Source organism: Corvus cornix, chromosome 1A (assembly GCF_000738735.6).
Source record: "Corvus cornix cornix isolate S_Up_H32 chromosome 1A, ASM73873v5, whole genome shotgun sequence".
NCBI classification, from domain to species: domain Eukaryota; kingdom Metazoa; phylum Chordata; class Aves; order Passeriformes; family Corvidae; genus Corvus; species Corvus cornix.
In genome coordinates this window covers 60,960,783-61,064,943 of record NC_047057.1, presented here as the reverse complement: position 1 = coordinate 61,064,943, position 104,161 = coordinate 60,960,783, and the positions used below count along the sequence as shown (strand labels likewise).

Here is a 104,161-nt window from a genome sequence, read left to right as displayed (position 1 = left end):
AGTAATCCACTGCTGACATAAGTCTGCACGGGAATTTGGAGTTTAATATGGTTTAGAAAATGGAAAGTAGAGGCTGTTGAAGAAATCACGGAGTTACTCCTGGAGGGTCTCAGTCCTGTGTCAGTCTGTAGTGAAAACGGACCACATGTGGGTCGCCGATGTGCTCTGGTTATTCAAGATGTGTTGTGGAACAGAAGGACCTTATCTATCACTGCTAAGCGGAACATTCCCACTTACATTCATCTGTGGACAGACATTTAAGAAAAATAATCATATTGGGGCTTTGTTTTACTTTCTGAGGTATTCCAAGAGACCCAGCAGAGATAGAGAGCTTGCTCTTCTATTCTGCAGATCAAGGCAGCTCCTTTCAGGGCTTTATTTTTTAATAAGATGAAATTAGTAGCCATAAGGTTCTGAGGAGTGTGATTCCTGCAGGTTACTTTCCATGTGTTTCTTTTAATTTTTTTTTTTTAAACTCTAGGATTTTAAGCCTTTGCCAGAGCCAAGCTCCCACATGTTTAGCACTGTACTTCTGTCAGAGTTTGCTGTGCCCACAACAGACCAAGTTCATTAAGGTTGGAAAAAACCTCCAAGATCAAGTCCAAACTTTGACTGAACACCACCACATCAATGAAACCATGGCACTAAGTGCCACATCTAGTGGTTTCTTGACTCCACCACCTCCCTGGACAGCCCATTCCAATGCTTGACCACAATGAGGAAATTAAAACCGCCTGTAATTTGGTTCACCACATGGTGAAAATTTTATGATTTATCAATAATAATACTTCAGCTAGGTAATATGGTTCAGTACCCTTCTCACAGTCTAGCAGTATCCCAAGCAGAGAGCTGAGTCTGGGTTCAACTTTCAGTTACAGAGAAAAGAAATGACATTAGGACATCTGGCACACATCATAGATGCCATGCTAGATGGGGTTCAGCTAATAAGAATTTTTTTACAGGTCTGTGAATAATTAAAACTGATTTAATTTTTTTTTTCTCTTCATATCAAAAGCAAATCTTTCACTCACAGGGCTGAAACGGTCCTCGCACAAGCATCTTAAATACTTCTGTTCTTTTTCACAGACTTGTATGTAACCCAGTCCTAAAGACTATCAGTAATGTTAACTGGATAACCTGTCCAGGCAATGTAGAGATTTGTATGATAGCAAAGATTTTCCTAATCTTTACTAAATCTTCTTTTCTGTAATATGAGTCCATTCATTCCTGTCTTATCTGAAACAGATCTGGAGATTAGATTATTTCTTCAGCAGGCATGTGCCTATTTGAAAACAGGCCCCATCTCAGCTCAGACTTTTCCTTTTCAGGATCAGACCCGTGAGTTCAGTCTTTCTCCTGGTTCAGATCTTCCAGACTTCCCATCATCACCATTATTCTCCTCTGGGCTGCTTATAATGTAGTGCTCAGAATTAAACAGGATATTGCAAGGGAGTGAAGCAGAAGGATTACTGCTTCACATACCTCATTTATACAACTCTATAATTTACCTTTTCTTGTGCAATATTGACATAATTCAGCCAGTGGCTTGCTTTGACCTAAGGTTTGTTTCTGCAAGAGCTGGGGTATAGCCAGATGCTTCCAAACCTCTGCCTTTGCCTCTGGCTCTGTGTGTGCCCCAAGGCAGTTTCCTGCAGTCATTCCTACAGCAACCAGACCTGTCCCCACATTAAAATAATTTCATGAAAACCCCATTCCTGTAGTTTATTTATGTGAAATCTATTGATAGTTTCACTGAGCTTATGATATAGGGCATCTACTCAATCTCTTCCTAGCCACAGGCCGGGGTTTGTAGATTGAAATTATACTGGCTTGACTCATTCTCTGTAAAATTTTATTGCCTGCTATTAATGCTTTGATTTATTTTATGTGCTCATCAAAACCTTTTGATTATTTATTCCAGCTTTTTTTTTCCAGGATCAAGTGTTCGACTAATGGTTCAAATGCATCTGTATCAATATTTTAGTTCAGCTCAACAGTGCATTTCTACTGACTCTCCAGCTACCTAAGCTGTTGCTGTGTGACACTACTTGCCAGAGCAGACAGAGGGGATGGTCCCCAGGCTCTTCCTTTCTCCCTGTTTTTAACACAGGGAGCATTTTGTGCTTTCTGGTCTCAGTAGCTCTGCCTGGTTCAAAGGGTTCATCAGCCGCCTGCTCCAGTATCCAAGGATGAAACTCAGCTCTGAGCACACATTACTCACCTAAACACATTCTAACTCCTTCCTCTGTGTTTGCACTGACAGCTTGCTCCTGGTGGGACTGTGTGGGTCACAGCACTCAGGGAGATAAGAACATTTGCTATTCTAATAATAGAAAAGTGGAGAACAGAACAAAGAATATAATGTTTTCCACATCTTTGGAACATGTACCCTGCTTTAGGGAATCATGAAATGGTTTCCCAGTGTGGAGGGAGGGGTTGCAGCTGCCCCATCAGCACCAGCAGTGCAGCACTTATTCCCACATCCCATGGTGTGGACAAGGTCTTGGAACTGCACGGGTTCCCTTCCCCTCACTAATATCCCCATCTTGTAATTCCCAACTGTCCCTGAACAAGAAGAGCCAAACTGGATCATTTCAAGGAAATGCTGGTATAGAAGTAAAATTAATGGGAATAAATTCTATTTAAAAAATATGTTCCATGCCATATGACTCCATTGAGAATAGTAAAATCTGTGAGTTTCCTTTCTGGCCACCACTCAGTTGCTATAAACTATCAGATTACTGTTTCTCTGAAGAAGGAAGTCCATTCATTCCTGTCCTTGTGTAAGAAAAAATGGACAAATCCAGAGGTGTTCAGTAGGTGTGTGCTGAGGTGTTAATACTCAGAAGTTGTAACCTACTACCTGGGAGCACATCGTGGAACTTAGCTGATTAATCAGGGAAATTTTCTGCAGTGTGTAGCTGTTATTAACATGCATCAGGCATGGCAGGACAAGAAACCTCTCAGTAATGGTGGCCGGGGTCTGCTTTCACACCAACACCCTCTGAACTGCCTGGCATGAGATCAGCCCTGCCCTTCCAAATTGCCAGTCTCGAGATCTGCGCTGCCCTTTCTGACATCCACGCTTTGTATTGTGAAAAGACAGGAGAAGCATGTCACAGAGGTTCTCTGAAGCTCACCCAACGAGCCTTGTGGAGTGTGGGTCAAAGCCAAATGCTTTAAAAACCAATGGCCAAACTGCTGTTGGCCCAGCTGGATCTGGTCATGGGTGCATGGAGTCTAATTTATGCTCCATAAGCGCAGGTGGCCCCAACTGCAGGGTCCTATTTTTTCCTAGGACATACCTAATTTAATGAATACTATGGAAACAGGTAGGAAAGGCTCAATAGAAGCATGTGATGGGAAGTTCTGGGATATGCTTTCTGGGTGAACTGGGATATGCTGTTTCTAGGCCTCTCTGCAGCAACAGGAAGTTCAAAATTCCAAATCTCCTGTCCTAAACCATGGAGAGCTCCAGTGAAATCCGTGGAGCTGGCTGGAGTCACACCAGTGTAAAGGAAACAGGGAATGGGCCTGATAAAATCTATCAAATTACCCATTCCTGTTACTGGAAGCTTTGTGCAAGTCTTGGGTTAATATAGTTTGTCCATACATGAGAGTTAGGTGAATAAATGTTACCATGTTTATAAAAAAGGCCAAGGAAGTGTTCAAGGGTCTGAAATTTCTTAAAAACAGGCAGGAAGGAGTATGATTGCTCAGAGTTTACACTTGACCTAGTGTATTTCTTGGACTTTCTGCAGAAATGAATTGGTGCAAACTACTTTACTGCAGCAGATTGAAATGCACTGTGTTTAATTCAGTGCCTACTGGATGGACTGTGATCCTTTTGGCAATCTCTTAGACACAGAAGAAATCAGAATTGAAATATGAATATTTAAGAGTAATTTCAAACTGCTGAAGTTGTTGTTATTACTATTATTATTATTATTATTTTTATCATTATTATTACTATTATTACCACCAAGACTATTGCACTATTTGACAAATAGTGCAGACATTACCTGCCTGGATATAAAATAATTATTAATTTTTGCAGTAACAACACTGATTTATTTTTATTATAAAAGAGTCCAAACACCTTGGTAAATCAAGTCAATATTGCAGACATTTACACTTACGCATCTTTTTTGATACCATTACTTAGATTTGTCCTGTCTAAATCCAGGTATCCAAATGAGGCAATGAGCTGGAAGCCTGAATACCTTAGGTTCTTTGTACAGCTAAACTTTATAGTTCAAATATCCTTCAGGAAGTACCTGTAGAGAACATTTGAAAGCAACTTTAACTTTGGATTGCCCTCAGAGAGGGGACATCAACAGCTGTCCCCAGCTGGAAAATTAGTTTTAACAGGGCTAGGTATCCCGAAATACTCAGCTTTTTCAGATGCCAGGTTAGTTTGTCCTGCTTACATGGACATGGTTAAGCTTTTAGCCAGATCTGCAAGCAGAAAGTTTTTCCCCTGAGTTCAGACTTGCAAATGTCTTTGTTACCTTGATTGTTTTTGTTTTTTTAAATTTTCTTTAGCAGTGTGATTTAATCTTGATCATCCCTAAAACCTTCAAAAATTCCCTCCTACTTAAGGGACTTAGTACAGGAATGATGTTTTCTTTCCGTAGTTCATGGCTTTTCACTCTTTTTATTCCAGCTTGTGTTTATCTTCTTACAGAGTCAGGGAATTTCATGGTTCAGCATTTTCTGGGTGTTTTTTCTTTTTTCTCTCTCTCTTTTTTTTTTTTTAGATAAATCTCTATCACATGCATGAACAATTTTTTTTTTTCCTAGCCTATTGTTCTTATAGCTTTTCTCCATCAACCAGCCTTAAGGATTCTAAATGACCCCCCCCCCCAAAAAAAAAAAAAAAAGTTGTTAACAGCTGGTAAAGCAAAAAATCCTGCCTGGTCTTCCTTCTTATAGTGAAACTGTGAAGAACTGTTGAGGGAAATGGAGCTCCTTAAGTAGAAACTGAGAGAAGAACTGATATTTATTGTCACACAAGTAGAAGATTTCTGCAAGAAAATAATCTTTGTCATGTCAATGGCTTGTTTAGGACAAGTTGCAAGCATGACATATTATGGCATATTCAGGCCAGCTGTTAGAAATGCTAGGCGTGAAAACATCAAGGGACATGAAAATATTTTTAAAAAAGGAAAATTCAACATAATAAAATCTTAGAGAAAGAGAACTTTTTACCTGTTTATTAAATCTCTGTATAAGTTGATGTTTGCACTAACATTCCCTCAAACATTTCACTCACTCACAGTCCCATGTCACAGTTGCAAGCATCAACATGTGTCTCCCCAGCAAGGATCACTTGTGTGCAGCACAGATAGCAAAGGACACTGTCTGTCATGTGTTCTCTGGCACTTTTCTTGATTGACAATGATTGGGGTTTTGATGGATCTTTGCTAACCTTTAGGAGTCAGAGTTTGTTATAGGGCAGTCTGTTGTTTCGGGTTCTTGCTTACTTCAGCCTCCATAAACCTTTGGAAAAGTTACTGATTTTGCCCATTTTTGCTTGTTTGTTTGAAATTTATATCTGTTTTTCCAACAGGCCAATGGGGAACAAAAGGCTGCAGCCTTATTGCCATCCTGTTGCGAGGATGCTGGAGCATCTTCTACTGTGAAGTCATCTTGTCCTGTGGGCTTCAGTGCAGGCCTTTTGGGCTTGCCCTAAACATGACATGACTCAATTTTACTGCTGAGAACAATGTTCTGGGAACAATGTCAAGGAAGTGGTGTTCTTCATTACCAGTACAGGCTATTCTTTTACCCCTTGCTCTGCTTTCTCATCTGCTGCTTTCACGTACATGCTTTTCCATTCATCTGTGTTCATAACACTCTCAATATGTTTGTTATAAATCTCTGCCACTTTAGCAGCCAGCTCACTCATTTTATCTGTGCACTGGGTCATTAAACTGGCTGACTGCATAAACATCCTCAATCTGCTGCTGCAGTTTGCCCACAATATATGTCAAAACTATTTATGAAATGCATGTTTATTTTACACATTAACAAATTCTTTCACTTGAAGCACAGGAACGTGTATATAGTGCCTCCTTTTTGCCTGACACCAGACATCCCTGGCTGCTGCTAATGGTTTTGGTCTGCCAAGTGCAAGGCTTTGTGTGTTGCTTCTGAGTAGGAGAGAGATCCACAATTTGAAATTGTGGCCTAATCAGAACAGAGCTTTATTTGTGCCTGGTCTAAAGCCATTTATACCTCTGTCTGTCTAAAGCAGTAGGTTTAATTATAGATTCACACAGCTCTTAGTCTGCTATGCCTTCTGAAACTGCCGCTGTAGCACAGCCTGGTATAGCCCTGAGTAACTCAGAATTAGCAACCCAAAGCAGTGTTCACATGTCATTTTGGCAGCTGCTGGGACCAGTACCGTCTAGTGCCATTATTATAGCAGCATTAACACCATGTGGCACAGCAGCAAGTAATAATCAACTGAGAGAATCATCATCAGAAGTGCAATGAATTACCCTTCTTACTTTAACAGTGATGTCAAAATGTGTCCACAGAGAACTCAGCAAAATCACTATTTTTACTGTAGACAGATTTCCAGACAGTTATCTAATATTGTTGCACAAGGAATAGCTTCTGCAGATGCCATTATGCTATTACTGCTTGCAATTTCTAATTACTGTATTGACACTGAACCGTGCCGTAAATCAAGTCCCTCCTGATGGGAGAGAATTTGCTGAAAGTCCTTGCAAGGAGTTTCAAAGATAAACTGAGACTTTTCCTTGAGTTTCAATGCTTCCAGATAGTTGTTTATTAAGTCTTATCAGAGGAACAGAGCCACTAGCATGACCCAGGTACAGCATAGAGCATAGAAAAGCAGGAGTGAGCTCTAGTTATCAAGATTTACACAGCTTTTAAAGGTATTTTAACCAATAGTTACTAAAAATGTACATTATTTTCACTTTCCTACCAATTATTCAGTAACACGACTAGGAACTGCGGAATTTTCTATCCAATCATTCCAAACTACTTTTACTGCAGAACATGGAGTAGTAGAAGAAGAAGAAGGTTTAGAGAACAACAACAATCCTGCATTTTGATACTTTTTACTCTTACCTATTCACCACAAAGAGAAGCCCAAAACCTCTAAATTTTTCACCCTGTGACAATCTTACGTAGTAGTCTATCACCTAATTCACACCACTGTATTTTCTAGTTCTTGTCTGACTGTTGGTAATTTTTCCCAAGGTTTGAAGTTAAAACAGTGTTGTTCAGAGGGGTAAGAACCCTTAAAAACAGGCAGAGAAATATTCTCGGCACTCTGGGTTCCTACACTATATTTTTTGTTTCTTTAATGGCTCAGCTGAGTTGGAATTCCCGTTCTTACAGGTCTAGAGCAGTGGTCGTTTCCCTTTAAGTGAAATGAATCCCTTGTGCATGCATGTTACTCCTCTTCCTTTCAAAGTGTGTCTTCCCTCCCTGTGTCTAGGCCCCAAGCTGAATGGGAAACAAATAAGGGAAGAGTTGTTGTTTGGCCCTGTTCCTGTTTGCAGTCTCATGGCTGGCTGGTGACCCACGGAGCAGGCCCGGGATGGAATCACGTGCGCAGGCCGAGCATAAATTTGCAGGGTCGGATAAATAATCCTCTTCATAATTTCTCTATGAGCATGTGAATTACAGAAGGCTGTACAAAAGATCAGGCAGCAATCAGGGGCTCCTGATCCCACCTTTGTAATTCAGGCTGTTGGGAAACCCACTTCCCATTCCCCATGGCTTGCACAATGGCTGCTAGAGCCAGAGAGTTCCCAGAGCTCTCGTGCCCCCGTGGGCCTGGCTGTCTTCTCAGATATTTTGTGTCACATTGCCTCGGGGTCACTTGCCTCAACGCTGCTGCTGAGAGCATTGCAGAGCTCAGCTCTGCATGTACTGCCTTCCCGTGTCACTACCATGGAAAGTTACAGAAGATGGTTCTCACAGTCCAACTCACCAGTGAGCAAAGGCTCATTTTGGACTACCCAGATGTGCCCACACGCCACATTTCACTTGTAATTGCTGCTGGGAAAGCGAGTAATTGAATCTGTATTTCTAGAGGCACGCAGTCATAGGACATCTGTGATAAATTTTGATTTTTCATTAAATTAACCCTACCAAAAAGTAGTACTGTGCTGATTGTGGAGTAAGTAATTGGTTTAATATTTTAATGAAGACACAGAACATTCAAAATATCTGTACTATAAAATGATTTTATAGTTGGTTTTAGTTTTAAGTAGTTTCAGTCATGCAATTTTGATTGACTTAACTCTGATTTGTGGTGATGAGCTTCAATCGTCCAATTTTGATTGAAGTACCTCCTGAGGGGAAACAGGAAGCTGGGGTGACCATTTGGGCCAAGAGGTGACTAAAAGGACACTGGGTGACTCATACCCTGGACTTTTTCCTTGCTAAGTCTTGGAAAATAGTGGGACACAGAAAGCTCTACTTTTTAGAGACAGACATTATCTAGTTGTTTTATCATCTTCCATATTATGATACTCTTACCCTTGCCTTTGCAAGTTTTTGTCATTTTTCAAAATGAGACCAGTCCAGGAGGTTTTGGTAATGGGGGACTCAAACTTTAACCTATCCTACTATGTAACCTCAAATCATACTCTAAACCACAATCAGACATCACACCTCTGCTTTGTCTCTAAGGAAGGGACTCCTGGAAAATATTAGTAACTATTGACAGTACAGCACTTGCAAACACCTGTACTGTGAATGGTGCCAATCAGATCTCTTACCTGTTAGAGTGTTTGAAATGCATTACATCTCCTTTTGCCCTCACCACCTGTGAAAACTACCTAAAATATATGTCTTTGACATGGAAATACGTATTTTTCTTAGGCTGGCTTAGATGTACCGAGGCAGAAAGTGTAGGTAGCTTCAAGGGGATGCTGTTCTGGAGCCAGAGCTCCTCCTGACACTGACCATGGCCACACTGACCACAAACACACAACTATTCCATCAACCATTTTTGTCTCCAGGTTAAATTGCAGGCTGATTTTCCTCCTGTCTGTGTTCCCATTTTCCCTAATCAAGTACTCTGTGAGCTCAAACCAATAACTTTCTGTCTTAATTGATGTGTTTCTTAAGGCTCAGGAGGAATGACAGCCATTGGTCTGAAAACAAGAGCTTTTAGTAGGGAGGAGGAACTTGCCCCTGTATCACTCTTCCCACGGCTCCTTACGTAGATGGTAGGTGCCTGGGTATTGGTACACCTTGTTCAGGTACCAGTGTTGAATGCTTCCAACTGAGGGTGAAAAGGAGGTTGTTTCAAAATTGTGGTGTCACTTTTACTGGTGATATCTGATACCAAAGCACAGAATATTTTGATAACTGTTCCACCCTTGTAAATTTTCTTGGTGAAAGCTGAAATGCTTATTTGCAGGAGAGAAAGCTTTCTAAACAAGAGTCTTGTTTTCTGCTGATCAAAGTGTGTCCAGAAATTGTGGTGAATAAGCATTTCATCTTGTTTTATTTATCAGGATCTCATTTTATTGGGTTCCCCAGACATCATAAAATGTTTTAATACATTGAGTAACTGCATCCCTCCATATATTCCCCATCTTCTATTACTTCAATTAATATCTCTCTTTTTAGGTCTGGAAGATTCCTCAAGGGTTCAGGAATCTGCATGTCCTCCCAGCTTCAGTAGGAGCACTGTTAGCACTGCCTCTTAAGAAGACAAGTTAAAATTTTCAAAATATGGGGCCTAGGATATTGCATTTTGAAAATGCTGAAACAAATGTCATAGGAAAGAAAGATAAATTTTTCATGTGTAAGACTTTTCACAGTGTTATCATAATTTTCATCTCAACAAATACGAGGTACTATGGACCTTAAAAGTGTCCATAATAAGATTTAAAAATAAGATTTTCCAATTTCTTGCTCTGTGTTTTGCTTCTAAATGGAGGGAGGAAATACAAGAGGGAGAAATAGATAGAAATGAGAAAAAATACTGTATTTTTGTAAGCAAAAAGTAAATACATTACAGAAATACTTTGCTTTTTTTGGTTGTTTTTAAATGAGAAAGGCAGAATGGCAAAAGCTTTTCAAAATAAAATTCCAACCAATTCTGCTAGTCGTGGTTTTCCTATCAACTAGCATTGAACCAGTTTAATTAAACACCAACTACCTGGGCTGAGTGGTGATTTAACCAAATATCCAGTTCAGATGAAGCCACAAGGGGTCTGTCTGATCAATTAAGGTAAGAAGGATGTGCAGCTGTGTTTTCTCTGAAAGACAAAAATATTCCCAGAGACATCCTCTAAAGCGTCTCTCCTTTTTCTCACAGTTTCTTTCTCAGTTTTGTGGAACAACATGAATCAAAATATCATTAGCTACTTTTTTCCAACATAGTATTGCCATAGCAACAGATAAAGTGAGTTTGTTGTGGGTTTTTTTTAGTCTAAATCAAAGAGTGCACACTCACATCAGCTGCTCAGGGCACCCTACAGTGTATGAAATGAGTATTGGACATACGAACTTGTACTTCCATCTAGGATTTTCTGCAGAGAGAAAAGGGGGTTTGACCTTCTGAAGGTATCATTTAATCTTTTCAGGCACGACATGTCATATGTGTGTGATTCTTACCACTAGTGGCTGTTGCCTTATGGTTCAAATTTAAACCCAGTTACGTTCGACTGCTCTCAGAAATCCCTCAGTCCCATCTCGCAGTTAGTTGCTGCAAGTTGGCTCGCAGAATCTGTCTCGTAAATAAAACCCCATAATTTTAAACAACTGCTGGATGATGATGTACATGTCTGTACATGTACAGACCAGATTTGGATCTGGGTTGTACAGATGAGGTTCATTTTTAATTGCAGCTAGAGTGACAATGCTTAACACGTTACACACAGCAATGCACATAGACCAGCAGGGTCTTCCTGAGATAATTGGGAGGAGGGATGAATTACTTCATCAGAATAGCTGAGTGCAGCCCATTTACATACCAATTCACAAAGTGAAGATTTGGCTAGGGTGGTTCTGGTCATATTATTTTGGTGGTGTCCAGATTGCCTCAGTGTGCCAGTATTTCATATGCAAAACTGCAAAATAACCCATTGGGCCTCTTGAAATGAGATGGTGCTGCTCTTGGCTGCTACAGGGACAAGATGTAAAATAGAGAGTGAACAATGATCAAAGTCTGTTTAATTCCCTTTGACATTTCTCAGACCCTTTGCTTTATTACAGCAAATCTGATGTAAATGTCCCTGAAGTCACACTGATAAATCTTATGCTGTCTGCCAAGAGTCTGCCTGGAAGCATTGTGCACTTCAGGGAGGTGTTTTGCTACTGCTGTTCTACGGGAACTGCTGTTTTCACCACAAAGGCTGTTTAATTTTGTATAATTTCTGTACCATATGGTATTGCTGCTGTCTTGGACCTGGACCAATTGTGTTGTAACAATTTCTCCCACTTTTTCTTTACTTATATGAACCCTTTAACCCTTTAACCACACTGTCAGACTGGTATCACAGGCTTGTTATGAAGTATAAGAGAAGTACCTTAGATATACCCTACCCAGGAGCTTCAGAAAGTGTTTTGGGAGAGTCTGTGGGTGCAGCATTCCTTGAGACATAAAGTTTCTGCAGTATGCTGGTTACAGGATAATTTATGAAGTTTTAATTTGTTTTCAAATTTGTTTTCTGCTAAGACACTGCCTTCCACTGCTGGGCCATTAACACCTCCTACTGTAATGGGGTAGAGTTATTTTAAATTAATCTCGATCTTTTGATTAATTTTTTATTCCCAATTTTAATCCATGTAAAGTGAGATTTAATAAAGTTCTGTGTGCTATAAAATGGACTTTAGATTTACATTACCATTTCCTTATTTCAGCAAGTGTAGCAGATGACATCATGAAGAAGAGAACAAGAAAAGATCCCAGATCCAGGACATTAGTGTTTTGTGCTAAATACAGGGATATCAAATAACACAAAGAACAGGGTAGTGTGTATTAAGTCCTGAACTACTGCACTTAATCTGCAGCAGTTGAATTACCTGGATGACATATTATTAACTGAAATACAACATAAAATGTGATCACAATAATTTTAAATGTATTTGGGTTTTGTCCTTTTTATGGAAGTGGATTTGAACAGAAGTTCTTTTCTGTTCCCAGAAGTCTGAACAGAGATTTGTTAAGAAGCTTCCAGCTTACAGATATGCAGCTCCAGAGACTGGAGGATGAGGATTTAGATAAAAGGCAGATGTGGGACCCTTCATGGTTGAATGTTTCTCTGAAAGCAAGGCACTGCGCTACATATCTTGCCTGCAAAAAAAGATATGGATCTTCTTAAGGATTAAATACATCCTCTTATGGTAGTGGATTTTTAAAGAATGTATTCTGTATGGAACAAATAACAGAAAAAATCCCCACACCGTATTTTTTATGCAACAGATGTCAGATTTCAGGGTTACTATGGGCAAATGAATTTCATCTTTTCCTATAGAAGAGATTTCTTATAGTTTCGATGGTTTGTTTTCCCTTACGCTATGCATTTTTCCCAACATAGAATGTGGCAGGGCTCAAGTAGGAAAACTTCTGGAATTACAGAGACGAAAAGGGATGTGAGAGACATTTTGTGTGGGCTCTACCAGGTCTAGTAAAAATGGTGGGGATGAGTTCTACAAGACACTTGTCATGGTTATTACCCTTTTAAAATATTCTCTTGCTGTACAAAGTAAGGCAGATACATGCAAAAAATATATCAGGCTGAAAATTTATTTCCATACATCAAAGAAGAAGAAAAGAAAAAGATACAAGTAAAGTTTTCAAAACTTTAACCATGTAGACACTGTCATTCTCCACGGGGTGACATTGTCATATCCAGTGGGGAAGTAGTTCCCACTATCTTCTATACCGGGTTTAGGATGAGAAGAATAATCATCTGAAAATGTATTTTTCTCTCTAAATGCTCTATAGGGAGCCTAGTAACAGGCAGAGACACAAGCAATCAAGTATCTGCCATTTAATCCTGGGTGAGGTGAGTCCTGTGTTTAGTATCTAGTGCCCCTTTCAGGCATTCAGTCTGAAATTAAACACCTAAAATTTTTATTTCTGACTATTACATCTCTAAAAGCCAACATTTGTAAATGGGACTAAACAATGTAGGTGCCTTGTTGAGTTTAATGGGAGAAAATGAACCTGATCCTACATTAGTTCTGTTTTGGTTGCAGAGGGTTTAAAATCTGACTGGTGGGTTTGCTGGGTTAGAAATAATGAATATTTTCTGTGCAACGCAAAAGAATGGCTTGAACTGTCCAGTGTCAGCCTAGAGCACTCAAATTCAATATAGCACAGAGGAGGGAGTCCCCACCCCTGCAGGTGTCCACGGAACAACTGGATGTGGCACTCAGTGCTCTGGGCTGGGTGACAAGGTGGGGGACTGGTCACAGGATGGACTTCATGACCTCGAAGGTCTTTTCCAGCCTTAATGATTCTGTGATTCTTTAAAAACAAAAAGAATCCCCCTTTTCCCAGTTCCTCACACACAGACACACATGCAAAATCCACAATATCATTGTTAAGGATAATACAAGTGGGTCTATGGGTTTGGTAGAATTTAAATTATAGTACAAAAGGTTTACTTTGTGATATTTATGATGCAACTCCTCTACACTCAGAGGATGTGGAAATCTTGCATTATTCTTGACAGCCTTGAAAAGCCCTCTAATATTAAAAGAATAGCTCTCAGATTTTGTGGAAGGAAACAAAAGAGTGTAATGCAAACCACACATGTTCGGTTGCCCAGGTCGGTTTGTTTGGTTTGGTTTTTTTTAATAAAACAACCTTTCTCAAACAGAACAAATAAACCTGGAGATCTGAAAATTTGTATTGTGTGCAGGATCTAACTTTTTCAAAGATCAAGAGCTACCAAGGCAAATGGTAGCATTGCATTTGGTGCCTCTGACTCCACCATGGCGCCGTTGTCCCTCAAAGATCAGAAGGTTTGTAAATCCCTGTTCAAGGCCTGTGGCTTTCTACACCTTTTATAGAGATGAGCTCTGAGGTCTGGGATTTTGTCGTCCTTCTCCATATAGAGTTCTTTGCTGCTTAGATTGCTCTGTTGAAATCTTGCTGTATATATTTTCCACAACAATTTTCCCCATAGAAACCAGGCATGATAACTTTTAAAAAAAGCTGTGGAAAATATTTCAAATAATTCTAAGCTTCTGCTGCTTCCCCACTCCAAGCTTAATAACAATAAGTATTTTAAACAGACAGAGAAGTTATCCAAAGACCCGGCTGCATTTTCTACTACATTAAAAAAAATTAAAATTAAAAATTAAGTCTTTGCTACTGCATTACAATTTTCTTGGTAGATCCATTAATTTTTCTTCGATAAAATGAGCAATGTATAATTAAAACAAATACAGAACTTTTTTTTTTTTTTAAGTAGGGTTGCAAGTGTAAGTAAAATTAATCTTGAAAGCTGTGTCAGTCTGATCTTTTTATATGGTGGCACGAGTTCTGACACAGCACTGTGGGGATTCTGTCACTGTGACAAATTTAGAAGCAAAATAAAGACTTGATTGTCCATAACTTATATAATCTACTCTGAATATCTTTTTGTATTTCTGTTAGAATAAAACCCTGGTATGAATTATGTAAGTTGATTTAAAATCAGTCAAGGGATTTATCCGGATCGGCACAATGAGAGGTTTTCTCCAAAACAGCTACTTTAGTGTCAACCTGCACAAGTGGATGAAATGATGGTGATTTCAGCTCTTCACCTAAGAAATGGAAAAGACAAGGAGCCTGCAGGCAGCTCCCTGAGTTTGGCTAATAAATGGGAACTCGTTAGGGCCCCGTGCCTGGATTGCAAGTGTTGGAGTGCCATAAAGTACACGTAGAGGGAGACCCACGGATTGGTCCACAATATGGAAAATGGCAGAGAGAGCTGCTGGCAGCTGAATCCAGAACAGCTTGTGGTGTGAACGCTGTCCAGAGTGCAGCTGCCTTTCCTTTCCTGGTTAGTGAGTTCAATAAACCAAGACAATTCAGGTGGAGAGTGCTCAGCCAGGACCTGCGGTAGGGTATATCTAAGGTACTTCTGTTCTACTTCATCAATTAATCCATGCTGCAGCGCTTGCCAGGTCATTTTCCTCACATCGGTGAGTCCTAATTTGTGAAAATCTTTTCCCACACACGCTGTTCCTCCACCATTTTGGTTTCTTTGAGTTCAGCTGGTCGAGCTGATGGAAGCCCACCAGGGTGTGGAAATCAGTGCCAGCCGGGCTGTGGATTTTACAGAACGAAGGAACCAAAACTCAGAGGTTCTGTTAAGATCCGCTTAGAATGTTTTACATTCTGCCTCTCCCTCCCAAAGCCATCAGGAGAAGCAGCTTCTGCCTTTAAGCTGCCCATCCGCCATGGTCAGGCATTCCTCTCGCTCCGGGGCCGCGGGGCCACCAGCCCGCGGAGGGACCCCCGCCGCCGGTGAGTGCCCCGGGGAGCGGCGGGGGCGGGCGCCCGAGAGGGTGGCGCATCCTTCCTCGCATTCCTCCCTGCATCCTTCCCCGTACCCCTTTCCGCATCCCTCCCCACATCCGTCGTTGCATCCCTCCCCGCATCCTTCCCCATATCCCTCCCTGCACCCATCCTACATCCTTCCCCGCATCCCTCCCTGCATCCCTCTCCGCATTCCCCCCCCCCCGCACCCGCTGCCCGGGCGGCAGTCCCGGTGCTGGCGGTGCCGGTTCCCGGTTCGGTCCCGCGGTTCCGGTGCCCGGTTCGGTCCCGCACCACTGGCAGCTCTGCAGCCGAAGAAGCTCCGGCGTGGGGAGATATTGGTACCAGAGCTCGTCTTCTGGTGACGTGCTGGACGTGGGGGTACCTGAGGATCGGCCTGTGGTTGTTTCCAGTCATTTAAAGGTCCAAACATTCCCTGAAATATTTTGAATTCCTGTAATTACCTTTTTTTCCCCTCCTTCCCCCCTCCCTCCGCCTGGCAAATCGAAAAGCCCTGATAGAAAATGCCAGATCCGGACTGAGTGTTCTGACATTTCAGAGCCATTCATTTTTCTTAATCCTTTTAAAATGCATTTCAGTGCATTTTAGCTTGTCATGTAGAGGAATGAAAGCGCCCCATTTAGAAACAGCAAAATGAAACATGCTGGTTGATTCCATGTTCATTTTGCATTATTTTTTCCTTCCTGTTTAAACAATTTTGTAGAAAAAACAGAGCTGAATAACAATGAACTAAACATTCATGTTTTGGTAAAGAAAATCGTGACCATAAATGTCACGCACTTCTGTCAGAAATTGCATGTATTTTCAAAAACATCACATGACAATGCTATTTCAGATGATGATTAGATAGGTTAAATACTGGTTTTTTTAATCTTCTTTAACAAACATAGATATATAGCAGAGCTCAGAGACTTCCAATCCACAATCTTTTTTCTAAAGCATTTGATACATGAAAAGGGAAGAAATAAAAGAAAAAAAAAGTACACGCAAGTCAAAGATTTCACGTGCCTTGGAGGACTGCTGAGGTCTGTCTCAGTTGCTCAGCATAAAGCTGTGTTGGTGTTTCAAATCAATGGGAGCTAACAAAAGGTACTAGTTATCTCTAGCTCCGAGGTTTCTGATTTCTTATCCGTACAACAGTCAGGTTTGAAACATCAGAGAAAAAGGAGCAGTCCGGGTTTGCCAAGGTTCTGATAAATCCGGCAGTGTTTGGCCTCAGCCATCCAACTCCATCCTCAGCTCACAGTTCACTTTAACCCCATTCATGGAAACATGGTAACACCTTTGACCTCAATCCCTTGGAAACCATTTGCTCTCTAATCATCTAGACAGAATTCCTGGATTCTGCAAGGTCTAAGCAAAATTCTGTCCCAGGGGCCTCCAGCTCTAGGACCTAATGACTGAACAGGAATAGGTCTGGATGATCCTTGTGTGTCCCTTCCAGCTCAGGGTATTCTGTGATTCCAACAGTTGTACTCAAAACCACCCTGCATTGCCACATGTCCTGTGCTGCACCACAAGTCCCAGATCTTTGCAATTTATGGCCTCACGTTGTAGGGCTCAAGTGAAACTGTCACGATGGAAAAATCTGAATTTTGGTTTATCTTTGTTTGATGGTGCTGCGAGAAAATGAGCAAACAAACCAACCGACCACATGTAGGCTCTCTTGGGACTTTCTTACCTCTAAGTAAACATATACAATGGATTTTGCAACTAAAAAATATAATCCCACGTAAATAAGGGCTATTGTATTCAAAACTATATTCCTGGTATGAGCATCAAATTAGTTTGGAATTTTATTTCAAGTTTTAAAAAAGCTGTGTCAAAGGAAACAGACCTCTATGGTCAAAAGCGAGATTTGGTCTGTATTTTAAGCAAAAAAGCTGGAGGGATTTAGCTAAGTAAGCAAAGTAAAATATCTGAGTAGACTCTTCTGCTTAAGATGGTAGAAGAGATGCAAAATTATGTTGCCAAATTCAAATTATCCAAGATTAATTCCAAAGAAATCAAAAAGCTGAATCTCTGCAATCCTGCCAAAAGTTAGGCTACCTGTCTAAATCAATTCCTTCAGATTAGCCATCTGCTAATAGTCCCTGTGCTGCATTGCAGCCTCTTGGAATCTTACTGCTCCAGACAAGGAAAAACGAAAATAAAAGCAAGCAGAAGAAATCCCAGGGGACTGTAGCTTCAGGAGGCGAAAAATTGGTGCTTTTTGTTTGCCTGTCTCTTCCCAGTTTCCTGCCCCCTTCAGCGTATGAGAAAGGCAAGAAGAGTTTGTGCACTTTGGAAACTCGATAGGAGGCAGCAGCTGATCTTCCCATCACCAGCCTAAAAATAATCCACTCCAGGGCTTGGAGCGGCTTCACTAAGTGGAGGAAAATCCTGCCATCGGGATGATATTGATCACATAGCACAACCGAGTGACACGTTGGGTTGGTATTTTGGGGTTGTGTTTACAAAGGTAAGCTGCAGAGTTTGATCTAACATTCAGCAACCAAACGGGGCATGCGATGACCCTCCCCCCATTATCTCCCACTAACCACCTCCTCCTCCTCCTTCCCTTTATATCTGTGGGACAGGGCTGCTCCTCGTTCTTTCCTGGGATTACAACTCCAATCTCTTTTTCCTTTTCCATCCGCAGGCATTCTCAGCCTTTACCGTCCCCTCCTGCTGATGTTTTCTTTGCTGCTGTTCACAGGGCTCTGTTTCTTTTTTTAAACTGTCCTGTCTTGGCAATGTGAAGTCGAAGGTTTTACAGCAGGCAGCATAGCACGCTGGTGTTGGGGATCGCATTGTGTGGAGAAGCTTTCCAAAAAAGAAAGAAAAAAAAAAGCGATGTATTTAGATGTGTGAGACCACTGCAGATGTTTGTGTGAAATGCTTTGCAGTGCCAATAGCCTGTTTAGCACCACTGCCGTTGTGATTTTCCCTGTGTTTGGAGCCTGATCCAGAAGGCTCCCGAAGTCAATGAGATTCTTTGCATTGACTTCAGCACCGTTTGGATCAGGCTGTGGCACACGGCAGTTAGCGCTGCGAATGCTGACAAGCACCAGAGGTAATTCATCATCCTGAGGCCCAGGGGAGCTGGGACAGTGCTTAGCAAGGAAGAGGGGTCTGTGGAGTATAGGTGGTCACAGCTTAAATAAGGAATAAAAAGAAAATTGTATTTTGTATTGGGTCATTTTTGATAAAATAGATTTTAAAGGGGCAGTGCTTTAAGCCGTTACCTCAGTAGAACTCTTTGCAAGACTGTAGATCACATAGGTTGGGTTAGAGTGCTTTTAGGAAGGTAAGAAGAGCAAACTAGAAGGGTTAAACCTAGAAAGGAAAGAGATTCAGAGCACTAACCTAAAATCTGTGGAAAACCTCAGAGTTAGGCCTTCCATTGTGTGCATTCAAAGCTCTAAATTAATCATTTGTCCTTAGTTAAAATTTACTATGGGAAATTCCAGAAGGAAAGACAAATTCTTGCTTTTGTGATTTCTTCGGAAGATAAGAACTAAGTACTTTTGTAAAACTACTTTCTCCACCCTGCACCTATATGCATACACATATGTATATACATACATGTTTATATGTATATATGGGCATATAATGCACATTATATGTAAGACCAAAATTAAATTTGATCTGAACTGAGACACAAGTATGCTCTGTAAATGGATATATTTTAATTAGGAAGTGCAACTGTCAATTTATATCTTTTTTTTTTAATATGGACAACAGAACTACTGCAATAAATGTTTTTCAAAATATTCTTATTCCCCCAAACAAGCTCCACCTGAGGAGTGTACTTATACTCTTTATAGTCATAAGTACCTTGCAGAGCATGACGATCAGAGTGATAATCCAGGTAAGATGAAACTCTTGAATATGAAGATTTTTAAGTCCACTTTAAAAGACCCTTAAGGTAGTTAAAATGTCTTTAATTAGAATTCTTATAGTTTTGTACTTGGTGAGGATGTTCTCATAATTTTAATGGAAATTTAGATTATCTACCATTTTTCCATTGTCTTCTTCAGAATTGCTTATGGAAAATATATCTCATGAACTGGCTTAGTGCCCTGAGAATCCCCATTTATGCTTGTTAAAATGAGATTTGTGAGTGTTTAGGTTCAATGTTTTGTCATTTCCGTGTTTACGACTTTGACCTATTTTCTTTCTTCCCAAAACTTCTCTCCTCTTCCCAGTGAATATTTATTCATGAATCCCTTTTGTGGTGCTTTCTGTTTATTCTCTTTCAACTGTGTCTGTCCACCTTAGCCTAAAACCAGGAAGTCTCGACTTGCCAGTAATGGGGACCATAGCATATAAATTTAAATGGTTAAAGAACATGAAGGGTTTTTTAGCTATTTCATTGAATGGTGAACTGCTGTTCAGAAAGTTCACGTCTCATTAAAGTAAACCAACAGGGAATCAGATTCCCAAATGATGTAAAGGAGAGATGAAACTTGCATTCCACTGGTACCAACATGGGCCCATTCTCCAGATTGTTCTTCCCATTCCCCTCTGTGAAGTTTGGCTGGTAACTTTAGCTCATACTGACTATTCAGCACAGGCCATTCTCAAAGGGAGAAGGAAAAACCACCTCTGAGAATCTCTGATGAGTTGTAGAGTTCATAAAGACAGAAGTTAAAGTGAGCAATTTGACAGTAACTTTGAAGGACGAAGGCCTTCCAGCCTACAAGTGTTAAAACAAAAAATTACCTGGCACTCAGCACTCCTGCTGGGTTTGCTGAATGCAGCTGGTGTCCTCAGATGGCACATGCTTGTTATCAGATGATCTCTGTCCCATTACTACATTTCCATGTCTGAAATGATAGATTAAACCTAGCATGCTTGGCAACATTATTATAAAGTATAACATTCCTGCAATAATTAGCAGTGAAGCAAATACATTGTGGTGTACCCACCTTGGTGCAGTCACCCCAGCATAACTTGTTGGCCTACTGTATTCAACAGCAAGTGAAATTTTCTCTGGGAAAGCCATTTTTTGTAATGACTATGAATAACATTTTCTTTTTAAATGAGTTTATGAGCACCTCAATAGTTATTTTGAAAAGTTGCTACTACCTGATGAGAAGTAGTGGTTCATAACTGCAGAGGACCAACAAGTTTCCAACTAACTTGCTACCCCTTCATCTGTTTTCTCCAGAATATTCATGTTTAGGTTACACAATTTCTTTTCTCAGTGTGGCAGTTAGACTGCTCCCATTTTGTTCAGACATTGCTGTTTGCCAGTCAAAGCCATCTTCCTGTAGAGAAACTTTTAGCTCCAAAGATTCCAGCCTAAACATGAGCTTAGAGAAAAGGTCAATCCATATGAGAAGAGGCCTTTGCTTTCCAGTGCCTCTCCCTTCCTTTGGGACCCACAGATAAAGTTTTGCTAAGAGGCTGGTGGACATTTCTCCACTCATATGTCCTTGAGAAGTCCTGTGTGAGCCAACTTGGGAATTGAAGTAGGGTAACTGCAGCAGTTCAGCTCTGATGTCAAGCTTGATGTGAGCAGGGCTTCTTATCTTGTGAACAGCACCACGGAGATTAAGAGTGTTAATTGGGAGACTGAACTAATGTTTGTGTGGCTCTCTGCTGGACTGCGAGTCCACAGCAAGGCAGGCAGACTGCTGAGGGTGATAAACCCACCTGGCTTTGCTGCTTAATTCACCTGTGTACCCTTCCAGCCAGGCTGGCTCTATGCTGCTGCCAGTGCTCCCAAGGAAGGGTCCTGGCAGGTGTAGGAGGGCAGCTGCTGCTATGGAATGTGATAACCTCTCTGAGTTGGAGGATTAAAGGCTTTAATCTCTTCCATCCCTGTTACAACAGAAATCTCTTCAAATTTCTCTTAATGTGGCTCTGCAGCCCAGTTTTACCCCTTTGATCTCTCCCTGCATACTTACTGCCACCTAAAAAGTCTGTCTCCTCATCTTTGGGAAGGAGAAAATCACCTTTGGCCACAGGGTGGGAAAACATGAGTCAGCTCTATATTCTGATTTGCTTAGGTCTAATTCAAAGATCTTCAGCATTACAGGTTTTGCTGTTCTGTGTGATCAGCATTCTGTCTTTTTTTGTGGGAAAAACAGAAAAATATTCCATGTATTTAGTTATGTGGAGAGAAACCAACAGCACTTCCTCACATGGGCAAGATACCTCTATTTCCCTCTCTACAGATCTAGTTCTGACTGAAGCCCAGCATTTGCTTACTAGAAGAGTTAAAGCCAAGAGAAGAATAATTTTATTTTTATTAAGAGAACCAAATTTGTTCAGTGGTCAGTCATAGAAGTGTTCCATCTTCCCTTCCTGCTGCAGTTTTTGATGAGTTACAACAGTAAGCACAACTGCAATTCTTCGTTCTTCATGCTCATCTTCTTTTGGTTTTTTAATTTGTTGTTCTTCCTCTTCACATTTTCATTTCATTTCATTTCATTTCATTTCATTTCATGGAATCTTTTGGTTGTACAGAAAGAAGGGAATAGTGCCTTTTCACCCTTTCACTGAGTCACTGCAGTCAAGATCTTCAATCTCTCTTAGTTTCCAGGCTCAGTTTTTTGAGTGAAAGCTTTCACTAGGACTCATTAAAAGTCAGTGTAGCTGAGGCCTTTTAAAACTCTTTAAAATTCTTAGAATTATTAAAGATCTCTTTAGCATTAACTCCCACTACTGAAATACTGTTTGAAAATGCAACTTAGACACTCTTAATTAGTCCAAAGCTTTTGAACATGCCGTTTACACTGTTTGCAGACCTAAGAATGTGTCTTTCTGTAGGTACACTGAACTTTCCAAGCGTAGGATCTGAGTATGCACACAAGGAATTTGGCCATTGTATTATCAAATTTTTATTTGAAAAAGATTGAAGGCTGAACTGTTTTCTTGGATGAGCTATTGCATCTGAAAACTTGTCATGGTCCAGCTCCTGTTATTTTTAGCAGAGCTGCAAAAACAATGTTGAAAAATGCCCTGTACTGTCTAGAGAAATCAAGGATTTGTTCTTCTGCCTTAGGGGCTTTTCTTTCTGTCCTTCTTTGGAGATGAACACAGCTTGTTAAACTTTGAGGCTAATGAAAATGAGCTTCTAGGGGCATGCCCTGATGCAGCAGAAAGTAATGGCTAATTTCAGCTTCGAACCAAAGGGCATTGACTGTAAATGCAAAGCATCCTCCCTTTGATATCAGCAAAACTTCATCCAGTATATTCCCCTTATCTAGGAAACTTGAGCCAAGAGGTAGGAACTACATTACATGCTTTATTCCAGGGGGTGATGGGTCTGTGCATCTCTCCACCTGCAGAGTTTCCTCTGTATCTAAGTTTTCCAAAAAACACAGCAAGATCCAGTGGTTTGTGTCACAAAACTGTGGAGGGTGTGTTGGATCTGCTTTCTGCACCAGAAATGGGTGGAAAAGGAATGATGGAGAGGTTCCTGTCTCCCCACAAGGCACACTGGAGATGACATTATTTCTCAGAGCTCTAAGGTAGTTTTACCTCTAAGGTAGCAGAGTGTTTTCATACCCCATTCTTGAATACCCAGAGAACTGCCAGCAGCAGAATGTGTTATGAAATTTGGGATGTGTCAACAGATGCAGAACATGAGTCCTCCACTTCCAGCCACAGCTCGTTCCCAGCACAGGGGAGACGGACAAGTGGGTGGAAGAAAGGAAGGAATGGAGGGAGGAGGGATCACTGGACTATTAATGCTTCCCTGTCAGTGCCAAACTGTACTGGATGTGTGTCCTGAGCTGGGTGCTGCTAAGCAGGGAAGTTGTACATTTTCTGATTTGGCATTTTGTGAGCTGCATTGGGTTAGCACAGCATCACGTCACTGATCAGAATATTTTGATAGACATTAAGCCTGTGGAAGTTTAATGAACATGGTAACTAGGTAAATTGATTCATGATGAAGTTTTCTATTAAAAATCTTAGGAATTTAGTGTCAATTACCCTGTCTCATTTCATTTGCAATGTAATCTTTTTTATTTTCTGAGGATTTTTTCAAACTATCCAACCTAGGCTTGATTTTCTCTCTCATTTTAAGAGAAGATGATTAAATTCTACTTCTCTCTTTTTGAAATGAACGTGTAACAAAAGTATGGTGAAAGACTGCCCATACCTTCTCATGAAAAATATCACCAGTATGATAGGCACTGTCTCTAGACATCAATATGAACTAATAAGACCAGGTTCTTTTCTCAGCCCTGGCAATGTGTGAAGGACAATTGGTTTTAAGAGTGTTACTGGACATACTCCATCACAAAACCAGGCACAGCACAGATTCTTGTGAAGATTCAGATGTGATTCTTCAAAGATGCATTTTCCCAAGAGCTTTTAGGGACTATTGTTTGAGGTGGGATAGGAAACATCTGCAAACTGATGGTGGGTTCTAGCTAGCAGAAAACACCCTCCCTGCAGTTAATAGTCCTTCACTTGAACATTTGCTGCCTCTATTCCATTTCCCTCCCAGAAAAATTGGAAAAAAACCACCAGTTCCCTTAGCTTCCCTTGGATGTGGTTTTTATCCTTTCTCCCAGATTGATATTTGGCTAGAAGCCAAAAGCTACACTGGGAGTCAATGATTCAGTGCTCATCTGAACCCAGGATTCTCCTGCCTTTCAGTACCACTCCAACCACTAGACCACAACAGCATCTTATGCTGCCTCAGAAAAGAGTCATCCTTGTGGGAAAGGGAGGAAAATTCCCAGCAGAACTCCCTTGGACTTCTGACCTTCGACAAAAATGAGAAAACAGCACTTCTGATTTTCAAGAGATTACCATTATCATTATGTTTCCCTTAAAAAAGACATGTCAAGCTTTTACAAATTAAACCCAAACAGCCCCTGTGTGTTTGTTTTTAAAGTTCCATCTTTTTTTGCTAATAACTCCTCGATATATTCAGACAGAGCCCACATTAACAGAGTGTTTCTTTTTTTTGTTATTAGCCTTATGCATTTATGAATGTATTTTGATAGAGAAACAAACTGATAGAATGATAGTGGTCATATCACTCTATTCATTATAGAGAATGGGCCAAACTCTCCATCAAATTGTGTTACAGCACATGGACTGTTAGCAGGTGGTGGTTCCTGAAGTTTGAGTCGGTTGACCCTCAGCTTTTGCCTCACAGTGAGTACGTGAATGCGAGTTATGCTTAACTTCTGGCAAATCTCAGCTATAAACTGCTGTTATATTTGGGAAAGGGAATGCATTTATCACACTCCTTTCAAAGAAACTCCTCTTCACTGATGTGTTTTGATACGGGTTATGCTTTCAGATCCAAAAAGAACTTGGTTAAAAGCGAAAAGGGGGTTTAGCAGAGGTTCAAAGTGCCTCTTTGAATTCTGTATTGTTGGGAAAGTCTGCATGTTTATTCTGTCTCTAAGGGACTACTTGTGTAGTTTATGCTTACCTTGTTATGATTACCTTGTTTAAACTTACAGAACTAATTGAGCTATTTGAGGAAAGAAGGAAACCTTTTTCTCCCCATTCAGCTGATTTTTTTTGTTTTTAAACAGCATTCATGCATTTTTTGCATCTCTATCCTGTTCTGATTCTGCAAAACTCATTAATGCCAACGTTGTTGCAGACAGATGCTCTGCTGAATTAAATATATTCCTTCTATTTTAGCATGTAAAATTCGAGAAAGGAAAAAGGTGTGGGTGAATGAGTTTGCATAACTTATTCTACAGCACTCTGTTGCTGTGTAAGTCTCAGGCAAAGAAATGAGCAAGCAAAGACTTTGCAATCCTGTTTGATCTTATAAAGAAGAATGAAAATAAATGATGCACAGGTTGCCATGAGCCAGAACCTGGCCATAATTCTGGGTCACTCTATGGCCCACGCTCTGCAACCACAAACACAGGAGCTTATCTTGGTGTACAAAGATAATCTCACAAGAAATCATGGAAGTCAGAGACTGCTGGGATGAGTCTAAGCATAAGGGCGTTCAGGATCCAGCATAAGTGCTGATTTACTGCCTAGGCAATCTACTTTGGTTAAGAGTTTGTCATTTATTTGTAATGTCTCATGTATGTGTCCATTGTTCTACGTGACAATGAAGAAATACAAAATATCAGTGAGTGCAAGGCTGCCAGATCACAAATACCAAAGGTTCAGAGCTTGCACTGGGAATGCAGTGCAACAAATTGTTGGAGATACTGCACAGACAGTGTTGGCTCACCAAAGAAACAGCAACACACAGAAATCAGCTTCTGTCCATTTGGGTTTTGTGATGAGAAATGGAAATACTTAGTATTCAAATCTTCTACTTTCTTTCTTTATATTCTTACAGAGCTTTTGCAGCATAGTGTTTGTGCCTATAATGAGCACTAGAAGTTATAGCATAATGTATTTAAAAATAGCACTTAAATAATGAATGCAGCTAAATATAAAGAATATTATCAAAATATAAATAATACTAATGTCGTATAAACATAGCCTTCTAATGTGCTTGTATTTGACATAGCCTGAAATAATTTTCAAAATACGACTGTGTTATTCTCTATGGGTTGTTCCTTCCCGGTTTCTTTATTATATTTATTTTGTCTTTAGCCAAGGGGAATGCCAGCACTCTTGGTAGTCAACAATTCTCTCTTTTCTGTAGTAGCCAGACCCTCTGGAAGAGATGGGACTCGCATTTTGTGGTAATGACAATACCTCAGCCTACAACATCAGTGCTGGCGTCCTCAGGAACGTCTGCTTTGTGGATGCCCTCAACTTGGTCCCTCATGTCTTCCTGCTCTTTATCACCTTCCCAATTTTGTTCATTGGTGAGTTATTCCATGGAGTTCTGCCATCCCAAAAACACTAGAGCATGTATTTATACTCAATCATGTTTGTATGGGCTTGGTGAAACCATTGGATGCTTTGTATTTATGAATTCTGAAAAAGAGGAGGCAGAATGGCTTCACCCAGAGGACGTGAGGCCAACCCACTGAAATGTGGGAATTTTAGATACAAATCTGACTAATCAGCATGAAGAGATGGATGAGAACCAGAGAGGTCAGATCCCAATGCTGTGAAACTTCTCTCTGTAGAAGTTTTCTTCAGATTTGAAACTGGCAACTTGCAACCTTTGCTATTATTAGATATTAGAAGACTTAGGGCAGTGGGTCTGAATTTCCTTGAAGTTACATGAATTATAGAGAATATCCAAAATGTTCACCTTGGATCCAAGGCTAGGAGAAGTGTAGGAAATATTTAAAATAGAATAATTCCTTCTTTTGCCAGCATTTGTAAATGAAAGTAGAGCAATAGAGATAATTTTTTCCCCCACAGGAATGAATAATAAGAAATGATAAATCCCTCCTGAGGAATTTAGGACAGTGGAGGGGCTCCAACTCACACAGTCTTGTAAAAAAACCCATCTAAGCTAGTACTCTAATGATACTTTTCTTCTATAGTGGTCTTTTTATCCCAGTTAATTTGCAGTGGTGAAATAAACGCAATTTAATACTTCTCCAGAGATGTCAAACAGTGGCTAACTGATCATAGGAGATTAAGAGACTTGAATAACCATCAAAAGTATTAGTGAAAATTAATATTCTCCTGACAACTGCATGAGAAATGGCCATGTCAGTTCTTCCCTGTTACCTTCCTGGTGTTGCATATGTACATTGTATTAATTTCTTCCACAAGGAAGATTTGAATTTAAATTTGAGATTTAGGGACTTTCATTATGTAAAAGACTTCAAAGTGCTTTAATAAAAGGCTACAGGAACCTGTGGGTTAAGACACTCTCTACCTAATTGTGACATGATCCAGTGACTAAAATCTAATTAAATAATTAAGCAAGAGAATAAGAAACAAATTCTAACAAATTAATAACCAAAGACTAGAAAGAAACCCCAGGGTTATGGAAACTCTCTCCAACAGTGCTGGATTTTTACCTCAGTGCTGGCTCTTCCTTTGAGGTGAGATGCAAGTCATCCTTGAAGGACAGGGCTTTGTGCAGAAGTGTTTGATGGAAGTACAGTGCAAGGTCTGAGGGCAGAGATAATATTTGAGAACATTCTAACATCAAGTGCTGCTTCGATTGTTTTTAGAGGTATTAGCCAATCAATTTTGAAATAGTACTGCAGCCACTGAAAATTCCTTCTATTTCATAATAAAGTTAGGACAAAAAATTAGTTTAAATTGTATGTTATTTATGTAAGTATGTAATTATTTGGTTTCTATTTTGTATGCTAATTATCAGGACAAATAGTTGTTGAACAGAGCATTAAAAGCCAACTGGAGCCCCTGGTACAGTCCGACTCCAAACCAGAAATTTGGTGATGAGCTGTGTTTGTGCAGATGTATGGGCAGAGAAAAAATGAAAAGCAGCTTGGGAGAGACAAAGACAGGAGCAAGGTCAAAGAAAACCACATTAGATTAGAAAAGTTTCAGAAAATGATGGAAAATGCTTGAGATATGCTTCTCTCAAAGGAGAAGAGAGAATAATTGGTTCCTGCAGTATTTTGCTTATTAAACAAGGATGAAATGGTGAAATCCTGACAGTTTCCAAGAATGAATTAACTTAGGTTCTGGTTTGTGTGTTCCTAAGTCACCTGAGGAGCCTCTAAGCACGATGAGATGCTGCATCCTTGTGTATCAAAAGCACAAAATCAAAATCAAAATGGTTTCTTTTTGTTTGGTTTCTTTACTTCCCCAAAATGTGCTGTTGTTGGGATTCTCTACGGGCTTTGGGAAGCCTGTCAGGGAATTCCAGGAGTTGCCTTACAGTAAGAGGGACTTTTGGGCTTCCTGACTCAGGACAACCCTGTATCCGTGTGGGAAGGGACAGAGGCCCAGGCTCGCCACCATGAGGAGTCAGCCTGTGGTCAGGCCTCAGCTTCCCCCTGCCCGGTCACCCCCCTCAGATCCTCTGTGTCCCGCTTCTTGCTGGGTTGCTGGCCTCAGAGAGGATCTTGCCTGGAAAGGACAAGTGACATCTGAGGTGATGACATGGAAATAGGCTTCAGGTTTAATTTGTTGATTAATTTGAGTCCTGGCGTTGTGTTGGGAGCTTTAAAGGGCCAGGAATGCGGAGGCCTAGGAGGCTGGGCTGTGCCTGAGGGACAGAAGCTGTGAAATCACTGTTCAGCATTCCCTCAGACTGTGCTCCCAAACAGGCCTGAAACAGATCATAAATGTTACTTGTTTCAAGTAAATGTATCTTGGAGGCCTCCTTTGAGGATGCAGCTTTTATATCAGTTGGGAATTTTTCCTGCTCCTGTCTGTGACTATGAAAGACGTGAGGATGCCATCATTTCAAATCTGTCAGTCCCTGTTGTCTGAGCGTGACACTTGGGATGTTTGGGGCTTTTTTTGCTTTCTTATCCTTTTTCTCAGCCAGGGATGATTTCTCTTTGACTGTAATTTGGGAAAAGTATTGTCTCCTTGTCCAGGGTTTGATTTAAATTATGGGGCAACTGAGACACTCCTGGGTCATCTTTTTAGTAACAACAGCCCTTGTAGTCTTGTGTTGATTGCGTATAAGTGTGCCCAGAAAATTGATAACCAGATCAGTCACTGACTGGCTGTGAGATAACCTTCCTCTTCCCATCTTATTGTTTCCCAGGCTGGGGAAGCCAGAGCTCCAAAGTGCAGATTCACCACAATACCTGGCTGCACTTCCCTGGGCACAACCTGCGGTGGATCCTGACGTTCACCCTGCTGTTCGTGCACGTGTGTGAAATAGCAGAGGGGATTGTTTCTGACACGTAAGTGGCAGAGTGTGGTGGCTAACCACCCTAATTGCATTTGTTAATGAACAGTGTTAATGCCTGCCGGGCTGGCTAGTAAGCCATGAGGAGGTTTTCCCCCAAAGACTTCATAGAATCCTTTCATGAACTGTCCAGGTTTTAATGGGATGAAGGTGAAGCTGTTGTTCTAAGCATTAATTCTTCTTTCGAGCTATAATGGCAAGCAAATATTGACCAAAGTTAAAGCACTCATGAGGACAAAAATCTTTTTGTCTCTAGGAAAGTCGTGTTTGTCCTCTTAAATAGATGATCAGAACACCTATGGTTTCACACAATGCTGAAAAAAAGGCACCAGATTCACTAATTTATACCTTACTTATTTTCAGACAAATGAAATCTCGCCACCTGCATCTCTTTCTACCAGCTATAATGGGATTTGTGGCTGCCACAGTATCCATAGTCTATTACCATAATATTGAAACATCCAACTTTCCAAAGTTACTGCTGGGTAAGTCTATGTCTGATATTTATTTACTCTTAAAAATCCCAGTATATTAGCCAAAGTCAGCTTGTGTAGGTTGAAGAGGATGGTGAAGAGAATATTAAAAGAGAGAGGAATAATTCTCTGCTCTTCCAGCTGTAGTATCATAGGAGTTACTGCACCTTTCACAAGGTACACATTGAAAACTGCTTTTAAATTTATCACAAAAGAGAAAGCCTTGCATGCCTGTCGCATTTCTATCATGAGCTTTTAGGTGTTTTTTGACACTGCTCATTATTTTGAGGAAAACCTTGTCTGCATTCAAAAGGTCTGTTTCAAAAGGCCACTTTGAAAAGTGATCTGACCACAAACCATCCTGTGCAGATGCTGCTCTTTTTCAACATATTTTGCAGCTGATTCTGAGATTATCCCATCTGCTCTCTCAGTCAGGAGATGGTCTGACTAGACATTGCAGAATAATGTTCCATACAGGTATATTGTCCAAATTGCCTGCAACTCAACCACCTGAACAAGCCCCTGACAGATACCAGCCAGGATGCAGGATAACACTACTTTCCATAAACTCGTTTTCAAAATGAGCACATTTCCATATTCTCACTTGGGATGCACCTTGCTTTTTCAAAGAGGCAATATGACATTTGTTAAGCTATGTGCCTTTTCCTTCACTTTAAGAGCAAAGTTCCTCTTCAGAGGAAGTCCCCTTCAATGGACTTTCTTACCCGTGTGAATATCTGCCATTGTGGATCTTTTTGAAGGGTTGTGGCCCAGGAAAGAAAACAGTGGCTGGTGACATAGAGGATCACTGGGCCTGCATTGTACCAAGCCATGGAAGCTAAAATGGTGTAGTTACACTTATTTATTATTTATTTTTAAAATTATGCACTTGCACCTGTTTTACAGCTCTTTTCCTTTACTGGATAATGGCCTTTGTCACCAAAACCATCAAGCTTGTCAGATACTGCCAGGACGGGGTGCCTTTTTCTCAGCTGCGTTTCTGCATCACTGGAATAATGGTCATCCTCTACGGGCTGCTGATGGCAGTGGAGATCAATGTCATCCGAGTCAGGGTATGTGGCTTCTTCCTCAGGATCTGCAAAAATATCAGTGGTATCATGGGGATGAAGATGGGTCCTTAGTCCCAGGAACTCTGGTTTGTGTCAAGTTTAGGCCCGAGTTTAGCTTGGCCATAAATGTTTGGTTAATTCTGTGGAAATCAGTGGTGATTTAGGTCTCTTTAAAATGTATGTTCTTGATGTATCCCCTGGGCTTGGTGTGTGTGCCTGTGTGTATCTACCCACACAAAGTGCACACATATTTGTATAGATAGATGTGTATTTGTGCACATGAGGATGGTATAGGTGTGTGGATGCAATCTTTAAAATATGTGGCGTGTTAGTGCTGATGAACTATTTATGTAGTGAATGTGTCAGCATATGTTCTTACCCATGATAATTTAAAATATAATTATTTTCCAAGAATTCATTTTTGCTGTTGTTCAGCTCAAGATAAGTGGTACTGATATGGTACAGAGCTGTATCCACATGCCATGTTGGTCAATTTTTTGCCAAGTTATCTGTCAAAATGGAAATGCTCCCATTTACATGCAAATTTATATTTAAATTCAACATATAATTACCTTTAAATGCAAATTTGTGGTTGTCTTGCACATAGTTTTTACTAAGAAATTACTATGAATAAGATAATTCCTGAGCCCATGTTGTCTATTTTCTCCTCTCCAGAGGTATGTGTTCTTCATGAACCCTCAGAAAGTAAAGCCTCCAGAGGATCTGCAGGATCTCGGGGTGAGGTTCCTACAGCCCTTTGTCAATTTGCTCTCAAAGGCAACTTACTGGTGGATGAACACTCTCATTATATCTGCTCACAAGAAACCTGTGGACCTGAAGGCCATTGGGAAGCTCCCAATTGCAATGAGAGCACTGACAAATTATGTCTGTCTCAAAGAAGCCTATGAGGAGCAAAAGGTAACCACAGATGTCCATGTCACTGTTCGGCCTTAGAAAGCCAAAGCATCACTTTGAATTTCTTCAGCTTTCATGAAATCCTCGTTTTAGGAACTTTTAACTTAGGACTGTTTGTTCCAAGGTGAAACATTGGCCTAGGAAGTTCCAATCCAATAGTTACTGTTTGGTTTTAAGTAAATTTATAGCAGGAGAGAGTTGCCAAACTGAGTGCAATTGGAAACTAAAACCACAACAGACTGATCACTTGCTAGATTTTAATACTGAAAGATTTGTTTAAATCTTAGCTACTTATGAAACTGGAAGACATTCTGTCCATAATTTCAGCTGGAAACACTCATCTTCACCTTTTTTTTTGCTCCAGACAGAGAAATAGCCAAAACCACACATCAAGAATAGCCAAAAGACTGGTGTCTTAGCAGTGACTTAGTCACCAAACTCAAACACAGCACCCTACAGGTTGCTATGAAGAAAATTAACTCCATCCCGGCCAGACCCAGTACAGAAAGCATGGCTGGGAAAACTCACTGGGTAGGGCAGGATTTTCCAGGGAAACTTCTGGATGCATTTAGGCAGCTCTCTGCTCCTACCACCTAATGGAGCTGCAGGCTCCTTTCTGTGCCTTCTGAGATGAAAGAATAATCAGTACAATTGGTTATATTTTAACAGATATAGGTTGCTTCTCTTTCCTTCTGCAGTCGAGGATTACAGAGACCAGAGATCAGGATCCTTCTGCTTTAGGCAGAAAGCTACTGAGTCTTTGGAACTGAGCTTTTCACAGCAGCTTGGGAGAGATGCATCCCTTAGGCCATCTCCTTAAGGTGCCTAAGCCCTACTTAAAGAGGGATATGCACCTACATGACCCAAGGACCTGAGTCTGTGCCATTCTTGATGACAGGCACAACAGCTGGGTGCCAGCATTTGTCTGTAGCTCATTCACATCTGCAGGTGCTGTCTGTGCCTGCCCAAAAATGCAGTTCAGTTGCCAAAAGGCAAGTTAAACGTGCTATTGCTTGTGTGCAAGAGCACAAACTTTCAGTGTGTAGCTTCCCTCAGTGTGTGTCATGCACATATAAACACTTGCATAAATGTTATTTATGCAGTTACACTCACCTACATTTCTGATGCTGCCTTACATCAGATATTTTGTGTTCTGTAGTTGTCCAAAGTCTTGAGATTACCACACATTTGTGCTACTCTTCAAAATCAGGCTGTAACCCTGAAGTAAACTGGTATTTGTAGATAACGTTAAAGTAAACCAAATGGCTAAAGCAGATCCAAGGAGCCAGGCAGTGGAACTCACTGCAGTTCGTTCCCGTCCAGAAATGTGTTGGCTTGTGCCTGGTTGGGCCAGAAAACAGCCACGTAATTAGGAAAATTCTTCAGATTGGAGTGTGGTCTGCAGTCTGGAGGAGGTGATATGCCACTGTCTCTGCTGCCAAGTGTGTATTTTACGCTAATCTCCTGTAACTGGGGAGGGGAGCCCCACAGCCTCCTCTGGATTAAGTCGGGTTACCCCTGCCTGTGCCTGGAAGTAGCTGATCTCAGCTGTGCTCCGTGGCCCTGCAGAGAGAAAACTCCTGTTCCTTCCCAAACCCTTCCTATCACACCTTGATGAAAGGTGCTGAACATGACCATGAATACTCTATATTGTAAAATGCTTTTGAGACAGCTCACATTGTCTTGCTATTTCTTCTGCATGCTATGAAAATGGAAATAATTGTATCAATTCTCACATAATTCCATTTACTGCCCCCCTGCCCAAAAAAACCTGAGATCCTGTGTCTGCTGTTGCTTGGCTTTTGTTTCAGTTTCTGTAGAAGCAGCCTAGATGTTTCACACCACATACCAGTGCATCATATATCACATATCCAAAAATAGATTTAGCACATCGATATTACATTTGGCTTAGCCCACCAACCTAAATCCTGTATAGTTTGTGCCAATGGTCAATAGAAAGCTTTTCTTTTGGGCATGTAATAGAAAAATCAATTTTTAAAGTCAAGGGCCATCAGTTTCCTATGCCTGCTATTCATGTGCCATTATGGATCTTACCTGCTAGGGCAAAAACCCAGGAAATTGTGTTAATTATAAATCACAGGAACAGGGCATTGCTCTTCATCACCAGGCTCATGCTGCCAGCTCCAGAACTATGAGAAGAGTCAGATTTCCACATTTACTGAGGCAAACCTTACAGGTGACTTGATTTATCAGCAAGCACTGTCTCACTGCCCTTTATTCCAACTGTGGATTGGCCAAGGTAGAGAAAATTACAGGAATTTGAGAGGAAGTTGACGAAGACAAGGAAAACCTAATCAAGTGCCACAGCTGAGAACAGTAGCCCAGACTGGTTAATCAACACAGCAACATTCTATGCAAGCCCATAACAATCAAGGACCATTCTGGAAAACAAATTATGATTAGAAAAAAAATCTTTCTCCCCTCTTCCCATTACATGCTTCAGCTAATATGAAATCCTGATTTAAAAAAGAAGAAAAAACAGTGTTTAGCAATAAATTAGATAAATTAATTAGTATTTTTTCCAACGAAAAGGGAACAGATTTCACGTAGTGATGACCAAGGTGTGAATTGTAGTAATAATGAAAATGGCTATTGTTAGAGGAATAAGAATTTACCTTTGCCGTTTACCAAATTTACCATTAATTGAATAATTCTGCCCAGAATAATATAACAATTTTTTTCCAAAAGATGGCAGCTGTTTACCCAATAAATTAGCTTAGCTCCTCTCAAGCTGTTCAGGTTATTAAATTATTAACCCTTTTAGGGCACTCAAGCTCAAAACCCATTAGGCCACAAATTCAGAGCCTTTTTTCTGGGCAACTCACACAAGGCCCCAGTGCTCTTTACCTCCTCAGAGGAAGCAATTTCATTCTCACCCCTTTCTGGAATGGTAGCTCTGATTTGACCTCATGGTGCTTATTTCTCCTTCCTAAGCTCCTTGGCATTGGCCTGGCCCAGTCTCTGGCAGCCACCTGGTCCACCTGCACATTTTGGCACCACACACATGATCCATCTCACTGTGGAAACAGCATAAAAAGGAAAAACTGAGAAAAAAGGAAAAAAAGACGAGGCAGCCAGGGAGGTTACAGAAACACTTGCTTTTCTTCGGTGAATTTGCTGGGGCAGGGGGTGGTTGTTGCTTGGCTGTGCTTAAAATGTTTCTGTGAAGGCTCAAGAGGGCTTGGCTTGGCTTGCAGCTTGCAGGCATCTGTGCTGCTTGAGAAATGACAGATGCTTGTTTAAAGTGTCAAAAGCTGCCGCCTGAACTGCAAGGAAGCACTCTGCAGAGCACAGCTCTGGTCAGTAAAACTCTTTCTTCGTTAAATTGAAAGGACCTCAGAGATATCAGAACTCTTCTGATTACACTGAGACATATCTGCTGGTTGGTGTTTTAGCCAAGAGCTGTGATACTGTGTAAATTCACAGATCTGAAGGCTAGAAAGGACCCTTGATTGAATTAATCTTACCTCCCATCCTGGTCTTCTGCTTTAATTTTTTGAGCACAGTTATCATTGATTGGTTGAACTGTGTCATCTTGGAAGGCATCCAAGAGATGGAAAAAATTCCAGGTAAATTAAATTAAACTATGTTCTTGTAATTGTCATGTATTTTTCCTGCAATCAGAAGCCTTTACTGGATCAAGTGGTTTCACAGCTACTGTGAAACCAGGATTACCCACGTGAGCAAAGGGCTGAAAGGTCAGAGCTCTCCCTGAGCACACATGTGCAAGGGACAATGGCTGCCTGCCAGGATGATAATCTGTGCTTGCATTCCTGTGTTCACAGGTTCAGGAAAGTGGTAGGATATAGAGGTGAGAAACCACAGTTAGCAAGGGGAGGCAGAATTTGAACTTGATGTGAAGAATGTCTGAAATCTGTTGATAATTATGATGTGTTTGCTGCCTCACCTGGTCCAAAACACCTTTCTGGAACCATTTAGGCATCCAGACAGGAATGTTGCCATATAGAGCCTGGGAGGCTTCTCTTAATGCCTGGGTACCTGTTTCTGTTTTCCAGAAAAAGGTGGAGGACCATCCCAACCGGAGCCCCTCCATTTGGTTGGCCATGTACAGTGCTTTTGGACGGCCAATCCTGCTCAGCAGCACCTTCCGCTACCTGGCCGACCTGCTGGGCTTTGCTGGGCCACTGTGCATTTCTGGCATTGTCCAGGGCTTCCAGAATACAACTAATAGTACAAATACCACAGAAAAGGTAACCTGACAACGTGGATTGAATGGCTCTGGTAGTAGTTTTAGAGTCATAGCAGGTATTTAAGACAGCTGGCTGCATGCTTTGATAGGTCTGTGGTCTACACTGTATTATTACGGTTTCTCTCAAGCAAATTGAATATTTCTGTTGTGAGAGACAGTCAAGTTAAAAACCTGAGCAGTGGGAGCCTTGGGTAGGAACGGAACACAGATTGTGGAGGCTCCCCTCAGCTCCCCAGCTGCCTGTCTTGATGGAGTGACCCCAGCAGTTCTGGGAAGAAGGAACGACTTTTCTGCTCCTCTTCAACTGTGCCTGTTTGTTTCAGGCAGGACACGCACTGGTGGTGCCTCAGTGGTGCATTCAGCCTGGGAATTTTGCTTAATTCCTATCCATTTGTCAGTTTATACTTCACTAACAGTTTTGAGCTCTCTGAAATCTGTTTTTTTACTGGGAAGCTGAGAGTAGCCAGTCCCTGTTTGTGGCTGATTGTGTTGGTTGCTGCTGTGAGGAAATGTGTTGGCACATGTGAGAAATTGAAAAGTATCCACTTTATTCAATGGCATTTTTTGATCATAAAGATGCACAAGAGATGCCAGATCACTGCTCATTTCACGTTTCACTGAGACTGAACTTTCTGAGATCACCTCTAAACACTGAGCAAGCCTCTGATACAGAACATTTTCTATTACAAGAAAAAGAATTTATTAGTAACTAATGAAAAGATACAGGTAAAATTATTTTACTGACAGCAGAGAAGAAATGACAAAGACATTTTCCTGCATTTGTTTTCTGATAGAGAAACATCTCCATACAGTTTCTGGAGTGTTTTGTCTCTGAATGAGCAGATAGGTATGTAATGGAATAGCATTTTCCTCTCCAGATAAAGTATTTGACTATCATCACTACCCAAATATCTTTTTCTTGGCTGTTCACTCCTGACATTAATTTTCTTGACTGATGGTCTCAATTTGGCTTGAGGCTTTCACTGCACTGAAGGAGAGTTTAATTGTACAGCTTATCAAACAAAGCTTTTTATCATCCTTGAACCTGCACAAGCTGGATTTGAGCCACAGAGTTACAGGGCAAAGTGCATGTTTTGCCTTCAAAAATGTTGGGGTTTTTTGCATGGTGAACAAACAAGGTATTTAAGCTTGAAAATGATTTCTGGATCTCAGATTTAGGAATCCTTTGCTTCCTTTATATTTTTGTACTCTTCAGTGGAGGGGTTTCAGTTGTGGCTTTTTAAAAAGTTTTAATCAGCATTGGCTAAAGGGAAGGTTGGAATCATTGGAGATCTTGAAACCACTTGGCTTGGTGACAGTCACTATTTCTCTTGGATACATTTCAGAATACATTTGCCTTTAATTTATGGATTTTGATAAACTTTCTCTTGGCTGTTCTTGCTATTAAACATTTCTCCTTTAAATTCTCTCTAGTTCCAATTAATGTGAATACATTTAATTTTATGCTTCTTCTGCCTTAATTCCTGAGAACTCTATATACATTGAAAAAAGGTATCTACAAATGTTATTTTCTTATTTATATCCCCACTATGAAAACAAGGGGAAGTTAGATGCAGCAGAACATTAAGAGAAAAGTTTTCAATATATTTGTCTGACCAACCATGCACTTAAGCAACTCTTTTTTCAATGAATCTTGGGCAGATGGCTTTCTTTCCTATATTGCCCAAACCTTTATTCTCAGAATCAGGCTGGATATTTCAGTAGAACAGGCTTTTTCCTTCTTTTTTTTTTTCCTTTTTTTTCCCCTCTAAGAATTACAGTACATCCTGCTTCCAGCTGGATCGGAAATACCAAAGGAACAGTCTTCCTTGGAGTATTTTGGTACATTTGTTTCCTTTTCTGCCTGAAACAGAGCAGAACAGTGAACACAAAAACTAGAAAATGAAAACAAAGGGCTTTAAACAAGATTTTTTTTCTCTTCCATGTTGAGGCATTTAAATCTCATTTTGTGGGGAATACTGGCATGTATAGTCTTATGTTATTCAGATTTTATGGGTATCATAGACTATATTCCTGGAAGGAATTGTTTCCATAATATGCAAATGCAACATAAATAACTAATCCCATACAATAAAAAATACTTTCTTGCAGCTTCTCTGTGATGCAGGTGGAATGAGCTTTATTTTCTACTGAGTAGCATTTCTATCCTACAAATCACCAGAATTTGATGAGGAAACTAAAGACAAGGCAGACATGGCAATCTTATTGTTCCTTTCCTGCTAAAACTAAATCATTTTAGAACTGCTAAAAGATCTCAATCCTTAGTCTTTGGAACAGGAGCGGAGTTTTTAATTTGTATCCAAATAATTTTGATATAGAGGTCAATGAGAAATCTGATTTCGATAACTTTCCCATAGTACCATCAGTATGTTTCTTTCCAATGCAATGATTGAATTTGCTTGTTTCCAGCTTCTCAGGAATATACAGTCCCTCCTATGGCACTTGCATCATTTTTTTCTTTCTTTTCAGGTGAAGGATCCATCAAACTCATACCTTGCCTTGGAGGATTTCCTCAGGAATGTTTATGTCTTGGCAGTCCTTCTCTTCCTGGCCCTTATCCTGCAAAGGACATTCCTGCAGGCCTCCTACTATGTGACTACAGAGACTGGCATCAACCTCCGGGGTGCTTTACTGGTGAGCAAAGATCTGCCAGGAGATTCACTAATAATAGCTCCATCTTTGTGCTTTCATTTGTCTCATTCTTTATCTGAAGACCAAGCTTGAAGTCATGGTTTCAGGGAAGATATGTGCTGTATTTTTATACAGAAAACTGGACAAAATAGTGCTGGCAAACTGCTGGCAGCAATTCCTTTTGCTAAAAACTTATCCCATCATTTTAACCTGCGGAAGTTTAACACCCAGAAAAACCCATGCATATAAAAATACATCTTTGCAGACAATGAGAGATAGATGAGGATCAGCAGTGTCATTTTGACTCTGCATCTGCTTTGTTCGTTTGCTTATGGGTTCGCTTCTGCTGACTGTGGATGGAGTCATCTGCAGAGCGTCCTTGTTTTATGGGAACTCTGTGCATGCATCGGGGGTGGTGACTGGATATTTATGCCCTTTAGCACAGAGCCCTGTGGGATGGGACGGGAGTGATTCATCTGCAGGACTGTGTCTGTAACCCCAGCATCCCTTAACCCTCTGTGAGAGCCTTGTTTATGAAGTGGAGCCAGCAGCTCCGGCCCAGCACGTGGTGGGGGTGTAGCAGGGCTCTGCACAGACCAAACTCCACAGGCAGCAGTAGCACTCCAGAAGCTGGAACTGATGTTTTGCCAGATGTAACTAACCATGAGAATATCATCTCAGCATGGAAGCTTCTTTTTTTTTTGTGTGCTCACCCTGATTGATGGAGCTGCTTCAAACATTTTCTGCCTTCTCCCAGGGTAGATGGTACAGATTTGGGGATGAAAGAGCACCTGGTCGTTTCCTTTTGTGACTCCTTTTTGTGACTCCTTTTTGTGACACCCACTAAGCAAAATTGGGACTCTTAGGGCCATATGCAGCTGATTTAATTCACCAGGCATTTCTGATTAATTCTGCAGGACATACTTTATTCATGGAGAAAATGGGTCAAAAAGGACAAATTATTTTTAAAACTTCCTTGGAGCTGCAGTGTTTCATGTTTGGTCATAACTGCAAACTGGGCTCACAATATTTGTCTTTAAAATCCCGTAGATGTTAGCCCTGATTCATTTTAAACCCTGTTAAGCTCCTACAAATTTTATGGAAAGGAATGGCCAGGTAAGGGAGAGAAACCCAAAGGAATACATACCCACTCTGATCAAACTTCACAGCGTGAATTTAACTGTCTTATCAGAAACAAGGATCTCTTTGACAGACAGTGTCACAGAAAAGCAGGCTCACCAAATGCTTGTTAAAAAAGTTTCTTTGGCCAATTTCCTAAATTTTGATGTTTTGTTGTCATTTTTGTTCTGTTTTAGGTCTGCGTTAAGCAACAAATCTTTTAAGAGGAATTGGAGTTTTTTAAAGTCAGTGTTCTCTCTTGTGCTTTCTCTCACTCTGTCTCCATCTCTCGCTGTCTCAGGTGAGAGACTGGGAGAAGGGCTGTCCTAGGTAAAGGCTGATGATGCAGTTTGAAACATCCCACTGCTACTGTTCTTTTATAATTACATTATTTTAATAACTTCCTTTCCCCCCCCCCTTTCTTACAGGCAATGATATATAACAAGATCCTGAGGCTTTCTACATCCAACTTGTCCATGGGAGAGATGACACTGGGACAAATCAATAACTTGGTTGCCATAGAAACCAACCAATTAATGTGGTTCTTGTTCCTGTGCCCCAATCTGTGGGCAATGCCTGTTCAGGTAGAGCATCAAAGTAAGGGCCTGATTTCAGAGATCCTCCAGCCTGGGTGAGGAGAATTCATATCTGGGACACTACTACAAAATCCAGAGAGGAACCTGCACTTCCCACTAAGATTGATGAGCAAAAAGGTGGCCCAAGGGCTGGAAAGGTGTCTCTCTGAGGGCCAGTGAAGAGAGAGGGGATTTTTAGTAGGATTTCCATGTCTGTGGCTTGTAGGACCTGCAATCCTTTTCCTGCTCATATTTCTTCCACTGCTGACACAAATCCATTGCTTTTATTTTGCCACCTGGCATCAGAACTAAGCATTGATTCTGCAGTGTCCACTTGTAACTGGGTTTTGTGGCAGGACCAACAGCAATTGAATCCCGCTCCATGACTGACATGAGCACTGACAATGCTCAGAGGAGCTCTCTTCCAAACAAACTTAGTCACTGGACACATCTGGTTCTTAACAGGGCTGGGAAAGAACTGGAGGCAGATCTGTAGGAAGGAAAGTCTGGGATAATTAGCTTGAAAGAAATCTTCAAAAGTGCCAGGGCCTAGTTAAGGACCTAAGCCATCCTGATTTTTCTGTGAAGCTTGAATTCCTGTAGCATCTTCAGAATTTTAGCTCAGGTTGTGTTTGGCATGATCCTTACATTTCAGTGATCTCAGTGACATTAAAGAAGTTTTAAAGGGGATAGAACCAATTCTTACAGTAGATCTGCTGAATTTCCTAAGAGTGTAATCTATTTCATTAGTCAGCAATATTACTACTACTAATGGGTTGGATAGGGTTTAGAGTGTCATGAAATAGTTTATGGATAAAAGGCAAAAAAGGTTACATGGCAACAGAAATTAAAAATAATATAGAGTGTTTCATTTCACTGTTTCACATCCAGTGAAGTGGGTGGAAGTGTTGCTGTCAGTACTTTGAAAATTATTAAATGAACATGTGATCTAACTGCTGTGGCTAGGTATGGCCATTTGCAGTAGAGGAGCCTGAAAAGCTAAATATTGCTTTAAAAATGTTAAACTCCGTTGATTCTTACTTCTGATGTTGTATAATAAGAAAGGAGATTTAAAGACAGACTTGTTTAAGAGATAAAAATATGAGATATGCAACTAATTCTGGATACCCTCTTATCACTGAGGACATCTCTCCACCACAAAGTGGAGCTTTTAATAGAAATATTTATATAGCAGAGCTTGAATTAACTCAGGAACCAGAATCACAGCAGTTGCATCACAGCCATTCCCAGGTAAACTTCTGTGGGAAGTGTTCCCAAACCCTTTGTAGGACTAAGGCAGCATTTTCCTCCAGAGTTGCGTGGTATTGATGCCCAAGCTCAGTTTGTGTCAGTCCCAGCACATCTGCTTTGTGCTTCAGTGCCTATCTGAGATGTCCCTCTGCCTGCAGTTGCACAGGGACACTACAACAGAATGCAAATGTGATCCAAGACAGCCCTAAGACCTCTGAATGCTTCCAGAGTGAGGTAAGGAGCTCTAGTGTAAACAGGACTTGAGGCCAGGAACTCTGTAAAATGCCTCGGGGCAAGCACCATCATTTTAGTGCTCCTTTAGTTTTGTGGAAACCCAGTCTGGATTTAGAACTACCAGGCACTAACACAAACTATTTAGTTAATGTCAGAAAGAAAGGCTTCTGGGTTTATTTCCCACACTTTCCAAATGTGATCTCCTGAAGTACAGGCTCAGCTGATTCCTATGAACCATTTAAGTGTTTATTAGAAGAACAAACATTTTTCTCTTGGTATGGTTCTGGCTTATTGAAATCTACATTTTTTCCCCCTGTGTTGCTCTTCTCTTCACAGATAATAATGGGCGTGATCCTCCTCTACAACCTACTGGGAGTGAGCGCCTTGGTCGGGGCCGCTGTCATCGTGCTCTTAGCTCCCATCCAGTACTTCATAGCCACCAAGCTGGCTGAGGCTCAGAAGAGCACTCTTGTAAGTGAATTATTTCAGTGATATTTGTGATCCAGAAATGAGAACAGGGTTTCTGGGTTCTGTTCTTGCAGTTAGTGAAAACCATTGTGTGTGTTTGGGCAGGCCATCCTTCAATTCCACCGTCCCTCCCTGTCTGTTTCTCTGTGGCTCAGTGTCTCTTCCTTCCTCACATTTGTCAGAAGAGAATCTCAAAAAAGTATGTGGGCCTTGACGTGCCTTCTCAACAAAGAGTATTTTTAATCCAACTAGCACAATTTTGTCTGAATTCCACTCCATGGAAGGGTGTTATTCCCACACGCAGATGTTGTATTTCATGGGATGTTAGCAAACAGTGCAAATGACTGATAAATTATAGCAGGAAAGTATTAAAGAATGTGCACAACCTCCCTCTGTAAACTCTAGAGACTTTTTAATCTCAGCCCAAGCTTTGGTATTCTCTAAAAATCAGTTGGTACTGATGGATTATTATCTATTAATATCTAAATTCTTCAGTGCTGTAAGTTTGTTTTGCTGCCTAATTTAGTTCACCAGTTAGAAATGTTTTCTGCTCCTTTGTCTAATTTTTAACTTTATTGCTGTGACCCTTGAACTTTTTAAATAAGCCTTTGATGTTTAAGTTGCCAAATATTTAGAGATCCTTTGTATCTTAATATTCAATAAGCAAATTAGACATGCATGGATCTAATTGCAACACACTTCAATCCTGTTGAGTTGTGCCAATTTTTATAACCTGTAAAAATTTTACAGAGGGTTTATCTTTGCATAATTTCAGAAATAATCTCAGTCTTTCCTGCTGCTCTATTCTGACTCATATTCCTCTGACTCATAACATCTTTCGGACTATGATTTTACCAAAATCCATGATTTTACCAAAACTTATGATTACTGTTTTTTAATGAGGGGAAATTAGCTAAATACATTGATAAATATCTCAATTATTTGCACAACTGGATCCCAGAATGTTTCTTGTATCAGCAAATACACACATTTAGGTTTCTGTCTGTTGTTATGGACACCATTGACCTACTAACCCACCTCCCTGAGTTTCATCCTCTCTTTGAAGGGTTGGGATGTTCTGAGTTATTTTTCTTTGCAGAAAAGGGTCACTTAATTTCCCCTCATGGCTGTAAATATTTTAATATCTGAAAAGAAAATGAAATTTTATATTCTTTTTCTCAGTACGGTGCCTGTACACAATCACAAACAAACAATAATTTTTTTAAAATGAATTTTGCAACAGAAGTGAGGAGAAAAGAGGGTTCTCATTAAGACTACAAACAGTCATCAATTTTTCTTCTGATTTTCTTTTGAAATGAAGGACTATTCTACTGAGAGATTAAAGAAAACCAATGAGATACTCAAAGGCATTAAGCTATTAAAGCTATATGCCTGGGAGCACATATTTTGTACAAGTGTGGAAGAAACAAGAATGAAAGAGCTCACCAGCCTCAAAACCTTTGCACTCCATACGTCTCTTTCCAGTAAGTAACTGTGTTTTTAGTGCTCGGAAGAGTATCCTGTTTTTCATGTGAACATTCTTCCCAACTTCAACTAAAGAGAGATACAGCTGTGCCTGTGACACTTCTGTCTGTGTGTAATGGCATTAAAATAAAAAGGCATGGTAAATACATAACACAGACATTCAAAGGGATAAAATGTATATTGCTGATTTTTTTGCAGTAATTTTTCTGTTACCTTCATTGTGACATTACAGTTAGGACTTGCTTTATAGTAAGGAGGCTCCAGATAATATTGGCAGCTCTGATTGCAGCAAAGATAAATAATGTTTTCTGCATATAAATTGTGTTTTTTGCAATGTAGAAGGGTTGAGTAATGTTTTAGTTGTCTTTCTTCCTGCAGAGTAATTTTCCTTTGGGCTTTTTAATTACTTGAATTGGAAATAACTGGATCCTTTAGTGTTATATGCTTACTGTAAAACTGCTTTTTCTTATTTCCTATAATCTGATGCTTATTTTGTTTCTCTTTCCCAGTTTTTATGAATGCAGCCATACCAATAGCAGCTGTTCTTGCAGTAAGATATGGGTTTTTTTCAGTTTTCCTTATAAGAATGGGAGAGAAAAGTGGGGGGAGGGGGTGTAAAAAGGAAGAACAGGACACCATTGTTATTGTAGGACCTACTCTTCACTAAACCAGCAGATGAGTTAAGGGGACCCTGCTAACTGTAGGACAGCATGACACTGGAAGTTGTCATTCCCAGAAGGTGGATTGGTAAAACCAAAGAGAAAAATAATTTTTTACTGTAAGAAAGAAAAAACATTACAACTTGAATTTTAGAAAGAAAGAAAGAAAGAAAGAAAGAAAGAAAGAAAGAAAGAAAGAAAGAAAGAAAGAAAAAAAAAATTCATTACCACTTGAAAGAAGACCCATTTTGAAAAGCTCTTTTTGAAAGGGGTTTTGAGTGTCTTTTCTTGTCTCTTTAGCAACAAAACTCATTCCTGTTTCAAAATGCACTATGAGGCACCATTTCAGTTTTCAAGAAAGGGTACTCTGCAGTTTAAAGAGGAATAAATTTTGCTTGTCCTCTAGCCAGGCTTAAGTCTTATATGTGAAAAAACCCCTACGATTTGTTAGATTCTTACTGGGCTTTTTTCTGGGCTGTGTGTTTCCTGTAAACCCTAAAGTCAATTACAAAGCTGTAATCAAATGCTAGATTTTACAATGAAAACTTTTTCACTCTTCAGTGTTTAAACCTCTTGAAATCACTGGCAAGATTTTAAAATCTATTTTGCTTTAACACAACACACCTTTCTCTTCAGTTCATCTTGATTCCCAGTGAACTGTGGTAGTTATTAGCCTTAGCTGAGCAAAATATCTTTCTTGCTGTCCTTGTCCATCTTGTTCAAGAGTCCTTGTCCTGACATGCTCTTTCCCTGATGTGACAGACCTTTGTGACTTATGCATACACCAATGACAGGCCACTACAGCCCGCCCAGGCCTTTGCATCCCTGTCACTGTTCCACATCTTGGTCACACCTCTGTTCCTGCTCTCCACCGTGGTTCGTTTTGCAGTCAAGGCCATCGTGAGGTAAGTGGCCCCTCTCCTTCCTCCAACTCCTGAACACCCACGTTCAGTAACAGAAATGGTTGTTTCTACCTGCTCAAGTGTAAGAGTGTTATGAGTGTTACGAGTCCTCTGATGCTAAAGATGTGAGAGAAATCAGTGACCCTTCCTTTTCACTGCAGGACACAGAGACAAAGAAACACAGCACAGGAAGGACAGGGAGCTGCTGGAGCCAGTCCAGAGCAGGGACACCAAGGGGAGCAGAGGGATGGAGCAGCTCTGCTGGGAGGAAAGGCTGAGGGAACTGGGATTGTTCAGCCTGGAGAAGGGAAGGCTTTGGGGTGACCTCACTGTGGCCTTGCAGTGCCTGAAGGGAGCCCACAGGAAAGATGGAGAGAGACTCTTGACAAGGGCCTGGAGTGACAGGGCAAGGGGCAATGGCTTCACACTGACAGAGGGTGGGTTTAGATGGGATATGAGGAAGAAATTGTTCCCTGTGCGGGTGGGGAGGCCCTGGCAGAGACTGCCCAGAGAAGCTGTGGCTGCCCCATCCCTGGCAGTGTTCAGGGCCAGGCTGGATGGGGCTCTGAGCAAGCTGGTCTGGTGGAAGGTGTCCCTGCCCATGGCAGGTGGGTCAGAACCAGGTGCTTTTTAAGATTCCTTCCAACCCAGACCATTCTGTGATTCTGTGATTCTTAATGTTCCATTCTTTTTACAATTTCACTAACTTTGGCAGTTCACATTCAGAGCTGCACTGTTCTTCCTTGAGAGATGCTCCTGTTCTCCCAGTGTGGCCACCTGCCATCACTCTTCCCTAGCACTCTCTGGGCTCTTGTCAGCACTGAGGGGGTGAGAGAGGCTGGTGTGAAGCTTTCTAGCAAGACCAGCCTTTCTGAAGCAAGGAAGAGTAACTGGCTTAACCCTACCTCCACAAAAGGTGCATTGGGCTATAAGTGAGAATTTAGTGATGTCCTGCATCCTGTTCCAGGTATTTATTTCTGTAAAACAGCCCAACAGAGCAGCTTCCTTCATGCTGAGCTATAGAGTACTTACTCTCAAAGGAGCTGGTTGGTATAAATCAAATTTCAGGCTTTTGGGTGTTGTGTCAGTGGCCTGTATGGACACAGTCATGGACACTCTGACTTCAAAAAAGAAAAATAATTAAACAGAGTTTATTTTTATCAAAGCAGCAGCAGGAGCAAGGCCACACGAGACATTTTCCCTAGGTTGAAAATGATTTCTGAGTAGTGGAAAATCTCCAGGCTCCTCTATAAATCATCCAAGCCTCTACATCTCTGTACAATGTTTAGCATAGCCCTAATATCAAAATGGTGTGTATATTTTCCTTAACACTGCTGGCCACCCCTCAGGGCAATATTTAAAGATTTGCCGAAACAAACTGCATCCTTTTTTCAAACTCATTTCCTAACATCCTTCTCCCATGAACATCATGTCCCCCGAGTGAAGGATAAAGATTGTATGTTTGGCAACTCCATGGCTCTATCCTCAATCAAATACATACATGAGTATGTGCTTATTATTTCTGTGATTAAGAGCTTATACTTTGGTCAGAATCTTAATTTTCTGTTCAAGAGTAGTTCTAGTGCCAATAAAACTTCTGAGGGTACCTCATTCAAACACAAAGTAAGGGTTGATGTCATCTTAGGTGCATGATCAAAACAAGGTCTTGTATCTTCTACAAAAAAATGAATTCTTGCTTAGCCACCTAAGTAAGACTGAAATTCTGATATGGAAACATATCAGAATTTATGTTTCACATAAATTTTCTGTTCAAGAGAGGAGATGGGAATAGGCATGCTGGCAGGAGGAAATAATGACAACAGCAGTGCTTTCTTGCTAACCTGTATCTCCATGGCTTGAAGGTGTATTGATAATTTAATATAAAATACACAGACAGGCTTTGAGATGCACTACTTTCCCATTTGAAGATTGATGTTCAAATAACTCATCTGGAGGCATATGTCCTTCTGCTTTCTCAGTCTCTCGCCCAATGCACCTTGATTTTAGTTTTTGCAAAGTAACAGCTTCACCATGACTGGTGTGTGATTTTGTTCATCCCTTCCCCAGAATGATAAAGACCCAGGTGCTTACAGCACTCTGAAAGGAAGTGGGACAGAAAGAGGATCAAATCCTCCTGTGATGAAGAATGAATTGAACCTGTACACTACATTTCCCAGTGGACAATTTTAAGAGCTAGACAAAGAGTTGCTGTGCGTCTCCAGGCCACAGCTGTGCTGAGGTGTGCAGTACCCAACCCCTGTGTGCATGCAGTGCATAGAACCATGGAATCCCAGAATATGCTGAGTTGGAAGAGACACATCAGGATCATTGAGTCCAGCTCCTGGCCCTGCACAGAAAGACCCAGGAATCCCACCCTGTGCCTCGGAGCATTGTTCAAATTCTCCTTGTACTCTGTCAGCCTTGGGGCTGTGACCATTCCCTGGGGAGTCTATTCCAGTGCCTGACCACCCTCTGGGTAAAGAACTTCTTCCTGATATCCAACCTAAACTTCCCCTGACACAGCTTCATGCTGTTTCCTTGAGTTCTGTCACTGGTCACAGGGAGCAGAGATCAGTACTCGCCCCTTCACTTCCCCTCGTGAGGAAGCTGCAGAACTGTTGTGAGGTGTGCCCTCAGTCTCCTCTTCTCCAGGCTGAACAAGCCAGGTGACCTCAGCTGTTCCTCATATGGTTTCCCCTTCAGACCCTTCCCCATCCTCATGACCTCCTTTGGACAGTCTCTAATAGCTTTAATGTCTTTTTTTATATGAAGCAAAAGCTGTGTCAGGATGCACCCACTGTCCTGGCATTTCCAGAGGATGGAGGTGGGTGAATGACTCATTTCTGCACCCTGACTGCACTGGCATGAGAAAGGCATGGAAGAGATAAGCCTGCCAAGATGGAAACCATTCCCACGGAGCTCCCTTGGCACCCTCATGACTTGCTCTGCTCTTCATTCCCAGCTACCAGTACAATGCTTAATTATTTTCATCTGTCCTTCTTCCACACACATAAATCTTCATTTGCCATCAGGGTGGCAGATGAAAAGATCCCATGAACTCCTTTTGGAACATTTCTGATAAATCCTGCTGGCGTGACTGCACAAAAAAGGAAATGTATTCGTGGAAACCTGGGTTTATGAAACTCACTGTCCTGTTTTCTTTCAAGTGTACAGAAGCTGAATGAGTTTCTCCTGAGTGATGAGATTGGAGATGACAGCTGGAGAGGGGGGTACAGCTCTGTACCTTATGAATCCTGCAAGAAGCACACAGGACTTGTAAGTTCTGCTTCATGACACTGAATTTCAAAGCAGAGAGGACACATAACCCCATACAGGGCCAGTGGCCAAGCTGACAAAGCCCAGGAGCTGTAGCTTCTAGCCTGGCTCTAATATTGACCAGTTTTTCCTCTTTTGTCTTACTCTCTGTGTTTTTATGACATGAAGGGTCCCCATATGCACTTAAGCATTGCTGAAGTGCCAATAGTAAAAAAAAAAACAACCTAAACCAACTGTAACACACCAACATATTTAAATATTACTAAAATTCAACATTATTAATTTTTAATAAAAGGCCCAGGTAGATTTCCTGTGGTTATGGGGTTTGTACTGTATATTGCCTGTACAATCCATTTTATGTTGGTCATCCTTAGGGAGGAACAATTCCTGCTCTGGGAAATTCAGAATTAAAGGTGGAAGAAAACAACACCAAACTTTGTGAAATAGGAATTAATTCCAAAATGCTGTTTCTGGAGTACTAAACATAGAGTAAATTTGAGTAAAATTCGAGGACAAAAAAACCCACAACAAAGATGAATTGGGAAAAGGTGTTTTTTTCATTTTGACTTTTTTCTAAAGCTATATATTTCAGCAGTTTCAATCTGACTGTACAATTTGAAATGTGACTGAAACTTGAAATGGCGACAAAAAGAAAGGATTAGCACAAAATAAATTTTATTTTAGCTTTCCAACCTGAAACAACACATTTTTTGGTTTTTTTGATAACAAAAGAAACAAAAATGAGATTGTTTCAGCCTATATTTTGTCCTGTCCACCTTTTGCTTAGTCCAACAGAGACAGCCAAGTCCAGATGATGGGGAGAGTGTTTGAGGAGGATGGCAGAGCTGAAATTTGAGATGGCTATGCACGGGAAGCAAAAAATCCCAATATTTTCTGTGCTTCAGTTAAGGGTGTTCAAACATTTAAAAAGTGTGCAAGACATTGGTATGTCTGTATTATCACATACTGAAAAGCAGTGGCTGCTTCACCTGAGCTGGAATGATGGCAGAAAAGGGAATGGATTGTTTGCTTTACAGGGCACCAAATGCTGTCTTCCCTGGAGGAGTCCAACTTTTCTCCTTCCTTCACTTCTCTCTGTGTAGCACACCAAGGCCATCAACAGGAGGCAGCCTCTGAGGTATCAGCTTGAAAACTACGAGCAGCCAGCAAGGAAGCAGACACGGCCCGTGGAGATCGATGATGTGGCAATTAAGGTGGTTTGAAAATTTCATCTCATTGAAAAATGAGATGAAAATGTTTTCCCTCATGAAAACAGGGAGCAGGTCCTCCTGCAACAGCACCTGATGGTGCCCAATTGCTGCTGTTGTTTCAAATTTTCCATGGCAAGAGCAAGCCCTTAAATAAGTTAGCACTTTAGTCAAATTTACATTGAGAAGAGTGAGCTTCAAACTTCAGAGTAGTTATTTTGTGTCTTCTCAGGAAACAAAGAGGCATCATGAGTCTAAAGTCTAAGTCTTTAGTCTCATATTTGACAGAATGAAAGTGTTTGTTAAAGAGAACTCAGCTCAAGATCATCCCTTTCTTGCATTACATACATTATGTATTTGTGTATTTATCTTTTCTTGTTCACAATTTTTGTGGGTTTGGCAATCCTTACAAACTTGGCTTGGTTTTCTTCTGTGTGTGTACAACCATACCACACCGTGTCTATTAATCACAGGTATTTATGAATGCATTTTAAATCTATTTTTTTCCCCTCCAGTGTTTAAATATCTGTTTTGTGGTAATTGTTTTGCAGGTGACCAATGGATACTTTTCATGGGGAAGTGGTTTAGCTACACTGTCCAACATAAACATTAGAATCCCAACAGGTAGGATGAAAGCACACCTTCAACATGAAATATATAATGTCAGATTGTTATTAATTCCGTTTATTGAGTCTGAAATGCACAAAGCTACACACTGAGAATTTTATAAGAAAAAAATTGATAGTATAAGTGCATGCAAGGTCATGCCCTGTATTGTACATATAGCAATATAATTAGATAAATTATATGGCTTTAACATATCTATGTAATTTATATAGTTCTATAATAGCCCAAACTGAGTCAAGAGTAAGAATAAACATGAAAAAATGGCTGCCAAAAATTAGTTATTATTTTTACTAGAAAATTGAAAAAAAAAGAAAGAGGGAGGACTCCAGACTCATTCAAACCAAGGGTCCATCTAACTCAGAATATTATTTTTCAGCAACACTCATGTATTATAATTTTCCTGCCATTTATCAACATTATAGTCTCCCAGTTCACAATTATTTTCATTCAGAAAATGCAGTTTTTCTGTCAGTAAGTCCTCAATTATTTTGTCTCTCAATGAATTTCTCTTTGTCAAGCTGAGTTTCTGTAATTCCTTGCATCCTCAATGTCTTTGGCTAGGAAATCCACAGGTTTACAAAATGCTCGTTTGTTTTGGAAGACTTGCATAAAAATGTGAAAAGTAGCAACTAACTTTTTCTATTATTATTAATAACAAAAATAATTTTATTTATTATTTTTGTTGTTAATGCTGTAGAATTCATAACACCATCCGTTGGCATTTCATATCATTGAATAGCCTTATGCTTTATTTTGATCTCCTATCAAGGGCTTTGTTTTAAAATAGAGTATTACTTTAGGTTGCTGTCACATGGTAATTTAGTAATCTCCAAGCCTGTGTGATTTGTTTCCATGTAGCATTGAATGTCACCAGGAAAATATCTTTGCTCCAAGGAGTTTACAGTCTGAGGCCATGGGTTCAGAGGCTGGGTGAGCCAGAATTTGCCTCCTATGGAAGGAATAAGATCCTTGGCTTCCCAGCTGGAGAGAAGCTTAACTGGAAATTTTCCAGTACCTAAACAGGGGCTACAAGAAAGATGGAGAGAGACTCTTTACAAGGGCCTGGAGTGACAGGGCAAGGGGGAATGGCTTCACACTGACAGAGAGCAGGTTTAGATTGGATATGAGGAAGAAATGGTTCCCTGTGAGGGTGGGGAGGCCCTGGCACAGGTTGCCCAAAAAAGCTGTGACTGCCCCTGGATCCCTGGCAGTGTCCAAGGCCAGTTTGGATGGGGCTCTGAGACACCTGGGATAGTGGAAGGTGTCCCTGCCCGTGGCAGGGGAATGGAATGAGGTGATCCATGAGGTCCCTTCCAACACATTCTGTGAGTCTATGAAATGCACTGGCCAGCTCAGTTAGTGAATTCAATCAGTTTATGGGAAGATCTGAGAAGCACCGTTGTCACTGCAGAGTAGGACTGGAGGTAGGAAAGTGTCTCTGTGGGGGGAAGGAGAAGTACAGCAAAGCAGAGAAGAGTTATGGGTCTTCTTTCAGCTCATTTATTAGATTGGCCCAAATTCATTTCAGTTCATTTGTTAGATTGGTCCAAATTTTCATGAAACTTCAGACTGAATAATCACTCCTCAGCATATATCATTTGACCCTAAATAACTTTCACAGAGTAACACAGTCCCATAAAACAAATTTTAATATAGGTAAGAGCAAAAGTCTCATTCTTTTGGAGATTAGTGTGTTATTGCAATCCATTAATGTTTCCACAGATGAATATAGGCAATATTGCCCACTTATGTAGTGGATGCTAAAAAAAGTAATGAATCAGTTCAAGTGCTCTAGAGCTGAATCTAGCTGGGCCTTGTGAACTGGAGTATAACTGGTTTTTTTTCTCTTTTTAAACTGTGTTCTGTTGTTTTTACTATTATCATAGGTCAGATGACAATGATTGTGGGCCAAGTTGGCTGTGGCAAGTCTTCACTTCTCCTTGCTATATTGGGAGAGATGCAGACCCTGGAGGGAAAAGTTCACTGGAGCAAGTATGTTTATATAGCTATTAATTGCTGTATTCATTTAAGGAGGAGGCTGAGATTTGCTGTGAGAAATGTAAACTTCATCCCTCAGAACTGCATGTTGAGTGATTACCACCATCCAGATCCTCTCTGGAATGCATCACCTGCAAACTCAGGAAAGATTTTTCACTGTTTTGTCATGTTCAGAGCAGGCAGAGCAGGGTGCCCCAGGAAGGGAAGGAGACCAGTCTGGTGATTAATATCTAATATACTGGCCTGCAAATGGCCTGGATAGAAAGCATGGGCTATTCCTTTTATCAAATAGGCTTCAGTACTCACTATAATTGAAGTCAGCATTGTCATGTTGTTCCTGTACCCAGCAGTGAAAGTGTGACAGGCTGGAGCTTCTCCAGCCTAGTGGGATGTGTAGGGTGCCAGCCTAAAGGAAGGGATGTATTTCCCACTCAGAAATGCTGCTGCTGGCAGAAAAAAAAAATGTAATTACATGTGAGCAATGCTTTTCTCCTTCCCTGCACAATCCCCACCTATGGAACAGTGTCACTCTTCACAGTAATACACTCAAAAAGCCTGAGAACACCAAACACCTTAAGAGTAAAGGCTGGTAAAAAGCTGTTTCTAAAAGGAGAACTGCCCATGAGGTCAGCCCTTGGATTCAGGAACCAGTGAACGAGAACTTCCTACAGAAACTAGAGTGGGGCAGCAAGCACTCTTCAAGCCTAGGCAGGACAGAGACAGTGGAAGTGATGTGCTGTAACCCCAAGACTTGTTCTTTGGTTTTAAAGATCAGTTCTCTTTCCTTAAAACTACCAAGCCAAAATCCTCTCAATCAGCTTTTTTGCTGAGAAAAGAGGGAATTTTGTCACAGAGACCAATATTTTGTTGCCCTGTCCCTTGACTAGTAACCTCCTTTGTCATATTTTTCTTACAGCAATGTTGTAAACTGTATTTTTTTTTTTGCTTTTCCTGTGATAGTATCCATGGCATTTTTGCTGTCTAGCTTTATTTCATTTTCTGCTATTCTAAACATATGATCTCACTGGAGTAGCAGGTACAGTTGAAGCCAAGGCTAGACTAAATTTAGTTTAATTATATATGAATTTAAGCTCTGAAGGAAGAAGAATATGTGACCTACCACAGTTAATTTCTTTGAGACATGTAATGGAGGTTTTCATACCACAATCAGGCATTGTTTTTCTGAGTAGTTTAAAAAAAATAACAGGAGTAAGTAGAATGTACCTTGAAATGATTCTCATAATTGTTTTGAAACATGTATTTGAGAAAGACTCAGATATTTCCTAGATAAAGATATGGAACCTTGGAGAGATTAGAAAAATGAGAAGTCTTAGAAACATAATAGGTACAGCTTATGAAATGTTTCACAATTACAAATTGTGAAAAAATAAAAGTTGAAGTTTAGTATTGTTCAAGAGATAGGACCATGCTGTCAGTTGATTAGCAGTCTGTACACCACCAGATCACCAGGCAACTCAGGGTGTAGTGGTTTTGTTTGCTAAACCACAACACAAGGTTTAGCAAACACCTCAGACATTTTTTTCATTGCACACTATAATTGTGATATAGCTGATGCAAACATGGTTATGTTTTGCTGGTAATTTCAGACTACCTGGCAGACAGATGAATACAGAAGGATACTTCAGGTATTTAACTAAGTGGATCCTGTGTTTTGCAAAACCATAATAAAGGTCCTATTTACTCTTTTAAGTCCCTTTCCCTGTGATTCTCCATGCATGACTAACGCAGCTACTGATCCAGGGATGAAATGCAGGCTAAGTGAATTCCTTTACAAATTCAGCTGTAACAACACAGTAACTGTAAGCATGGATAAGACTGCAGCCCCAGTTATACTGGGACAATCCTGCAAGGCATCATTGGGATTCAAATACCCTGTTGCTGTGGAGGCTGACTGCAGTGAGAGCCGTGTGTCCTGCTGCCAGGGTTGTCACTGCTTTGGCATCTCAGGGAAATAAAGCATGGCAGCGTATCTTTTTGTAAAAGATCTTGGCTGGGGCAAATCTTGTGGGCTGGGTCTCAGTTTTTCCCACTTATATGAGACATGCCCCACAAATGTGACATCCTTAGACATGGAACTGGGGTTTTGTTTTCCTAGTGAGCAATCAGCTTGAGAGGCTTGCTGGACACTGATGCATGGGGCTGTTGGGGTGCAGTCATTCAGCCAAGCCTGTTTCAGATCTGAGTTATTTATTATTATTTCTTATTAATTTTTTGGAATTATGCAGAGAGGTGTTCCCCTCAGGCACATCAAGCCAAACAGTCAGAACCATCTTCTCAGATTGACAAGCCAAGAGGGGCTAAGTGGAAACCCTTCACTTGCTACACGGTTTTTGTACATTTTAATGGTTTCTGTGCAAACAGCTTGTTGTATACTAAGTGAAAAGCTCAGGAAACACAAGAACTATTAAATAGATCCTCACAAATCACCTATTCTGTCCTCAAGTATCCAGAAGGATGTGACAAAAATTAGGAAAGGCCAGTGCTCCCCTCAGAAGGACTGCCAAGTGCAATGCTCACCCAAAGATTACAACCACAGGAGCTCACAGAAGGCACTGAAGGACATAATGGGCACTGGAGGGATAAATGATCATCCACATAAATCTCAGTTGCCAAAATCAGCAGAACTACCAGTTCTGGTTGCAGGGACAGGCCTAAATTTCTCTCAACTCCTAGATGGAATATGTGTAAATGCTTGGTCCTCATCTTGTCTCAATTTCCAGCCTATATTAGCAGAGGAAATGGCTCATTCTGTGGTTACAAGATTATCTCAGAGATTTTGTACACCTTTATTCTCCTTCCTTTTTACTTTGTAGGGTGAGTGAATCAGGGCCTGATTAGAGATCCTTGAGTCTATTTTAAAACATTATGAGTTACCATAAAAGTGTCTAAACCTCAACAGGGTGTCTTTTTTACTTTTCCTTAAACCCTTGATTTAAATTGATTTTTTGTTTGTTTTTTTCCATCTTATGTATTCAAAATCCTATAAAAATGACTAATTAGTTTGGTCCTTCCTACCATTTCGGACTCGAACTTACCACACCCCATTTTGGGCAATATGTATACTTTATAGTACAGCTAAAAATCAGTATAAATAGCCACATTTCAATAAATAAATGAAGTAGAGGAAATAAATGCTAATCCCCTCAGGCAAATAAAATACCATTTTTAGAAATCTCAGGAGCTTCAATTTCAGCCCACTCCCATGCCCTGCAATCACATCACTCTCTCAGATTCAGCAGGGTAATAAAGTATAAAACCAAATACTTAATCCCCTTGTTTGGGAAGGCCCCAGCTCACGAAAGGTCTTCTCTGTGTTTATTCATGGGATTATTGGTGAATGTGGGTTCTCACAGAAATCTCATTCATAATTTGGGAGAATCAAAGTCTGTTTGTCAAGCTAAACCGGGAATGAAATTTCTAACCAAGGAAAAAGGGTTTAAGAAACCAAGATCCTAAAATTAGTCCTTGCCCATTGAGAAACTCTGTTTGGTTATAATGGCAAGCATGCTAAATCTGGTATGGAATTGCAAAGAGTCTTGCAAGGCTTGTGCCCGGTTTTTGTTAACTTGTAGTTCAGAAGGTGCTCCCAAACTTATACCTGAAAGCATTTTCTCCTTCTCTACCACTGCAGTGCTCTCCTGATAAAAGTTTGGGGGTCTTGAATGGAGCAAATTTAGGGTTTCTTCTTCTTGTTTGCCTTCACCTAATTCCAAGCTCCTTTTCAATCTCTCCTTAGACTCCATCTTTTGATTTCTTGTAACTTTTTTCCATGGTAGAGAAGACCGGAAGCTTCTGCTGAATGAGAGATCACTAAAGTGAGGGGCTCTCTGTTTTGAGCCTCAATGTGTGGCTCTCTGACACTTCTGAGACTTATTCCCCTCTGATGCAGCACCTCCTCTCGCAATTGGTGCACGAAGAAAACACAGAGTGTGCATTTTAGGAGGCCTGAATTATCCAAGTCCTCAGAGAGGTGATGTGCAGCACAGAAAACAACATGTCTCAGTTCTGGCATTTTGGGAAGATGCTTAATACATGAGTCTGGCATTACAAGGACTCTGCTTGCTATTAGAATTTTTATGCCCTTTCTAGACTTGGATATCCTGCTACTGAGTGCTGCTGCATTTACTGGTATCCCAGCAGTCAAGCAGTCATTTCTGTCTCAGTATTAGAGAGTTTCATCTGGAGTATTCATAGGCCTGAGAGAAGAGGATTTGTTTGTTCATGGCCGTTTATTTAAAGTCAGGAAAATCATGTCATAGCATGAGTTTTCCACCCTCTTCCAATGCCTGTTTCTATTTACCTGGTATGATCTCTTTTAAGTTTTGCACTTTGCAAAACATGCATCACCACGCCTGGAATGAGCATCACTGCTGGTCCAAAACTGCTTTCCCTGCCATTCCAGGCCCTTGGCACTGCTAATAAATCAATTAACAAATAGAGGGAGCTGCAAAATCATTTATGTCATTGCTGCCATTTGAATGCTCTTCAGAATGCATTTCTTAGGGATATGATCCTTAAGAAGTGGAGGATGACAAGGAAAATCTACATGTTGTAGTGCTGTGCACAGCTTTATGCAACCTTAGTGCTACAAAGAGATTAAAAATCTGTTCTGATCCTACAGTGTAGCTGCAAAGTTTTTCTTTACTCCAGGGGAAATTTGTCATTAGTCACCAACTTCTGCAGGCCATTGGCAGAACTGTCTGGAGAAGCTAACTTACTGCTTGCCAGGCAATATTAATATTTTAATTTCTAAAAGGTTTTATGAGACAATTTTCATTTTTAATACATTTTCTAACAATGTAATTTGCCTGTTTAGCCTCTATGCTTTGTAGATATGAAACTGTCAAATTTAGAAAAGTGTTATGCTTTTGCTTAGACCTTGTTTGTTTTCCCTTCAAGAACAAAAAAACCCCAAACTTATGTTAAGTTTTTAAAGTATGTCATCAACTCCAGGTTCACTGTATGTAAAACTAGCACAAAATGTTATTCTTTATATTTCCTGCTTACTAAATGTCATTTACCATAACTTACAGTGTAAATGAAACTGAACCTTCTTTTGAAGCATCCAGAAGGTATTACTTCTTTTCTAGTGTATCATAAAACACTCATTAATTTCTTCAGAATCTCCCCAAATCCTCATCTCTGTGCTCTTAAGCCATCTCTGTGTTTCCTTAACATGTTGATAATTGTTTGCTGTGGGATTAATTGATAGATTGTGCAAATCCAGTGGATCCCCCACTTCTCCAGCCAGTGAACCACTACCTCTGTCTTTTCTGAAAGATGCTGAGCTCCCAGCCGATCTCAGTGGGAGTTTAGTGTGCTCCTTGTCATGCAAGACAGGATCTCTAGGTATGAGGCATCATTAGTTGTCTCCTTCAGTGTGTTTTTGAGTTTTCTGCCCAGTACTGGGTTCCCCATGGTGCCTAACCTGGGATGGGATGGAGCAGGGCACAGAGGGAGCCAGCTCAGCTCCAGCTGAAGCCAAGCACGGACTCCACCCCTGGCTCCAGGTTTAAAAGAAGGACAAGCTCCACTAAAAGCATGTCACAAATGACAGAGAGGTAGTGGCACACAGAGATGTGGCTGGGAGCCACACAATGATTTGCTGCCCCATAATCTCGAGGACATATTTCATACGAGTGCATATGAACAGCTAAAACTCCTGGAAGTTTTGGGATGTTGCTGACAGCTTCTAACCAGCTGTTTCTCCTGCCCTAGCATCCCCTCTCTCAATAGTAAATCCTACATGCTTACAAATGAAGCTAAGCAAATGCTTTGCTGGAAGCAATACCATCAAAGAGACTGAGAAGGAACCTAATTGTGGCCTTCCAGAACCTGTAGGGAGCCAACAAGAAAGATGGAGAGAGACCATTTACAAGGGCCTGGAGTGCCAGGACAAGGAGGAATGGCTTCACACTGACAGAGAGCAGGTTTAGATTGGATATTAGAAAAAAATTCTTTATCTTAAGTGTGGTGAGGTCCTGGCACAGGTTGCCCAGAGAAGCTGTGGCTGCCCCATCCCTGGCAGTGTCCAAGGCCAGTTTGGATGGGGCTCTGAGCAACCTGGGATAGTGGAAGGTGTCCCTGCCTATGGCAGGGGGGATGGAATGAGATGATCTTTAAACTCCCTTCCAACCCAAACCATTCCATGATTCTATGATAAGTGTTCAGATCCATGAGCCAGTACCAGTTCACACCTCCTTCCTCACATCACCTTGGGCATCTCAGAAAAATGTCTGAAATTGCATGACCTTTTTTGCTGCTGTACCTTGGCAAAACAGCCAGAAGTAAAGAGCATTCATGCCTCTATTGACACATGTCACCAGGCATTTAGACACATCTAAAGTATGTCTAATAAATCCTTGGGAGACTGCAGTGCTTCCTTCCCAATCTGTATTAAACTGCTCTCTATTCCAGTATCATTGAGGATCTAACAGCCTGAATGGAAAAAAAGTATTCACTGAGAAAAAAGTATTTTATATGTGTGGCCACATAAAATAATCTAAAACTTCGGAAAGCAGCAATTCAAGTGTGCTGAAGCCATTTGAACAGTGCTTTTTCACTCCCTGTTCTGATGTTAGAGAAAATAATGCCAAATAACTTTTCCTGTGAGAATTTGATATTTCTTACTGTTATTTATAATTTGCCTTTGGATTTAAACCGCAGTTACTAGATTGAGGTATGTACCAGGCATTTATAGTAGAATAGAATACAACCTAGAGTGTAGATTTTGCCATCAGGGGAGAGATCGGGTGCTGTTCTAACAAAAACATCAAATTTAAAACTCTTCCCTTCACTTTGTTTTGCTTATGTGTTTCCCTGTATTTTTCTAAATCCACATTCATGAAATTAACTTTAAAAAATCTGATTATCAGACATTTCATAGTGTGAGGGCTTTGATTCTTACTAAAGCTCTGTGTCTGTCTGCAGTAGGAACAGGTACTCCGTGGCTTATGCAGCTCAGAAGCCGTGGCTGCTCAATGCCACTGTGGAGGAGAACATCATCTTTGGCAGCCCCTTTAATAAGCAGAGGTAAATATCCACCTTCTTGCAAAAAACACCTGGCAGGTCCTTTTAAAGAGGGTTTTTTAGCATCTTCTGGAGGAACTTTGTAGATTCTGGTAAATATCAGTCAGTGCATGCTAAAACTGGGGTGGATTTAGCCGACCTGACTTTGTTCACCTCAGAGGAAGGTTTCTGGTTAGTCTTTCAAGGCTGCTCCTCTAACCAGAGCATGTGTCCAAGATGTTTGTGAGAAATCCCACAGTGGCCATGGCTCTCTGTGGAACACAGCTGAATCCATATGTGTCATTGCCAAGGTGAGATGAATCTCATCTTTGGAGACTACTGACATGTTTTTCTTTAGTTTAATGGAGCCTGAGGCTGCCAGAGGTCTCTGGAAATAGGGATTCTAGGCATGTTTCCACTGAGTTTATGTGCTAATCCTGCTGTGATCAAGTTACTGAAGCAGCCACTTCCCAAAAACAGTATTTATGAAGATGGGGTGCCTCGAGAGAATGGCCTTAATTCTTCCTTTAGAAATACAGGAGAAGGGAGTGTGAAAGCTGAGGTGCACAGCTGGTATTGGGCCTATCCAGCACCTGCTTCTTGCATCCTTCTAAAAGGTCAATTAACAAATGTGGAAAAAGTGACTGGACCTAAAGAAAACAAATTGCTGATGTTTTCAAAGGCAACACTCTATCTGTTTTCAGTTATTAAAAATACACCCTGTTCCTCTCAGTCTGTGCTGTGTTAAGATGTATGATTCCATTCTGACTTGATAAAAACCTAATCATGACCAAATGCCTCAAAATCCAGAAAAGCACCAAAATTTCAGGGACCAAATTCTTCAGCCACTGCATCCATCAGCCTGTTTCACTAGCTTCAATGGGGAAAAGCTAAATTTCATCATGCAAATAGTCTGATCCCAGCTGCTCATCAGCAGATCACCTGCCACAGACCCAGAAATCTCACCCAAAAAATTTCAAATTTTTGCAAGTGGTTTGCTGTTTCTGGTAAGATCAGAAGAACTTAAGAATCCTTTGTCCTGTAATATCACTCCAAAGAAAATGAAGAGGCACTTAAAGGGGGAAGAATAAAAACTCAATGGAAAAGAGCTTCAAATACTCCAGTCCAACAAAACAACTCCATGACAGGGAAGAATGCACTCAATAATTTACATAATTAAACCTTTAAAAAGCAGTCTTGCCAATAAAGATCTCTAATAAATATGTCATTTTTTTGTTTACAATGCTCCTACAATTTACAATTAGTTCTGAATAATCATTTTGCCCTACTTATTTTTGCAATTATCCAGCCATCCCAGAGCCATAAACACTTCGTGGTGACCTCTAGCTGGAGGTTTTTGTGTTGGTAAAGTCAATGGCTGCATAAATAATTGCAATGACCATGTTGTTTTTCCAGGTACAAGGCTGTTACAGATGCCTGTTCTCTGCAGCCTGATATTGATTTACTGCCATTTGGTGACCAGACAGAAATTGGAGAAAGGGTAAATAATGTGAATGCTTTAATCTCTGCTTGACCTTTGTATTAAGAAGACACTCCCTGATGTCACTCAGACTAGTGACATCACTTCTAGTCTGATTTGGGCTGCCAAACTGGTAAATAATTGTAATTGACCAAGGGTTGCCACAAAAGAAGTTGAAATCTCTTCTGCTTCTTCAGCTATTTCTCAAATGGGATTTCTTGGCCTGAGTCTCCCATATTTTGCTTGCAGAATTTGATGCTGGTATTGGTTACATTTTTTCAATCTAAAAAGCCTACTGTGCTCAGAGCAGCTCTTCATAATTTACACTCACCCATGAACAATAACTTTTATTCTGATATTATATGAGGATTATGCTTGTTTATCAATAGAACTAGCATTTTAATGTTTTTTTTATTTTTATTGGAACTCTATAATTGTAAAAAACCACATTTCCAAAGGCCTGTCATAATGTTTATTCAAAGATGCCTATTTCTGATCCATTTTACTCATTAGGGGATTAATTTAAGTGGAGGCCAACGACAGAGAATCTGTGTAGCTCGAGCACTCTACCAGAACACCAACATTGTCTTCTTGGTAAGATTTTTCTTTTTCACATGGAGTGTGGGAAGTTAGTAATAAAACTGTAATTCCATATCTTTAGTTTATGTTTAGAAGACCTCTGGGGACTTGTATTCAACTCCAAAACCCAATTATAGAGATAGGAAATAAGCGTCCATCAGAGGCAGCATCAAAACATCCTGGGAGACTGGTGAAGGTGGGAATTGCTGCACAGATTAACACTGGAAGAGTGGAGCAGATTGTCTTCTCCTTGCTCTCAGTGGTGACCTACAATCAGCAGAGTCCTACAGAAATCAGCAGGATTTCTGATAAAGAACCATAATGAACAGTATGAGGGCTCAGCACTCTCCTGCAGAGTGCTGTGGAGTTGGACAGACTGTCCCTTATCTATTATTAATTTCAAGGCATATCAGGAATTTCGGGAGGTTCATGAAGGGGCTGTTTGAACCTCTTCAAAATTAAGTAGAGACTTCTTGAAGAAAAAGTGTTTGCATACTGATATCCTTATCTGAATGTTGCCTTATTTCCAGCCACACTCACTCAAAGTGAAGACCAAGCATGTCTGTAGTTCAGTTTGGAGGAAATGAGAAGAGTTGCTAACTCTAATGTAATTTTCCTGTGCCAGTTTCACATCAAAATTGGGCCCAAGCTTGTATTTGGATCCTGGCATTTTCAAACTTGGATGGGAAATTTCAGTTCTGGTGATCCTGCACTCTGTCAGTGAGGCACCAGCACTGCACACAGCCAGACACAAAAAATGAAACTGAGTCCATTGTTGTGAACTGAAGAGCAGTGGATTCCAGCTCACTGGAGTGCAGCCCTCTGACTGGGTCCTAGTCACTAGAGAGAGATGAAACATCAGTAAAGACAGATGCTTTTTTTAAATAAATACTATTTTAGGAATAATCCTCGCTGTTGAATCCTGTTCTAGTATTTTTCAATTTGATGTGATTGCAGGATGACCCATTCTCTGCACTGGACATTCACTTGAGTGATCACTTAATGCAGGAAGGGATTTTGAAGTTCCTGCAAGAAGACAAGAGGACTCTTGTTCTGGTCACACATAAATTACAATATCTGCCACATGCTGACTGGGTAAGAGAAGAGGTACCAGGGGAAAAACTGCTAAGGATGAATGTACACTTGAAGTTAACACCATAACATTTAATGGGATTATTACTTTTCCCTGCAACAGAGTCCTTCCTTTATTCCATATGCCATGTGGCTAACTGCCACTTTAACTAACACAGATTTTATAGTGCAAGAACTATTTTATTTTTACATTATTTAAGTAGATTTTGTTTTTGTTAATTGAAAGGCCTGGAGAATTTTGATCAAATTGCAAATATGTCTATCCCTTCTTTTCAATGCTTTTTTACATGTGCAGGAAAGCATGACTTATAGGAGTTTCAGTTCATGAGCTGTGCCAGCAAACTTAAGAAGTTATTAATAAAATATTGAATAAAATGAGGACAGAAATTTGCATAATGGTATTGTCATTAATGATGAGACATGTCTTGTAGGATCCAGGTCAGTGATTATGGTATCTGTGTTGCTGAGTGCTGGGTGCTTTCTCCCCTAGATCATAGCAATGAAGGATGGAATGGTGCTTAGAGAAGGGACACTAAAGGACATCCAAAACAAGGATGTTGAGCTATATGAACACTGGAAAACTCTGATGAATCGCCAAGATCAAGAGTTGGAAAAGGTAAATGGGAGCATTTAGGCAAGCATGAGTTTTCTGCAAAGAAATATTTGTTGTTTAATTAAAAAAAAAAAAACCAGAACTGTGTCTGAAGCAAGTTTTAAACTTGACTTTAGGGCAAAACCACATGACCTGTAAGAAGTTTTAGGGGCTGGAATAGATTTTCTAGGAAGTGTGTGGTATATCCATCATGGATGGTTTGTAAGGATGTCTTAGGCAAATAACCCTTGGAAATGTGGTGCACAATTGATCCTTTGGTGGGGCAGGGGTTGGACCCAGAAACTTCCTGTGGTATCTCTTACCCTTTTATTCTGTTATTGCCATGAACATTTAGGATTCTCTAAAGACTATTTTGGAAGTTTTTATTATTCCAGAAGACAGTGAATGAAAAAATGGCAGAAAGAGAGATGGAAAGAAGTGGACAAATCTGAATTTTCTGACATTTAAATTGAAAAATACTGTATTTTTCCATTCTGTGAGTTATATGATCCAGATAAAGTCTCTTTGAGGTTACTGCAGGTACTACTACAATTGGTGAACAGCTAAGCTCTCAAATTAATAAATGATCTCGCAAATCAGTAAAACCTATTATTAACTAATTAATATTAATGATAACCTAACTATTTCAGGATATGGAAGCTGACCAGACCACTCTTGAGAGAAAAACCCTTAGAAGGGCCATGTACCCCAGAGAATCCAAGTCACAGCTGGAAGATGAAGATGAAGGTTTGTTTTACAATTTCACTTTAATGAACCCCATATTTCATTGTCTTTCCACTTTTATAGCTGACAGTTCTTAGCAGCAAAGTGAAAATCTATTGATAACACTTGGTAATAAGAGTGGAAAGTCCAACATTTTGATCTGTTTACAACAGGACTTGTTTAAGGGGTTCTCCACATATTTCCCTGAACATTGTGCAGGGATAAGGGTGTACCAAAACAAGTTAGCTTCTTTGCTAACTCACAATGCCTGGAGTTACCGATGGGTTAGATAGAAGTACAACAACAGAAAGGATTGTAAAGAAAACAAATTGAGGTAGCTGTCAAGAGGAGGGCAATGTTTCCCTTCCTCAAGTGAGGCCTGCAGGCCTGTGAGATATATATTCTTATTATCTGGGGAAAAAAAATAAACTTCATGTTTATACACCTCTGAAATACGTATTTTCCATAGCAGAAGTCTTCCACCATTTCTCTTTCAGTAGAATGTGATCAATTATCATTTTAGTACTCTTGATTGAAGAGTAAGTTTAACTTTTTCATGCAAACAGATGATGAAGAGTCTGGATGGAAAGGTTTGGAGGGTTTTCTAAAATCTTCCAAATTACTCTGCTGACTGTGTAATAAAAGCTGCTGAACAGGTTGGCCTGGCCTCCTCTATAAATAATGAGTAGTGAAGACTTAGTTTATAAAAAATTTATTAATGAAACTGTGACAAGTCAAAGATTGGCAAACTATAGAATTGCTTAAAGAGCACAGGGGAACTCTTATGAAAATTGTCTGAAGTGTTTGCTGCTATTAAATGACAAACTGAATTATGACTTTAAAATTTAAATTCAAAAGGAAAAAAAATCAACCAAATCTGGTAAAACAAGGTATAATTCTTAGTATTGAATCCAAGCTTACTTGATCAAATGTCTGAGTCACAGAGGAGGAAGAGGAAGATGATGAAGATGATAACATGTCAACTGTCTTGAGGCTCAGGACAAAGATGCCATGGAAAACCTGTTGGAGATATCTAACCTCTGGAGGATTTTTCTTGCTCTTTCTGATGATTTTCTCCAAGCTGTTGAAACACTCAGTTATCGTGGCCATAGATTACTGGCTTGCTACGTGGACATCCATGGACAATGCAAATGAAGCCAGGAATGCTGATGAGGATAAGCTTGCAGAGAAGGTGAGCCAGATCTTGGAGCCTGACAGGGAAAAAAATGAGAGAAAACATGTTCTGAAGTAATTATTTGCTGTTCATCTAGAAGTCAGCTGGATTGAAATGACAGGTAGATTATTATACAGGATGGACAAATTCTTAATGTTAAAAGAAGGCAATTCAAATTTTATCAGTCTTTTTTGAACATGCAAAATTGAAACAGAAGTATGTTTGAGGGTAGAAAAATAATTGGCCTTTCAAAGGAAGGAACCTTACACTAAACTTTTCCATCTGGATTTTATAACTGGTCTTCTAAGTCAATGACCCCACTTTCCTAAGTACTGGCTGTTGAGTAGTGTCCTGCCAGAAAAAAAAAAATTGAAGTCTTCAATTGTACTGTTTAAGTACAATCTGCTTATAGTTGTAAATTTGACTCATGTACAGTATCTCACTGGAATCCACTTACTAAACTTTCAGAAGGCTTGAAATGTGTTATAACCCTGGCAGATCAGTTTAGGATTTGCACTGGGAATTTTATGATGCTTGAACTTAATAAAGTGGAACTTCCCAACATCTCTCAGATGCCTTAATTCTTGAGAGGTTCTACTTGGGTCCCCTAAGTTTCTTGGCTAACAATCCTTTGTATTTGTCCACATAGTCAGTCTTCACAGTTCTAAGAACTACCATTTCAAGGTCTTGAGGGGTAGAATAGAGTGAGGGATCTTAGAACTGCCAGAACTTCTAATTATGTGAACTTGATGAACTGCAGTTCCATCATAGTTCTTTTATATCCCAAAGATGATCTATAATTATGTAATATAAGAGATTAGTATCAGGTACCCTGGGAACTTCCTAGCAGGAAAGAGAAATGGGTATTTATTTCTAGGATTGATGTATTTGTCATTCTATTAGACTTACCATGTAGCTGTCTTCAGCATCCTCTCTGGAGCCGGGATTGTCCTTTGCCTTATCACATCCCTGACTGTGGAGTGGATGGGCCTCACAGCAGCCAAGAACCTGCACCACAATCTCCTCAACAAGATCATCCTCGGGCCAATCAGGTGCAGCAAAAATGATGCCCCTGCAAAGCTACATGGTCAAAACCTGTCCTCTTGTAACTGCAAGGGTACTCCTATGAAAAGATCTTGTATTTGACCTGTTTTCTTCAAGGTCTCAAAAAGTGAAAATAGTTAGTGAGGTAACTGGGGGGTGGGGGGTGGGGGGGGGTCGCGAGGAACATTCTGTGAGAGAACATGTGAAATTTTGCCCCTGTTTATTATCTGGCTGAAATGTGTCAGAAAGCTGGCACCCCTTCAGGGCTGGGGCATCAAGGGTAGCTCTGAGGGCAGTTCAGGCTCCAGGGCACCCAGCTCCATCTCTGAGCCATGGCCATGGTGTCAAATCATGTGGACACCAAGGCTTCTTCTATGAACAATAGCCAGGGTCTCAAAGGCAGCAGGATGGCCAAAAGGGTGCCTGGATAACAAATAAAGTTATTACAGTGAAACATTTGGGGTTGGTGCCCCTTAGAAGGAGGCTGAGCAGCAGCCAGGATCAGGCTGTGATCTCTGGAAGGGATCTTAAATCCTGATGGAGCAGGAAAGAAAGATCAGGACACAAGACAGAAGGTTTTTGGAAGAGGAGACAAAAGTTTTTTTCAGGGGAAAATGCCAAAAGAAGCATTTAGACGGTCAGGATGCAGATAAGATGATCTGGTATGTTACTCCTATTTACTGCTTAGTTTAGGACAATGGCTGTACATAGCTCTGTGGTCTGTCTGACTGGACTTTTAATCCAAAACTAGAATTCCTTTACAGGTAACTTTTTGGTTTTAATTTGTCCAACAGGTTCTTTGATATGACTCCGCTGGGGCTGATTCTAAATCGCTTCTCTGCTGATACAAATATCATTGATCAGGTAGATGTATCAATAGATTCTGTTTTATCATCCTGGCTTTGCAAATTTTCATGTAGATACTGAATAAGATGATGTACTAAAATATTCAGTAGGGAAAGGTATAGCAAAACCACGCTCTGGGAATGATAAGAGGGACACTCAAAGTAAAAAGTACATACTCTTGTAGTAATGAGGACTGGTAACCATTAAAATAAACATAATGGGAGGTGGTGGCTCTTAATTTCTTCATATGCAGACTGGTTGCTTCTGGTGGAAGATCTGGATTAAGAAAACATCAGATTTTGGGCTCAAAACAGGAAACAAAGTAGAATATAACAACTTTGAATATGTGGGAGTGGATGTGATAAATAAATGTTCCACCCTGGCTGCAGCACATGTGGATTTAGAGCATTCAGGGAGAGGAAGGGCTGCTTTCACTATGGCTGTGCGTTAAAATTTTTGGATGAACAATAATCCTGAATGTAAGGTTGGTGGGAACATGGAATAAAAATTATGAGACTCTGAGTCAGAGCATTCTATTTCTCTAAATGTCTGGGATATCAAGAACAATTCTCTCTTCCTTGCCTGATATATAAATGAGGTGGAAATGGCTCCTATTTCCCCATGATCTTTGAAACTCTGACCTTTAGAAAGCAAAAACCTACTGACTAATTTTTTAACCTCTGTACCTTTGCCTATGAGACCCACAGAAACAGAAAGACTCCTGATATTAGGAGAATATCATTGAGTGCATAGTGGTATCATTCCACTTTTCCTATAGGAAAAGGCTTTTAATGGTACTTACAGGGATTTTTGCATCATGGATGTTTTTCATTTCCCACTAGCACATCCCTCCCACACTGGAGTCTCTGACCAGATCCACCTTGCTCTGCCTGTCAGCCATTGGGATGATCTCCTATGCCACTCCATGGTTCCTTGTGGCCCTCGTGCCCCTGGGCATAGCATTTTATTTTATCCAGAAATACTTCAGGGTTGCTTCCAAGTACGTATTAAAGAACCTTCCTGAAAGTTTCCTCCATGAAATATTGTACATATGAACTGTGGCGGGACAGTGAGGTTGTAGGAGCCAAAAAAGGGGGAAATGTCCATGGCATCCTGCTTTTGATGCTGAGGCACAAGTTTGAGACATGCACTGGAGAATATTTTCAACTGACCTGGCTATAAATGGGGTATTTGAGGAAGTAACACCAATTGAATCAATTTTTTTGTCTCTAGAGTCAGATGAGCATGAAGTTTATTAATCAACTGAGCTTGCATCTGGTCCAAACTCCTCTTTGACATTTGAGGGTTAGTAGAGAATGGAAAATAACTCCCTGGATTAACATCAACAATAGCTTTTCCTTCATATTGGGGAAAAAAGCTCCACAGAAAGTCACTTCCACTGTACAGTGTTTCATATTCAGGGTGGTTTGGCTCGGTGTAAAGAGTACAGTTTTTCAGCAAAAAGCAAGTCATGCTTCTAGTGCTAAATTCATTCTATAATTTCATAAAACATCTTCAGCAAGCCATTTAAAGTTTTTTCTTACATTCAATCCATTAATCTTTTGTTATCAGCCAGAATCTTCCAAGAAGATTTATTTATAAGAAAACTCTGTAATCACAATTCATAAACCAGAAATGTTTAATTGTGAAATAATTTGCTTAACTTCACTGAGATTTTTCAGAAACCTTGTTCTTGCCCCACCAAGCCTCCAAACTGAAGCTGTACGTGGCAGCACACCAGATCTCAAGGTGGCTGATGAATCAGTAGACGTGGTTTTCACTCTCAAATTAATCTGTTAAATTAAACTCTTTTAAATCACTTGAGGGGCATTCAGGCTTGACTTGTGTTCTTTTGATGCACAATAGAAATTAAAACATCCAATTTATTTCTATAAAAATTAGTCTTGGGGAATGTAGGATGAAGGAATAGCTTCAGCAAGTATTTGTAACTCGCATGCAGTCCTCTGCAGGCATATAAGCCTCACTAATTTTTAGAAATGCAAATATTTACAGTATTTCTTGCAGCACTTTGACTCTTTGTTGTATTTTCCATTACATCTTTCGAAAACTTCTGTGTATTTTCCATCATACATTTGAGAGATATTTATCATCAAAACATCAGCAGCAAATTCAGTTCTGTATGCTGCAACATCCAGCATCATTGAGCAGTTGTTTCCCCTGGCCTATTCAATACAGTGTGCAAAATTAGTAGGATTTTGATAATAAGTTTTAATCTCTCATGATCTGGACTCTCTTCTGTTTGTACAACTGGCTGCTATGCCAATGGCAGAGTGTTACAGAAAGATGTATTTTTTTTCTGTGGCTTGGAAAACGTTCCTGCTTCAAAAGACTGGAACTTTTTGGACTTAAATATTGTTGCTCCATGCAGGTCTTGGAAGTGCCATTGCTGAGTAATTAGGGAAATTTATCATTCATGTTATTTCTCTGTCAGTGCTGTCTCTGCTACAACCAATGTTAACAGCACAAAGAGAAGATCTGCTATTGTCTGTTTTATTTTATTTTCAGTTGTGGTACTTCCAGATATGGAGAATGAGGCCAGGTTTATCTGGAAATACAGCTCCTTTTTTAGGCCAGATGTTAACATAAAATATATAAACTTCCTGATACACAGACCCTAGCTATTATATACCTGACCTAAGAGCCACAAATAGCACTCTGTAAAGTTTAAAATCAATGGTTCTGAATTTAAGTTAATTTTATTAATATATCAGAATCTGTGAGAATAAAAGGTAATTAGGATCTGTCTTAAATGGACAGCAGGTTTTTATCCAGGAGACACATGATAATGTCATTAACCCTGGGGAGACAATAGAAGCTTAAAGTGACCAAAAGTAGATGGAGAGGGCAGCTGAGAGATGATTCAAAGGTTCCTGTGGTGAAAAAGGAATGTGATATTCTCCTGCCAGTGTCTTTCTGTACTATAGAAATACTATTTTGTGTGATCCTGAAAAGAGTATGTGCAATACACAGAATGTCTATTGTTGTCTGCTGTGCAGCAAAATTTCTACAGACAATGTTTACATTGTAATGGTTGTCTGCTGTTTTTTATGCTCCCAGGGACCTCCAGGAACTTGATGACAGCACCCAGCTCCCTTTGCTCTGTCACTTCTCTGAGACAGCTGAAGGCCTTACCACCATCAGAGCATTCGGGTAAAATTTGTAAAACAAATTATTAGAGGGAGGCTTGGGGGTCAGGCTGGCCTGTGCAGCTTCCTTGGAGCATGTCTGAGGGCAAACTGTTGAATTTGATGAACTTCATTAAGCTATCTCAAAAAAAGAGAATAGATTTTTTTCCTGTTGCTTTGCCATGCCTCTTAAACATCTTGCATATTTTCAGTAACACACACATATTGGTGTTCCACTGAATTAAAGATGATTATGTTTTTAAGATATGATATTTAAACTTCTAATGAGTCTATTTTAACCATGCCATTAACCTGGACAGCAGGGAGCTCTGTTTTCCAAGCAGGCAGAGGCACTGCCCCTTCAAACCTGCTGCTATGTCCAAGTGCCCCTGAATCAGCTCTGTGTTTAACCCACTTCCCAAGCAGGGAGACATCATTATGGCACTCTCCAGCTGAAAGGCAGTGTGCAACGTGAGGCACTTTCCAAGAAAATTGCAGCAGAACAGAACTTGATCTTAATATTGTAAAACCTCCCTTTGTTAATCAAAACTGAAAAATACATCCCCTAAGATCCAGAGAGTTTTGCCAGCTTTCCATGCATATATTTTCTCTCTACTACATGAAATATTGGCCAAACTGTCCTCCTGTGTTCACTCCATTATGGTTATCATGACTCTGTCAAAGTGCCAGCTTGAGTTTTTTCCCCCAGTAACTGCACCTTGCACCCATTCTGCACTATGCAGAATTCCAAACCAGAGCAGATCCCACTGCAATGCCATTTCCACACCTGTTTGATCAGCTTAAGGCTGTTTCCTCAAGTCAAGCTACACTTTAGGACCTCAACCAGTAAAGCCTGTGGAACGACAAGCAAAAACATTGTTGTGTTGAAAAGATGTGAGCCAGTGGTCAACAGGAAATGCTTTAACAAGCTTTATCAACAGAATGATGTTGAATGAAACAGGAAGTCATCATTAGGGCCTGATGCTGATGTACGCAGAGTACCTCCTGAGAGGTTCAGGGTGGCCTTTCTCACCTTGTCTCCTGAGGAAGACAAAGGAACTTAGCACTTTCTCAGTGCTTTTTTGCCTCACAAAAAGGCAACGTGGGCTTGGATGGCAGAGAACAAAAGGCAGCCTGAGGGCACCCCAACAGTTGAGTTTTTCAGGATCTCTGGTGCTAATCGAAGCTATTTCATTTTCCTGCCTGTGCTCCACTGCCCACCAAACATGAAGACTCCTGCATTTTTTGTCTGCAAACTCATATTTACTGATAGTCCTGTTAGTCATTCTCTGCAGTTTGGGTTCAGTATGTTCCAGGATAAAACTGAGCAGCTCCTCACATAACTTACCACAAAGCAGTACAGTTGGATCAGAGAGCAATCTCAGTGACCTTTGCTGTTCATCATCTGACAGGATAAAAGTCTGAAAGTGCCCAGAAGATGAGCTGAACGTGGATGAAAACACAGATTGAGCATGTCAGATTTTCCATTAAGAGAGCAGTGGTTTTGTTGCCAGGAAGGCAGATGAGCAGAGTAGTCAGTGTATCCTTGCTCCTCCCCACATCATTACTGTTACCAGTTGTTCTGGGGAGGTTGTTTGTCATGTTTACAAGCTGTGCAGAGGGAAATAGAATGTCAGTGGGAAATAGCAGGGAATACAAAGGAAGTTTCTGGAAGAACATGTGTTACAGGTGCTTCACAGCAGGGCCCTGAGACTTTGAAATGGAAGATAAAACAGACACTGAGCGGCTGACTGAAGTTCAGCTGGTTTATTCAAGTGAGGGTATTCAGCAGACAATAGAATATGAAACAACAACATGGTTTCCATCTGACTGTACAAGGCTCCATGAATTTATACACTGGTACCAATAGAGATTTCCCTTCCCCTCCCAGTGTGTACTTTGGCTCTTCAGTGCTCTGGCATCCTTGCACTGGTTTTTAAATCTGATGGCATTGTGTGGGGGAGAGAGGAACAAGTGACAGTGGAGGTAAAACCACTCATTTTTGTAATTTAGAGGAGATCCATAGCTCTCCCTGAATGTAGTTTCTGAGTTGCAAAGTGTGACTGGCTGAGAAAACAGCTGAGCTGAGTAGCTGAAAGGTTTGATTTACAGATCACTACATCCACATTACCTGAAACTTTAGGGATGTTGAAACCTTCAACCCTGTTGAAGAGCCCTAAGGCTGGCCAGGTAACTTCTGAAATCAGGTTTAAGCTGACAGGGGAGCCCTGTACCTTTGCTGCGGCTTATGAGGAGGAGCTGAGGGGCCACAGCAGCACTCACCTGTGGGAGGGAGGAGTGGACTGCAATGCAACCCTATAAAAAGTGGATCAGCTCTGGGAAACAAAACATTTCCCAGCACCCTGGCATTGCAATCTCTTTGAGGGGACAGCCTCTGGTCCAAACCCTTGTCCAACAGAATTGCTTGTCAAACAAATTCCTCCCTACTCCATATGTTGCTCTGGCTATGGGGAGCTGTGGCAGCAGATACGCATCCTCAGGGAAGAGCTTTTAACCCGAACTTCGGCAAAAACAGAAGGGCAAAAGGTTTTGGGCTGGGGGGAGGGGAGGCAGAGCAGAGTTAATGCTTCACCCTTTTGTGTATGAGTGTGTAATGTGTTGTAATGTAACAACTTTGGTCTCGGCAGGCACGAAGCCAGATTTAAACAACGTATGCTGGAGCTGACGGACACGAACAACATTGCCTACTTATTTCTGTCAGCTGCCAACAGATGGCTGGAGGTCAGGACGGTACGTTCAGTTTTGTCCCAGCCATGGTTTTGAAACCTTGGAAGCAAACAGAGACTTTGCCTGATGCAGAGAAGATAATAACGAGTATTAATCTCGCGAGGAGATTATACACACAGTTCCTTAAAATAGATCAGGATTGTTATGTTAAACCCAGAGGGTTTTTTCAGCTTTCTTGGCCAGGAGTAAGAAAATACAAGTTTGCCTCATCTGCTGCTGCTGTGCTGTCTAGCGTCTGAAGAGAGTGCAAGAACAAACATTTACATAACTTCAAACAAGGCTTTCTCTACTACTGTGCAGCATCCACAGACCTGCCACAGCAGGAACTGCTTTCAAGGCAGAATGTGGCTTTTCAGTGGTTTTGTGAACTGTGCCATCCTTCTGCCAGTGCTGTTTTAGGCACACTGATCTCCCAGGTTTGAACTATCTCTCCAGCAGCAGGTTTCATCCCACGGCTGTAAGCTAAACCCTTGCAAGGCCATGTTGTTTGTGGTTTTATTGTTTGATACCACAGAAGATAGCAGAACTAGATTCCAGAAAGAAAATGACAGCAGGGCACAATGCAGCCACTGACAGTGACACAGGCTCCTGGTTTTTGGGGGAGCTCTCTATGAGGGACTTTCCTGATCTGTGAGGCAAGAAGAGGCAAGCAAAGTAACTGTGATTCCCTTATTTATCTGAAACAGAAAGAGCAGTGAATAAACAGAGCAGTGGCCTGATTCTGCTAGACATAAATAGCAACAGGCATGATTAATCCTCACATCAAAGACTATATATTCACCTTCTTTTCCTGTTGGAGCAACAAAGTTACTCTCCATTTCTCATGATGGCAAGGCTTTCCCTTCAGCTCGAAGCTTTCAGCTTCTTACAGCATCCAAGATCAGCTGAAATTGCTTCCAAATCTAAGACAGATAAATAACAGAGCAACAGCCAATCCTGGAACACGCCTGCTAATGTCTCACAGTCTTAGACTTGCTTACATGCAGAATGAATTTGGTCCAAGAATACGCCTCACCTCATCAGAGCATTAGAAATAATGTGGTCTTGCCAAGGAATAGTTCAGTTAGCTCTGCCTAATGGCACAGTAGTACTAAGAGCACCAAAAAGTTTGTGGGATTTAATAGCAGCTGTTAAGTCCTGTCCAAGCTGCTGATGGAGGTCCAAGACCATTGTGCTTGTAATTCTCCATAGGTGTGAGTCACAGAATCCCAGAATCACAGAGTGGTTTGAGTTGGGAGGGACCTTGAAGCTCATCTTGTTCCAACCCCTGCCAGGGGCAGGGACACCTTCCACTCTCCCAGGTTACTCAGAGCCCCATCCAGTCTGGCCTTGGACACTGCCAGGGATGGGGCAGCCACAGCATTTCTGGGCAATCTGTGCCAGGGCCTCACCATCCTCAGAGGGAACAATTCCTTCCTTGTATCCAATCTAACTCCTCCCTCTGTCAGTTTGAATCCATTCTCCCCTAAAATTTGAGTCTGTATTCTGCTCATCAACACATTTTATAGACAGATGAACTAGGCAGCCCTCATTTCAAATCTCAGAAGGAAAGATTCCTGACAGGGCATCATCAAACAGGAGGAGAAAAATGAATGGAAAATTTGATCCAAAGTAAATGTAATGTAGGCAGCAGATACCAACTATATTCCATTAATGAGCACCTTGACTCCATGAGATGACATGTTGCATAACTTCAAACCTGAGATAGGCATCAAGAAAATGGGTTCCAGCTCCTGCAAAGCTTCTGCCAATAAAACATGTGCATGACCTGTATAAATTCTAGCAAAAGCCTTCATGGACTTTGTGAAGTCAATGATACTTCCTTTTTTTGAGGAGGCAAACCCATATTTCAGAAGACCTGAAGGAGAGTGAAGAGACTGGAGTTGATTTGTTTTAGTGCTGGGAATTAGGGGTGTCACTGTTATATCCTTCTCATGATTTTTTTAAAAATATGTTTATTAGATTTTTTGATCCCTGCTCTTTTTGGGGTGGCCACCATGGGATGCCCTAGCCCAAATGGATTTGCAGCAATTACTGGCCTGTTTCAGTTGTGTTCAGCAAGTTGCTTTGAGTATTTCAGGTTGGGCATCACAATGATGACCTTTTCCAGGGAAAAAACCATGCCAAAATTAAGGACTAGGTGTCATTATATAAATAATTCTTGGTAAAGCAAAACTGCTCCGCAGGTAAAGAAATGTTCTGGTTGCTGCATTTTTTCCCTTTTTTGTCCCCCTGTCTCTCATTCCAGGATTACCTGGGTGCTTGTATTGTCCTGACTGCTGCTGTCACTTCCATCACCGAAGGGCCACACTCAGGCTTTGTGGGGCTGGGTCTCCTGTACGCTCTGACGGTACGTGCCAAGGCCAAGTGTAAGAACTTGCAGACCAACACATTATTTTTATAATATTTTTATGTGTACACGGTCATCTCCCAGCTTTCTTCATCTTGAAAAAAAGAATCCTGAAAATAATGGACTCGAGCCAGAGCTGAGGGAGTTCAGGGCAACTTGGACTTGCTTCAGGTTTTATGAGCCAATTAAAAAAACACAACCATTCCCAGGCCCTGCGTGCTCCCAAGCGGAGCAGGAAAATTAAAAATGCGTAAGAGGACCTGCTGTGCACTCTGTTTTGTACAACACACTGCTGGTTCCACCTCTACATGGCAAAAGCTGCCAGGAAATACAGATTGTCATCATCTGGGTAATTTTTAACCAAAGATCAAATAAAATAATTGCCGAAGAAACAGAATTAATGGTTTTGCCTTTGGAGGAAAACTACTGAGATGCCCAAGATTGTCCATGCAATTGTGAATGGATTTGGGGATTGGGACCTTTGTGGGCATGGTTCATCATGCCAGGTAGCACTAGGAATTCAGAGGTGATGGAGTCAGAGATGACAAGGTTGTGGTGGTCCAGTAGCTGGTTACTTTTGCCACTGTCATTAGCAGTGAGAAGAAGGAACAGTATTTCAGTATACCTGGCTGCAAGAGAGGCTGAGTGTTTATCATGAGCACAGAATGAATGACAATTACCACAGAAAGTAGAAATATTACTGAATGAACCACAAGTGTGGGGACAAAGGCAGGATGATGACAGTGGCAGGAAAAACTTTTGAAACCATGGCTGGCATGGCAAAAATCTGGCTGCTTTGAAGCACTGCTGTGAGGGAGGGATAAAGGTTTGGGTCTAACACTGAGATCTGGCTTTGCACATAAATGCTGGTGAGCCCGTGGCTACAAAAGAAAGTCCTCAGCAGCTGCCTTAGGGTGGCCTTAGATCCCCTCTGTGCTGCTGTTGCAACAGTGTGAGAATCTATCAACAACAGAGAATCAGTCCCAGGGCTTCAGCTTCACTCTGAAAACATTCCTGGTAATGCTGCTTCATTAGCAGGGATCTGGAAGCGCCAGGATGTCTGTATCATCACTGGCTTCTTTGTTTTAGCCTGTATTTGCAAACAGTTCATTAGCGTGAAATAGCCATGTGCTGAAGTCTGGCACAGAAGGTGAAGAAGAGCTGTAGCCAACAAGTGATCACCTGTCTCTCTCCTGCCCCACAATAACCCTGATGAACTTTTGAAGGCAGCTGGATCATTACCTGTGTCCCCTGACATAATTTTTATTATAATTTCTCTTTGAAGCTCAGAGAGGGCTGATATTTGGACCTGGATGAGAGAAAACTGTTTGTACCAAGGTTGTGTTTACATCCTGAGTTTATTCTCTCCTCTTTTATAAACACTGCCAACTCCCTTGCACAACTGTGAGGAAGCCTGAGATAGTGGGAAGAGCTTTTTGGCTGCCAGGTTGTGTTATCAAATCTGCCAGATCTAGGATAGCAGCCTGCCACTGCAAGCAGCAGTTCCACAATGTTTTGCTCATCTGCAAACTTTCCCATTTCTGTAACTTCCTAACTCAAAAGCTGGACACCAAATGTGCGGGTTTCTGAACGTGAAGGAGAGAATACCCCATCAAGAACTCTATCTCAAGGATAAAGCAAGCAACCAAGTCCTCTAAATTAACAACAATTTTTTCTGAATCTCAGTTAAAATTATTTACCGTTTGCTTATTGCATCAGTATTAGGTTAGTGGTAAAGAAGTGAGACTAGGTGATTTATTCTTAATAAAGTCCTTATTTGGCACCCACCAAAAAAAAAATGGCAAAGCCTTTCTCTGAATAGGTTTCTGCATAAGGTGTTTTTATTTTTTAAGTTTCTAAACCTTCATTCAGGTACATAAAATATCTCAATTTTTAACGGTTCTTGGCAATCTTCCTAATAAGAAGATTTTTTTATAGAAGCACCTGAATACCGACTTAGGAAACAGATTTCCAATCTTCAGCCTTAAATAGTAAGTCCTAGAAAAGAGTTTGTCTGAGCTACTGAGTATTGTTAGAGAACTAATCATCAACTATTATCTACTAAAAGTATTACCTTTACTATTGATTTTATTATTGATCAAATCTTTTTCATCACAAATGAGAATAAAAACCAGGAAGGAAATATTGCTGAACTGATAACGCATTTTTTCCCTCATATATTTCTATGCTAGAAACTTCTCATACTTTCCACAGAGATAAATGGATTATCTAAATATGCACAGGCAGAAACAGAAATGAAATTATCATAAAATCTTTTCAATATATTTGCAAACAGCGAACTTCCTTAATCTTTAGTTGCAGTCTTCAAAAGATTAGAATATATATAATAGAAAATATTTCCAAGCAGCACTTTCAATTTTGATTCTTTTCTGTGTTTGTGTGCTTAAAGAAGACACATTTTAGTGCTGATTATTAGATGCGGAAAACAAGAGATTCCCTCAATCAGTCAGAGTTTAGGTACAACTTTTCCATACTTCTCCTTCAAAAAACAAGGATGAGAATACCAAGCACTAAATTACTGTCTTAGGGCTAATAGTGTTGGAGTATGACTGTCTTCTTACAGATTTGATGCTGTTGCACTGGGTCTTGAGCTGTTGTAATGTTAAAAAGAGTCCCGCTGTGCTGGGTCAGGCCAAGGATTTTCATAAGTGTATCCAACCTTTATTTCCAAATGGGTAGATGAACAGAAAAAAGGCTGAACCCTGTCCTTGTCTTTGTTTTATGATGCAGATAACCAACTACCTGAACTGGGTAGTAAGGAATCTGGCTGATCTGGAGGTGCAGATGGGTGCAGTGAAAAAAGTACACAGCTTCCTGAACATGGAGTCTGAGAACTACGAAGGCTACCTGGGTATTGCTCTCTAATCCTTTTGGGGCTTTACATGGTCATGTTGAAGAATGGTAGACTTGGTCATGCAAAATGTACACACCTCTCTGGCCAAAATCTGTTCTCACTGAGGTGTAGTAACAGCCACTGGTGTGAGTGACAAGGATAGCTAAAAGGAGCTATGAAATATGTTGCTCATGTTAGTCAACATGAAAAAAAATCCTATCAAAGGAGACAGAGCAGGATCCTGTAGTACAATCAGAAAATGCTGCAGTTATAGATGAGATGAACAAAACATCCATGTAAGTTACTCAGAAAACAAAAATAGGGATAAAAATTAGAAATGTCACATGCTTCAAAATCTCTGATCTTTGTAGCAGGTGGGGACTACAGGGTTGGCAAGCAGATCTCAGCTACTCTTCTCTGAGCTTCACATTGGAATTCGTGCTCCACACACTTCAAATTGGCTTTGACTGCTATTTTAGAAGTGGTTGAAGTGCAAGCAAAGGCTTGTAGGTCAAGAAGCTTCCCTGCAAAGCCAAGCTCCTTAGTCCAGAGACAAAAGCTGATGTGTATTTGCAAATCAGGATGAAACACGAGCTGTGATAATGTCAACAGCTCACATTGCGTGGCAGTAACAACTTCCTTCCTCAAGCTGCCCTTCCTGTGCTGGTCACTGATCCAAGGCCACGTTAACACTGCCCTGACACCACGTTCTCTGCTCGTTTGGCTTCTCCCTGTTGCAGTGCCAAGAGATGCTTTAGTATCTGTCCTCTCTCCCCATGTGTGGAGATCTGGAAGCCAAGTGCCTGCCAGGCAGTTCCCAGCCCAGCCTCCCCTTGACAGGGAAATGGGGCTCCATTTCTCCAGTGGCTTAAAGGAAGCTGCCCAGGCAGAAGAGAGAGGGAAAGGGGACTGTCATAAGGGGTGACCCTCTGGCAGCACTCATTTCAGTTTGTTTTTCTGTAACTATTTCAGATCCCTCTCAGGTCCCCAAAGACTGGCCCCAGGAGGGGGAAATCAAGATTGAAAATTTGTGTGTTCGCTATGAAAACAACCTGAAGCCTGTTCTGAAGCATGTGAAGGCCTATATCAAACCAGGGCAAAAGGTATCATATCAAGCAAGTGCCCATCATCCTCATTCTGGTGCAGATCCTTTGTTACAGTGTTTTCCTTTCTAAAGTGCCAGAAGAACAAGATTAACAACTTGCAGCGGCAGATATATACATTTACAGTCCTCTCAGAGGTCCCTGGGCACAGATCAAGAACTTACACTGACAAAAGCTTACTCTTGGCTGGGATCAGTTTTTCTTCTGAGCGTCCCATGTCTTTCCAAGTCCATTTTCCTTGCATAAAAGTGAGCCTAGATGGCAGATAAATTAGAGGAACATCAAAGTGTACTGTGTAAAAACACAAGTGTATCTCACATTTCAGCATGCAGCGTCATTGACATCCTGGTTAAAATGCTGAAATGCTCCCGGGACAAGTCCTTGTGATGAGGGGCAGAAAAGGGGAGTGCGCTCGCTGTGCTGTTTTGTGTTTTCCCTACTGTGCCACCTGCCCTTGGGAAGGACCTTTCTACTCATCTGTGCAGCTTTCCCAAAAGAACTGCAGGTGTAAGCAAGGAGTAAGGAGTAAGTGGTAAGTGAGTACTCTGTGAGTAAGTGACATCCTCCTTTTGTTGCAGGTTGGGATCTGTGGTCGCACCGGCAGCGGCAAGTCCTCCCTGTCCTTGGCGTTCTTCAGAATGGTGGACATTTTTGATGGTCAGTTTTCCCCAGAATATGTTGTCACTCCTCAACCTGCTCCCCCCTTATTTCCTCAGAGAAGTGAGGAGCCTTTTTGATAGTTTATAAACTGGTTCTCTGGCTCAGAAGATATTTGATTGGAAGTGTCATGCCTTCAAAGTACAAAGTGTCCTATTGTGAGTAGCACTTGGTTCTTCCAGGAAATGTTGTGCACAGGTTATATTTCTAATTTTTTAAAAAAAATTTTTGCGTATGGTCTGACAAAACAAAATGCAATTTTTGAGATAGGACAAAAAATATGTAACTCTCTGGAGTCTAAATTTCTCCCTAAAGAATGATAGCATAAACTTATTATAGCTGTCAAAATATTAGCAGAATAGAAACTAGAACTCAACAAGTCCATTCCCTTGATTCTTTTTTTATTTTTTTGTGCTTTCCCACAACTGCAGCAGATTCTGACTAAAGGGTTGAGAAAATGTTGCTGTGTTTTCACTCCTGCAGCATTTCACTGTTCCAGCTAATTGGCAGGAACTGCTTTTCAGGATTTATAATACAGATACATGTGTGCTGTTGCAGGACTATAGAAAACCACTAGAAAGTCATCTTTTTTTCCAAAGATTTCCACATTTCTAATTTAGCCCTTGTGCATGGAGTGTTTGCGTGGGAAAGCCCAGTAGGATGTGGGAGGATAAGTGAATCTGATGCAGCTAATACTTGCTTTTGTTGTGGTTCTGTGCCTGTATGCGTCTATGGTCACAGGCTTCTCATTCATGACCAGGATTCCTGGATATATAAATACTGCGAAGAAATAATAACTATGCTTATGGCCAGCTTGAAGTTTCTTTCTACTTAAGTCTTCTTTCTGTATATTTTCTTTGTCTCCTTCTTCTGTATCCCTGATTTTTCCCAATGGGAATGTCTAAGCCTTTTCTAACTAAGCTCTGTTTATCCTTTGTGCACACCCCTCTCCCAGATGGACCCATATTTGGCCTCTGTGCTGGTCCATTTCTGGGTGGGATCTTGACTCCAATAAAAGTTATATAACAAGATTTCAAGTAACTTTACTAGAGCCAGGATTTCATTCATGTTGTTCCTTAGGTCTTCATTATCTCCTTAAATTTGTATCTGTCCCATTTTATTTTCCTATTTTTGCTTCTCTGTTGTTTAGTGTTTCCCTTCTCTTGCCCTCTGTTCAACCAACCTCTCATTTCTCTTGTGTCTTGCTTGACCATCTCTCACTCCTTTCCCAGTTTCCCAACTCCTCTCAATTTACTTTTCCCCTTAGTCCTCTCATCTCCTCTTTTCTTTTCCTAGCTCCATATCAAATATGCATTTCCCTATTCCCCAGGCATGCCATACTAATTTTTCCCTCCTTATTCCGCCTCATGTTCTGCTAACCCACTCTAATGTCCTTGTTTATGAAGAAAAGTAATTACTTAAGTTTATGCAACCACCAATGCCTCAAGCAGAAGTCCTATAACCTGATTTGGACTTTCTTGAAGTCTGAAAATAATTGGACTTTGCACCTTACAGATAAAATCTTGGTTCTTCTGACCATATAATAAAAGCATAAAACTAAAATAATAGAAGTAGTCCAGCTAGGGGGGGATGAAATCTTCCACTGGAACAGGGTCAGAGAACAACCTACAAAATGCAGAATCATGAGAATTGGGAATGACAGAAGGAACACACATACACAGCTCTGAATATCCACATGCCTGCCAGTTCATGGTTAAGTTCTTACTGTTGGGAGAGACAGCTGATGAAATTAGGGTTAGGTACATCCCAGGGAGGAGTGCAGCTGCCTGGTGAAGCAATCCACATGAAAACTGCAGAAGTGCCTGATGGAAATACCCTTTACCATATCCTCATTCAGTTTGTCCTAGCCCACCCCTTCCCCATAAACTGAAAGATGTTTCTATGTTCAGAGGAAGTCAGTGGGGTCAGTCACTCCTGGATTTTACTTGAGAATTAAATGAAAAAAATTCCTTCTGCCCTTCTCACCATCTTCTACTTACAGAACAGCCAACCAGTTTCTCTTGTACATTTTTCCCATCTCCCTTGCCTGGATATCAGCAGTTGCCACACCCAGCACATCATAAATCAGATTTTCAGAGGATATCCATGTGTTCATTGACCTGAAGTAGTGACTAGAAATGGAAAAAAATCCTCTTTTTTACCAATTATCCCAGCTGCTGCAGCAACTTCTTGTTGGTGAAGATTAATGTGACTGCTCCCAGTAATCTCACAATAGCAGCACAGTAAGTGGTTAATTCACACCACACACTCAAATGAAATTGAGCTGTAGGTGAATGGAATTAAAATTCCCCGGAACAGAACATCCTTTCTGTTCTCCTGATCTGCCTCTCATTACAAAGTTAATGCTACCCAGCTCCTCCTGGAGTCAGAAGGATAGTTTTGGCTCCTGGTGAATGGGTTGCATATACATATATATGTTATGCAAAAGAAATTGTGCACATCTCAAAATATCTTCTGCAACTGTTGAATTCAAGGGGAACAAAGAAGGGCACAGCAACGTAAGTTGCTCTTGTTCTTTCTCTGTTTGGCTGTAAAACTCAAGTTGACCCATAATAAATTATCCTTCAATCATTAATCACATAGCAAGGAACCCATGTACTTCCCTTAAGGGAGGGTGGGGGGAAGAAAAAGGAGAAGAGCAAGGTGGCAGTGTCACTGCTAAGCTGGGACATCCTTGGCTTGTGTTATTAGATACATTCACCTTCCCCCTGTGTCTGACAGTGCTGAGAGCTCACAGAAACGGTGTCCCATCATCTGGACACCAGCCTAGAGGGGCTGTCCCACCTTTCTGCCAGCTATCTGTGGATCATGTGCTTTGTGCAATTCCCTCACATGTTCTGCGTGTTGTTTGACACAGGGAGGATAGTGATTGACGGGATAGACATCAGCAAACTGCCTTTGCACACGCTCCGCTCCCGGCTCTCCATCATTCTCCAGGACCCGATCCTGTTCAGTGGCTCCATCCGGTAGGTGTATGCCATCAGGGGGTGGCAGGCAGCATTGCACAGCCTGCCTGCCATGGGAGCTGTGCGACAGGAGAGGATGGAAAAGGCAAGGAACCTTCCTAGCTCAGTCCAATCCATCTGCACAGCCTGCCCAAGGGACATCCAGTGACATACACAATGCCAAAGTGTTCATTTGCAGAAGGCCTGAAGGTAATTGCAGTAGCAAGATTCCTATTACTGTTTTCTTTGCAGCTTTAATTTGGATCCTGAATGCAAGTGCACCGATGATAGACTCTGGGAAGCTCTAGAGATTGCTCAGTTGAAGAACATGGTCAAGTCATTGCCAGGAGGCCTTGGTATGTCTGAACCAATCTCTGGCACCATGGGCCAATAATGGGATCATGCAGGCACACAAATAAACAGATCCATCCCATCTGACACTCTGGATCATCATGTAGGAGCTGACAGGCAAATAGTGAAGATTCTCTCTTCATGCTAGAGGGAATATTCTTATTGAAAAGCTGAAGAATAGTCTGGTTTCCCATGCACTGTGGAAAAATCCTGCAACACCTCAGCATCATGGTGTGATTCTTGGGGCTATCCTGTGCATGGCCAGGAGTTGGATTTTGATGATCCTTGTGGGGTCCTTCCAACTCAGAATATTCTGTGATTCTATGTTCATAGTGGGATAATTAGTAAGGAGAAAAAAAAACCCAATTTTACCTCCTTTAGCAGAACCTGGCTCTGCCAGCAGAGCTGTAAACATTGACAGAGCATTTTTCTTACCATTGCAGATCTGTTTCATGAAGAAAACTCATACATTTATTTCCATATCAAGCATATTTCATATTACTAAGATATTACCCTGCAGCCTACCAGATTTCCTAACAATTTGTGCCAACTGTTTGTTTAGTGATATATTTCTCCTTTCCCAAGAGGCTGTGCTCATTTTTCTTGGTATCCCTCCATCACACTGGTCAGTCAAGATTATGGTTATTGTCTTTTATGGGAATTTTGCTTGGCCCTGGAATAGTGCACAGGCAGAGCTCCTCAGGGGCAGCATTTCAGGGGTGCAAGATTCACAGGAACTTGTTTTGTTACAGATGCCATGGTCACAGAAGGAGGGGAGAACTTCAGTGTGGGGCAAAGGCAGCTCTTCTGTCTGGCCCGAGCCTTTGTCCGCAAGAGCAGCATCCTCATCATGGATGAAGCCACAGCATCTATTGACATGGCCACAGTGAGTACAGCAATTAGCTAATTACGGATCTACCAGGAGAAAGCCATCTTCCCTAAGTGTCAGCCATAAAGCCGTGAGATCTCTGTAGCAGAAAAAGCTGGCCGTGGTTTTGTTTCTCTCCGGATAAAATGAAATGCTTTCGAGAACCCCTGTTTTCACAGGTGTGATGTTTCACTGCTGGGAAAGAGATAGTGTGGAATATGCTTGAAAACAAGTGAATTAGAAGTAACAGGATGAAGTAACTGAAGTGAGCCTTTTCCTCCTACAGGAAAACATCTTGCAGAAGGTTGTGATGACTGCCTTTGCTGACCGCACTGTTGTAACAATAGCAGTAAGTATTAAGCCAGAAAAAGCTCTTTTTCCCTCATTCCTCAGGCAGTTAATCTTGCCCTCCACCAGTTAAACACCACTGTATAAAACTAAAAAAAATCACAAAACAGAACTAAACCATGAGTCCAGAATATTCCCATGAAAGCAGAACAAGTCAGACACCTACTATCAACCTGAAATTTTGCAGTAAATGCTGTCCTGCTATTAAACTAAAACACTTGGATCTGAACAAAGACTTTACAGGGAACTTCAATATCTGCATTGTCTCCAACAAAATTTGAAGTCATTCTCACTAAAAAATTGAAACCAAATGCATGGCTTGAACCATTACTGAAAGTTGGATCAAAATCTAGGTTTGAATTTTACCTCTGAAGGCTATGTATGTATAGTGCCTACAATCACGGCACAAATTTATGAGTTGAGATTTCAAAATATTCTTGGTGTGGTTTCTCAAGTTGGGCTATCTTTTCTGTCTTTTGGAATAAAAAGCTGGGTTGACAATAAAGGTTTTAAAAACTGTAACAATGGGAATTACCTCCCAAAATAATACCTTTTCAGCTAGGGGTTTATGATGTTCTTTCCCATTTTCCTGCCACTTCTAGTGCCCAAAAGTTCCATATATCCATGCATGTCTATACATACACATGCACAGACATGTGCTGGATACCATTAGGAATATTTCCACCTTCTGACAGTGGCATTACTCAACAAACAGAGGTTTTCTCCACGAGATAAATACGTGTTTCAACAGCTGTTTCATTTGCCTTGTCTGGAATCCAGTCCTGTGGTTAGAGATTACAGTCAGGCCTCCTGGACTCTGGTTTCAAGCCTGTCAGTGAGTAGTTTGTGTCAGGCAAGCCACTTAACCCAGCTCATTTACAATGTGCTCCAAGGTTCTTGGCTGTGTAAATGATGAAGATCCTGGTGGTGAGGTTGTTGTCCTTCAGTTGCATGCTGTATTGTCCTTCTGGCTGGAATCTCACTTTTCTTTGGCTTTGCCTTTCCAAAGTCAGTGTCCCAAGTGAAATAGCACACATTACTATGTAGCTTTCCTCACGGAGCTGGCTTCATTCCTTCTCCTCATTCACAGCTGATCCTTCCTTCACCCACCTGTTTTTCTGTTCTTTTTTCCAGCATCGCGTATCTCACATTTTGGATGCCAATCTTGTCCTAGTCCTTTCTGAGGGCTTTCTAGTTGAATGTGACACTGCCTCAAACTTGCTCCTCAAAGAGAACGGCCTGTTCACCACTTTGGTGAAGACTCACAAGTAGACTCTCTCAGTCCACCCTGTTCACAGGACTTCTGGCTCTTTGGTAGTTATTTTTACCTCTTCAGTTTCATTTCACTCTGCTTCCTTTCTACTGCACAGCTTCTGAGAGGACAGTGCAAGAAGGTGTTTCTTGTGTGGTTCCTGGGTTTGTTTAATTTCATGATTATTTATGCTGACCATACCTAAATCTTAGACATGCAGCTGACATTGAAACTACCATGTCAAGGAAATCCAACCCATGAAGTGATCTCTGACTTTCAGCCTGTGTAGTGAAATATCACACTTTTAAGAGTTCATCCCATCTATACCTGACCGGCTGTATTCATATGGCCTTGAAATTAAACTCAAACTGGTTTCAAACCTGTAGCCTATGGGATTAAGCTGTTGCCTGGAGCATGCTCAAATTAAATCTCAGAGGGATTTACAGAAGGAACAGCCCAGGAGTGCCCTGAGATAGATGGAGAGCAGACTGCTGGGGTGCAGAGAACAAGGAGCAGAGCAAGATTCTATAACACCTGACAGTGCATTTATTTTTAGTATTTTTAGGCTTGGTGGCAGAGCCTGTAAAGTAATTGCAGATCTCTTCAGGTTAAAGTACAGGAATCTATTCCAAATATTGCTGTAAACAGGGACAGCCTTTCCCTGATGGGGTTTGCCTCGCATGAGGCCCATTAGTGAGAATTATCCAAATGAAAAACTCTGTTTGCTTTCCTTCATGCCAGCACCGGGTTCACACCATCCTCACTGCAGACCTGGTCATTGTCATGAAGCGAGGGAACATCCTGGAATACGATACTCCTGAGAACCTGCTTTCCCAGGAAGATGGCATCTTCGCTTCCTTTGTCCGGGCTGACATGTGAAGAGCCACACGATGCATTTTAACAGCTTATTTTTAAACAGATGAAATGCAAATATTTTCTACTCAGTGTAACATCACTTTTACCTTTTTTTTTTTGTTTTGCTTTTTTAGAGCTTTTCTCTTCACACTTCTATCTTCCAAAAGAATAAAGCCTATTGCTATACACGTATGCCTTGAAGCAATAAAAATGTCACTTTATTCAAAGCTACTAAACTTCACACACACACACATGCCCACACAGAGGGAGAAGTTTTTACTTCTTGGGAATTTGGCATTTTCCTTAGACTTTTTATTGACTTCATTTTCCTTTAAAGAGAGCAAAAGAATGCACTGATCTTATAAACTGCATATGTTAATGCTGGATCCAGCAATAAAATCGTGCAGTTTGTCAAGGAAGCAAGAGGTTCCCCAGATGCATTCTGTCCCCAGAGGGAAAAATTAGGAAAAACATCCAAGCCCATAATGCCTGGGGCAATCTGCTGCATTCCAAAGGCATAAACTTTGCTCTCCAAGTTGTAGTGGAGGGACAGTGAATGAGGGAAAGGAATTTCATCAGGAATAAGGACATTCTTCCTGTCCTTCACTTTCGTAAGCACACTTCAGTTGTGACAAAACTATTTTCAGCACAACGATGGTTTATTCCTATAGTCAGTTCCTAAATCCATATTCATTCTTCCAATTTTCATCAAAGATTCAAATCATACTATGATTATGCATGCTTTGATAGGCTTATAGAGGAATTTTGTACAGTACCTCCAGACTTTGTATTGAAGTTGATCTGAATTTATAAACTTGATATTAGCCAATCCTTTAATCATGTCCACTAAAATATTCTGCTTAAAATGGCATGTGATTAGCCAACCACTAATTTTTTTATATGTCTTTAGTCCTTCAAGTTCTATTTGGGGACAATCTTTATTTTCCTTCACACATTTGTGGCCTACCTCAAAATCAGATCTAGTGCAAGGAGGTGTGATTTTCAAATTATTGCTAGATCCTCAAGAATGCAGGTGAAGTTGGACACATATTTATATCAGGCAGCTTTGCAAAGGCTGCCTGCACCTGACTTTCACATGTGGTTAGATCCTGACCCATGGGCAGTAAACAGCCAAATGGAGTTTCACAGGCATATTTTCAAAGGTACATCTTGAGAGATCAGCTTCACTGGTAATACTCAAGGTCATTCTTACTCACCTACTGCTAAAAAATTTAGGAAGACTTAAGCGCACTTAAGCGTATTTTTAGTGTCATTAAAATAACATAATGCACAGTATTTGCCCCCTCCTCTCATGCCCAAAAATGCAATTAATTTTGGAGAAGTTGTAGGACTTGAAATTGGGATTACGTTTAGTCTGGCAGTGTAAAAATGATACAGTGGTTTATCTTTTTTAATTGGTTTTTGGAGGTTTTTATTTTCTCTGAATTATTGGAAATAAAAGCTGTGTGACACAACTAAACAAAAGAGCTCAGTCTTGAACATTTTATGAGGGGAAGTACTTCTGTGATTTCCCTGTCTACTGCTGTGAAAAAATTTTTGCTCTTTTCTGGATCAATTCCCTATGCTGACCTTTGTCATACAAATAAAATACATTTTTAAAAAGCAGACGCCTGCAGCAGAAGCACATATTGTTATCCAAATTTCACGGCCAAAAGGCCAAAATTATTCTTGATTTAATTTAATTGTCTTCAGGGAAAAGCTAATTGGATTCCCTGCTGTCAAACTTGGTACAAAGATGAAGTACAAAAAGCTTTGTTGATCTGTGTGTCTCTGGTGGCAATGCAATCCTGATTTATTTTAAGTGGTGCCAACCACTTCAGTGAGATCCCCGTTTCCACCACATTAAAGGGTTGCCACGGGCCTGGGATTGTGTCTTGTAGTACTTAAGAGGGCCAATAATTAGCACCTCTTTTCTCTTAGGTTTTTCCCAGAGCCATTACAGGTGTGAGAAGCATCTTTGCTCACCCACGCCTGTAGAAGTGAACTCTGCTGTTTGAACACATGGAACAGAAAATCTCTGATGTGGTGAGGAGAACCTCATCATGCTCCAGTTGTTTGGAGGGAGGAGTGCAGGAATATTGGCCCCAGTGTTATATTCACCACGAATGAAGTGTTGGGTGACTACTGCAGCGTGTCCCACTGCTGCCCAGCAGGTTTAAAAGCACAATCTCATTTCTAAAGCAATTAATCCTATTCAACACAGACAAATCTTACAAGAGAACATAAACCTCCTGCTGCAGACACAGGAGATCTCCTGCTATAGCTGCTGTCCATATGATGGTACAGACTCACCAAGGGCTTAGGCTGAACAGTTTTTGTGTTTCCCACTAAAGGAGGAGGGTGTTTCCAATAGCTGCACAGCTGTTTTGTTACTGAAAAGGGTGCAGAAGGGATGAAATCTTTGAAACAAATTTGGTTTGGTTTCATGTAAAGGTCTAAAATGTGTCCCACTTGGGAGCAGTTTCCTAAGGCTGTGGCATGTGCACAGTACAGGAAACATTAGCCTGGAGATTTTGCATCTTTGACTCTTCACACTGCCTCTTCTGCTGGTAGGCCCTTCTTCTCTTCCACAGACTCCTTGCTCTTTTTTCTTCACCATTTTCTTACATCATAGCCCTCTGAGGCTCCTGCTTTATCTCAGGATGCTCCTCATTCTGCCTGTTCCCTCCCACTCCTTCCCAGTTGAGCTCCATGCCCCCTGCCCCATTTCTTCTCTCACACAGCTCTGCACTCACTCTCCTTTCCCCTTTCCTGTCTTTTGTCATAACACCCCTGCTCTTCAGGGGGACACTTACTCTAGTGGCATCATGGTTTGGGGTTGGTTTGTTTTTCTAAGCATTAAACTAAGCAAGCTTTCATTATTGTGATATTATGCTTCAGAACTATGAAGTTCTTCCTTTTGCAAAGGAGCTTTGAATGTGAACACTGGCTATGTGTAAAATTAACTATGGACAGACGAAAGTCATCTCTTTGGTAGATCCTAAATAATATTTCTTATTACCGCAGGCTTGGTTCCTACGGTATATCACCGTGTCCCACAGCCATAGGGAGGAGGAGGAGGAGAAGATCGAACAGGCAGGAATTGTGCAGCAAGATTGATTTATTTAATTATTTTACAAACTCTTTTATAGACTTTTTTCTTCATAATTTAATTGGACAAAGGATCAGCCACCCCTTGGGGTGATTGGCTAAAATCCTAAAACATCTATTGTCAAAATATTTTTCTACTATACCATAAACAAGACTTTTCAAGGTTGCAGGTGGCTTGGTTGTTTACATAACTCTGCTACCTCTTCTGTGAGAGAGAAAAGTCTCTCACGGACTTAGAAAATAGCAAGAAAATCCTTGCTAGCAGCATTTTTGTATCTACAATTTCTCATCCCATCTGCATTCATTTTTCTGGTAACTGTTTCTGGAAGAGAAACAGCAAAGTAGAAGGAGTAGATCCCTTGTTGCCAATCATAGAATCACAGAGTGGTTTGGGTTTGGAGGGACCTTAAGGCTCCTCTTGTTCCACTCCCTGCCATGGGCAGGGACACCTTCCACTATCCCAGCTTGCTCAGAGCCCCATCCAGCCTGGCCTTGGACACTGCCAGGGATGGGGCAGCCACAGCTTCTCTGGGCAACCTGTGCCAGGGCCTCCCCACCCTCATGGGGAACAATTTCTTCCTCATATCCAATCTAAACCTGCCCTCTGTCAGTGTGAAGCCATTCCCCCTCCTCCTAGCACTGCACTCCCTCACAGAGTCCCTTCCCATCTTTCCTGCAGGTCCCCTTAAAGTACAGAAACTGGCTGTGCAACTGCTTGTGGAGCCACAGCAGTGTTTCTTAACCTTTGGCTTACAACCCGTGGGTAACTTTCCTACTCCTTGAGCCGTGTCTAATGGCTGGCACAGATCAAAGTCTACCTTCCTGTTCTGTCGCTGTTCATCACACTCATCACAGCGCATAACAGCTCATCCCTGCTTCTTCTAAACTAGAAATATCCCATACAACCTTTACTGAGCCCAAACTTAATCATGCTGGGAAACACTGGCACTTCCCCTGAGCAGTTTGGGATAGCTCTGTTAAGCCAGGGGCATAAGCAAGGCAAAGTCTGCAGGGAGAGATCTCTGCTTTGTTAGGCCAAGTGATCCACACAAGAAGTATCTCAAGTGTTTGTAAGTTCCAGTCTCACTGCAGACCTGAAAAAGCTCTTTATTTGCAAGAGTGTGCCTGCTTTTCCCAACTGTATCATTCAGCTGAAAGAATATATTCTCCAAAGCTTCCCAAGCACTTGGTCAAGCCCCTTTTAGGTTTGTGTAAACTAGCAGAACACCTCTGCTATAAATTTGTACACCTCCATGCAACTCAGTTAGTACCAACAGGAATATGGCCCAAAGAAGTTTGCATCTCATTATATGTAAAACCTCTGCAAAAAGCAATCATATTGAATTGTGTTTTCTTAAAATATAAATACAATTTTGAATGTGGTCAAGTAGTAAAAACTCCTTGTACAATGAATTGCTTTATTTAATTGGTTGTGCTCTTTTTGCTTCCCAAAGCAATGGACTGTTGTGTTTTATTGTATAAAGATGTTAATTCATTCACAGACAGTTCTGCTAATGCATCATGATAAGCTGAAGGAAACCTCACGTGAGCATTTTACACAAGATTTGTAGGTATTTTATCAAATAAATAAGTAGACATATAATGCACTTGAGCCAACAGCTAGCTTTATAAAAAAAGCTGTGGGCAGGGGCCATCTTTTCATTACCATATTTCCATTACCCAGTGTCAGAAGCTGGAGTATGTTCCCCTTGGAAGCACTATAACCCCGTGTCCCCAGTGTGATACTGCCAGTCGAAATCAGCTCTAAAGTATCCACTGAAACCACAGCGCCACTTGTAAAAACCTCTCTGGAGCAATGATTCTCCCATGAGTTGTGATTAAAAGCAAAAATTAACTCAGTATATTTGTATCCTCAAGTAGCATCTTTTGAAAGCCTTATTTAAAATCGAAATATGTTATGTAAATTCTCTGATATGAATTCCATGGTGGCATGTGAAGAACTCCTTAGTTTCTTTGGAAATAAATCCTTTCAGAGGCAAAACTAAGAGACTACTAAGAAAAGTCTGAAAACAAAACTGTAAATCAAATTATTCATTGCCATGCAAACATCCCAATCATTTCCACATTGGTTTTTTACTGCTCTGTTTTTTCTCCACTAGAATTGACCTCTGTGCAGAACTGTGGGGAAAGACTATCAGGTATTCAAATTATCAAAAAAACTGTCCTGAAGCAGAAGTTCTCTGACTCGTACAAATTAGCAACTTGCTGATGCTGTCTTGGCAGGACAGCTTAAAGCATTGGCTTGAATGAAGCTAAGAAGCTTCCAAGTGTACTCTGTCAAGAGAAGAGAGATTTTTAGAAAATCTATTTACTACAGTTACTAATAATTATTCACTATTGACAGCATTCGTCTGCTGCTAGGTACTACCCATGCAAACAGAACAGACATTCCTGGCAGGGGCTGCTCATTTCTTTAATATAATAAACCACATTCTGAACACTATAAACAAGCAGTCATTTAAAAAATATTTTTAATTGGTTTCTGTTAGGTGTAATTGTCATTCATCACGTGCTTGTCATAGAACATGGGGATTTTCATCCCAAGAACTGCTGTATAATAATGCAGCATTCAGCTCACGACACCACACTGCACATTTCAGTGGCCACTGCATTCATTCCCATGTATGTATATTAGTCTGCTTTATACATAAATACATTACATGGTTATACAACCTTTGGATTAAAGGTATAAGTAAGTAATGAACAGTCCCAGCTAGGACTGCCCAAAAGAGTTCCACATAGCTATTCTCATGACATTTCTTAACTCTCCCTTTAATTTACTTCAGGATTTTCGGGCTATATCCATAAATATCACTTCCAACGTGCAGTAAAATATTTAACCATGTAACTAAGGAACTAATGCAGCTCCGTGTAAATGACATGGTCCAGATCTACCACCCTTCAGGATCACAGCCGCAGATGCCCCAAGGCAGCATATTCTTGCTTATTTAATGGTTATATGTGTTTTTATTCTACCAGCCACATTAGGCCCTTACTCTTTCAGCAATATGACCATTAGACTTCTTTGTCAGAGTCAGGAAGGTTGGAGTCTAAGAATCTCTGAGTACTGTGGCTGAATTATTCAGGTTTGGGGCCATCTGCTTCTTCAGGTCCCAGCACAGCATCTGAGATTTGAGGGCTTGGAGCTGCCAGATATTCCGTGATAAGGTCTGAATTTGAGAATGGCATCTCCCTTCTGTCACTGGCACAATCTTAATTTAACCCTGGAAAAGCCAGTGAGCCAGAGAGGAGAAGAACATAACGGACACCACACTCTAGGAACACAGCTAGAGACTCACTGTAGCCATGTTCAACCCACCTAGAAACTGATTTACAACCATCCTGTAACTTATGGCATGGAGAGGCAAGGAAACAACCCCAAACTGGGGTTGCTCTTCCCAGAGCCTTAGGATAAACTCCAGGAAAAGGTATGTAATGAACAAACTTCACTATGCAACTTACATTGGACCAGGGGCACTAGTCACATGTATTCTGATGATAAAAACTATTTTTGTCCTGCTGCTCTTGCATGAAACAGGAGGAGAAAAAAAGAGCTGGTTCAGGGTAACAGATGCCCTTAGTTTGCAGTTTCTGCTCTTTCATGTTTGATGGATGTCCTGCCAGCTCATGTAGGGAAGAGTTCACCCACGCTATCCGAATATGGCTTATCAGCTTTGTGTCTCTGTGGAAGCCTCTAAGTGCATGACATCTCTGGACGCCTGCAAAGTCATCCTATCTCTAAGCTAAGATTAGAATTTCAAACAAAACTTATTACGAAGCAGGATTTTCTGAAAGGGCTGGACATGGCTATAATGGGGAAATTTCAGATTCATGTCTAAGCGCATTATTTAATCCTGTTTTTTAGATAGGCATAGTTGTAAAGTGATATTTACCATAATATCACTAATGCTTGTGGGTGTAGGGGAATGAAACAGCAAGAAGGAGACACATGAAGGGCCTTAAGAAAACTGGACCTAAAACTGTCATCAATTCTGAGCATTTTTTTCCTGAAAAGGCTGTGTTCACAACACTCAGACACCATGTTCCTTACCAAACGGGTTAGGAGACGTTTTAGGAGATTTTCCCAGCTATTACTTGAATCTCAGACTCAAGTGTGCATGTGGCAACCAAACAAGTATTTAAAAGGTCAGAGGGGACGGGTTTTAGTAGCTGTCACTCCCCAGAGCATATTCATACACTGGAACTTAGGGAAATGGATGCTGTGCTCAGAATCATGTCTGGAGCTCTTGATCCTCACATCCCTGTGGTCATGGCCCAGCAGGCTTCCTCAAAACTATAATCTCCAGTAAAAGTGAGGAGGAAGGCATCTCTTCCAGTATAGAACAGGCAGAGAGGAAAAGATGGGATTTTATGAACACTTTTCCTGCACTGTATGATGGTGGGTGAAAGGATCAGTAACTTCTGTTCAGTCACACTGGGGCTCTGCCAGGACTATTTGTGTGTGCTTGATGGATCCCTTCCTATCTCAGCTACAAAAATTCCAGCCTCTGCAGGGTGCCCAGTGAAGGGGGAGGAAACCTCCAGCAGGTTAGTGGGGAACATGTGGGGCTGAGAGCTCACAGGGGACTCCTGACAGTGCCAGTGCTGGCAGCAGTTTCTGTTCCACTTCAGTAGATTGAGGAATGTTACTCCTTGCTCCCACCTGCCCTCAAAGATGGGTTTAACCCATTTTTTCAAACTACCTGCTAATCCACACTCTAACTTAGGGTCACACAGTTGCACTCACTACCAGCAGAGATGGGGTGGGGAGCACAGCAGCAGCTGAGGGGCTGAGCAAGAAGGGGATGGGGTCAAAACCAGCCACACATGGGTTATGCTCTGAGGTGGCAAGTAAATAAAGCAACATTTCTTTCTGTGCTCCTGCTTATAAAGCTGTGGCTTTCAAGAGCTTCAGAGGAAACTGTGTGACCGGGCAAGTGGCATGAGCCAATCTGTGTCAGAAGCAAAGTCATACAATTCAAGGATCTCATGGAAAAGTGAGGGGTGGGGAGTGCTCCATGCAGTTCCCAGACAGTTATTTTGAGTTGCATCTAGCAGCCGTACTGGGGAACAACAATCTTGTTTCTATCCCTAGAACAGAACAAATACTTCACAGGAGCTAAAAGGGAGAAGGGCAGAGGAAAAGAATAAGGAAAAGGGAAAAAGGAAAAGGGAACATTTTTTTTCATGTGTATTAAACCAGTTATTTCCAATAGTTACATCCAAGTGAGATGCACTTTTGGAGACTGCATGAAACAAATGAGTCAGTCCCTCTAGAGCTGTCTCTGCCACCCCATTTGTAGCAGGATCGTTTCCCAAGTTCTCCAAGCCCGGCCCACAAAGTGCCACACACCAACAATGCTAACCCTGCAGATACCCACCCAAGTGACTTTATGTGTTTGTACTCAGAGTCTGGTTAGAATCTAAACATATTTGGCTTAGACCCTGATTTTTCAGCTTCCCATCTGCCTAAAGTTAATTTCACACACAAATACTTAGCTAATTGCCTAATATGACTGGAGCTTTGCATCTGTCTCTCCTCTGGCTACCGGGTATGTGGTATTAGCAAAGGCCAGTGCTGGAGAAGTTTCCAGGAACCACTCATCTATTTAAAGTTGAGCACGTGCATGTGTTCAGCAGGGTGGATATCTTCAAGCTGAGGATTACACTGCCTGTCAAAGGTGCCTTCTCAGTTTTTCCAAGCCTGAACATGCTTAAAACCTTCCTGATTGCAACAGGCCTGTCAAGCAGTTCCCTAGTTTACAGAGAGGAGTGAGGTATTTTGTTCTGTATAAATTTTATACCCTACAGGTGATTCACTTGAGTGGTACACAGAAAAGTTTGGAACCTCCCTACCATACACACACACACTCACACTCCTTGGATTGGTGGTTAATCTGACACAATCTCTGCACTTGGCTTCATTAAAATCTAAATTTAGATATTTTCATAAAGTTGATGTACTGTTTACTCTTCCTATTACAAACCCTAAGACCTCAGGACAAAAAAAAAAAACAAAAAAAAAAAAAAAAAAAAAAAAAAAAAAAAAAAACCAAAAAAAACCCAACAAAAAACCTGCAATTTCCAAGAATGCAAGTTTCCATTAAACACAAGGGCCAAAACTGTAAACCTCAACCAGTGGGAAAGAGAAAGAACTTCAGTGATTTCACTGGGGAGGTGGGGGAGAGGTTGTCATTGTGCATAATTCCTCCTATACCCATCCCAAATACAAGCCTCCATCTGCCGGTGCCCATTCCCCAGCTGAACATTACAATGGGCCTGATGCGACCCGTGAAAAGAAATGTCTTTCCTCCTTTTCTTGCAGAGACAGGTAATTAAGTTTGTCCAAAGCTGCAAAGGTCATGAGATTCTGGCTTTGGTCCCCCAAACACTTACGCACAAGCCTCGTTTTCTCTGTCTCAGCCAGATTTGAGGGAAGATAAAGCCAGCGCAACTCCTGGCTTGCCAGGGGAAGCAGGCAGGCGCGCAGCTTTGTATACCCAGCGAAACGGCACAGACCACCAGTGTTAGCACCTTGCCCCGCTGCTAAATGGCCCGGAACCTGCCTAAAAGCCCCGAACCCATCGGCCACAGGCACCGCGCAGCGAAGGGAGCTGTGAGCCCGTGCTCCGCATCCCGACCGCGGTTCCCGCCCCGGCTCCGCATCCCGAGCGAGCCCCGCACCCCGAGCGAGCCCCGCACCCCGAGCGAGCCCCGCATCCCCAGTCCGACTCCCGCCCGGCCCCTCCGCGCATCCCCCCCGAGCCCCGCCCCGCTCCGCCCGGACCCCCCCGCTCCGCCCGGCCCGCTCCGCCCGGGCCGGCCGCGTCCCGCCCCGTTCTGCGGTGAGTGGCGGCGGGGCCGGGGGGGTCCCTGCGAGGCGCCGGGGGTCAGGCAGCCCTGCCCTCCCCCGGTGGGACGGGCCAGCCGCCGGGGAGCCGGGCTTTCCGTGGGTTTGTTCTGTCACCCGTTTGGGGACAAAGTTTGGAAATAAAGGGAGGGTTTCCCCGCCTGATCCCGGAAGGGAAGGAGAGCCTCGAGGGAAAATGCGACCGCTTGCTCTGTGGAGTCCCGTTCCCTGCCTGCCGCACCTCCAGCTCAGCCCCTTCTTGTGATGCTGTCGGGGGACGGGGCAGGGGCTCCCGGCGGGCTGCTGGATGCGCTGCGGGGCTGCAGCCGTAAGGAAGGAGTCTCCACACTCTCTCCGCAGACTAAATTCGGCTCAAACCACAGACATCTGATTCTTCAGGTCCTGAAGGATGCGAATAACTTAGTGCTTCGTGTTCCGGTACCCATCTGAGCATTGCTGTCTCCCGGAGAAACAGCCTGAGGAACCGACCTGGTGTCTGTCACGGTACTTTACACCGACTTTGTGAGACTGCTTTGCAGCCTCCCTTCCTGCAAGGAGTCTCCTAATAGCATCTTTCATTTCTGCTACGAGCTGATACTGACTGCTCATATAAAAACGATGGTCTGAGAGAGGGAGGGCACTGTAGAACCAGCATTTAATGTAGGGGGGTTTGGCAGGGGGTACCTAATCGGGACTTCTTGCACAGGTGACAACTCTGACCAGGCTCTCTCTATTTTGCAGGGTAAAGCGAGCCCTGCGGCGACTTGCTAGAGGGACCGTCCTCCATTTCGCATTGCTGAGTGGACTATGGTGGCAGGAAGATGTTGGCTCGCAAGAGTATCATCCCTGAAGAGTATGTGCTGGCACGGATCGCTGCCGAGAACCTGCGCAAGCCGCGCATCCGCGACCGGCCACGCAAAGCCCGCTTCATCGCCAAGAATGGCGCATGCAACTTGGCCCACAAAAACATCCGTGAGCAGGGGCGATTCCTGCAGGACATCTTCACCACCCTGGTGGACCTGAAGTGGCGTCACACGCTGGTCATCTTTACCATGTCCTTCCTGTGCAGCTGGCTGCTCTTTGCCATGATGTGGTGGCTGGTGGCTTTTGCCCACGGCGACATGGACCCGAGCACAGAAAACACTTTGAACAGCACGAAGTGGACACCGTGCGTGACGTGTGTCAGGTAAAGTAGAGTTTGGTGGGATGAAGGACGGGGAGGGACAGAGCTGCCTGCTGTCCTGGCGTTGTCTGAAGTGCAGCTTTTGGTTTACATGAACCGTTATGTTTGGTTGAGACAGTTGAAAAGTGCAGTGTTTTCCTCTAGATTGCGTAAACTCAGCAAGCCTCCCAGGCTTGGAAAATACTGTACTGTAGATGTCTTTGATTCCTTACAGGATCTGAAAGAGAGGGAGACCTGCTGCTTTTCATGTGTCTCCACACTCTGTGGGTAACTCGATTGCCTGTCGAGATAAGAGCCTGCTGCAAGAGTGGGTATGTGTTATATGTATTGTAACGTTGTCTACGGCAGCGGGAGCATCCCCAGCGCCACGCCAGCGAGAGGTGCTCCCTCCAGAGCAGTTCCCGCGAGGCAGGGAACCAGCCCTGGGTGTCACGCAGGGCACCAGCCACAGGTGCCAGGAAATGTGTCACTTAGGGCAAAACTAGGTGCGTTTCAAGATGAATCCCATGAGACTCTTAAATATGCGAGGCTTCAAAATACCTTGGTGAAGCCACAGGCCAGCAGTTTGACAGAGGAGCACTTTCCACACTGTACATGATGTGTCAGACAGTGAAAGCTTAAGGGATGACTGGATTAAATGTCACCTGTTGAAGTATTTTACTCTCCGTCCCCAAAGCCACAGCAGTTGTCAAGGCTCTGATAAGCTGACACAAACATACATGGAAGAGAAGACTGTGAATTGCAGGTGGGGTAAGCCATAAGATCACTTCAGGATCTCATCAGTTAAATCTGCCTTTGTCGCACTAGGTTTTTAGGTAGAAAAGTCCTGGTTCTCTACCACCAGACTGCCCCAGATCATCTGCCTTTACACATTGCAGTGCTGTGAGGGTCTGGGGGCTGCAGAGTGCTCTGAGACGTCAGAGAATCCACTTCTCTTCTCTTCTTTCCCACACAAAGTTTTGAGGCAACTCATCAAGTCTGAAGGGACATTGTATCTGGCCCATGAGGTAGCAGGCATTTAATTCTCCCTTTGTTTTGACACTTCTTTTGCTAAATGGAGATTTTCCGAGGTAAAATAAGAGGAGATTTTTCCAAGCTAACCTTCACTAGGTTGGGGGGAATTGGAGCAGGGGTTGCTGTTTTATTTCTTCTCCAATGCCTGGCCACAAGCAGTTTCCTCTGAAATGAGATGTCATGACCCAGCTTGCGCCCGCAGGAGCGTTACCCCTGGCATTTCTGGGATTTGTGGGATCTGTCCAACCGGAACTAGCAAACAGCTACAGCCCTGCAGCTCGTCAGGGTCAGCTGAGGGGACATCCCTGCACGTGGCTGGTGGCTCCCTTGGTGTGGCTGCTGGGTCACCCCACAGGTCCTGAGCTGGGGGCCAGGGGCTTCATGCCACTGGGGCCAGGCACATCCACAGCCAGGACTCTGCCCCTATTCCCTCCCCGTAGCTACCTGTGGCTCTTCCAGGATGTCTGCTGGGAAGCACAGTGAATGAGTCAATAGAAATTCTGGTTTAGCCCATGCCAAAGAACACACACCCCTCCCTCATGGGGTGTTCAGGCAGCAGCTGCTCCAGTCCAATGTCCAAGCCATGGGAAATCTTTTCCTTTCCTAGGGAAATCTGGCTACCACTTTGGCCAAAGTCATGAAGTAATGATGTGACTGCTGACATCTTTAAGAATGGCAAGGTTTTGGGTGTAAAATATCTTTAGTATTGCAATGCCAGAATCATGGCAAATTGTTTTTAAGCTACTCCCCTGAGATTTAGGCCCACAGATATTTCAGGAGAGCTTTCTTGGGTAGATGCCATTACATATTTATGGGAAAACCTGGCTTTGGAAATTTTAACCAGTGCCTAGAGCTTGCACAGCACTTTCATTTTACAAAGTACTGCAGAAATTTCTAAGCCTCACAGCTCTTTGCCACAGAAAGCAAACATTATCCAAAAAGGAAAGCTGTTACACAGCTCTGGGGGGAAGGACCTGGGAACAGTGTGATTTGCACTTACTCTCTCCCATTTCACATGGTCAAAATGCTTTACAAACTTGCTCTTTCACTTACTTCCACTGTTAAAAACGTGGATTTCTTTCTTTTTTTCTTTTTTTCTTTTTTTTTTTTTTGAAAGAAATAATATTGCTAAGGGAAGTCAGGTTATTTACTGGATGGATTTTTAAGCTGAATGAAGTTTAATCCAGAAGCTTCATTCTGCATGTAAATGAATATTCATGAACACAAGAAATCATTCCATGGATTCTATTAATTAACTCCTTCATCTCTGATTTCTTCACAGTGAAATACAAAAATTACCCCCCTCAATACAAAGGAACTTATTAATGATTAAGGAAAATAGCAAAGGCAAAAGAAAAGAGTTATTTCAAAGATATCTGTGCAGAGACTGGCTGGTTTTCTGAAAGATAGACTTTCTCATTGCACAGAAAATTATCCCTAGTATTGCCTATGCTACTTGAATGTGTCCTTGATATACCAGTGAAAATATGGCTAGTAAATAAAAAAAAATTAAAAGCAGATTAATTGAAAAGCAGAGCAAACCAAATGAATGATTAAGACCTATCTTCATGGGCAGGATATATTTTCCAGGTATATCCCTGTTAAACATTGGGATGCTTCAGATTTATTGGATTGTGCTTGAAGGATGTATCTAGAAGGAATAAAGGAATAAATAAATATAAAAGGAAGTTAAGGACCCTGATTTATACAGGGGATATGACTTTGTGGCTACTATAAAGTATTTTGGGAAGTTTGTGGACAGCATTTTCTGACATCCAGCACCATAGCATTTTAGGGTATTTAACTTAACCCACACTTCTACATCCCACTTCTGTGTTGACATTTTCCAGCTGGTCTTTCCCTGGCAGTGAGCTAAACCCAAGCCCTGGGTCACAGGGCTGTGCTGCTGCCAGGGTGTGCAGGGGATACCCTGGGGGCCACTGGCCTCTCTCTGCAGCCTCATCCTGTTCAGTCACAAGATGAGCAAGGGTTTGGGAAGCGTCACAAATCTGGGAAAGCCCCATTCCCCTCCCTCCGCAGGAAATTTTGGGTCACAATTCAGGTAGCATGAGTGAAATGCTGCAGTTTTCCCTGTTTCCTTTCCCTGCATAGGCTGGTGGAAGGATCTCAGTGTGCCAGCTGACTGCCCACTCTTGCCAAAACCACCTCTCTCCACCAAGAGCTTCATGGGATGGAGAAGGTGGAAAGCCCAGCTGTTCCAGAGCTGTTCACTAAGCCAGTGGGCAGCCTGTGCTCCTGGACAGAGATTCCCTGAGCAGCTCAGGGTCACCCAGATGGTCTTTGAGGAGCTCAGGCTCTGAGGTCTCCCCTGCCACCATCAGACACCACACCAGCCACACAAATCTAAGCCACCTAGCATGCAGTGCTTTGGCTGGTGTTAACAGAAGGCTTATGTGTACTAGAACCATACAAATAGGTCCTTAAGTTTGTTTCTGGAAGTACGTGTTAACAGCTTCTTAGTCCGTGCTACATGTCCTGAGAGTTAACTGGGTGCAATCTTCCCCTACAGGTCCTTCACCTCCGCTTTCCTCTTCTCCATCGAAGTTCAGGTGACCATTGGCTTTGGGGGCAGGATGATGACCGAGGAGTGTCCCCTGGCCATCACGGTCTTGATCCTGCAGAACATTGTGGGGCTGATCATCAACGCTGTCATGCTGGGCTGCATATTCATGAAGACGGCACAGGCTCACCGGCGGGCCGAGACGCTGATCTTCAGCCGGCAGGCGGTCATTGCCGTCCGCAATGGCAAGCTCTGCTTCATGTTCCGGGTGGGGGACCTGAGGAAGAGCATGATCATCAGCGCCTCGGTGAGAATCCAGGTCGTGAGGAAGACCACGACCCCTGAAGGAGAAGTCATACCCATTCACCAAGTGGATATCCCCGTGGATAACCCCATTGAAAGCAACAACATTTTCCTGGTGGCTCCCTTGATCATTTGTCACGTCATAGACAAGCGGAGTCCTCTTTATGACATATCCGCTTCCGACCTGGCGCTCCAGGACCTGGAGCTCATCGTGATACTGGAAGGGGTTGTAGAAACCACCGGCATCACAACACAGGCGAGAACCTCCTACGTGGCAGAGGAGATCCTGTGGGGTCACCGCTTTGTGCCCATCGTCACCGAGGAGGAAGGCGTGTATGCCGTTGACTACTCCAAGTTTGGGAACACCGTCAAAGTGGCTGCGCCGCGCTGCAGTGCCCGGGAGCTCGATGAGAAGCCCTCCATCCTCATCCAGACCCTGCAGAAGAGCGAGCTGTCCCACCAAAACTCGCTGAGAAAGCGCAACTCCATGAGGAGAAACAACTCCATTCGGAGGAGCAACTCCATGCGGAGAACCAACTCCTCACTCATCGTGCCCAAAGTGCAGTTTATCACGCCCGAGGGGAGCCAGAGTGCCTCAGAAACGTGATGCACAGCTTCGTGCCATGGCACTGGCTTTGGAAGGAGGAGGCATCTGAGGTATTTTGCTTCAATTTCCTTTTACTTAAGAAATCAAGAACACGATGCAGAAGAGAACCATGCAAGAACTATTTATTCCATTACTTACTGAAAGCACCCCCTAATGGCATTAGAAAACACCTTAGCACTTAGTGTATGAATTAATAAAAAATGGCACGTACACTAAAGAAAACACACTTCACTCATGTAATATAATGTGTATTTATACTTGTTTTAATGGCATGCTGATTTTTTTAATCATATTTTTCCTATCAAGAGTCTCTTTCTTCTGCTGGCTGTCACAAAATGTGGGGCTTTCCTATGTAAGTGAGTGCTTTCACGAAACTTCTGCATTCAACACCTCCCATGGATTTTGTGCATGACATTTGGATGTTGACCTGTTTGTGTGAATTCCTTGTTCTCTTAAAGGGAATAGCTAAATTCATCACGGATTTCACTGGAGAAGAGCCACCATTTTACCTTTGGTTTTCCAGGCTTTTTCTTTTCTGTTGGTTTGTGGCAAGGGCATTATGAGAGCAAATTCAGGTCAGGTGGAGTGACCTGTCCACCCCACAGGAAAACTGGTTTCACTCCAGGCAGGAAAACCAGCGAAACAGCTAAGTGCTGCTCTTCTTCTCAGAGTGAGATACTTGGCTGCAGGACAACACACATCTTAGAGTAGCTGTAGCCCAAACTGAGAAATTCCAGTCCTCCTGGCTGCCACCTGGGCATGTGTTTCGCTGAAATTATTCAAGCTGGAAAAAGCAGATGCCTCTTTAACATTCTCGTCACGTTGGAAGACCAAATCCTGTTTCGCTTTCTCTGGTAGATTCCTACATGGAAGGAAACACGTGTACTTGCTTCACTTACTTTTCATAGGATTAAGTCTCCTTGCTCCAGCAGAAGGTTATTTTTTCCCAGTGGGAACTCATGAATGGGAATGAGAGGGAAGCCTGCCAATAATACTAGAGATAGCATTTTCAAAACTATCTGAATGGTTTTCAGGGGCACTTGGGTGCTGCTGCTGAATTCCTGTTTTTTAGCAGTGCCTCACCTGTGTTTTTATATAATCTGGCATTGAGAATTGGTGGGAAGCAGCTTTCCTCTTCAAATTAAGATGGGCATTTGTTACCTGGAGTCTTCCCAAAAATGTCATCCCAAGTTTTTCTACAAGAATACATAAAAATAAGGCAACTAATTCTGTCACATTTGGTAACCTAAATTAATACATGTTTGTTTCCTGAATAAGCATAACTATGGACAAGTTCCTGTTCAAATCTCTTGCTGAAATTGTCTTACGTCTGTGGCTTGAGAGAAGTACTATCTTTTTTCTGACCTTCCAAGCCACTCAACCATTTAAATACTTTCGGAATTTTAAATGTTTCCTTTTTCCTGTAAGGTGAAATAGTCAAAAGCAATGCTGGATTCTAATTCTCTTTGGAAATAGCACATCAGCAGTTGTTGGATGGATGGTTTCAGGCTTCATGAGGTGTTGGGTGGTGGCAGGGAGGGGCATTGCTCTGAGGTGTGGACTCCCTGCATTCGGAACAGGTGTTCTCCAGAACAAAAACTCTGACAAAATACTTCATCTGAAGCAGCAGAGGAAACGGAAGTTTCTGCTAAAAGCATTCATTCCCTGGCCTGCCCATTAATGTTCTGGAAGGGTGGATGGTGAACATCTGGAGGAATTAATCTGTCTGTTGTGTGTCCAAACAATGATCAGCTGCAGCTTCCAAGAAGAGTCAGAGGGAAGCACATACAATTTGTCTCTGTCCTCCATTTCCAGGGCTGTGAATTTCTCTGAGACTGGCTGTTGGATACATGGTTAAGTCAGATGCTGTGCAAAAGCAGGTTTTATACAAAATAATAATAATAATAATAATAATAAAAAAGTTACAATAATGTCTTGGTTTGAAAGACAGGTATCTGCCAAGGAAGGTGGGAATTTCCCTTGGAATGGAAAAAATATGACCCCCCTTCCCTCTGAATTATTATAACTTTGAAATTAAGGGGCTTTCAGGCAAAGATATGGGAAAAGGAATAACAGTTCTTTACTAGTATGTATAACAAGGCAAACAAACAGCACCACTGGCAGCAGCAGCAAACAGAACCAGAACCCAGTCC

The 104,161-nt window shown here is 41.6% G+C and overlaps 2 protein-coding genes and 1 long non-coding RNA gene across 3 annotated transcripts; 2 read left to right on the top strand and 1 right to left on the bottom strand.

The window, feature by feature from the left end:
- Window positions 1-12,738: 12,738 nt before the first annotated feature.
- LOC120411905 lies at window positions 12,739-15,935 on the bottom strand. Its single transcript, XR_005604492.1, has 2 exons — window positions 15,694-15,935; window positions 12,739-15,271 (listed from the first exon to the last, which is right to left on the bottom strand). It is a non-coding gene; the product is annotated as an uncharacterized LOC120411905 (long non-coding RNA).
- On the top strand, window positions 15,252-86,590 carry ABCC9 (ATP binding cassette subfamily C member 9). The gene is made up of 43 exons (XM_019292671.3): window positions 15,252-15,472; window positions 17,740-17,966; window positions 19,281-19,358; window positions 24,513-24,620; window positions 26,094-26,259; window positions 29,052-29,193; window positions 29,562-29,683; window positions 30,578-30,744; window positions 31,417-31,659; window positions 35,694-35,888; window positions 38,378-38,542; window positions 40,087-40,242; window positions 42,055-42,189; window positions 43,508-43,670; window positions 44,181-44,221; window positions 45,093-45,235; window positions 48,400-48,508; window positions 49,612-49,722; window positions 50,268-50,340; window positions 52,230-52,335; window positions 53,949-53,987; window positions 57,396-57,434; window positions 59,293-59,394; window positions 60,787-60,871; window positions 61,364-61,444; window positions 62,387-62,524; window positions 63,012-63,137; window positions 63,764-63,860; window positions 64,781-65,028; window positions 65,914-66,062; window positions 66,849-66,918; window positions 67,743-67,900; window positions 69,979-70,071; window positions 72,695-72,797; window positions 75,043-75,144; window positions 77,896-78,016; window positions 78,971-79,101; window positions 79,680-79,758; window positions 82,637-82,745; window positions 82,977-83,080; window positions 83,828-83,961; window positions 84,230-84,292; window positions 86,285-86,590. Exons 5-43 carry the CDS (start codon window positions 26,115-26,117, stop codon window positions 86,420-86,422), a joined length of 4,725 nt encoding a protein of 1,574 aa, XP_019148216.1. The 5' UTR covers window positions 15,252-15,472; window positions 17,740-17,966; window positions 19,281-19,358; window positions 24,513-24,620; window positions 26,094-26,114; the 3' UTR covers window positions 86,423-86,590.
- A 9,776-nt stretch (window positions 86,591-96,366) lies between these two features.
- On the top strand, window positions 96,367-103,941 carry KCNJ8 (potassium inwardly rectifying channel subfamily J member 8). The gene is made up of 3 exons (XM_010410292.4): window positions 96,367-96,884; window positions 97,122-97,566; window positions 101,108-103,941. The coding sequence occupies exons 2-3, from the start codon at window positions 97,202-97,204 to the stop codon at window positions 102,006-102,008; spliced, it is 1,266 nt and encodes a 421-aa protein (XP_010408594.1). The 5' UTR covers window positions 96,367-96,884; window positions 97,122-97,201; the 3' UTR covers window positions 102,009-103,941.
- Window positions 103,942-104,161: the final 220 nt, after the last annotated feature.

Coding starts and splice junctions, on each gene's coding strand:
- ABCC9 (XM_019292671.3), top strand. CDS start 26,115: ATGGGACTCGCATTTTGTGGTAATGACAATACCTCAGCCTACAACATC. Junction 40,243..42,054: donor TGTGGGCAATGCCTGTTCAG/GTAGAGCATCAA, acceptor TTCTCTTCACAG/ATAATAATGGGCGTGATCCT. Junction 50,341..52,229: donor AAACATTAGAATCCCAACAG/GTAGGATGAAAG, acceptor CTATTATCATAG/GTCAGATGACAATGATTGTG.
- KCNJ8 (XM_010410292.4), top strand. CDS start 97,202: ATGTTGGCTCGCAAGAGTATCATCCCTGAAGAGTATGTGCTGGCACGG. Junction 97,567..101,107: donor CCGTGCGTGACGTGTGTCAG/GTAAAGTAGAGT, acceptor CTTCCCCTACAG/GTCCTTCACCTCCGCTTTCC.